The sequence below is a fragment of the Sapajus apella genome, unplaced genomic scaffold, assembly GCF_009761245.1.
Source record: "Sapajus apella isolate SASKATOON/1434 unplaced genomic scaffold, GSC_monkey_1.0 scaffold1, whole genome shotgun sequence".
NCBI lineage: Eukaryota > Metazoa > Chordata > Mammalia > Primates > Cebidae > Sapajus > Sapajus apella.
This window is the reverse complement of record NW_022436941.1, coordinates 24,714,447-24,858,625: the sequence shown is the minus strand read 5'-3', so window position 1 is coordinate 24,858,625 and position 144,179 is coordinate 24,714,447. Positions and strand designations below refer to the sequence as shown.

Below are 144,179 nucleotides of genomic sequence, written 5' to 3'. Positions count from 1 at the left end.
CAGCAGGTCCTCAAATAACACCATTTTGTTCAACACCATTTCCTTGTAACATTGATGAAAAAAATTGACTAAATTGTCACAGTAGGAGTGTGTGTGAGGGCACCCTGCAGTGGGTTAGCATCCTGGCCAGCGTGGGTTCCCACCTGTGCCCTGAGCTGCTGGGATAGACTCTGGCCACCCTAGACTCTGAACTGGAACAATTGAGTAAATAATTATCTTGTTTGTATTAATCTTTCCTAAACGTATTTATGTTCACATTTATTTCAATGTTTAGTATTAGAAGTGTTTTGGGACTTTATTCAGAAGTTTGACGATGTTTTTGTGACCAGAAATATGCCGTAGAAACTTTACTCTTGTTTATATCAATCAGCCAATGGTGAATTAGTTTCATTATATCGCTTAGTCACAGTTTCTAAGAACCTATGGAGGACCTCAAGTGAGGACTTACTGTACTGAACGAACAGCATTTTTCCGTTCTCTCAAATTCAAAACCTATTGACTCTCTTTAACAAATGTATTTGGGAGAATCCTCAGTATGAAATCATTCTTTAATTCTGAAGAAAAGACCTCCATATAATGTGGTCTTTTGTGACTGGATTCTTTCACACTTAGTATATTTTCAAAGTAATCTATGTTGTAGCAAGTTTTTTTTTGAGTCAAGTTCTTACTTGGTTGCTCAGGCTGGAGTGCAGTGACATGATCATAGCTCATTGCAGCCTTGAACTTCTGGGCTCTAACAATTCTCCTGCCTTAGCCTCCTGAGTAACTAGGACTACAGGTGTGTACCACCACCCTCAACTAATTAAAAAAAGATTGTAGAGATAAGGTCTTGCTATGTTGCCCAGGTATGGCAAGTGTTAGCACTTCATTTCTTTTTATGGCCAAAAATATTCCATTGTATGGATGTATCACATTTTGTTTATCCATTTACAACTGATGGACATTTGGGTTTTTGCTATTTGGGTTGTTACTTAGGGGTGGAATTACTGGGTGATATGGTAAGTCTATGTTTAATCATTTGAGGAACTACCAGACATTTGCCAAAGTGACTGTACTGTTTCTCCTTGCCATCAGCAGTGTGTGAGGGTTCCAATTTCTACACAACCTCATCAGCACTTGTTATCTGACTTTTATACCCTAGCCATCCTAGTGGGTATAAAGCGATGTCTCATTGTGGTAACAAGAACTAACAGACAGAGGTGGGTTAGCTTCTACTGTAGTAATTGCTAGAGGAGGCAGAAGGCAACTTTAACTAAAATAATAATAAACAAATAAATAAGCACCCATTCAAGAGGATTTTTTAAGTGTAAAAAGGACTTTCTTTAAGAAGCATTGTTTTTAAGTTAAATAACCAGGAAAAAAAATGGAAAAAGAGGAAAGAAGCAGTTGAGAATCAAATTAATGTTGTGATAATCAAGTGGAAGAAATATTTAAAAACAAAGAGCAAAACTTATGACCTATGTAAAGACTGAAGTCAAACCACCTTGAAAAGGTTTGCTGAATTTCAAGTAGGGTTAGAAAAATAAGTAATATGTCAATATCTAGATACAGCCTGCTAAGTTTGTGAATTGCAAGGATAAAGAGAAAATCTTTCATGCTTCCAGACAAAAGACAAAATCTCAGATAGGCTTCAGACTACTCAAATGCAGTGATAGAAGCCAGAGGATGGTGGAATTAATATCTGCAGGATGTCGAATGATAGGAGTGCAGTCTAAGAAGGCTACTCTCAGCCAAGATGCCATTAGCCTCTTAAAATAAAAAGTAACCTATTGATAAATATATTATGAGTTAGACAATATATCCCACACATATCTTACTGAGGCAAATACTAAGAAAGGAGACCTCAAGCTCAGGGAAGCTCAAAAGAAGATGCAAGAGTGATGTACAATTATATTATTGCTTAAATATAAATAAATAGTGCTACAGAGATTAGGAATTTGTTATGTCAATGAGAAATAAAGTCTTAAAATTGAAGACATATGAGAGAAAAATTTAATAGTGTAAAACTAAAAATACCAAGGAATCTCAGCAAATAGGAAAGGTGGGAGGTAAGTAAGGGAGCTCAGCATTTGAAAGTTTATTTAGTGACTGAAGAAGCAAAAACATCATGGGGATGAGCAGAGGGCAATAGAACCCTTTGGTATCTTGTTTTTATTCAATAGTAGAAAATATTTATTAGGACTATGAGAAATTAGAAAATGACCTCTAATGGAATGGAAAAGTGAGAACTTCTAAAATAAGAGTCACTTCCCAGGGGAATTTGGGAAGAGCCTCTGGAAGTTTAATGCCTCAGGGCTTAGTTTCCTGGCTCTTAGCCACAGCCTGAAATCAGAATGCTTTGCTGGTCTCCTGATCAAATTTGTGAGAAAAACCTGCTAGAGAAGCAAAGCAGCAGAATGCATGGAACACAAACTTTGGAGTCAGATAGAACTTGGTCTCAATCAGAAATCTGCCATTTTGCAGCTTGCTCTAAGTCTTTGATTTTCCTTATCTGTAAAATGGGGATAAAAGCAGCTCCCTTACAGGTTGTTAAGAAGACCAATATGTGAATATGCAGTGCAGTGCCTAGCATGAGTAGCTGTGCTACAGTCATTTTTATTTTATTACTATTTTAATGATGTATTTATTATTATTATTTCTTACCCTAGCCTGACTTGTCTAGGTCAAATGTATAAGATCCCTTCTCCTTGGAGCTTGGTGGAGATTTAACAGTAATCTTTGATCACTTTCTCTCTGCAGCCAATCCATGATCAAGTCCTTTGAATCCTGCTTCTGCAATGGCTCATCTGTCCCCTTACTTCCTGTCCATTTCCACTGCCAACTCCTAGGCAAGATCTTCCTGTCAAAGCTCCTGCAGGGATCTCTGAAATGACTTTCTTGTCTTCAGTTCTCTCCTTCCAACAAATTCATACAAGGAACCAGGTAAAATTTCTGAATGCCCAGCTTTGATCACATCACTATTATGTCTGGATCTCTCATCGTTACTTACGGAATGAAATCCAAAATCTTCAGCCTTTGCCTACTGCTTTTCCACTCAGTCTTCCACTCTCACTATGCCCTCTAGTCAAATTGGACTCACAACTTTCCAAACTAATGAAGCCTCCTTAAATGAATGAGACACAGAAGTATATAAGCCTTGCCCACCTTAAGACTTTCCATCTCCCTACAGTACCCTGTCCTTCAGGTCTACATGTAAAGATCCAACCCACCCTTTAGGCAGAAAAGCTCCCACTCTCAACTCCCATAGTCCTCAGTTCATATATCTTTCATTTGTCATTATTCATATTGGTTTGATACTTATTGTGTGTCTGTGTGTGTGTGTGTGAGAGAGAGAGAGAGAGAGAGAGAGAGATACCGCTGTTCAGGTTGGAGGCTGTGTTTTGCTACAGCTCCTTACGACAAGGTCTAGCATCTCAGAGGGACTAACAGATGTACATTGGACAAATAAATTATTTTATTTACTGAATTGGTATCATAGAAAGCAGGCTTTCTACTATTTATTTAACTGCAAAACTTAGTTTCCTAATAGAGTTCTCTGACGTTTGGGCAAATTTTATTGTATTATGGATAAAAACGTTTTAATTATATATTAGCAAGTTACGTGTGTGTGTGTGTGTGTGTGTGTGCTATAGGTATTTATTTTTCTGTTGGTGACAATCTGGCAGCCAACTTCAGAGCTGCCTGTGATATAATATATGTCCTACTGGCCAGGAAATGATTAAGATGGCTGTGGGGACAAGTTAGACCAGGGTCAGATAAATTCTCACGGCTGCTAGGCTGTGTTCTGTAGGGAAAGTGTTTGACAAGGGAGACGGAGTGCTTCCCAGCAGATGATGCTGCTGGCAATCTGGGGCGGTTGCCGTTTGTGTCTCCCAACACGTCCAGAGAGAGCAGGTATTTCTTTGTACTGCACTTTTCTTATTTATACACATAATGGGTGTCCCCTGATTCTTCAATTAATGGGAGCCATGAATCCTTTCAGTACCTCAACCTCTGGCCAAAGGAAGAACTTTGTCTGCTCCCACCAAGAAGCAGGTGCCTCATCCTTTGCCGTTAACAGGCACCTTTCCTGTTAACCTTGCCAGCATATGGCCACTGCTGCCCAGTCTAGGAGGATGTCTCTCTCCCTTATTTGCCGACTGTGGCTGCCTAGTCCAAGGGGCTTTCTGCTAGGGTGATAACACATTGTTCTTGAACAGAGAGAAATAATGTAGAAGGATTATCTTGTCCTAAAACTTTGTATTGCCTCTCAGAGTGGAAATGTAGCTTTTGAATGCTCTGTGTGTTCTCTGAACAAAGTCTGTTGTCTCTGTCCACACACAACTTTGAAGTCGTGTATCAGGAACATCACTGTTAAGGGGGGTGAAATGGTGGGGACGTGGTTACTCTGGTGGAGACTGAGAAAAAAATAGATGGAGCACTGTCCTTCTCTGACAATTAGGCTTAAATGACTCTTGAATGGATTCCCCAGTGGGGAGAATCCACTATCACCCTAACAGAAAGCCAGTAGCCCATTAGAAGTTAATGACAGAGCAAGGTTAGAATTCAGGACTCTTGGCTGAGTGTTCTTTCTGCTCCTTGTAGAGATTTGGCACAGTCTGGGAAACAAAGTTAAAGGAGAAACAGACTAAAATCCCAAGAAGTTACTATAAATTGTATTAACAGCCAGGAACAACACGGGCACTGTGACAATCCATGCCATGTTGTCACATTGGCATGGATTGTCACAGTGCCCATGTTTTTCCTGGCTGTTAATACGACATGCTTCCCAGAAGGTAATCTTTCCTCTCCAGACTAATAAAACTGGCTACCACAGATTAGGTGTGTGGTGGAGTGGAAAAATCCCACAAAACAGACATGTGCCAGAGTTTCTGAAATTTGAGACACCAAAGATCAAAGGAACTCTTTAAAGACCTCATTAAATCCTGTGGATTAAAAACAAAAAGAAGTAATCAGGCAGACAAAACTATTATTGAAATCCCAAGATGTACGGTAAAATTTCAAAGCCTGGCTGGTTTGGTTGCTAGAGGAGTTGGGGGGTTGGGAGGCCCTAATCCAAGACCACTTAGTCTATCCTTCACCCCTCACTAAATGTTTGTGTCTGGGGCAAACCCAGGGAATCCTAGGGTTCTATGGAGCTCAGTTTTTGTTTTTAATCCTTTAATTGAATGATAAGGAAGCTAGAAGCCCAGTAGCCCAGTAGAAGTTAATGACAGAGCAAGATTAGAATTCAGGACTCTTGGCTGAGTGTCCTTTCTACTCCTCGCAGACGTTTGGCACAGGCTGGGAAACAAAGTCAAAGGAGAAACAGGCTAAAATTCCAAGAAGTTACCATGAAATAATTTAGGCATATAAGTTAGAGTAGAAGAAACTCCCAATAATAGTAATGAGCATGATATTTCTTCAAGTCTTCTCTGTAGACCTTCTGAATCAGAATGCCCTAGATTTCTGGGAAATGTTGTTAAAAGTATGTATTTCTGGTCTTCACCCTAGACCCACAGAATTGGACTCTCTCAAGGTTGAGTCTAGGAAACTGCATTTTGGTGTCTATTTCACTTTTTCCATTATGAAGCTGTGTGTCCTTGAGCAAAACATTTCACGTACTTGTGGCTAAGTGTTCTCATTGCTGAAATGGAGCAGGGTGAAATAATATCTACTTAAGAAATAGATCTTTCCTTAAAAGATCTATTTCTCTGAAGTGGCAATAACAAATATATATGCAAAAAAGATTTTAAAATTTAGAAGTCCAGTAAAAATGAAAGGTTAAAAATGTGCGTGTGTGCATATATATATATATATATATATATATACATAAACGCAGTCTTTGTCACCAAACTGGAGTGCAGTGGCACGATCTGGGCTCACCACAACCTCCAACTCCTGGGTTCAATGATTCTCCTGCCTCAGCCTTCTGAGTAGCTGAGATTACAGGCGTATGCCACCACGCCCGGCTAATTTTTGTATTATTAGTAGAGATGGGGTTTTGCCATGTTGATCAGGCTGGTCTGGTCTCAAACTCCTAACCTCAGGTTATCCACCCACCTCGGCCTCCCAAAGTGCTGGTATTACAGGTGTAAGCCACTGCACCCAGCCTATAAAAGTATATGTAAATTGCTCAAGCAAATCTTGTCTTTACTCTGAATTGGCTGAATAACCTTAACTATAGCAATGTGCTGGCACATGTTTAACAAAAGCTTCTCTGAGGGAATAAAAATACCCTACTTTTTAGCATTGACTAATTTCCACAGTAGAAATTCTATCATTATGGTCAATTTCAACCTGTTGATTTGTTTGCAAAATTCCTGAATATCAGTTCTAACGGGGCTGTTTAAGCCTGTACCAGCACAACGTTGCTCAGATCTATTGGTTAACTCCTCTGCTTCAGTTTCTTCACTTATCAAAATGTTTGTTTCACTAATTACAATCAAACAGCTTTTGCTGAAAGGTGTCTTGCAGTCATCTACTGTTGTAATGACACATTTTCTTTATGCTATGACATGCCTAGCAGGGTTCTTGGCATCAAAGGCTAATCAATCTTTATTTGTATTAATTTGCTTTCTAGTTCTGTAATATGTCTATCCCTCATGAGCAAGCAACTGGTCTGGTGATGCTTTTGGGCAAATATTACACATAGCGCTCTAGTGTGTGGATACTTAGATACAGATATTTTAAGTAGATAAACACTTTCTTGATCTTGTATAAGAACATCCCTCAGATTACTGAGGGAGAGTCAGTCTCTCAAAGTTGATGTCTCTGTTGAATTATTCAAAAAATTAAGCAAATGCCCCTCAGTAAGCAACAGGTGAGGCATATTTTCAAACAGCCCTGAAAGCTGTTACATCTCCTTCAACTGCACAGAAAGCTCAATGATAAAAAACAAAAACAAACATCAGGAATGCCTCAATTTTCCTATTGAGAATGGGGCTGCATTCTAAATTGACCATGACTAGATCATGACTTTTCTTACTAACAGGAGTCTGCCCTAGAGCTTTCTTGGTTGTGGTATATACTCCCTCTGTGAGTGTCAAACTTCTGACAGCTTTGGAGCTTCACATGAATACACAGGCCAGTGAACAGAGTGGAAATGGCTGAATTGAAGAGCCAAGACTGTGGAGCAGAAGGCTGTACACTAAAGGGATGCCTTCAAGAGGGCAACTGGCTATGACTCTCTGTGGTAACCTCATTTCCAGGGCCCTGTTATCTTGCTTGTTTGGCAATAAAGAAATATGTCAACAGATATTATTGTATGGTATTGATTTTATAATTACAAGCAAGTCTGCAATGAATAACCATGTGCATAATATGTATAAAAAATGGGAAAAAATAAATGAGGAAACACAAAAATGTGATAATATTTTAGGGAGGGAAATTAAGTGCCTGGGATTAGGAAGAAGACTTCTCACATATGTTTTTCATAGAATGGTCTCAAGATTTAGCATTTTAGTATTTGCTATGATCGGTATGTCTTACCTATACCAACATACACACATGAACATGCTTTTTTCCCACATTACAGAAATAATAAATTATTTTTAAAGAAATAATTTTTATAATGGGAAAATGCAGTTATTTTAATCATTTGTAAATGTACAATTCAGTGGCATTAAATAGATTCAGAGTGCTGTGTACCCATCACCACTATCTATACCCACCAAATTTTTATTATTCCCACCAAAAACTCTGTAGCCATTAAACAATGACTCCTGGTAATCTCTGTTCTACTTCTGATGAATTTGCCTATTCTAGGTACCTTGTACAAATGGAATCATACAATATCTGTTCTGTGTCTGGCTTATGTCATTCTCCCACATACTTTTGTTTTCTAAATAAAACATCTATCAACTGGATAAAGTTGTGAACGTTTGAAATGTCCTTCATGTCTTTAGAAACAGAGAGAACAGATCTTAAGAAATGTGTAAATGTGCCTTGGACAAAGTAGCTCATGTCTGGTGTCTAGAAACTTCATTGTAATCTTTAAAAGGTTAACTAGTTGTCCAGCATGCTAATACCCTCTTAATCTCAGAAAATGAAGTCAAATAGCCACCGTTTTCTACAAACGTTGGCTCATATATGGCAGGGCTTTTTGACCAGGGGTCCTAGAGGCCTTCAGAGAGTCCATGAATCTTTTCTGAAATTGCATGCAAATTTGTTGTGTGTTGCCTTTCAGGAGAAAAGTTTGTTAGCATTCAGAGATTTTCAAAGTGGTCCACAATAATAATTTTTAAAAAGGCTAAGTACCATTGTTAAATAGGATAGTTAATTCTGTCCCTTCCCTTGGAACAGACGTAAAAACCCTTTGTTCATCAATAAGATTGTGTGAGTACATGATTAATGAATTCATGTCAAGATAAGTCTCTGAATTGTCTTTACAAAAGAAGTCTGTGGTTTCAGAAAATGATCCTTTAGAATTTCCATCCTTAATAAAAATAACATGGAACATCTGATTTGGTGGCACAAAGAAAAGACCAAAGCATCCATGTGTGTCAGTACAAGATTATCATGTAAGGAGGCTGAGGACTTTTTCATTCATTTCAGAAATACTGAACACTTACTATGTGTCAGGTATAGTCCAAACGCTCAGGATAAAGCTGTGTATCTGTCACCACTATCTATAAATAATACAATGTCTCTCCACTTATGGGACTTGCATCCTATTACTAGGATTTAGATAATAAAGGAGTAAAAAAAGAAATGACACTTTCAGACAACCAGACATGCTTCAGTGGAAGTTGAAAGAGGTTTCATTGTTAGTGTGGTTGGGAAATTCCTCTCTGGGCAGATGGTATCTGAGCTGAAGCCTGATGGGCAAGAATGAGCCAGCTATGTAAAGAGCTAGAAAAGGACATTCTAGGCAGAGGGAGCCAAAATGCCAAGCTCCAGCTGCAGGTGAGATGGGAGGTACTGAGTGCTAGGGGGTGCTTGGCCACCTGTCTCCTCACTTTAGGGCTACTCTTCTATCCTCAAGTCTCCACTCCCTTTTACATCCCAGCTATACTTTAGCAAACAGTATGATTCCACATTCAATATTCCTTCTCACTCCTGCAAAACCTACTTGAGCTCTTGATATCATTACTGCCTTGCATGTGTACAAACACCTCAGTGACCCAAGCAAACAATAAGCTCTGGGGGGAGAAGAAGTATGTCTGCTTCTGCAAAAATGTTGTTATGGGATGGAGGGAGCAGGCCAATCGCAGAGGCAGGGAGGGTGGTGAGGCCATCTAGACCGAGCCTCACATTCACAAGGGTCTTCACATTTACGTTTGGCCATCACTGTTACACATAGGGTATGATATCGTTTATGTGTGTTAAAGGTGCTATTTATTAAGCATTTATGTATATGTCTAAAGCATATAACTATACTATAATTTTGCTTTTTGTTATAATGGGATACAAAAAAAAATGGCAAGTGGCACAGACTTCTTTTACCTTGAAAGGCCTGAATATAAAGAGAATGAGTTTTAGAAGATGACTGCTTGAGATCAAATCCTGGCTTCAATCCTAGCTCTGTAATATCTTGGCTAGATACCTTTTGGCAAGTTTCTTAGCCATGCTTAATATGTGTATATAGAGAGAGGAATTGTGTCCTAGGATGGATTTTAATAACAGCCTCTCCCATATCTAATTTATATAATGATATATGGACGAGGTTTTTGGACTTTTGAGTTGATATTGTAATGGGATGCAACTCTAGGGATCTTAGGGTGAGTGAATTTGTTTTGCATGTGGGAAGAATATGGCTTGTTTGGGGCAAGAAAGTAGACTGTGATCGTGAGAATGGCCTTCCAAAGGCGCTCGTATCTAATACTCAGAACCTAGAAATGTTATTTCATGTGGCCAAAACAAAACAAAAACTTCTCAGATGTGATTAAGGATACAATCTTGAGATGGAGACATTATTTAGTCCCTCAAAGTAGAAAATGGAAGTAAATGAGATGTACAAGGACTAAATCCGCCATTGCTGGCTTTGAAGATGGAGGAAGGATGTTCAAGTTAAGGAACGCCTAACCATCTTTAGGAGCTAAGGGAAAAAGAAACAACACAAGAAAACAGATCCTGCCAAGCCTACAGAAAGGAGTGCAGCCCTTACAATACTGATTCTAGTGATGCAAAACAGACTTCTGATGTACAGGGCTATAGGATAATACATTCTGCATTGATTTCACCCACTAAGCGTGTGAAATATACTAATTATGAAGGTTACTTTTCAGAATTGTTAGTAGGCTCAAACAACTTATAACAATACCTAATACATCGTAAGCATTCAATAAGTGTTAATATCTTTCTAGACGATGAGAGGAAGCTAATATGTAAATACTTCTATGAGATATATAAACAAAATAATCAATGAGCTACATAGAAACTATTTTAAGAGAACTTTGCTAACTGATTAAGTTTCCAGAGATAATAAGCTCTAAGATTATGACAGATATTCACATCTGTAATCCCAATAATTTGGGAAGCCAACGAGGGCAGATCACTTGAGGTCAGGAGTTTGAGACCAGCCTGGCCAGCATGGTGAAGCCCCATCTCTACTAAAAGTACAAAAAAATTAGCCAGGCGTGGTGTCCTGTAGTGCTAGCTATCTGGGAGGTTGAGGCAGGAGAATGGCTTGAACCCAGGAGGCAGAGGTTGCAGTGAGCCGAGATCACGCCATTGCACTCCAGCCTGGGTGACAGAGCAAGACTCCAACTCAAAAAAAAAAAAAAAAAAAGAGTTGCTTAGAGCCAGAAGAGCAAACTCAAATGCATACGCAGGATTTGCAGGTAAGAAATAATAGAAATAGTTGAGTTTGCGACTGCAGCAGATTGAAGGGATGGACCATTTAAGAGGCAGATCGTAGCTTACCTAACTAATATCAATAAAAATACAATGCAGACCAGTGTTTAGAAATTCAAATTTTGAACAGCTAGAATTCCTCAAGTTCTATAAAATCTCCAGTTTTTAAATGTTGAAAATCAATCCACGTTTAAACACATATAGATTATAGACACATAGTTTTCAGGCAAAACTGACCATGTCTGAGCCACACTATAGCAAGAGGCTCTTAGGTTGGTGTCTCTGATGAATTAGTGAATTAAGTCCAAAAAGGTAAGATGGTTTTGAATGTTTTTTTGGCTCTCTCATATTCTTACATCATAAAAGCATTTTTCACAGTGCTTTTGTATATCCAAATCTAGGAAACTGATTTATGTGAAGTTTGTATCATGTTAATCAGAAAGACAACTTCAAATTGTGTTCAAATCCAGTTTATTAAAATTATTTGGCAATTTTAGCAGTACGAAATCTTTGACTATGACCGTGGGACACAGACATGAGTTTTTGTTTTGGTTTGTTGTGGTTTGGGGAACATGTACTTTAAATCCTCTGCACTTCCTTTCATTACCAAATGGCAGAGTGCCATAAGTTTCTCTATTATTCATAGAAAAGAAATTTGTAAGCTAAGACTGAAAAAATAAAATCTACAGATTCACAAAATTATCTTCCGATATTAAGAACATACAAAGCATACTAAAGACATCTACATTTAGTCTTCCAGGTAATAAAGCAAGCATTTGATGTTTGAGGTTTCTGTTTCTACTTCTTGCTAATTACTGTTCAGAGACCAAGGTATTTCCCAAAGCAATTAAAACCCTCATTGACACTCCTAGTATGGATTCAATGGAATTAGAGGATAGAACTAGGAGAGCACTTGAAAACTTGCCTTTAAAAATCAAAAGACATTTTTTTCCTTAGTTGGATTTTTCTTCTGCAGTAGCTGAGGGCACTATTTGCTTACTTAATGCCTTATAATTAGCATCTGCCTAACAGTAGATCTAAATATTGGCTTATTTAAGTATATTACTGGACATACATGGTAGGTAGCCTTTTTGTCCAAGGCAAACATACAGTGAGCCTTAAAGTAAAACCTCAGAGGGTTTGGTGCTCCTTAGTTGTTCTCCAGCGAGCCCGAAGTTGCCTGTGAAAAGGGGAAAAAAGAAAGCTGTGTAAGAATCTTTACAAAAGACATTGTACCTTGTTCTAAATAGTTCTGGTTTTGCAGCAGTGTATGAAAACTCAGCAAGGGCAAGGGAGCCCTGTTGTTTTTCTTGCAATAAGAGTATCTCTTAGGGTTTGGAATGTGAAAGATAATGACGAAGGAGGGCGATAATGAGAAAATTCCGCCCTGGCTTCCCTCAGAGGCTGAGCTTTCATTAAGATTCATAAGGATTGTTTTTGGTCTCCATTTCACACATTCGCTATTTCTGGACATTCCGATGATTAAATAAGGAATATTCCTCTAAGTGAAGAAATTATTTCAGAGGTGGAAGACTGCCCTACTATATTAGTGTTGGTTGCCTTTTCATTTTTGGTAGGGAATGCTTGCTTCTCAAGGGCGAACATGTTGGTATAGTCTATTCGCATTTGTGGTAAAACCGGCATATCAAAGAGTAAGCAAACTTGGCAAACAAAATGGACACGTTTCTTTATTATGTCATCAGAATAACCTCTACAAAGGTTAACTATGCAACTTATTCCTGTTGGCCCAGTAAATTGGAACTATGAAGAGTAAGTCATAGCAGTAACAGTTATAACAAATAATAGTTTTTACTCTTATTTCCCAAGTAAATGAAAACATTTCTTTATGTTTTTAAAGAAACATAAAGTATGCTTGTTTTAGCATATATTTTGAAGTTTCTGAAATAATCTTTGCATCTCACTTGATAGGTTTTTTAAATAAATGGAAAAGATAGTCTCTAAAGTTAAATAAAACAATCAAGATATATTAGACCTTACCCATGAGTTAATATTCATCTCATTCTTCAAGAATACTTAAAATATTCAAATAATATTTAGAACAGCAACAAAAAGCAATGCATATACACAGCGTAATAGCACCAACCTACAGAGCATTTAAACCTAGAAGAAACTATACTCACATATGGAGTTCTGATTCCAAATTTACTATGGAATGTCATGGTGACTTTGTTTTTATGTCCTGTTCTTTGATCGAAGGCATGGCACGTATCAAAAGGCGGACTGTACAAGTGAAGGCTCACAGCAGGTTCTGTATGGCTGATGTTCTCTACTCGGTGTAAGCCAATGGAATCTAAACAATATCCGAGAGGGAAAATAGATAAAGGAGCCTAGACAACAGCTGTAGGTAAAATTTCTTTGAGTCATCTGAGATTATGAATCAAATGTGATGCATATGGAATAGAAATTAATTAGAACTTAACTTGTGAAGATAGTCAGTGACATGCATGCATTAGCCTCTGCTCCTTTCTGAAAACTCTCTCCAGTGGCAGTAAAAGAATAAAAAAGGCATCAATATTCAAAGGAATATTCAAATAGGAATAAAAAAGGCATCAATATTCAAAATAGGAAAAAAGAAAACACTAACAGAAATTTGAAAGTAAGATGGATAGCTTTACAGAACAGAGAAAGCTACATGCTAAGCCATCCATGGGGAAAGCCAAGAAATAACCTGATTTATATCTTGAAACTGCAAAGAGCACAGGAATTGACAGCACCAGGTACTTCTGGAAATGAATAAAAATAGGGCTACAGATTTAAGAACTGGTTTAAAGCCTATTTAAGAAGCAGAATCTCAAAACCCTTTTACCAATTCTCTCTCCCTTTTTTTCAGCAGCAGACTAAGGTCTAGTGTCTAGAAAAAGTGTAAGAGATCAACTTGGGACTGATGGAAATCAGGTGAATGAAACAAAAATTTCCATACTGAATGGTAAAAATCTCCGCTTTAGTCACCACCAAGCTGCGAGAATGCTGCCAGACAAGATTTTTCTTTCCAAGCAGAAGACAGGAAGCAGCTTCTCAGAGAATCTGATTGGCTCAAGAGAAAAGCTTTAAAGATATTGTTGCTGGAAGTTCTCGAAGGAAAAGGCTCTGCCAGATTATCCAAAAGTGAAATCCAGTTGACAAGCTCCCCTCATGTTCAGGAGTACCAATTAATTTTTGTGTGCTTCGTTTTTAAATATTAGAACATTGCCAAGGTCACCAGACATTTAAGCAAGGCCATTAGGATGAAAGACAGAGGTCAGAGCAAAAAAAAAAGCAACCTGCAGCAGAGACTACTCAGGGAAGCGTTCAAAAGCCTATCATTAATGTTTTCCCAGAGCTAAGAGGAAATACCATTAAAGGGAGAAAAAAATAAAAAGAGGTGGTAGAAACATAAACAAGAAAATAAGAGTTGGCAGAAAATGCTGAGGAAGACTCAAAGAACAAAAGAACAAAGACAGAAAATGAAAAGAAAGAAAAAAAAGACAGAGGAACAATTCGAGAGATTTAATATCTAAATAACAGGAGTTTCAGAAACAGAATTAAAAAAAAATTCAAAGAAATAATCTGTGAATATTTTCTGGAGTTGAAGGACACAAATTCCCAGATTTAAAAACCCACTGAGTACCCAGCACAATGAATGAGTCATCAAACAAAATACATCACTGTGAAATTTCAGAATACTGGGGACAGAGAGAAGGCACCAAAAGAGAAAATCTCAAAAGTTTCTAGAAAGAAAAAAAAAAAAAAGGTTTTATAGGAAGATTCAAGAATCAGAACAGCACCAGGTTGTTTTTTTCCTTTTGTTAAAGACAGGGTCCCATTCTGCTGTCCAGGCTGAACTGTAGTGGTGTGATCTTCGCTCACTGCAGCCTCCCACTCAGGTGATCCTCCCACTCAGCCTCCCAAGTAGTTGTAACTACAGGAACCTGCCACCACAACCAGCTAATTTTTGTGTTTTTAGTAGAGATGGGGTTTCACCATGTGGCCCAGGCTGTTCTTGAACTCCTGGGCTTAAGTAATTCTTCCAGCTTAGCCTCCCAAAGTGCTGGGATTACAAATGTGAGCCACATGCTCAGCCAGCACTAGGCTTTTGGTAAGAACACTAGAAACTAAAAGACATAGGAATTACCTTCATGGTTCTGAGGAAGATGTTTACCAGTTGTTAATCCATACCTAGCTAAATTATCAATCAAATCATAAGAATTGAATATAGAGATTTTTAGATATATGGGGTCTCAAAAATTTACCTTCCATGAATCCTTTCTTGTGGAGCCACGGGAAGATATGCTCCGCCAAAACAAGGGCATCAATCAAGAATGAAAAAAATCATGAGATCAGGAAAGAGGGGATCCAACCACAGGAAACGGCAAAGGGAAAGCTTGAGAGGATGACAACCTTACATTGCAAGGAATCTCAGGATCACAGCTCACCCCTGGCCTACAGACCAACCAATCTGTGCTGAAGCAGTCAAGAGGCCCTGGGAGAGCGATCTTCAGGAAGATTTAAAAACAACAACAACAAAACAACAAAACAGATGAAATACTCAATTAAAAAATGTTAATAAGCTTATATAGTTACAAGAAAGTTTGAGGGATTAATCAAGGAATGAATTCAGCATAGCTAATGTAGGCACCCCACATGGCTTTGTGCTTTCTTCTTTATGATCTAGCTCCATGACTGCGCATCATAACGAAGAATGAAGCATAGAACCGGAAGACTGAAGTTCTACTTTGAGCTAATTAGCTAGGCTATCTTTGAACAAATCACACCTTCTAGGATCTTTCATTTTCCTTATTTCTAAAACTAGGGCCTAATTCTCAGACCTGCAAATTTCTTGATCCTGCAGCTCATTGAGTTCATAATACACTGTCTTAAGCACAGTTTTGAACAAATGCTCAACACTGCAGGTACCTGCGTCATCTAATGCATGCTGGACAATCCTGCAAGCAAAGACCCTGCAAAAACAAGTCACCCATCCTTTAGAGAAGCTCCTACTATTAATAATCCAAGCATTATTATTATATCTTGATCTTTGCTTCTTTTTCCTTTATGATTATGGTGTACCCTTCTGTCACAGTAACACTGGACTTTTCCTGGGACTATTTATGAAGGCCAGTTAGGTCCAGGCCCCATCAACCTTTGGCCTATTACAATAGGCAACTTGGTCTCCTTGCCCCAGCCCTCCCTTCTCCTCCATCCTATGTTGCATGCTGCTACCAAATCAATCAAGACATTTCCAATTACAACTCTGCTGTCCAAAGAAAGTCCTTACTTTTAGCTGGTCTTGCAGGCCCATACCCTGAGCTCACTTTACCCTCCTGCAAATCCACTGTCCAAGCTCATTCTTCTTTCCTTCCCCCAGTGCTTGAATAGTTTCCTTTTTTTTTTTTTTTTTTACAACAATTGTACCTTCACTTGTGCTCTTTCTTGTATCTTCCCCCTGATCACTATCCATCTCCACCCCTACTCCTACAACTTTAAGAATCAGAGGTTGAAAATTTGTGGCTTTTAAGTTCTTTGGGTCATTAGCCTACAGTAATAATATATCCCACCCAGTATTTTACTGATTGGCAAAATTTCATATAAAAACCAGAATTTCCAACTTCTATGGAAAAAGAAACCAGGCTGATCTCACGGGAGCTGGGTGGCCACTGCTGTCCTCTTAGTACTGTATGAGGTTTGTATACTCCTGTTCATACCAGACCTCACCACAGCTTCACCCTGGTATATATCACTTCCTTATCTGTTTGAATTCTATAGGTTTTTGCATTGAAGACCCTTGAAAAAGCTTACCTATTCTTAAAGATCTGATCTATTTTCATAAGCACTCTGACTCCAGCTGAAAGTAATTATTCTGAAAGGTGTTTGGCTTTATTGTGAAAGTACAGACAACAGACTTGTTCTTGGAAATCTGGTGTGTCTTATAGATAGCAACCCTCACATTATTTGGGTAAATGAATCTGAGCTTCCTGACATAGGAAACTAATATCCTTGTGTTATGTGATGAGGGAAAAATTCCTATACCATCTGACTGTTGTGAGTGGCTTGGATTTCTAGACTAATGGACTAACACATTTAAGCCAACTATGGAGGCCAGTAAGATTTATGAAGGAAAAAAACTTGCTTTGCCAAAAAATATTCCCCAAAACTCATAATACTTTATATAGATGGGATTCATGCTGATTAAGAGCACAGTTTTTTTGATCAAAGTGCTTAGGTTCAAATTCTGGTTGCCACGTAAAAGCTGAGTGACCTTGGACAAGTTATTTAATCTTCCTATGTATTGGCAACCTCATAGGTAAATGGGAATAAAAACTATCTGTCTCATATACAGTTTAATGAGCTTTTTGGAAAGTTACTATTCCTTTTAGGAATATGGAAGCTAATCACTGCCTCTCCTGAAAAGCATTTGGCTATCCCATATCCCATTTAGAAAAGAGAATAAATTCTTGGTAAGATATGTATAAATCACTGGCCAATAATGTGCTTTGTAAAATTTCCCTGGAGGATACTTTTTAGGTATGCTCTATGTATTTTAGAAAAACAGAGACTAGCCAGCATTCTTAATTAGTTACAGACATTTTGTTCTATTTTCTAACATAAGACTAATGTTTCCAACTTGATCTCTTTGGTTGAAAGACTCCATTTAAGTAAAATCATATTTTATTTTAACTGTCTTAAGTCTTGGCAAGTAAATGACTTTTCAGTGGATTCTAATCTGCATGCATATGTTTTCAATAAGTGATTCCAACCCAGATGCAAAGGCTTAAAAAGCAAAACCTGCTGTGTTTAAGTCATTTCCCAACTATTTTAAATCATGACCCATGATCCAGGTTCTACTGCATAAAAAGTATAAGTAACCAATATTTAAAACAAAAGGTCAGGTTTCTTCCCATTTGCTCTTAGAAAAAGGATAAAATGTTACCATTGATGTAGGCACACTGGTTTTCCCTCAAGACTCTTTCAGACTTCTTGGCCATCTCATTGGACTTTTTGTCAGGCCAGTCAAATAATGTCTCCTTTAGATTTCCCTGTAGCATCTTCAGAAAGCAGTGGGAGTTGGTATGATCATGAATACTGCTATATGTATACAAAATGACAACCAAACTCAGTAGATGGTCTAATACCCAGAACTGCAGTAACAGTCTTCCCAGAGCTGACACGTGCACACTGTTAATAAGCCATCTCCCAGGCCAAAATCCATTTCAGCTGAATTTTTTAAATGTTATCAATTTACAGTTCAACAATGTTCAGGTCAAAATAATAAAATAACACGTCATCTATATCAATTCATATAAAAGATACGGTTTTGATGCATACCCCTACTAAAGAAGTTTTTTTTTAAACTTTGTTATACTACTATTTGATAACAGAAACACAAAACCAGCAACATTTTATCTTCCCCCAAATACATATAACTCCCTTAATCTGGGCTAGAATTTGATTATGAAAGTATATTAGAGAACTTTTATAAAGGATTAAGACAATCATCCATAATAATTGTATCACACTGAGAAGATTCACTTAACATTTAATGTTTTTTTCCCAAGGCTTTTCTCTCTCTTTTCTCCTTCCTTTGGAGAGCTGTGGGAGAGAAGCCATCTGTATGTATATTATCATCCTAAAGTTATACTGTATATAAAATGTTAGCATTTTGTCAATTTAGAGTGCTCTACCTATGATTACCTTCCAACATTGGTGGGAGAAAATTAATTGGAGAAAACAAAGGATTTATTTATGCAATCTTAGAGTAAATAGTATTTAAATATATGAAGTAGTCATGGTTACAGGGTTGATTAAAATACATGCATCTATATTCATTTCATATACTGAATTTTATTAATCTATATATGTAGCATAAGAAGAACTTGTTAAGAGTCCCACTTTGGACATAAGGGGCTTTCAAAAATATTGACAGAATGAATGGAAACACTTAATTCCTTATGAGTAAATAAATGCACTCTACAGATCTAACTTTCTAAACACTTACACATTCATGTTTCCTTTCATAAAAATGGATCTAAATTATTGCTTTTATCATTTTCAAAAGACTGAGAAAGATATGTTTCAAAAGATAGTCATACTTGGTTGACAACAAAACTGTCAAATGTAAAACTAAAGACAAATTAAGGTGTTAAGTTTCAAAGAATAAGTTGCCTTTTCAGTAAAGAAACTAAATAATTAACTTGAAGTAGAAAGAAGTTTTCTGAATTTGCAATGCTTTTCTAGCTTCAAATCTCCATGCTTTGGTCTTTGGTCCCACAATTGTTTACACACCTCAAACACCACAAATGTCAAGTGTAAACACAATTTCACATACAGAAGACAGAGTAAGGTTGACTTAAGGGGCTACTGACTCTTTTGATTTCATTTTGGGGACTGGTTTTAACATGTGTGATGTATGTATGAAGGCCTTCTGCTAACTCCCATGAGAATTTTTGTTGGGATTAGGGAATATTGTGAACAAGTAATTAGAAAATGAGAGCCGAGTGTGGTGGCTCACACCTGTAATCCCAGCAATTTGGGAGGCTAACTTTAGGGTGGATCACCTGAGGTCAAGAGTTTGAGATCAGCGTGACTAACATGGTGAAACCCCGTCTCTACTAAAAATATAAAATTAGCCAGGCATGGTGGCTCATGCCTGTAATCCCAGCTACTCAGGAGGCTGAGGCAGAATTGCTTGAACCCAGGGAGGCGGAGGTTGCAGTGGGACGTGAGCCAAGATCACGCCACTGCACTCCAGCCTGGGAAACGGGCGAAACTCCGTCTCAAAAAAAAAAAAAAAAAAAAAAAAAAGAAAGAAAGAAAAGAAAATGAGATTTGTTGGTACTTGTAAGACTTGTAGCTAGCCTGGTACTATTCTTTTCATATGCTGGAAAAGATGCTCTAGTAAATATCTGTAAATAAATGTTATTTTACCTGCCATGTCCTTCACCCCAACAGAGAATCATCAGATTAAATTTTCCATTTCCTTGATCCACAAGATTTCGGGTATACCTAAAAAAAACCACAATATATTCAGAAGTTTTACTTTGGTTGCCGAAACAAGCACTGAGAAAAATAAGTGTGTCACCAAGTACCATTTATTCACAAATGTTAACATTTCCACCTCTAAGCAACTTTGAATGCAGTTTTCTAATTAGAAATCCAACACAAATGAAAAATCCTTTTTCACAGTTTATTTTGAACCACTGCATTTATAGAGGTAGCTGCTCAGTTTTAATTAATGGCACAGGAAAAATAGAAAAAAAATGAAATTGTGTGTCAATGTGACAGCCTCAAACTGATAGAGTAGGTTTCACAGAGAAAGTATTTGCAAAGTGCATTACTGCTCCAGACAAGAATGTTGCTATTTTTGCTTGTTTATTTGTTTGTTATTTCTGCCTGTAGCTAAATCAGGACTTGAGAAACAAGGTTTCATTAAATGGCAGCTGTTCTAGAATTCTTAGTTTTACTAAAGCCTAGAAACAAACCACATTCAAAGCCCTTATAATGAAAAGTCTTCCACAAATACCACGGTGGCTGATCTAAGTAGCAGAGCAAAGGAGACTACGTTAGGGAAGTAAAGAACCCTCTCAACCTCTTACAATTAGGAGAAACCAGTAACTGGCAAACAAACACACACAGATACACACACACACACACACACACACACACACACACACACACACACCCTGCAACCAATCACCACCACTGCCACCAACAAACTGCAAACCACAATCATAACCATACCACCAGGAAAAAAGCAAAATCAATGTTAAAGTTTCTACTGGTCCAAGCTGTACTATTGACAGCATCTAGTTAGCAAAGTTTCATAATTATGAGATTCATTTAGACCATCAGGCTAAAAAAAAAGGGGTCTTTACTCCATTGTTTTAGAGTTTCTGTTCCCTTGGTCATCAGTTAACTCTTGTCCAGCATGCCCCTTCCATCCTGTGCCATTCCTTCCCACCCTCAGTGCCCGAAGAGCAAGATCGTTGAGGGAGTTACTTAGCAAGTGATCTTTAGCCTCAGTTTTCCCTACTTTGTAGCTCTTTATGACCTAACAAGAAGCTGTCCACACAACCTTTAATTCACATTAAACTGAGTTCCTGCAGAAGGATCCTAATTCTTCCTCCAGAAGTCTTAGGATATTCTTGCTTCTCTGCAGCTGCTTTTAAAGAATTCACAGCCTGGCCCACACTGGAGCATATTCTGTCTTGATTCTTCTGCACTGGCCCTCCCAAGATCACAGAGCTAGGCACCTATTCAATGCAAAAAATACTGTAGAATTGACTTCTCTCCCATCTCCTGTCTTCCCCCAACTGCCCACTCAGGACTACATCCCTTATCTTAATGAGCTGTATACCTCAGATACCTGTGAATAGATCTATCAACCCAATTGGTTGCACTTCAAAAGATTTACAGTTTGTCAATCAAGACTAATTCAAGGTCCTTGAAAATACCCTTGTTCTGAAGATTAAAGATTAAGAACCCTCACCGCTGCCCATCCAGGCTTAATAGTGGTTTAGAGTGTAGACTCTGGAACAATAATGCTAATTTGGACCCCCGGAGCCTGGAGCTGCTACTTGATAGAAGATCTCGTGCAAGTTATTCAAACTCTTCATTGCCTACCATTCCTCATATGTGTAAAGTGACTGGAAGAGTACCTGTCCCATAACAAGTCTTCAATTACCTGGAACAAATGCAGGAAAATGTAAAAGCTAGACTCTCTGGTAGCTTTTACAGCTACAGAAGGCCTCTATCATAAACAAAGTTGGTAGGAACCAAAGGAATTTCCTCAAGTCACTTGCGAATGAAAAATGGGATACTTAGTTGTCTTTACTTTTTCCAAATCCTAAAATACAGCTGAAACAGCCCATGCCAACGAAACTTTACCAAACATCCTACATGTTAAAGAGTGACTAACAGAACCTGCTCCCGAGAAAAACAAACTTACTTCTTTCCTTATTCTTTTATTTCACTTACCCCTTTCTCCCAAACCTAAACCCAAAAAAACCATAAGGACAGACACGCTGGCTGCTCAGAACCTCTCACACATCGGGGTGATTAAATTTTACCTCTGGCCCCGGAGGATTGGTAGAGAGATTTGACTTAATCACCAAGCCGGGGCTGCCAAAAAAAAAAAAGCCAGCTTACCAGGATACCTTACTCAAGTACATCTAGGGAGTAGGGGGTCTTTACATTGCAGATCCTCGGAACCAAGGATAAGAGAAATCTGATCCTTTGAGGGCTGAAAAAACGGCGGTTCTATGTTTAATTTGCGAAACCAGGCAGTGGATTTGAATAAACCCTCAGTCGGAGAAATCAGTTAAATTGGTTTGGGAGAGTGAACAGCAGAAATGGCATAGTGGCAGTTGACAGCCCCAAGACGCTATTTTACGTGAATAAAAACGCCTGCTAGAAGGTGCCCGGCTGCAGGCGACCGAAGGCGCAGTGATGGAGAACTGACGTCGGGGACTTGTGTTCTTCATCATCACCCACTTCTCCCGATGCCTGACGTAGCGCTCTCCTGGGAGCACCCTCTGCTAGTCCCTCCAAACGGTTCCTTAAGGTGCCAGGCGGGCCCGAACCTGAGTGCGATCTCTCCGCACCTCCTCGCCCGGGGTTAACGATGGCTTGGGAGTGTGGGAATTGCTCCCGAGGCCAGGGGCAGGAAGGACCGGTGGTTTGGAAGCAGAGGGGTTTGCGGGAGAGGAGAGAACAGAAAATCTCAGACGCGCGGTGGCCTTGCCTTCCTGGCGCCTGCCCGCCGTCCAGGGCCGCAGGCCAGCAAGGCCAGTAGGATCCACCTCTCGCCTGCGCTGCGGTCGCTGAGCCCGAAGAGCTTCCTGCCAGCCCCGCGGCTTGCCAGCGAAAGGGCGAGCGGCGGGTGCAGCGCAGCCAGAGCTCCCCGAGCCAGCCTCTCTGGGCTGCGTCACTCAAGTCCATTCCTCCTCAGACTGGGTGAGTGGGCGCCGCCAGGCTTTGAGGGTGGAACGCGCTCACCTGTACTGGTCGAACTTGGCGTACATTGCCCACTCGGCGGGGTCGCTCTCGTAGGCTTCCATGATGGCTTGCACCTCCTCTACATTGACCTCGTCGCCGGCAAAGAGCTGGTGCAGGATGCGGATCAGATCGGCCAGGGTCCGTGGCTTCAGCACCTCGGTCTGCTCCATCCCGTGGGGAGCTGGCGGCGCGCGCGTCTCACTGCTGGGCTGCGGTGGAAGAGCTGAGCTAGCCAAGGAGCTGGGGGCGAGGGAGCCTAACAGCCAGCTAGACCGCTAACCAGACACACACGCAGGAACCCAGCGTTAGAGTGCCAAAATGCAAGGATGTCCTTCCAAAGACAGCAAGAGACCCACCCCCCTGGCAGCGCAGTGGATCCCGGGTCGCAGGAGACACGGCGTGCACATAAATCAGGTTCAGATCTACGGGCTTCACCCTCCCAGGCCCCTTTTAAGCGCTTGGAATCACTGGGAATGTACCAAAAGCCCTCGAAGGGTGGTGGAGCGAGGTGGAGAAGCACCCAAGAAAGGTGGCGAGGGCGGGGAGAGACTGCTGGCACGGCCCACGCACACGGACCCTGCTGCCCCAGGCTCCGCGCCTTTCCAAGAGCCCCGTTGTCTTCGAGTCCCAGGGCTCGCGTGGGCTCCGCGCAATCTCTCCCCCACTTTAACGGCGCGTTTTAGCCGTCCTGCCTAACTCTCCCCGCTCCACCTCCGCCGCTGTGGTTCGCGACGCTGGGATGTAGACAAAAAGAGTCAGAGGAGATGGCTGCGGGGGTGGACGCTGAGTAAAGAAGGAAAAGAAATGGGAAGGAGAGGGACCATTCTTCTAAATAGAGAATTGTGGGGAGCCTGTGACGATTGAGGATGGATTCCACTCCTAGGCCAGAGAGCGCCTGTTTTGTCGATTGAAACTAACCAGAATATGCCGCAGGCTAGGGGAAAGGAGGTCGAAGACTTAAATGTATCTCGTGTGTGTGTGTGTGTGTGTGTGTGTGTGTGTGTGTGTGCGCGCGCGCGCGCACTTTAATGTGTACTGAAATATATTTTGACAAAGGAGACTCGGGTCCGTAATGACAATTAGTGAAACGATGGAAGACCAGAACTCTTTGATTTTAAAACCAAATATTTTCTTAAAAAAAAATCCAGGCCGGGCGGTGGCTCACGCCTGTAATCCCAGTACTTTGGGAGGCCGAGGCGGGTGGATCACGAGGTCAAGAGATCGAGACCATACGGGTCAACATGGTGAAACCCCGTCTCTACTAAAAATACAAAAAAAAATCAGCTGGGCATGGTGGCGCATGCCTGTAATCCCAGCTACTCAGGAGGCTGAGGCAGGAGAATTGCCTGAACCCAGGAGGCGGAGGTTGCGGTGAGCCGAGATTGCGCCATTGCACTCCAGCCTGGGTAACAAGAGTGAAACTCCGTCTCAAAAAAAAAAAAAAAAATCCAGTGCAAAGAACCTGATATTTCATTTGCTGGTGTAAAAAGAGGGCTTTTCTGAAGGGATGGGGCTCCCACACAATAATTTAAAAAACTCTAATTAGATTTGAATCTTTCAACCTTAGGCATGTGCTTGAAGGAGCCTGCTGGTACCTACATAAAGGGAAACACGTTTCTGCATCATGCGTAGCATGTTTCTATGTCATGCTTTCAACCTTAGGCATGTGCCTGAAGGAGCCTGCTGGTACATACATAAAAGGAAACACGTTTCTATGTCGTGAATAGCATCATGATGCTAGCTGGTTATTTTGCACATTAGTTGATGCAGTTTCTTTACAGTGTCGTTGGTCTTTACATTTGCACGCGTTTTTTGCAGTGGCTGGTACTGGTTTTTCCTTTCCATATTTAGGGCTTCCTTCAGAAGCTTTGTAAGGCAGGCCTGGTGGTGACAAAATCTCTCAACATTTGCTTGTCTGTAAAGGATTTCTCCTTTACTTATGAAACTTAGTTTGGCTGGATATGCAATTTGGGGTTGAAAATTGATTTCTTTAAGAATATTGAATATTGGCCCTCAATCTCTCCTGGCTTGTAGGGTTTCTGCAGAGAGATCTGCTGCTAGTCTGATGGCTTTCCTTTGTAGGTAATCTGACCTTTCTCTGTGGTTTCCCTTAACGTATTTTCCTTCGTTTTCACCTTGGAGAATCTGACAATTATGTGTCTTGGCATTGCCCTTCTTGAAGAGTATCTGTGGTGTTCTCAGTATTTCTTGAATTTGAATGTTGGCCTGTCTTGTTAGGTTGGGGAAGTTCTGGATAACATTCTGAAGTGTGTTTTCCAAATTGGTTACATTCTGTCTGTCACTTTCAGGGACCTCAATCAGTCGTAGGTTTGGTCTTTTCACATAGTCCCATATTTCTTGAAAGCTTTGTTCATTGCTTTTCAATTTTTTTCAGCCTTGTCTTCATGCCTCATTTCAGTAAGTTGATCTTCAATCTCTGATATCTTTTCTTCCGCTTATCAATTCAGTTAGCGATACTTGTGTGTGCTTCCCAAAGTTCTCATGCTGTGTTTTTCAGCCCCCTCAGGTCATTTATGTTCTTCTCTAAACTGGCTATTCTAGTTAGCAGTTCCTATAACCTTTTGTCAAGCTTCTTAGCTTTTTTGCATTGGGTTAGAACATGCTCTTTTAGCTCAGAGGAGTTTGTTATTACCCAGCTTCTATGCCTGCTTCTGTCAATTTGTCAAACTCACCCTCTGTCCAGTTTTGTGCCCTTGCTGGAGAGGAGTTGGGATTATTTGAAGAGGCATTCTGGTTTTTAGAATTTTTAACCTTTTTGCATTGGGATTTTTCATCTTCTTGGATTTACCTACCTTTGATCTTTGAGGTTGATGACCCTTGGATGGAGTTTCTGTGTGGGAGTTTCTTTTGTTGATGTTGATGTTATTGCTTTCTGATTGGTAGTTTTTCTTCTTACAGGCCCTTTTTCTGCAGATCCGCTGCAGTTTGCAGGAGGTCAACTGCAGACCCTATTTGCTGCATATCACCAGTGGAGGCTGCAGAATAGCAGACTGCTGCCTGTTCCTTCCTCTGGAAGCTTCATCCCAGAGGGGCACCAACCTGATGACAGCTAGAGCTCTCCTATATCAAGTGTCTGTTAACCCCTGTTGGGAGGTCTCTCCCAGGCAGGAGGCACAGGGGTCAGGGACACACCTGGGGAGGCAATCTGTTCCTTAGCAGAGCTCCAGTGCTGTGCTGGTCGAACCCTCCTTGTCAGGAACCACTGCTTTCTTCAGAGCTGGCAGGCAGAAATGTTTTATTCCACTGAAGCTACACCCACAGCCACCCCTTCCCCCAGGTGCTCTGTCCCAGTGAGATGGAAGTTTTATCTATAAGCCCCTGACTGGGGCTGCTGCCTTTCTTTCAGAGATGCCCTGTCCAGTGAAGAGGAATCTACAGAGGCAGTCTGGCCACAGGTACTTTGCTGCACTGTGTTGAATTCCACCCAGTCTGAACTTCCAGGCCTTTTTAGGGCTGTCAGGGAAAACCCACCTATTCCAGCCTCAGTAATGGTAGACACCCCTCCCCACCACTGAGGTCAATCCTCCCAGGTCCACTCAGACTACTGTGCTGGTGAGGGAATATGTTCTCTTTCCGGGTCCATGAGGGGGTGTAGTTTTAAGGGCAAAAATTTCCCAATGCCATGCCCCCCTCCCATCTGTCACCATCAGGGAGATTTAACGGTTTATGTTTGAATTTTGTGGGTGCGGGAAGAAACTAAGAGTTAATCACCCCAGCGGAAGTTTAAAGGAACTCCTTTCATTGGCCAGAGGAACTTGGGCAGGTGAGAATTTCTCCCAGGATAAATTCCCCTGCTCCTTCACCCACGCCGGATTTCCAGCTCTCTGGAATCCCCTCCTACATGGTGGGGGCTCCCTTTCCCCTCTGGGATTTTCCCCTCTGGAATCCCCTTCCACACTCTTCGTCGAAGTCTTTCTCTTCTCTTTCCTCTACCTACATAAAATCACCTTTCTGCAACACTTCTTGGGTCCGATATTTACTGTTACGAGCATATGGTGCACCTGAAGTGGTCCCATCACTTATTCTTTGAGAGAGATTGGAGACCAGAACCCACAGCATTCTCTTGGGGGAGCTGTGCCTCACCAGCACCCAAGAAAAAAACCCAGTTACACTGGCAGTGAGAATTTCAGGCCAGTGGTTCTTAGCTTGCTGGGCTTTGTGGGAGTTGCCCTGCTGAGTGAGACCACTTTGCTCCCTGTCTTCAGCCCCCTTTCCAGGGGAGTGAACAGTTCTGTATTGCTAGGGTTCTAGGCGCCACTGGGGTATGAAAAACAAAACTGAAAAACAAAACTCCTGCAGCTAGCTTGGTGTCTGCCCAAACAGCCTCCCAGTTTTGTGCTTGAAGCCCAGGGTCCTGTTGGTGTAGGCACACGAGGGGATCTCTTGGTCTGCAGGTTGCAAAAAGCATGGGAAAAGTGTAGTATCTGGGCTGGAGAGCACAGTCCCTCACAGCTTCCACTGGCTAAGAAAGGGAGGCTCCCCTGCTCTTTGCACTTCCAGTGTGAGGCAATGCCCCACGCTGCTTCTGCTAGCCCTCTGTGGACTGCCTAACCCACTGCCTAATCAGACCCAATGAAATGAACAGGGTACCTCAGTTGGAAATGCAGAAATTACCCAGCTTCTGTGTTGGTCTCACTGGGAGCTGCAGACTGGAGTTGTTCCTATTTGGCCATCTTTCCAGTCAATCCTAAAAGCAATTTTTTTAGGCTCCCACATATGAGAATATGTGTTGTCTTTCTGTGCCTGGGTTGTTTCACTTAACATCATAATATCGTCCAGTTCCATGTTGCAAATGACAGGATTTCATTCTTTTTAAAGACTGAAGATGACATGATGTACATATACATTTTCTTTATCCATTTGTCCATGCAGGGACACTCAGGGTGATTACACATCTTGGCTATTGTGAATACTGCTGCAATAAATATGGCAGTGCAGGTATCTTGATATACTGATCTCACCTTTGGGTATACAACCAGCAGTGAGAATGCGGATTACACAGTTCTATTCTTCATTTTTTGAGGAGCCTCCATACTGTTCTCCTTAGTGGCTATAGTAATTTACATTCCCACTGACAGTGTACAAGTGTTTCCCTTTCACCATATCCTCACCAGCATCCATTATTGCCTGTCTTTTGGGTAAAAGTCACTTAAACTGGAGTGTGATATTTCAAATGCTTTGATTTACATTACTCTGGTGATTAGTGTTGAGCATTTGTTCATATACCTGTTACCCATTTTGATGTCTTCTTGTAAGAAACGTCTATTCAGATCTTTTGCCTATTTTTAATTGGATTTTTTTGGGCTATTAAGCTCTTTATATAGTTTTTAATTCCTTGACAGTTGGGTAGTTTGCAAATATTTTCACCCATTCTGTAGTGTATTTCTTCACTTTGTTTCCTCTGCTGTGCAGCAGCTTTTTAGCTTGATGTGATCCCATTTGCTCATTATCACTTTGGTTGTCTTTGAGGCCTTACTTTTAAGAAATCTTTGGCCAGCCCAAACTTTTATAGAAGAGATTGTCCTTTCCCGAATGCATGTTCTTAGTGCCTTTGTTGAGTTGACTGCAAGTAAATACAGGAACTTACTTCTGGGTTCTCTATTCTATTCCATTGGTCTGTGTCTTGTTTTTATGCTTCTATCATGCTGTTTTGGTTACTATAGCTTTGTCATATATAATTTGAGGACAAGCAATGCGATGCCTCCAGCTTTGCTATTTTTGCTCAGGATGGCTTTGGCTACTCTGGGTCTTTCGGGGTTCCATACAAATTTTAGAATTTTCTTTCCTATTTCAGGGAAGAATGTCATTGGTATTTTGATAGTGATTGCATTGAATCTGTAGATTGCTTTGGGTAGTAAAGCTGTCAGGATTTCCCGATAGATTGGAATGGGTTGGAAGAGAGTCAAGATTCTAGGCAACTAGAGGGATGGATTTATCATTCTTAAGACTTGGGAAAACTGGGGCAGGAAAGGAGGAAAGGTATGTTTTATAGATCTAGATTCAAGAACTGGGAACAAATAGTTGGCATGTTGTAAGAAAGATGGTTACAAAACAAATAGTCATCTCAAAATCAATAGGACATCCTTTGTGTCTATCACTAGAAGTAATCAACCTAAGATTCATGTGTATCAGCTATGACAGAAGGAACTATGGGAGTTGATTTATAAGGATTCCTCTTAAGATTTTACTCACATACATGTTTTATCTTTCATTCATTAATATTAAATAAGAAAACATAGGTAAAACTAGTATCAGGTATCAAATTTTTACTTTCCATTTTTTCTAGAAATTCAATTTTTAAAAACTTCAAGATTTAAATTCAAATCTGAAAATCTGTCCTACCCCCTTGAGTCAGCATGAAAGTGACTGAAGAACAGGGACCTTATTAGTCTTTTATGAGTTTTGTGTTATTCCAATATTGTAAATAGTAGACATTCAATATGTGAATGAAGTTTACACTTAAGTTTCTAAGGTTTTTGACATTGCCAAATTGCCCCCTAAAAGTACCAACTCATATTCTAGTCACCAAAATGACAGGATTTCCCCACAACTCTGCAAATACCAAGATGTACATTATTTTTATTGTTGATAAATGTTAATCTGCATTTTTATTTGCATTTTTTGTCAACAGTGGGGTTCAAGATGTTTCATGTTTTATTGGCCATTTGTATTTTTTTGTGAATCGAAATTTGATATGTTTTGTATTTTTCAGTTGATCTTTTCTTACCAATTGGAATCTCCATTTTTATGACATTAAAAACCGTCATATGTTGCAAATATTTTCCATTACCTTCTGCCATATAAAAATTTAAACTATACAAAATTTCCTTTGTTTTTAGCTGTCATATTTTGCTAATCACAATTTCATTCACTCAGTGTTACATTACTAATTATATTATGTATAAGGAAATGTACTAAGTATTTGTGTGTGGGTACCAAATAAAAACCAGAACAACTGGACACGTGGTTCTGAAGCAGTATGCAGTGAGTGTTGTAAGAATGGTAGTTTGCTCTAAGTGTTTGTATGAGAGAATGGGTATCTTTTCCTAGAATGATTCAGATAGCATTTAAAAAGTCAAAGTCTAAATCAGGCCTTGAAGAAGTGTTAGGATTTGAAAGGGTCAAGGTGTTAAATAAATTGCACAAGCAGAAGTAGAAAACAGAAAACACAAGGCATCTTCAAAGAATAGTGAATAATCCAGTATGGGTTAAATAGTATTGCAGGGAAACTGTATAAATATGGTTTAAACTATATTCAAAGAGTAGTATTTGCTGAATTGTTTTCTGAATACTTTTCATTATGTGGCCTGTAGCTGGCTTTCTTAGTGCCAAATGTTTATTTGGCATATTATAATCCTTGGAAAATGAAGGATTTTCATGAAGAAACTGCATGAGATTTTTATTTTCACACTCCAACACCTAAGGCTTTCCCACTTTGTGTTACGACGCAATTGGTTGACTAATATTATATGATTTGAGGACTACACTGTACTTCTAGTAGCTATTTAAGGCCCCTTTAGGACTGAAACTTATAGAAATCAGATTCTAGGTATTATCCAATCTCATTTTGATTTCAGATAAAACATTAATTTACTTTATTCCTTAAATATGATGAATTCGTTATGAAGTGTTTGGCATAAATATTGTAATATCATATACCTTGTGTGCCATAGGTCATCTATGCACAGTTAGCATGACAATATTGACATTTAGTCACAAACAAGGAAAACTTAAAATATTACCTGAATGTTCAATTTTTCCCCCAAGTTTAATTAGACTTGAGAGTTTAAAATTAAATTGTGTTTTAGGTTCCAGTCACCCAATAACTTATCAGATCCAGGCTTAATTATTGTTTAATGTTGCAAATTTAGCACAGAATGATTCTCTGAGTAAAGATCAAGAAATAATTAAATATGATTTGAAAAAGTAAAAAGTTCAGACCGGAGCATGGCGGCTCATGCCTGTAATCCCAGCACTTTGGGAGGCCACGGCAGGTGGATCACCTGAGGTCAGTCTGGGCTGGCCAACATGGTGAAACTCCATCTCTATTAAAAATAACAAAACATCAGCCAAGCGTGGTGGCAGGAGACTGTAATCCCAGCTACTGGGGAGGTGGAGGCAGAACCACTTGAACCCAAGAGGCAGAAGCTGCAATGAGCCGAGATTGCACCATTGCACTCCAGCTTGGGCAACAAAAAAAGTGAAACTCCGTCACTCTCACTCACACACACACACACACACTGCAAAGTCCTATGTATTCTTCAGAGTCGTTAGGAAAGAATACAAGGCTAGCTACATATTAAGCTAACCTTAGATTTAATAAACTATTAAGTTATTTAGGTCAAGAGAGTAATTAAATTGATGCTACAAATTCAACAAGGATTTTTGATTTTTGAGGTCTATCATCTGAAACCTCAGTGGCAAACATAATACACAAATTCAACCTATTTTTGCTATTTGTTAAGTATGCGAATATATTCACTTCCTTTAGTAAACTGGACAAAACTAGAGGACAGACCTTTTCCAAACTCAAATGATATAAATATTTGGAATTCTACTACATACCATTTGAGATTCTGTTTTGAAATTTCATTCACATTCCATTCAATTTATTAGAATGCCTTTTTTTTCCCATTTGAGATGGGGTCTCATTCTGTTGCCCAGCAGGGATGCATTGGTACAATCATGGCTCACTATACCCTTGAACTCCTGGGCTCAGGGGATCCTCTTGCCTCTGCAGCCTAATAATGATTTTCATTTTTATTTTTGGAGAAATGGGGGTCTTGTCTTATTACCCAGGCTGGTGTCAAACTCATGGCCTCACAGAATCCCCACACCTTGCTTGACCTTCCAAAGTGCTGGGATTACAGCTGTAAGCCACCATGTCTAATCTGGAATGCTTTCTAAAAATATGGCATTACAAATACAGAAGGAAGAAAAAAAAAGTTAAATCTCACTTCCAGAAATTATCAGTCTAATAGCATCAGTAAAAGTGGTACTTTTAGTCATGGCATAAAATACACATTAAGGCTACTTTTCAATTATTGCGTGCTTTCAAGTTGAAAAATGCATTCTGAAACATTCAAAAAGATGTTATTCAGTTTACTCATCAAGTGCTTTTGACACTATAAATGACAAAGTAACACCACAGTTACATCACTGAGACTCAAGAATCCTTAAATGATAGGGCTGAAAATAGGTATATGACTTATTTTCCAAAATTTGTATGTTTCTGTATCCCCCAAAAAAATTGAACTATGCATATTGTCTAAAATTATAGTCTTTCAATCTATCAAACATGCTTGCTCTCCTGGCTAGATATTAGCTAAAAATTAGCCAAACAGCCATTTCCCGTTATTCCCCAGCAAAGATGTGAAACCAAAGTGCCTAACCTTTTCCGCCTGGTGGGCTGCCCTCTACTGGACTATTTGAGGTATTCAGCCAGCAGGTCAATGTGACTGTTTAAGAAGGTAACCACCACAGACATAAATGTAAACATTAAAAAAAAAAAAAGGAACTCTTTAGTAAATTAACTTTTACCATGAAAACAACTTCAGTCATTTTGAGAACTGGCAATGAAGACATTTACACAGTCTTTGTCTCCTTTTCAATCTCAGCGGCAGATCTCCAGCAACAATTCTAACGGGTAGGAGCTATGGGTATACTATAACGACCATGTTTTATGATGATTTAAATATTAATACAAATCACATTTTTGTGAGTCCACTCATGCTATGGATGTTTTCTTATGTACAGAGTAGACACATGCTGAATAGATGACATCTGTCAAGTCTCTTGCCACAAGCATCAAAACTTTTCAGAGCTGTCTCTTCTGTGAAAATCCATCTCATGTAGTAAGTTGATTTTCTTTGTGGTTCATCCCCATGCCTGGGATTTGCAGTAATGTAGAACCAGTTTACCATCACTGCCAAAACACTGCAAAAAGAAAAAAAGGCAATAAATCAAACTCAATCTTTATTATTCTTAGATGAAACTAAGAAAATAAATGCTTCATGTATCATAAATATCCACTCAGGTATATTAAATTACCTATGTTACAGGCTATCTCTTTCAAAGGATGCCTGTTTATATCAGACACATATTAATAATCGTGTTTAATAAAATCTATCCTTTAAGCATCTTAAGCGTGAATGAGCTTACATACTTTAATCTTGTCCTTCTCTACATCTCCAACCACACTGTATGTAATTTCAGCTGTTTTCCAGTAGTGGTGCTAGTATATGTCCTCTAATGACTACTGCCATGAAACTGTAAGATGTTGAAAAGGTCACTGTTATGCTGTTTTTTCAATTTCTTGTAGGCAGATTTGGATGACAGATTGTAAGAACAATGTAGAAGAAATCAAATGTAGATAAAGAAAAGGCCTAACTTTCTAAGAATTACAAAGATGACTTTGAAATATAATTTATTTCTTGGTTCTTCAATCATTGTATTATTTATTAAGATCCTACTATGATCAAGATATTAGAGAAGTAATAGAACAAGAAGGTCATCTTTTCTATCCCAGACAATGAAGAATGGCATGCCATCGCTTGAAATAAAAATGTGAATTAACAATACTATACAATATACATATTATACAGATGTGCATACTCCATTAAGGAAAAAAACAGTAATTTTTTTTTTTTTTTACCTCATAGAGAGTTCCAACTTCTTGGTCTGGGGAAGGAGCAAAGGATTGATTCACATAAATAAACTACAATAAAGGGGAGGAAAACAGAGATGTTTATTGGTATCCTGATTAATCTGCATTTTTCTGGGTTCCAATCAGCTAGCTATTTTGTATCATTTTCACAATTGAAGAAATCTTCTCGGAATTTCTAACTTTTCTAAAATAGTGAATTTAAAGAGATGAAGATCTCATTTTTCCTCCAGAGGAACCAAAATAACACAATTTAAGTTCCCAGAAGAGTGGTTCCTAACTTTTTAAAGCTAAGAAACTTTTAAATATTTTTTTATAAATGGCTTTTGAAGGGCTGGTTATTCAAGAAATTACATTATAAAAATTTCCCCACTTACCCATAAAGAATTTCTCCTAAGAAAATTTCACACACAGATAAAAATCAATATATTTAATATTCAAGATAGTTTGTGCATTTTCTTTGGGTAAACGTATGACATATATAAATTTTTTATAAAGTCACTTTCAGGTAAATGAAGCAGGAAAAAAAGGAACATAATTAAAACCTTATAACCTGGCTCTTTAAAGGATTCACTGTTCAATGTTTTAGTTTAGTCTGTTTTTACTAAAATATTTCTAGTACTTCAAGTCACAGTGTCAAAGTGCCTTCTAATAATTTTCTTTTTGGAAAACATTATTTGCTTTAATATCCAAATTTGGGACTAAAATGTCCTGAATTTAACACAGTATTTTTTTTTTTTTAAGCCAGTATCAGAATAGTTGGTTGACAGATACTATTTTGATCACCAACCATGAACAATCAATACTGCTTGCATCTCTTTTGGGCAACACAGTGTGGTAATTAAGTATATAGGCTCTACTGAGACACGTCTGGGTTTGAATCCTGGCTGTAACTGCAAATGGTATCTCTCATCCTGTTTCCTTATTTGTAAGATATGGAAAATAATAGGACCTATAACTCTTGGGTCTGTTAGGAAAGACAAAAATGACATAATAAAACACCAATTATCAGTCTCTGGTATGTGTACTAAATAGATGTTATTGTTAATTGATCTTTAAATAGTTATACTGAAATATCAATTTGTGCTTAAGGCAGAGTAGAGTTCTAACATAAAAATTTCAAACTGTAACAGAAAACAATGAATTTTAATGTGTATTTTTTGTAATACAGATATAATTTGTGTTCAATGCCTGGCAATTTATGAGCAAATAGAGATTTTACTTTTTGTACATTACAAATGAGGGGAAGGGCTCTCAGTAATAGCTTATTTATTTCATGAGTGTCTATGATATGCTGAGAACGGCACATGGAACTATGAAGATTGATGTGATCTCTACCCTCAGTGAGCTTTCAATCTATAGGACAGGGAGACACACATGAATACATACAGGTGAGGAAAGTACATCTAATAAAGTATGTAGCATAAAGAAATGTACACTAGTCCAGCCTAGCAAAAGAATCAAGAAATGCTTTGTGGGAAGAAAGAAGTAGAATTTAACCAGGTAAAGAAAGTAGTAATTAGGACTTTGTAGGCAAAAAGGACAGAGTAAGATGGTGTTCACAGAAACAGACTAGATGGAGCAGAGAACCAACCAAAGGAATTCAATATAATTTTGTAACAGGTGTTAAATGGAAATTTTTAAAAAGCAATTCAGTTTAAAAGAGATAAAGCCATGTGTTTGTATACTATAAAGTTCTATACAAGTAACGGGTTAACATCATCAATTTCACTGTAGAAATGCTAAGTGGCTTAAAATTTGTTACGTTTAAAGTAGATGTAGTTTCTTCAGGTTTGTGAAAGTAAAATTCCACAGAAGTTATATTTCCAAACTACAAGAACTTAGGTAGAAAAAATTATTTAATTAAATAATTACACTTTGCTTTTAAATCATTTTTTTTCTTTTTTCTTTTAAATCAGCAGTCTTTAACGTCTCTAGTTTTTTTTTTTTTTTTGGTTATAAAAGTCTTTTGTCTAGTAGATTCCTCATGAAGGGATTATTGGAAAAGTATTCCCTGCTAATAGTTTGTGCTCTGATTAAGTCAGTTATGCAGGATATGAAATACTTATCTCTCACATTTTCCTTAAGCCTTTCTGCTACCAAAGTTTGATGATAGCCTAATTTTCTAAGTCATGCCGTCTTCCCCACCCCTAATTTTCTAAGTCATGCTGTCTTCCTCACCCCCTACATTTCCAAATGATTTCAAGTCCAGTAATTTTAAAGGAATTTATCCTGATGTTCATTATTCCTGGTTGATATTCTCAGGCACTTGGAATGTTTCTTCAATATGTAGTTTCAAGTCTCTTATCTTAAATTGTATTTTTACAGTATTCGTTCTCTTTCCTTGCTCTGGTTTTCTTCTTCACGGACGCTTGTCCAAAGGTTGACTCTTCTTTTAAATTTTTTTCATCTTCTATTTTTCTTAACCCATTATCCGTTGTTTATGTTCCTTCTTGTTTAGTTTCCATTTATGAAATAATTTATTTCTAATTCTTTTCCTAAACTCTGTCACTTCATTTCTTAGTTTTACTAATGCTGATTCTGTTTTTCTTTCATGTTTTATACCATCTTCTTGTTTGTAGCTTGCTTTGAAATGCAAGGTTACGGTTTTCGCCTTTACAGGCGTATTTTTGTCTTGATTTCATTGTCTCTAGGGATATTGTTCTATTCCACATCACTTTTTTTCTTGTAACACTGTACAGGATTTGACCTTAATACTTCCTGTTACTGTTTTTATGTGAGATTAGTTTCCCTCAGCTTTTAGAATGAGGTGAATTAGGGTAGTTTTTCTAACTTCACAGAGCTCCCTCTGTTGTTTTTGTACTGTTCAAAATGATGGAGGCCGGCTTTGAGCTTTCCAGGCTCTGTTCCCCTCCACTTTGATCTGGTCTGTTTCCTTCCTTAACCATGTCTCAACCCTTTTCAATTTTCATTTCCTGAAATTTCTCCTCAGTATGGGGTCCCGGAGCCCTCCTGGGTCTATTTTGACATTGCCTGAGCCCCTTTAAGTCCTCCTTAGTGCAGATCTATTGTCATCATGTGCTAAAGGGCAAAACCCCTCTCAGTCAGCTTCTATGTTTAAATTAGCCCACTTTGCTTCCCAGTGAGGATCTATTAGCTCTTCTGAGGTTCTCCTTTTCTCAGTGCTGTCAGATGCCAACCATGTTGTACTTACTGCTTCTTTTAGCACAGATGCTGATACCAAGCAGGTCCTATGGTTGCTGGTGGTTTGTCCCCACCAACACGTTTTGGGGTTCATGAGGATACCTTATCACCTCATTTTGTTATAAATATTAATCATGGGTTTTTGGTTTTGTTATCTAGTTAACTAAGTTTTGTGGGAATTTGTATGCCTTTTGATACTACTGCTATCTTCCCAGAATTCTCAGCATTACTTTTTTCCTTTAACATCCATTTAGCTAGTTAAAACTCAGAAGATGTAAGTTTTAGTTTAATCCAGGAAAATGACAAAATAAATGTTGTTTATGTTTCCCATTGCTTAAATAGGAAAGCATAATCATATTCACTACAAAGGCTTTAATTTTACCCATACAAAATTTTCATAGGCTAAAATGGTTGAATGATGGCAATTTTATATGGTTTAACCTACTATATACTGGTATCAATCAAGTCCTTTCAGGTTATTGAATGAATATAGGCAATACAAAATTTTAAGACTCTTAATATTAACAGAGAACACAGTGTCATTTCATCTTTTATCTTCATGTATTTTTAAACTAATGCGTTAAATTACTCATTACTCTTACCAACTCTTCATGTTGCGTCTTTAGTAGAGACATAGCCTCTACTCATTTCTCTTAAGCATAGGTCCTTATTCCCCTGACTTTTCCATTTAGCTTCCAACTCTAGATAACATCCTCTGTTTGGGAGTATAGCAACTATACGCACTTGGATGACACAAACTTCTCGCTCATCTTTGATAGCTCCCCCTTTAATTAAATTCTACATGGCGCTCTTATAAAACAGATGCTTTTCTCACACTGATTGATCACCAAGGGAGACACTTACCTGTAAAACTCAATTATTCTCAATTCCTTTTCCCAAACAACTTTCCTTGGAGAAATCCCTGGCTTTATGTCATTCTTGTCTCAAATAACTTCTAGTTATAAGCCTACCTTGCATTTACTTTTTTAATATGAAGTCCCTTTTGTGAGAGCACTTACAGCCAAACTCTTAGATCAGAGTCAGTTTTTTGCTCCTTACTGACAAAAAGAAATTCCAAAATGTTCTGCTTCAATGATAGTTAACTTGTTTTCCCCATCCACAAATCAAATATTTCCCCCTAGCGCCCCCACACAAAAATTCCTGATTTTATTTTAAAAAATACTTAGTGATTCTTCAGCTACCTATCCACTCATGTTCTCTGAGTTAATACTATCTAAGATTGTGATCCATTTGCAGAGAAAGGTGACTGATACATATAAAAATATGAATATATAAAACAATATGCTGAATACATGTAGACATTTAAATTTCTGTAGTCAAATGTCAAATTAAAATGCAGCGGCATTTAAAGTATTAACCTTTACAACTGCCACCGTGAAGTGCTTAATGTGTACTGTAACATATCTCTTAGTTCTTTCATAATATATGGCAAAGATACATTGCTTACCTCAAGAAAAATAGGAAAAATGTAATTGCTATCAAAACAAATTGGAAAAAACCCAAAACTTCTGTAGTCATGTACAGATAATGTAATGTTCTATGACAGATTTTTTTGCATGGGTATTCAGTGACTTTCTGAGGAAAACAATACAGGAGGCAAAAAAAAAAAAAAACAAAACCACACAAGCTGGTTCACAGTGTAAAAAAAAAAACCTAAAATATTTCATTTCAGAATTCCCCAGAAAATCCTTCAATAAAGTATATAAATTTCACTAATAAGAGATAAGGTAGGGCATGGTAGCATACTCATGTAATCCCAGCACTCCTGAGGTGGGCAGATACCTTGAGCTCAGGAGCTCGAGACTAGCCTGGGCAACATGATGAAACCCAGTCTCTACCAAAAACATAAAAATTAGCCAGGCGTGGTGGTGCACTCCTGTAATCCCAGCTGCTCCGGTGGCTGAAGCAGGAGAATCACTTGAACCAGGAGGAGGAGGTTGCAGTGAGCCACTCCACTCCAGCTTGGAAGCAACGGAGTCAGACTTGTCTCAAAAAAAAAAAAAAAGAGAGAGGGAGAGATAAAAGGGAATAACCAAAGCAACATGTGTGGCTCCATATGCATTTCTATAAACAACAGTTATTCATTGTTGCCTAGGAACCATCGCAAATTTTTGTAGGAAAACATCACCACTGGTTTCATACCAACTGTTCTGAGGCCACAAGTTTAAGAAACTTTTTGATGAAGTCAATGAGTCCTTGGATGGTTCGTGTTCGCTCTACTGCCCATTTCTTTGTTTTCATAATAGGAGTATCTCCCACAGCCTTCAGCAAAATGTCAACTGTAAAAGAAGAAAAAAATTTACTGACAATTACATTGGAATATCTAAAGAGAATGGAATATAAAAGACTTCGAAGTCAGAAATATTTAATTTACATCCATCTTATGTATTTATGATACTAAAGATATGTAAGAGATGTAAAAATGTTAGATTCTTTTTCATTTTTCTTTTTCTTGAAACTACAAAGTTTTCCTAACAGGACTAATTTTTAAAGTGCATTTTATCTTAACAGGCATTCCAAACAGAAGAAATACAAATAATCAACAAATAAACAGAAGTTCAAAAAAGCAAAGTAAAATAATGTCATGTCCCTTTTCACCTACCAAACTAGTAAAAATTAGAATAATTAACAGTGTAGATGATACTACATTTAGAATACACTACACTACATTGATAATATGAAATGGTATTCACTTTATGGGTATACAATATGGCATGCAGTATGCTAATACAGGTCCCAAAGAAGGTATACTTTGATTCAATAGCACTTCTAGGAATCTAGTCTAAGAAAATATGAGATGTGTAAAAATTCACTTAAAAAGATCTCACCTCCATTTAAGCATTTACTTTTGTATGAAACACTGTAAACCTAAATATCCAGCAAGGATATTTGGAGATGACTGATTAAAAGATATTATACTCAATGATAGAATGTAGTAAACAGCACACACTTTAAACTGCCTGGGGTTCAAATCCTGGTTTTGCCACTTGTTGGGTATATATGTGGATAATTTAATCTCTCCATGCCACATTTTCTTCATTAGTAAAATGAGGATACTAGCACCTACTCCACTGCATTGTTGTGAGGAGTTAACACATGTTTACAACAGCATGCAGCATACATAACTCATACTTAACAAACCTTAAGATTAAACAGCCTTTATAAAAACACATTATAAAAGTATATTTAATGGCAGAGAAAGTTAGAAAAATGTTCTAAACACAAAACAACATGTATAATATGATCTCAATTTCATTAAAACCATCACAAACACATTAACATAAATATTGAAGCACATGCACCAGAACGTTATTTCTCAGTAGTGACATTATAGGCAATGATTACTTTGTTTTACTTATGCTTTTTGTAACTACCAAATTTTCTACAATAAACTTTTTAATAAAGGAAAGCAGTAAGTTTTAACAATAAAACAGAACCAAAGGACAAAACGAAGTTGCAAAAGGGAAATCTTAAGGTTTCAATGATCCAAAATACAGATCTGCAAAATCAAAGCCTATGAATCTGTCTCTTGAGTAAAGTTATTTTGCTTAAAAAAAAAAAAAAAAAATCTGGCAGGGTGCAGTGGCTCACTTCTGTAATCCCAGCACTCTGGGAGGCGGAGGTGGGTGGATCACCTGATGTCAGGAGTTCAAGACTGGCCTAGCCAGCATGGTGAAACTCCCTCTCTACTAAATAAAAAAATTAGCTAGGCATGGTGGGGCATGCCTGTAATCCTAGCTACTCGGGAGGCTGAGACAGGAAAATCGCTTGAACCCGGGAGGCAGAGGTTGCAGTGAGCAGAGATTGTGATGCTGTCTCCAGCCTGGCGACAGAGCAAGATTCCGCGTCCAAAAAGAAAAAAAGACAAAAAAGTCATCTACAATCAAAGGCTACACACATTGAAAGCAAAATAGTGTACTGCTGCCCCCTAAAGTTAACTCTATTCTATTACACCCTTCTTGCTCCATTCTTTTGGTACTGTTGGGGCCGAATGGGATCAGAGGTCAATTTATTCAAGTTTACCCCTAGAATGAAGGCATCTAGAACATATGATGCACACACACTTTATTTTCCTGCTACAGAACTACTTAACCATCCTAGGTCCCAGTTATCTTTGGAATAGGAAGGAATTTGGGATTTTGATTAGCTTATCTTTCACACTTCCCTTCACCGCTCCCTCAATCCCCTGGGGCTATCAATAAATCAATTAATGCAATTAAACATTTCCAGAAAGTGAAGCAGAAAATATTATGAGTTATGCTACCTAAGGAAGAAGTATGAGACAGCGAGAAACTGGATAAGGAAAAGAATTTAATTATAGCTGCCCTCTCTTTAAAGGTGATTTGCTTTAGTTCTGAACTCCGGATACACATTAATCAACTAGGGGAGTATTTACTCCCCAGGTAACCTAACGTACTGCCAGTGCCACGATCTTGGTCTGTTTCAACCATCTTTATTCTGTAGATTAAAACAAAGGCTGAGCATACAAAACAGTTAAACTGCTTTCATCAGATTATCCTCAACAAATGATGACTACCCTCGAGGTAGGAATTCAATAGTCAGAAACTAAGTTTTATATTGGAGAGGTAAATTCAAATGCTAACAAGAGCCAGAAAATAAAAATCTGATCCTTAAATGACAGTTCAATTTGCAAAAAAACATTGTACAGACAAAAGAAACTATGCCCTCGAGCAATATTTACATCGTAAATCACTGTTTTTTTAGCTTCTGTTTTACACAGCTATCATCAGGGTCAAGTAAGTAACAAGCTTTTGACTAAGACTGTTAGACCTTAAAATGAATCTCGGAAAGTCTGCTCTTGCCTATAGCAAACTGGAAGAAAAAAAATGCAACAAAAACCTGTAAAACCTGCGGAATTCTTTTGAATAAAGATTCTAATGGCTATCCACAGAAATAATCATAGTGTATCACGTGGAAATGGCAGTATGATTTAAAGGGGAATGGGGGGCAGTCTTGGGAGAGAATTCTCCTCCTCAGCAGCAGAAATTGAAGTTCGATGAAAAGACAATGACACCACTGGTTTTTTTTTTTTTTTTTTTTGCGACGGAGTTTCGCTCTTACTGTCCAGGTAGGAGTGCAATGGCGCGACCTCGGCTCTGGCTCACGGAAACTTCCGCCTCCCGGATTCAAGCGATTCTCCTGCCTCCGCCTCCCCAGTAGCTGGGTTTACTGGCGCGCGCCATCACGCCCAGCTAATTTTTGTATTTTTAGTAAAGACAGTTTCACCATGTTGGTCAGGCTGGTCTCGAACTCCTGACCTTCAGTGCTCCACCTCCCCCCCCCCCCACGCCCCGCCCCCACCGCCCGGCCTCCCAGTGTTGCGATTACAGGCGTGAGCTACTGCGCCCGGCCAGAGACCACAGTCATCTTAAGATTGTGAACTGGGAAAGCTAGTCTAGGACAAAATCAGCCTCTGTGCATTGAAGATGTTTACATGCTGCTTTTCTCATAGGCAACTCTAACTCTACACAGACTGCTTTAGAACACGTAACCTTAGCAATCTCTGTATTTTACAAAGGCGAACTAATTCTCAAGCAATAAAAGGTTGAGGATAGCTGGCTCAAGCAATGAAATAACTCACAAAGGTTCCAAAACGTGTTTCTTAAAAAGGTAACATTTATGCCTTTAGTTTTTCCTTAGCGGTCTTCATTTTGCCTAAGAATTCCGTTTTGGGTTTCTGGCGTGAATTCACAACGAATTGGGAGGGGGAAAACAGTATATGCGAGTAAGTCGGAAGGCGTGAATTCGAACCCAGCCTTTGCCAATGACCAACCCTACCACCTTAAAACACTACTCAAATAATTAGTTCCTGTGTTAAGTACCTGGAATTACCGAGACACCCACTAAGCTCCCTCCCTCCTTCACAGAGCTCGCAGTCTGGCCAACTCAGAATACACTGTAAAAAGAGGTGTGGCATCCAAGTAACCCGCGCTACACCTATGGACAAAGATGGTATTTTAACACTCAAAGGTCTTAAAAATCAAAAGTAGACTTCTTTCCTTCTGATGAGACTGGTCAAAGTGTACGTCGAGGACTAGTGCTCCTCTAAATTTTGCTTCTTTACTGGCCGCCACCCCTAGTCGGATGCAATCTGAACCTCCCGCCTCTCTGCCCGGAAATAAACTTCCGAGTTACTTTTTTTCTTGGTGTCGCCAGCAGGTTCCTCTATTCCCGGAGAAACTGCAGCGGAAGAAGGGGGCTCCGGAGTGGTTATTTCTGGGGAGACCTCCGTAAGACCTTCGCCTCCAGCAGCACTTGAGGGAGGAAGCTGAAACACAGACTGTGGCTCCTCCGCCATCTTGCTCGGAGAGACTAGAGAGCGGAAGTAGCGACTGAGCGCAAGCAGTGGGCGTGCTTTTCTCCAGGGAGCGACCCAAAAGAGGCGCCAGAGTAGGGGTACCCAATTCCACAGTGAAAGTTGGAATTACGGGCTAGTCCTTCAAATCCAAGCTGTGGCAGACTGTCATCGTTAATAATGCAATGCGTGTTTCTCCGCGACAACAGACCTCAGGAGAGGACCGTAGGCAACGTGCCAGTGCTCAGTCGAGTGAGCAGACACCCCTTAGGCAACTGGCTCGGACCCAGAAACGTTTCCGCTTTCCTCAGTGCCTGCCCCGCCCAAGCCCCGCCCCTCGGGCCCCGCCCAGCTGCTCGAGAGCGCGCGCGCGCGCGTGCGGGAGGGGGCGGGTGGGGAAGGATTGCAGGCGAGATTACTAGGCGAGGCTCGCGCGCCCGCCCCCGCCCTGGCCCCCAGTGCCCACCCGGTCGGCCCGGTACAGCCATGATCAAGGCGATCCTAATTTTCAATAACCACGGGAAACCGCGGCTCTCCAAGTTCTACCAGCCCTACGTGAGTATCCAGCTGCCGCCGATCAGGTCGAGGGGGAGTCGTTGGCGACTGGCAGCGCCCAGCGCGGCTTCCTCAGACCGACCCCCTGCGGCGCGCTGCGGCCCTTCTCGCACCCAAGCAGCCTGGCGCTTGCCCGCTGTCAGCCTCCCGGTGGGTGTGGACTGGGTGCCCACCTCCCTGCCGCGCGGTCAGCCTCCGACGTGGCTCTGCCCGGGCGGTTCCTCCGCCCGTCGGTGGGCTGCGTGCTTTCCCGGCTGCGCGGGCGAGGCCCTGGAGACTTCCCGGTGCCAGGGCCTCGCCGGCCCGGCAGCCGCAACCCACCTGCACTCTGAGCCCTGCGCCGTGGCCCCACTAGCCCACCCCGCGCGGTTGCGTTCCTGCCGCCAGCCGCTGCGGTTAGCCCAGGAGGAGGAAGACGGCGCGCAGCTTGTTCTTCTCGCCCCCTCCTCTGACTCCCAACCTTCCCAGGTGGACTTCTTTCTGTTTTGTGGACAGATGGGCTACTGTTTTTCACTGTAATCCTCTCACAGTGCAGGAACTTTGGCTTCCTGCGTTTGATAACTGCCCAGCTGCCCAGTGTGACTTTCAGGTGTCTCCTCATTAAAAAGGAAGATAAGTGAGAACCTAATATTTTTATCAGACCTTTTTACCAGCTGGCTGCAAATTATTTACTCTCTAAATAACCGGCGACGTGCGCAGTTGACCGATTGGAACTGTGGTTCTATACCTAGAAGTTGTGATTTCAGCTTCTGATTAGGCTTTTTTCCACGTATGGGAATTTGTCCTCATTTATAGTTTTTTTCCATTTATGAAGAATAGTAGTATTTGTAGGACTTTTCTTTTAGAAGCGTGAATATTGTTTATTATGGACAAATGCAGGAGGCATTAAGGTAGTAGAGATAAGTGATTTATTGATGATCGAGGAAGGGTTTTATAGACTTATGTGCTTATCTGAGGGCAAAATTCACTAGCTGAAACACATAAAATTGGGCTCCCAGTGGTAGGATTAATGTGAGGCATAACTATTGTGTGGTATTGTGGCACTTTGCTTATGGCCAGAAATGAGCTTTCAGTTCAATTTTGAAATTGTGCCAAGGCTAACACTTTTATGCAGATAAGTCCCAGATGGAAATCAATCTTGCCATTAAAAAGTAAATGGGAAAATGTCAGTTTGCCTAAAATGATAATGCAGTCTGTGGAGGTGTTAGTTGAAGTGAGAAATCTTGAGCTTATTCTTCATTTTTTTGAAGTTGTTTTGCTTTTGCTAGCAATAAAGAATATTTTCAGCTACTCCTGTGTGGTTTTAATTTAGTGTAACTTAAATATAATGGTCTGTTTAAAAATTCTACATCATTCTTTAATCCAGGTTAAATTCTAGCTGATCCTCCCGAGTGAAAAAAATGCTGTCAACTTTACCTATTTGTTAAAATATAGTAATGGCCTTTATTGAAGGAATCTTTGTCATAACCATTTTGCTAGTGTCATCCATTTGCAGTGTAAAAAAGGTATGTTGCAATAGTAAAACAATTCAGAAAATTATTTTTTCCATATCTAAACTTAAGCAATATTCAAAATAGTGAGTTTCCTGGCTAATCTATATAATCAGTGTATACTACTCATGTAGTGTAGAATTTATCTACTGAAAAATGCATTTAATTTAGAAACTCAGGAATCCATCTTTCCCTTGTCCAAAAGTGGGAACAGAAATATTCTTTACCAGCACTCACTAGGTAGCAGTGACAGTTAATGTGAGAAGTGGCAGTTCTGGCAGCAGTGGTGGCATTTTTGGCCATTGTATGAGTGATGGCGCTACTGGGGGCAGGTAGCTAGAAGATATAAAAAGTAGAATCCTGGTGGTCACTAGCCATCTATAAGTGGGGTAAGAGAAGTTGTTTCTGTGTATTAGGTTTCTGTAAGTTGAGTTTTGCCGAGTGTGTATTTTTGTCTTTCAGGAATAATTTAAGATTATTTATTTACATATTTGCTTCCTCCACTAGACCATAACCTATTTGAGGGCAGATATTTTTTTCATTCATTGATTCCGTGAGTTTGCCAACAGACATTTATTTCATGCCTACCATGTGCAGTCACTATTTTAAAATCTGGAGATGAACAGATAACTTTCTCTCTTGTAGGAGAAACATAGACAGAGCTATTAAAGAGTAGGCTATATTATAGCATGCCAGCTAGTACTAAGTACCAGGGGAAAAAAAATAAGGCAGGGAAGAGTCTTAGAGAGTGAGAGGATGACAGTTTAAAATAGGGTAGTTAGGTAAATTCTCGCTGAGAAGGTGGCATTTGAGCAGACTTGAAGGGGGTAAGAAAGGCAGCCTTGCAGAGATCTGGGGGAAGAGCATCCCAGGTAGAAGGAGCCACAAACGCAAAAGCCCTGAGGAGAGAGCCTGTTTGAAGAACCCCAAGAACGTCTACACAGCAAAAGCAGACTGTTTAAGGGAACATTAGTTGGAAGTGTCTATTTGTGTAGGATGTTACTCTATTCTTGCTGCCTGGAATGTCCTTCCTTTCCATTGCCGGTGTCCAAATTCAACCCCTTGTTCTAGGCCCAATGCAAGTGTCACCTAAACATTCTGTGAAGCCTTTCATCTTGCTCAGAGGCTCCTCTTGGTTTTTAGATTTTGTTTTTTATCTTTGTTGTGGAACAATATTCTCATTCACAGCCTGTCATTCCTCAGGGCAGCCATCCTATAGAATCCTCGAAGGAAGGTATCAGATTTTGGGTATGTTTGTGTCATTCCCAGCAGTCAACACTGAGTCTTGAACATAGAAAACTCTCTAAATCTTTGCTAAATGAATTTATTTAGAATCTCCTCACTTGGGATAGAGTTTGGATTAGAATTGACTTACTGAATTTCCTTCTATCTCTTAAAATGTAGTCCTTCACTAACTAGAGGTTTTAAGAACCCCTGCCTTTAGCACAAAAGTGATGGAATACCTTTTACTCTGCTGTTTCTGTTTTAAAGAGCTCTCTAAGAAGTATATGTCCAATAAGAATAACAATTTTGAGTTTAATTTATTAAACAATATCTAGGGTGTGACTGAGCTAACGATTCCATACTCTGGCAGGATGCTGAAGTTTGAGTCCAAGAGTAATGGTTTAACACTGAGCAATTTGCAGATTGTTGAACCATTTGCCAACAAGTTTATCCTACTGCATTTCATTTTCATTCCTCGTTTATCTCCCTTATAACAACTTACATATTCATGTCTGTCCTTTAACAGTATGCATTTCCATTTCATGCTGTAATAGATTTTTAGATTCAATCATGGCTCCAAGCTGTTATGTGTGAGAAATACGAAGTTACACACCTGTTTTGCTAAACGGAAGTTTTGGTTCATTCTGCTAGAGTCAGACATTAAGAATTCAAGTGTAGGCCAGGCGCCATGGCTCATGCCTGTAATCTCAGCACTTTGGGAGCTGAGGCAGGTGGATCACCTGAGGTCAGCAGTTCAAGACCAGCCTGGCCAACATGGCGAAACCCTGTCTTTACTTTACTAAAAATACAACAATTAGCCAGGCATGGTAGTGCATGCCTGCAGCTGCAGCTACTCGGGAGGCTGAGGCAGGAGAATCGCTTGAACCCAAGGAGGTGGAGGCTGCAGTGAGCCAAGATCATGCCACTGCACTCCAGCCTGGGTGACAGAGCGAGACTCCATCTCAAAAACGAAAAAAAAAAGGAACGTCTGAAAAAAAGTAATTCAAATGTGGCTTCAGAATATATCCCTTTTTGTTTTTGCCTTCTATATCCTTGGTCTATGACTGCACAAATTCGAATGTTTTTCTTGGTTTATCTTTTTAAATTGCTGCTTAGCTTCAGTGACTTGGCAACAGTAACCTTTAGTCTTTTGATATTTGCCTGACAGTATTTGTGTATTACTGTAAATAAGTAATGAGACTTATATTTTATAAACCAAATATATTTTTACGTAGCCATCAAACAAGAAAAAATCCGCTGGCTTATGATTCCATAGTGTATCCTCTGGTAAATTAGTTTAAAAAATTTTTCTGTTTTTATAGAGATAAGGTCTCACTGTGTTGCTTAGGCTGGTCTTAACCTCCTGACCTCAAACAATCCTCTCACTTTGGCCTTCCAAAGTGCTGGGATTACAGATCTGAGCCACCATGCCTGGCCTGTGAATTACTTTTATAAAGTAGAAATGTCTTTCTTTTGTATGAATTATGTTAGTTGTTTCTGCATATATAAAATACTGTGTGTGCGTGTGTGCATACACACCACACACATATGAAGTACAAGCAGGAAAATTTTCAAATTAACATATATATGAGTTACCTCAATTTTTTAATAAACTGTATTTAATTAAACTGTTAACCAAATGCAAGCCTTAGGAGGAACTCTAAGATTCTTCTTTCCTTTTTTTTTTTTTTTAAATTTTAACGTAAAATACAAAGTATTCAAAGTATATATAACTTATTTTTTCTTTTAAAAATATCCCTTAAAAAGATCCATCCATGTTCACTGATGTCTTTTTTTAGTGACTATTAACACATTGTGGCAGATGGGTCTTAATTAAACTTATGCCTGTGATCAAGACAGAATTATCAACACTCCTGAGTATGAGGATGTTAACACATATTAACACATGATATTTAGCTTTTTGTTAAGAAGAAAATTCCATATGATTTGGTTTCCTTCCATATTAGTTATAATGCATTTGTCTGCATAAACTGGGTTTGATGTAGCCTGACTCAAATGCTTAGAAAGAACTATGTTAGGATATGTAATAGGAAGTGGCAGAGTAGTAGACCAATTCTAAAATTATTTAACTCAGCAAATCAATGACTTTATTGTAGATTCAATTTCTTTCTCTTTCTCTACTTTACTCATCACAAAATTACATTTATCCAAAGGCAGTTTTTCTCCTTGAAATCAGTGGTAATCAGTTCGTAGTCCTGGACTATGTCTTTCTCTTCATTCTGGTTAGACCCACCGAAGACCAATAATATAAATAGCTTACCCTAATCGAGATCCAGCCTTGGATTGGAGCTGAAGATGAGAGTGAAAACGGGAATAAAATATTCTGTTGGAAAGATGGAAGAGAGGAATGGATAGCGGGTAGGCAAACAAGGATCTGCTATTTCCTTTTTTAAACTTTAAAAAAAAAATACTTATTTTTAGGGCCAGACACGGTGGCTAATGCTTGTAATCCCAGCACTTTAGGAGGCCTGGGTGAAAGGGTCGCTTGAGCCCAGGAGTTCAAGACCAGCCTGGGCAACGTGGCAAAACCCTGTCTCTCTGCAAAAAGTACAAAAATTAGTAAGGGCTATTAGCACACACCTGTAGTCCTAGCTACTTAGGTGGCTGAGGTGAGAGGATTACTTGAGCCCCAGAGGTCAAGGCTGCAGTGAGCTGAAATTGCACCACTGCACTCCAGCCTGGCTAACAGAGGAGACCCTGTCTCAAAAAAAAAAAAAAAAAAAAAATTCTATTAAGGTACAGTTGACAAATAGAAATTACATATATTTACAATGCACATGTTATTTTCATATATGTATTTATTGTGAAATGGGTAAATCAAGCTAATTAACATATCTGCCACCACTATTCCCTCTTTATTAGCTTTTAATATATATTAGTTTTCTGTAATTTTAGATTGCTTTTGAGGTTGTTAATGTCAGGAATGGTTCCTTGTAATACACAATAGTGAGCATGTGTCACAATAAATCTTAATTTCAGATTTCCCTTATATCAAAGTATCCTTGAAAAACTCAAATGCTGATAAGGTCACAGTTTTTATATGGAGTATGCTGGAAGATGCGCTTTCTAAAAATTAAGATTAAACCTTTTGAATATTTAATTGTAAAGGCGGAAACAAAGTGTTCAAAGTTAAAATGATTTTTGGTTTTGAGGTAAGTGTTATAAATAGGACAATGTTATAGGCCATTTCATGGCTTTTCTAAAAGATGGCCTTACGTAACATACCTATATTATGTTCTTTAGCAAAGTTGTTTTCAATTTTGAATGTTTCTTTATTGTGACTGTGGAAAATTAAGTATTAAGGCCACTAAGGTCATTCTTGATTTACCACACATAGATAATTATTAACACTTAGTGTATTTACCCCAGTCTTTATTTTTCCTTTCACAATGTCCCAGTGAATAGGATATACCTTTTAGACATTAACAACACAAATAAATGCTTTGAAGCTGATGGAGGATTTATTACACATTGTGGTTTTAAGGTAACCTAAAGACAAGGATGGAGATAAATCATGCGTGTATGCCACAGCATGCCCCTTCTTAGATCATTCAGTTTGATGACATCATGCCCAGCATGTTCTCCACAAGAGGAGATATTCCTCTTTGCATCATACTTGCATTTTGACATTTGAACAATGCCTCTGCAGAAGGGGCAGTAATCTAATCTCCTCTGATTAGTTACTTTCTTCTCTACCCAGTTATTGTTGGGCTCCGGAGAGATGGGGTTGCTAGGCCAGTGAATGAAGGTAAAAGTCAGTGCATCAAAACTAGGCATGGCGTGTGCCTATAGTCCCAGCTACTTGGGAGGCTGAGGTGGAGGATTGTCTGAGACTAGGAGTTGAAGCCATGCTAGGCAACCATAGCAGGACTGCTGTCTCCTAAAAAAACAACAAAATGAACAAGAAACATGAGTGCTCCAGTTCTGCACATCCTATCAATGAGACCTGTGATCAAGCTTTCCTAAGTCACCTGTGAAGTAACACACCTCAAGAAGAAAAGCACTTATTTTTTTCAGACATATTACTGTCTTAATTGTATGTGAATAGAGTTTATGTGAAGCCCACTACACCCACCTCTATTGTGCTGAGAAGCATTTACGTTTTTCCTCTCTTGCAAGCCTGACGTAATTACAAGAATCACTTGCTGTCAGTCACAGTTGTCTTTGTCACTCTGGAAGAAAGGACTATTTTTTAATATTCCAAAGCCACTGAATTGTTTTGATTACCTTGTGCTTACTGAGGAAGAGCACCAATTCATTCTACCACATATGTATCCTGCTGTTTCCTGTTCATTAATATATCTTAGTGTGATATGAAAGGATTATAAAATAATTTGTATTTTAGTAAAAAAATACGTAACATAAAACTTATTTAACATTTGCAAGTGTACAGTTTTGTGGCATGAAGTATATTCACATTGTTGTGTCACCGTAACCACTATCCATCTGCAGAACTTAACATTTCCCAGCGGAAACTCCTTACACATTAAACACTAACTCCCTATTCTCCCCTTCTCCTAGTCTCTGGCACACACCTTTCTACTTTGTGTCTCTATGAATTTGACTGCTCTAAGAACCTCTTATAGGAGAAATCGTGGAATATTTGTCGTTTTGAAACTGGCTTATTTCTTTTTAGCATAATGTCTTTGAAGTGCACTCGTTGTGTAGCATGTATCAAAATTTCTTTGTTAAGGCAGAATAATATTTCATTGTATGTGTGTACATACCATAGACCTAAAAGGAAGAGGCTGAAGCACAAAATAGGATTCAAAGAGTTTACTTGAGCCAAAATGGAAACAGTTGACTGGAGGACTCAGACTCAAGTATCCTTGGATATGAGCTCCCTTTGGCTATTGTTACAAGCAGGTTTATAAAGGCATTATATAAAAGGGACATGGAATGGGCTGATACTAAGTTGTTTGTCAAGAATTCTCACTAGTTTACAGAAATAACATTGGTTAGTGATTGACTATATACATTGTTGAGATATAGGGAGTTGGTTATACTGTTTGGTGTAGTATCAGTTATTTTATAGTTAGTTACTTGTGGCAGTGGCAAGCAGTTTCAAGACAGAAATATTTATCATAGCTCAAAAGAGAGAAGTAGGATGTGATTGCTGTCATATTTTAATGCCCCTCTGGGCCAGATCATTTAAAAGGACTTGCATTCCTCAGATAAAAGTTTCCTTCTCATTATGGTATTTTGTTTATTAATTTGTCAGTGGAAACTTGGGTTGCCTCCATCTTTTGGCTATTATGAATAATGCTGCTGTGAACATAGATGTACAAATATCTATTTGAGTTCCTGCTTTTACTTTTCGTAGGTACATATCCAAAAGTGGAATTGTTAGACCATATGGTAATTTTACATTTCATTTTTTTCTGGGGAAGCGCCACATCATTTTCACAGCAGTGTACTATTTTACATTCCCACCAGCAATGCACAAGGGTTCTAGTTTCTCTACATCCTTGCCAACATGTTATTTTCTGTTTTTTGAAAATAGCCATCCTAATGGGTATGAAGTGGTATCTCATTATGGTTTTGTTTGCACTTCTTTAGTGACTAGTGATGTTGAGAATCTTTTCATGTGTTTATTGGCTGTTTCTATATCTTTGGGAAAATATCTATTTGAGTCTTTTGCCCATTTAATATTCAGTTGTTTGTTTTTATTGTTGAGTTGTAGGAGTTTTACAAATATATTCTGGATATCAGTCTGTTATTGCATATATGATTTGCAAATATTTTCTCTCATTCTGTTGTTGCCTTTTTACTCTACTGATAGTGTCCTTTGATGCACACAACTTTTTAATGAGATTTAACTTATATGGTTTGTTCTTGTTGCCTGTGCTTGCTTTTGGTGTCATACCCAGAAAAAATTTTTTAATTACTATATAATAATTCATAGTATAGTATACCATAATTTAACCAATCAAAATGGACTTGAATTTTGAATAAGTTTTTTTTTGATGAGATTAAGAAAATGGTTGTGAAACCTGACACATAAGGGCTTAGTAATTGCTGTGTAAATTAATAATAATGATTACTTTTATTACTGCTTGTTACTTCCTACTCCTGATCGGAAGATCATGTAGTCAAAAAACTATAGAACACACCGGACATTGTTCTCAAGTATTCTTTGTATTTTCTCAGAATGAATTATCTCTTTTATTTTATTTTTTCCAAAAACTCCAGTGTTTAAATCATATGGGCCCTGATTGGTAAAGGCAAAAGATTTATACGCTCTGAAGAGAAACCAGAGTGCGTGGGCCCCGTTTTGGAATGAACTTGCTGCTTATTATAAAATGCGAAATCTTCAAACACTCTTCCACAGAAAAATTCTGTAAGAAGACTTTTTTGTTTTTGTTTTTTGTTTTTGTTTTGGGACAGAGTCTTGCTCTATCACCAGGCTGCAATGCAGTGGCGCGATCCTGGCTCACTGCAACTTCCATTTTCGAGTTTCAAGAGATTCTCCTGCCTCAGCCTCTTGAGTAGCTGGGACTACAGGCTTGAGCCACCACCTGTATTTTTTATTTTTATTTTTTATTTTTAGTAGAGATGGGGTTTCACCATGTTGACCACAATGGTCTCGATCTCTTGACCTCGTGATCCACCAGCCTTGGCCTCCCAAAGTGCTGGGATTATAGGCGTGAGCCACCGCACCCTGTGAAGAAGACTTTTTTTAGGAGAAAGTATGGCTATAAAAGTTGCTCCAGCTTTTTTTTTTTCTCTAAGAATTAGCTAACCTTTTAAAAAAACATCTTAATTAAAATATAACTCTCACATGCTATGAGAATCATCCAGTTAAATTATATAACACAGGGGTTTTTAGAATTATATCATGGTTGTGCAACCGTAGTCACAATCTAAGTTTAGAACGTTTTTATCAAACTAAATGAAATTTAGTACCCATTAGCAGTCACTCTTCAATCCCCACTCCCCACCGTTCGTGGCAACCACTCATCTGTTTTGTTTCCATAGATTTTTCTATTCTGAACATTCTATATAAATGGAAATATGAAATATTACAGTCTTGTGACTGACTTCTTTTACTTAACATGATGCTTTCAGGATTTGCCTATGTTGTAGCGTATATTAATATTTTATTACTTTTTATAGCGAAATAATATTTCAGGATGGAGATACATATATATATATATGTATATATACACTATATCTTGTTTGTTCATTTATCAATTGATGGACATTTGGGTTGTTTCCACCTCTTGGTTACTATGAATAATGGTGCTATGAACATTCATGTACGAATTTTTGTGTGAACATATGTTCTCATTTCTCTTGGGTGTGTAACTGGGAGTAAAATTGCCAAATCATATGGTAAGAATATGTTTAATTATGTGAAGAAATGCCAGACTATATTCTAAAGTTACTGTACCATTTTACATTCCCACCAACAATGTCTGAGGGCTCCAGTTTCTTCATATTCCCAGCTCTTGTTATTGTCAGTCATTTTTATTTTAACTCTCCGATGGGTATCAAGTAGTATCTCATTGTGATTTTGACTTACATTTTCCTGATGACAGATGATGTTGAACATCTTTTCATGTGATTATTGTCCATTTACATATCTTTTTGAAAGAAATATCTATCCAAATCCTTTGCCTGTTTTTAAGTTGTGTTGCCTTTTTATTATTGACTTGTAAGAGTTCTTAATATATGCTAGGTGCAAATCCTTTATCAGGTATATGATGTGCAAATATCTCTTCCCATTCCATAGGTTGTCTTTTTACTTAATTGCTGATATCACTTGTAGCATAGTGGCTTTGAATTTTGATGTCATCCAGTTTATCTATTTTTTCTTCACTTGAGCTTTTAGTATCGTATATAAAAAAGCTTTGCCCACTTCAAGGTCAAAATCTTGTAACTATGTTTCCTTTCAAGAATTTAATAGCCTTAATTCTTATACCTAGGTCTGTGGTCCATTTTGAGTTAGTTTTGTGTATGGTATGAGGTGGGGATCCAGTTTCATTGTTTGACATGTGGATATTTAGTTGTTTGAGCACCGTTTGTTGATTATTCTATCCCCATTGAATTGTCTTGGTACTTTACCCCAAGTTTTCCTCCCAAATTTTATCTTGTTTTTGGAGTTCTTAGACCTTCCAGGTGCCACCATCTTTAAATATTTTAAACTCATTTTGTCACCTCAGCTTTTTGTTATTTCAGTACTAGAGTATTTGCCACTGAAACTGGGAAACATCTTAATATGTGTCTTAGTTCATTTTGTGCTGTTATAACAGAATACTTGAGACTGAGTAATTTATAGTGAACAGAAATTTATTTGGTTCATGGTGTTGGAGGCTGGGAAATCCAAGCACAAGGAGCCACATATGGTGAGGAAGGCATCACATGGTATGCACATGTGAGCAAGTGTGGGAGCAAACTTGCTTTGATAACAAACCCACTCCTGAAATAATGACATTGATGCATTAATGAGAGCAGAGCCCTCATGACCTAATCATCTCTTAAAGGTCCTACCTTTGAACACTGTTGCATTGGAGATTAAATTTCCAACACACGAACTTCGGGGAATACATTCAAACCAAAGCAGAATGGTTGATAGTGGTTTAGGGTGTTAATATACACCTGCCATTTATTCAGTACTTTTTTGTGCAGGCTAAGCATTTTTTATACATTATAAGAGAAAATAGGAGCGAATTCTTCTCTGAAGAAATTTAATGAGATATCTTGGAAAGTGCTAATTAAGTTACTATTGTAGGTGCCCTAGTCCCTTCTTGTTTGGGATTTAAGACTGCTGCCATCTTGATTGCTGGTTCTTTGCACACTCTGGCTAAAGTTAGGCCTGCCCATGTACACTGTGTCTCCAGCCAGAGTTCTCACTTAGGAGAGGCCTTGGTGGAAAACACCACACTGACTGAATTTTCTGGCCTTCTCTTTTTCATGATTCCTAAATGTTTGAAGTGCTCTATGGCTTTGTCCTCAGACATCTCTCTCTCTTTTTTTTTTTTTTTAATTGCAACATAATCTAATTATTATTCTTCATATATTTTCTTGATGCTGTGATTTTGTCCACATTTTTACTCTGCCCTTCATGTAATTTCATACTCCCTGTTCTCTATATTTTCGAATTCTACCTATTCTTCAAGACCCTTAGTATCTGTCACTTTTCTTTGAAGATGACAATCTTGTTGCTCAAAACCATTGTTTCTCTTAACTTCTTACAGCATGTTATTTGTACTACTCTTACATCAGAAATTGCCCACTAACTTTTAATATATTTCCCTCTCTATATATGCATATGTGTATGTGTATGTGTATATATACATATATATATGTTTTTCTCCCGGAGTTTCTCTCTGTCAACCAGGCTGGAGTGCAGTGGTACCATCTCAGCTCACTGCAACCTCAACCTCTTGGGTTCAAGCGATTCTCCTGCCTCAGCTTCCCTAGTAGCTGGTACTACAGACATAGACCGCCATGCCTGGCTTTTTTTGTATTTTTAGTAGAGATGGGGTTTCACCATGTTATCAGGATACTCTTGAACTACTCACCTCAAATGATCTGCCCGCCTTGGCCTCCCAAAGTGATGGGATTACAGTTGTGAGCCACCACACCCAGCCCTATTTTTATCGAACCAGGGTCTCACTTAGCCATCTAGGCTGGAGTCCAGTGTCATGAACCAGGTTTACTGCAGCGTTGACCTCCCTGGGTTCAGGTGATCCTCCCTCCTCAGCCTCCTGAGTAACTGGGACTACCGGTGTGCATCACCATGACCAGCTAATTTTTGTATTTTTTGTAGAGACTTGTCTGGAACTCCTGGGCTCAAGTGATCCTCCTACCTTGGCCTCCCAAAGTGCTGGGATTACAGGTGTGAGCCACTGTGCCCAGTTGATTACAAGGACTTCTATTTCTTTTTTTGAAATGTAAAAAAGGCAAAATACAAAATTATAAATTAAAAATAATTATACCTGTATTTTACTTGTATTAGATCATAAGCTGTTGGAGAAAAGCCTCTGTCTTTCCTCTTGGTAATCCTCTATATTTTAACATCTGGCAGAGTGAACTAATGCATTTTAAGAAAACACTTTGCTAAATTTTCAAAAGAATGGTGAGGATAATGACATACTGTGATTAGAGGGAAGTTTTAAAGTTGCCTTTTGTGATATATGCATAAGGGCAGGAGTGAAACAGGAAAAGGGAGAATTGTATTAGTGGGTGTCTGATTTTTTTAAGTTTATTTTTGTTTTTCATTAATGGATTAAGGAATATTAAAATAATAGAAGTTGTTGCCTTTTTATAAGTGTAGTCGTCTTTAGACTGGTGTAATTTAGGAGTTGTGACCAACTGAAATATATCTCTTTTGACTTCTGTTGTGAAACTATACTGTTAGGAAATTTGATCAGCCTGAAGCAAGTTCTAGGCTCCTTAATGAAAGCTGTTAAGTTAAATTATTAAGGAAAGAGAAATAGTTTTAGGTCAGCAGTTACTTATTTAATTTTAGCTTAGCCTTGGAGTTTGATTAAAATTTTAAGACGTTCTTTCCCGTATTGTTTTCTTTTTTCTTCATTTTTAATTGACAAATAATAATTGCATATATTTATGGGATACAGTGTGAGGGTTTGATCTATGTATACATTATAAAAGGAATCAATCAAGCTAGTTAATATATCCAGCATCTTTTTTTTTTTTTTTTAAATAGGTAGCATCTTGCTCTGTCTCTGTCTCCAGGTTGGAGTGCCCTGATGCCCAGGCTGACGGGCAGTGGTGTGATCATTAGTTCACAGCAGCCTTACTCTCCAGGGCTCAAGGACCTCAAGGCATCCTTTTGGTTTAGCCTCCTTGGTAGCCAGGACTACAGGTGCTTGCTACCATGCTCAGCTAATTTTTTTTAAACATTTGTTTTTGTTGTTGTTGTTGTTGTTGTTTAGATGGGTCTCACTTTGTAGCCCAGGCTGGTATGAAATTCCTAGCTTCAAGCAATCCTATGGTCCTGGCCTCCCAAAGTGCTGGGATTACAAATGTGAGCCCCTACACCTAGCAACATATCTATCATCTTACCAATTTATGATTTCTTTGTGGGAAGAATGTTAAAATACATTGTTTCGGAAGTTTTGAAATATACATTAACTGTGGTCACCATGCAGTTCAGTAGATCACAAAAACTTATACCTCCAGTCTAACTGAAACTTTGTACCCTTTGATCAACATTTTTGCTTTCCCCATTCCTCCTTTTATCCTCACCCCCAGCCCTTGGTAACCACCCCTACTGATTTTCTTAGTTAAGTATTGCCAGCATTCTAAGAAGATTCCAAATGGCAGCAGTTGAAGTTTTCATGAGAAATTATTTCACTGTCAATATAATGAAACATAGTTAAAGGTTAGCGCAGTTGACCCTTCCTTGATAAGCAGTAATATAATGCAGAAAGAGAGCATTTCTCAAAAGAAAAATTCCTATAAGATCTTTATTGTACTTAGAATTCTACAGCTGACTTTTCAGATAAGGCCCAGACGTAGTACTTAAAAATGAGTCAGTGTTAATGCATGCTTGTTATGTGCCAGGTATCATTCTACGAGTATGTATGTACACGTATGCATAAAGTATATGTGTGAACTCAGTTCTCACAACAACACCGTTAGGTAGATACTGTTATTTTCTCTATGCTACTAATGAGGAAAACTCAGGCACAGAGAGGATAAGTAACTTGCTCAAAATCACACAGTTAACAAAAGAGAACATCCAGGAATAAACCCATATATCTGGTTGCAGATTCTTTACTCTCCTCCCTCCCTTCTTACTTTTAGTTTGTTTCTTCAAGTTATATATACACATTGATTAAAAAATCTAATAGTTTCATAAGGTTTATTATGAAAAATAACATTCCTTCATTTCTCTGTTTCTACAAGTAACTACTTTTAGCTGATTATTTCAGTGTTTATGTACATGTGTCTAAATAATGTACTTGTTTTACTTCCTGATTTATTACTTGTAGACATGATTTATTCTGCTATTAAAAATGACTATTTGGCTGTCCTCTCCTCTTCTTCACAACTAATTCCCAATCTACTCATAGTTATTTCATAATTTTGGTTAGATCAGTGTTTGATGTTTACATTAATATATTATGTAAACACTGTCTTCAGCTGAGCCATGTTGTAAGCTGTACTATTTTTTTTTCCTGACACTGTATTTTCCTAAAAGATTATAATTATCTTTTCTTTTGATGTAGTTTGTAATGCACTTATCACTAGTTTACATCTTTGCCAGTTGTCCAAAACATACATATCTTCACTCAGTTTCATGTTCTTAAATAAATCTCTTCTGGAGCCTTTTGACTAGATGTATGGCAGTCATTCTGGGATCTTTATTATTTTAGGGAATTCCTTTTGCTTGTTTCCTGTGTTGGATCTTCCATTACTTCATTTTTTGTATTATCCTACCGTGGCGGAGCCAGTAATACCCTCCAGTAATTTCTTGAGAAAAGGTCATGGGCAGTAGATTTTTTTGCGACCTGGCATATACGCCCAAAAAATCTATAAGTCCACATTGACTGCATATAAAATTTTAGGTTAGAATTTTTTCTCAGAACTTTTATTATATGTTTCATTACCTTTTAGTGTCTAGTGTTGCTATTAAAAAGTCTAAAGCAATTATGATTACTTACCTTTCGTGTGTGATCTTTTATACCTTCTAAAAAGTTGTAGATTCCTGATTTTTTGGCAGAGTTTCTGCAGTTTCACAGACCCTCGCTATGGGTCTGTTCTCTCTACTAGAAAACTTTTGTTCTCTCTGCTGGAAGCATTTCTTCATTTTCTGTTCTGTTTTTGAGTCTCCTTTTTTCAGTTTTCTGAATTTCTCTGGACTCTTCTACATTTCTTATTCTTTCTCTTCTGTTTTTTATGTTTGTGCCCTTTGGCTCTATTTTCTCAACTTTATTTTCCAGTTTTCTACTGGACTTTAAAAATTTCTCCTCATATTTTAAATTTCCATGAGCTTCGTTTTTATATCTGAATTTCACTCTTTTATAGTATACTGTTATTTCATAGTTGCATTATCTTTTCTTACCTCTCTTATATTAATGATACATAGTTTAAATTTTCTTCTCTACTTGGTTTGTTTCCTTTGAGTTGCTTTTTCCTCTATTTTGTGTTTTAACTTTAAAAAAAAATAATTTATTTATTTTTGTTTTTTATTGTACTTCAAGTTCTGGGATACGTGTGCAGAATGTGCTGGTTTGTTACATCGGTATACACGTGTAACAAATATATATAATCCTTGATTGACTGCACCTATCTAAGGATAGGGTACTGAAAGCTGATTGGAAGCTCTCAATCCATGATTAGAGGTTGTCTGTGCGATCTTTACTTGAGGTAATCAAGCTGGGCAGTTTAGGTAGTGTAGGAATTGGAATTGCCATAAGTACAACTCCCAAAATCTTCATGACTTAACATAATAAAAGTTTATTTCTCACTTATGTCAAGTCCAGCATTGGTGTTCTTGGTCATCTAGAATCTTCCATGTTGGTGTTTTATCTTCTCTCATTCTTGAGAAGGGGCCAAAGGAACTTCTACATCTAGTTAGCGTGGAAGATTTCGCAGAAATTTTTATGGGTGAGGCTTGAATAGTATATTTTTAACAACCTGATAATCTGGGAGGAAAAAAAGCTCTGAATTATAGCATTTGCTGATTTTTATGGTATAAATACTTCACCATGATCAATTTCAGGCTATTGACATAATGTCACTGAAGGCAGAATTAGGAAGAGATACACCCAATAGGCTTTCATGCCAGCTCTGGCATACCACTGTAACTTCCAACCACATTCCACTGGCCACAACTGTGTTGTATGGCTCCACCTAAATTCAAGAGAGGGTGGAATTGTGTGCCCTGGGAATAAGGGAACTAGATTTTAGTGAACAGCTAACAGTTTCTGCCATAGATGATATCTCCATTATCATTATCTTTAGATCTAGTTAGAGTTCCCACAGATTTATATTCTAGTCTCCTGCCTAGATGGTGAAGAAGGTCTGGCTTTAGTTATTCTGAGAACTGATTAGACAGGATCTGGTAGTATCTGCACATTTACATAATTCCCATGTTTTCAGTATGGTCCCTGAATTTATTTTATATTACTGCTGTAACAAATTATCACAGACTTAGTGGCTTAAAACAACACAAACTTACTGTATGGTTCTGTGGCTTAGAAGTCAGACGTGGGTTTTGGTATAGCTGCATCCCTTTCTGGAGGCTCTAGGGAAGAATCTGTGTTCTTTCCTTTTCTAGCTCCTAGAGGCCACCCTCATTCCTTGCTCATGGCTTCTATTCTCCATGTTCATAGCCAACTGTATGGCATATCTCTGATTCATTTTCTCTAGTCACATCTCCTTCTGACCACAGCCCAGGAAAGAGTCTCAGATTTTAAACTACCATGTGATACAATTAGGCCCACCCATATAATCTGGGATAGTCTCTTCATCTCAGAGTTGTTAATCACATCTACAAAGGCATTTGTCATGTTAACCACACGTACTAACAGGTTCCAGGGATTAGGATGTTGTCATTTTTTGGTAGGCCATTATTCTGCCTACCACAGTACCCCTTGCTCTCTGAAAACCCTCCCTTTGATCTGTTCCTAGTAATAAAATTAAACACTTTTCTTGGAGTTGGTAATGGGAATTTAGTGATCCTTCTGCTTTTTAAACAAACTTTTAGTCCTTATTTTCCAGTTCTCTCTTCATCCTCATTTCCAGACATATGTAAATGCACCAATTCATGAGTTTTTGCCTATTTTGTGACACAAATTGAGTTAGTTTTTTGATTTCCTTCTCACCAATTTAGGACTAAATTTTCTGAGAATACTTTAACACTCATTTAAACATTTTCAAGATTTTGTTGTTCTTGCTTTCCTTTCCCATTCTCCTCATCCTGGTATGTTTATGCCTTTACAGAAAAACCCTTTAATGTTGTCTTAGCTGGGGTTTGGGTAGGCAACAAAGGCAGATGTGTGTTTAATTTACCAACTTGATTAGAACACAGCTTGCACGTTTACCATACTGCCTTAACTTTATTGCCTCTTTTTGTGTGTGTGTGTGTAAGGTAACCCAGATTTTGGATAATATACATGGATATGGACCCTGTCTTCTAGATTACAAATTTATTTATTCAGTATACTTTTATTGGCTCTACATCAGCCACTTTGGTGAGCATTTCAAATACGAAACTCAGATTGTGGTATTGTAATTCGGATTACTACAAAGGAAATTTGCGCACATTTTTATAAGTGTATAGTAGGAATAGAAACAGTACCAAGGAGGCATGGAGAAAGAAGGACTAGTTTTAATTGAGAGTGAGGAAAGACTTCACAGAAGTCATAAGGTTCAAGCTATGTCTTAGATAGGGTGTTGCTGGAGAATGGAATGAGAAAGTTGTTCCTAGACAGAAGTGGGAAAATATGAAGAAGGTGAATGGTAAGAAGTTCAGTGTGGCTGGAGCAGATTATTTAGGGAGAATAAAGAGATGATGAAACTTCAGGGATTGGTCTGGCTTAGATTTTGGAGAACGTTTTATGACATGGTAGGGAGTTTTTATTTAGGTCATATAAATTGAATAGTGGTGGCATGATCTTGGCTCACTGAAACCTCCACCTCCCGGGCTCAAGCATTCCTCCTACCAGCTTCCTGAGTAGCTGGGGCTACAGACATGCACTACCATTCCTGGCTAATTTTTTGTAGAGATAGGGTTTTGCCATGTTGCCCACACTGGACTCAAACTCCTAGACTCAAGAGATCATCTCACCTCAGCCTCCCAGAGTGTTTGGATTACAGGCATGAGTCACTGAACCTGGCCAAAATTTTCTTTTTTTGAGATGGGGTCTCGCTATGTTGCCCAGGCTGGTCTTGAACTTCTGGGCTCAAGTGATCCCCTCCAGTCTCCAAAAGTGCTGGGATTATAGGTGTGAGCCACTTTGCCCAACCAATAATCATTCATATTTAAAGGTGTGGTTTAGTTCTTTCTTCAACGTACTTTTTATAGGATTCCATTGTACAATTCCATTCCATAGTTTATCCTTCTGTGACTGGTGGACATTTGTGTCATTTTCAACTTCTCTTATTGTTAACAAACAATGCTTTTATGAGCTTTCTTCTGTGTGTCCCCGGTACACAGGTTAAGAGATTTTTTTATGTACAGTTGACCCTTGCAAGGGTCCACCTAATGCAGCTTTTTTTCAGTAAGTATACTGGGAAATTTTGGGGGATTTTTGACAAATTGAAAAAACTTGCAAATTATGTAGCCTAGAAATATAAAAAAAATTAAGAAAAATTTTGGAGGTATGTCATCAATGCATAAAACACAGTAGATACTAGCTTATTTTATCATTTACTACCATAAAATATACACAAATCTATTGTAAAAAGTTAAAATGTATCAAAATTTATGCGAACACTTGGAAACTGGACATGGTGCTACTCTCAATGGAGAGGACTGTAAACAAATATAAAGATGCAGTATTATAACTGTGTAAAATCAACTGTGATTTATACTATGCTACTGTAATAATTCCAACATTCTGTTGTTACTATGGTAAATTCAGATTTTTTAAGAATCTGCTTAAAATGCTGTGTGATGCTAATCATCTGGTGAGCAATTTGTCTCTCCAGTAAATTGCACATCACAGTAAAAAGTGCTTTCTCCCAATTCTTGTGTAATCTGTTATCATGTTTGTTGTAATATCATAAACGTTGAATAACACTGTGAGAGTCATATGAAGTGCTACTAGTGGTGTTGGAAGTGCTCCCAAGCTGCAGAGAAATGTAATGACATTACAAGAAAAAGTTGAGTTGCTTGATATGTAGCTTAGATAGAGGTCTGTGGCTATGGTTGCCCACTATTTCAAGATAAGTGAATTCAGTCAAAGGACTATTATAAAGAAAATAAAATTTGTGACCGGGTGAGGTGGCTCTTGCCTGTAATCCCGGCACTTTGGGAGGCCAAGGTGGGCGGATCATTTGAGGTCAAGAGTTTGAGACCAGCCTGGCCAACATGACAAAACCCCATTTCTACTACAAATACAAAAATTATGGCTGGGCGCAGTGGCTCACGCCTGTAATTCTAGCACTTTGGGAGACCGAGGCAGGTGGATCACCTGAAGCCAAGAGTTCAAGACCAGCCTGGCCAACATGGTGAAACCTCATCTCTACTAAAAATACAAAAATTAGCTGGGCATGGTGGTGGGCCATGTAATCCCAGCTACTTGGGAGGCTGAGGCAGGAGAATTCATTGAACCCAGGAGGCGGAGGTTACAGTGAGCTGAGATCACACCATTGCACTCCAGCCTGGGCACCAGAGCAAAAACTCCATCTCAAAAAAGTAAAATAAAATAAAAATACAAATACAAAAATTAGCCAGGCACGGTGGCAGGTGCCTGTAATCCCAGCTACTCAGGAGGCTTAGGAGAACTGCCTGAACCCGGGAGGTGGAGGTTGCAGTAGCCAAGATTGTGCCACTGCACTCAAACCTGGGCAACAGAGGGAGACTCCATTTCAAGAAAAAAAGAAAAAAGAGAGAAAATTCACGAATCTGTAGCTATAGCTATGCCAGTGAGTGAGAAAACTTTGCACCTTTTGCAAAATGCCTTTTTATCTCATATTGAAAATGCAGCTCTCATGTGGGTGCAGGTATGCTATAAGAAAGGCGTACCTATAGAATATGATTTGATAAAAAGTAAAGTCATTATATGATAGCATAAGGAAGGTAAAGCATCTAAAGCTGGAGAATTTAATGCCAGCAAAGGATGGTTTGATGCTTATAGAAAGAGATTTGACTTTAAAAATGTATAACAGGATAACAGAAGAAGCCAGCTGTTGCTGACCAAGAGGTAACAGAAGAGTTTCTAGGTGCCATCAGGAAAATCATTGTGGAGAAAGCATGTCTGCCTGAACAGGATTTTAATGCAGATGAAAGTGCCTTATTCTGAAAAAACAAAACAAAAAAATCTACCACAAAGGACATTTTTTAGAAAGGAAGAGGAACAAGTACCAGGATTTTAAGCAGGAAGGTATAGGCTAACTCTACTGTTTTGTGCAAATACATTCAGGTTAATGATGAAGACTGTCTTTATAAAGCTGCAAATCCCTGAGTCTTGAAGGGAAAAGATAAACACCAGCATCTAGTCTCTTGGTTGTACAAGAAAGAGTGGATGAGTACCCTTTTTCTGGATTGAGTCCATAGATACATTGTTCCCGAAGTTAGGAAGTACCTTGCCAGTAAGGGAAGTTTTTTTGATATTGGACAATGACCCTGGCATCCCAGAACCTCTTTGAGTTCAACACCAAAGGCATTGAAGTAGTCGACTTGTCCTCAGTCACAAAGTCTCTAATTCAGCCTAAAGATCAAGTTCATAAGGACCTTTAAGGCTCATTACACTCAGTATTTATGGAAAGGATTTTCAACACTGTGTGAGAGAATCCTGATAGAATATCATGAAAGCCTGGAAGGATTACATCATTAAAGACGTCATTGTTGTTATAGAAAAAGTTGTGAAAGCCATGAGGCCTGAAACAATGAATTCCTGCTGAAGAAAACTGTGTCTATATGTTAAGCATGACTTCACAGGATTTATGACAGAACCAATCAGAGAAATCATGGAAGAGATTGTGAATGTGGCAAAAATGGCGAGAGAGTGAAGGGTTTTAAAATAAGGGTTTTGGAGAAGTCTGAGAGTTCATAGCACAAAACAGAGTAATTAGCAGAACACATTTGATGGAGATGAGTGCTTCTGAATCAATGCCAGATGATGAGGAAGAAGACATAGAAGCAGCACCAAAAAGCAAATTGACATTTGACAGTCTGGCAGAAGAGTTCCAATTATTCAAGACTGCTTTGACTTCTTTTATGACATGGACCCTTCTATAATATGGGTGCTAAAACTAAAGCAGTCAGTGGAAAAAGGATTGGTACTGTATAGAAACATTTTTAGAGAAATGAAAAAGCAAAACAGCAGACAGAAATTACTATGTATTTCCATAAAATTGCATCAAGTGTACCTGCCTCTCCACTCTCCCTATCCACCACTTCCACCTTTTCTGCCTTTGCCCTCCTCTTCCTCCGCTTCTTCAGCCTACCAACATGAAGACCAAGAGGAAGTCTTTGTGATGATATATTTCCACTCAGTGAATAGCAAATATATTTTCTCTTATGATTTTCTTAATAACATTTTCTTTTCTCTAGCTTACTTTAAGAATTAAGAGAAAAAGTGTAGCCGCGTTACATTTTTGAGAAGTCAAAAGTTATACATGGATTTCCAAATGCATGGGGTATTGGCATCCCTAACCACCACATTGTTCAAGGGTCAGCTTTCTATGTAATTGCCAATATTCAGTTGTTCCTGATCTTCAAACATTGGCTTCATATGGTTTAGAAAAGTATCTGGGAGAGAAAGTGCTGGTTAATAAAACTGTTTCCCCAGGTGATTATATGTTTACCTTCCCACTGGTGAGATGAGTGTTTCTTTGGCTCTCCATCTTTGTCAACGTTTGATACTATCATGTTTTTATATTTCTGCTAATATGATACATGTGGAGCTATCTCATTGTTATTTTAATTTTTATTTTACTTAATTACTACTGAAGTTTAGTATCTTTTCATTTCTTTGTGGACCATTGTGTTTCTTTTCCTGTGAAATTCCTGTTTTTGCTCAGATTTCTGTTGCAGTGTTTAGGGAGCAGACTCTTACTGAAATATGAATTGCCTAGTCGAGCTTAATAAATATTTATTGAGCCAATTCTTGGCTTTAGATTAGCTTATATAAAGATGAATAAGATGGATGGACTCTTACCTCAATTTGTATTTAGTAAAGGTTAAACTTAATTTGAAGCTCCATAGTTCTATTTATTTTCTCCATTCAAATATAGATTAGCTATATTAATTATTTATAACTTTCCCTTTCTGATTCAGTGTACTCATTTGGAAGATAATCAGCTTTGACTAGTTAATATCTAGTTTCCCTTTTACCAGTCTATGTAATTAATTTAATATTTCTTCTTGTTGGTTTTTCAAACTTAGAAATATGTTACTTTTATTATAGTGGTAAATATAAATAATTGTGTTTTTCCTTTTCATCAAAAAATGTTGGATTTTGCTTCTGTAAGGTGTAATTTAAGTCACTTCTCCAGAGACCCCTCTCTTAGATGGATTTCCCAGACAGATATTACTACCTTTGATTTTAAATATTCTTAAAATGCTATTAAACCTATATACTCAATCCTAATATATATGAATTATTCTTCCTCAGAGTGAAGATACACAACAGCAAATCATCAGGGAGACTTTCCATTTGGTATCTAAGAGAGATGAAAATGTTTGTAATTTCCTAGAAGGAGGATTGTAAGTAAAGCATTTCATAGATGTTTCTAAGTTTTGACTATATGATTAAAATATATACTGTTTAATCAGTTTATGATAAAAGTTTCCTAATTTTGATTAATTGGATTAGGTGAATTAATTACCACCTATGTCAGCTATAAATCTAACTTAAATAATTATTTTTTAAAGATATGCAATCTTTTTTCCTCTTAAAAATTTTGGAAGGGCATTTTATGTAAAGGTCATATATATGCTAAAAATTCAAACATTACAGGGAAGTATAACAGGTAAAATAACAATCTTTCAACGTTAGCCCTTCTATCCAATTTCTTGTATATCCTTCTAGAAAATTATTTGTATTGACTAACATTTAAAGTATGTTATATGTGTTGACTAACATACAGCCTTAAAATTTTTATTTATGAGATCACACTGTATGCTTATTTGCATGTTGCTGGTTTTCACTTACTATTTTCAAAATCTTTGCATATAAACACATCTAGGGCAAGTTTATTCTTTTTAATGACTACAGAGTGTTCCTTTGTGTGAATGTTCATAAAAATTAGATTACATTCTTTATTTTACCATTACAAGACTGAAGTCTGTTTTTCAAATGTACCTAATTCAGCTAATCAGTTTTCTGTTTTTAAAATGAATAAGAGTTACTTATAATTAGCTTGCCAAACATTATAATTAAATACTTTTAAACTAATAACTTCCATGAAAACAGTTTGTTCTGAAACATAAATCAGACAGAGAAACCTAGACTTTTCTTTATTTTAGTGTGTATGATGGATGAGAAATAGTCTGGATAACAGGGAATCCATGGTCACAAGTTACTTTTTATCATGTGGAACACTTACTTAGGTTTCCTAAAAGCTTATATCTTGCTGTCCTTAAATGTGCAATACACACTTACAAATTTGCTGTTAACTCAAGGCTTCTAATTTAATAATTGAGACAAGTATACCTGCTTCTGTTTTTGTATTTTACTTCTACTTATTTAACTTTAGTTGTCTTGGACATTACTGTCACTTCCTCTCATCCTGGCCTCTTGATTTCTTATCTTCTAGGAAACTTACCACCTGGCACAGTGTACTGCATGTAGATGTAAGAACCTGGTTAATCTAAATAGGGTGCTATTTGAATTAGAAATTGTGGCTCGAAATTGTGATTGTTCTTTTCTAACCTTACAAAAAGTAGAAAGCAAATATTGCTTCCTAGGCTGGACACCTAGTTTTATCCTAGTTTTGTCAATAACAAGCTTATTTCCTTGGACAGGTCACTTAAATTCTTGGGCCTTAGTTTTCTCCTCTATAAAATGAGTTATTTCTCAAAGCTATGGTTTTATATGATATATTACATTCTGTATAGAAATTTTTATTAGTATTATAGCTTAAAGATAAAATTATATTTTTAAAGGCAAAATATGTACTTGCCACATTAATATTTTTGCCTGCTTTTAATAGCATTAATGGCCTTTCTGAAACTTAGATTCTTCAGAAGTTTGCATTTCTTTTAAAATAAAGCAAAAGTTTAAGATAATCACTAAATCGCTGATTCCAAATGAAGTGAAGCCTCCTATTTGTGTTCTTTTTGCCTCTTTCAGGGAACAGTTGCAGTCATAGTCTATAAATACACTCTCAGAATCTTTAAATTGTATGTAGGTATTTTAAAATTAAATATCTTCTCTAGAAGAGTTTTTAGCATAGTTGGAATTTTTTATTCTTGTCAAAGATCATTTCTCCTTTTGCTATTAGAGGACATAGAAGTAGTATATACCTTGGGAAGTTTTCTCTGCAGAACTTATAAGTTTAGTATTACTTTTACTGAGTAAAAAATAGATGCTGGCCAGGCTCAGTGGCTCACACCTGTAATCCTAGCACTTTGGGAGGCCTAGGTGTGCAGATCTCCTGAGTTTGAGATATGCCTGGGCAACATGGTGAAACCCTGTCTCTACTAAAAATACAAAAATTAGCCAGGTGTGGTGGTGCACACCTGTAATTCCAGCTACTTTGGTGGCTGAGGCAGGAGAATCACTTGAAGCCAGGAGGCAGAGGCTGCAGTGAGCTCAGATAGTGCCACTGCATTCCAGCCTGGGTGACAGAGTAAAGCTCTATCTCAAAAAAAGAGAAATAGATGCTGTTTTCCTGTATTCTGTTGAAATGGATGTTTATTTACTTTTGGTTACATATAGCCTTGATTGTAAATTATGTAAGTGTTTAGGGGTCCTTTAAGAAGATGAATTCATTATTATAAACAACTGTTAAATAGCTAAACTATATTTAGAAAAATATAAGATATTTGGAATGATTCCTAAATTATTATTTTTTAAAATACTGAAATTCCAATCATAAATAAGAGTATTTCATGAAAGAATTTAGTACCTTAGCTCAGTTTTCCTGCATTTATATTTCAAAACAATGTAATTTTGGAAGAGATCTTGATGGTAAATCTGTCCAAAACTTAAGAAATGTCATTCTTCTTTTTTGTCTAGTTGATAATCAGTCTTAAGCTGTGTAACTTACTGTGATGTATGGAGTTAAATCTAGTCAGCACTTAAAAATGGCCCATGATCTAATTTCTGCCTACTTCTCTGACTTCATCATTTACTAATCTTTTCTTATCTACTGGCCTTTTTTCTCTTCCCTGAACATACATACTTTGTTCTTGATGAAATCCCTTTTAATTTCTTATTACCTTAGCTTGAAATGCTCTTCTGTAAATTTTTTCCAAGTCAACTCTTTATCATTAGATCTCAGCTTAAATATCATTCTTGCTTAATATTCAGCCTGATGTAGGGAACCCATCAATATATCATCATTGTATTTTGATTCTCTATGTAAAACTTGCCACTATCTGATAAGATTCTGAAGTGTTTGTTTGTTGCTCCTTCCCCACTACCAGTGCCTGGCACATAGCAGTTACTCAGAGAATAAATTAATGAATGAATGAACTAAAATTAAGCACTGGTTTCTTTTACTTGACATTTCTGAAGAAAATAACCATCTTAATTTACCTAGTCTCTGAATAAGTTCACTTAAATGCTATGCCATTGAATGTCACCTTTCGTTTGACAAGTGGTTTTTAAACAAATTGTCAGTTTGCTCAAACTAATGAAAATGTTTTGCAGCTTGTTTCCAGTAACATTACAATTTTTTGTCATTTAGATTAATTGGAGGATCCGACAACAAACTGATTTATAGACATTATGCAACGTTATATTTTGTCTTCTGTGTGGATTCTTCAGAAAGTGAACTTGGCATTTTAGATCTAATTCAAGTAAGTTAACACTTGCTTCTTATTATCTTAAATAACAGTTTGGCATTTAAATTTTTAAAAACTTATATGTTCTAAATTTTCTGAAATGATGTTAGTAAGAAATAAAACGCTTCATAATAGATATTGGGTGGGTAAAAGGGGAGCAAAGGATGTAGAAACAAGCAAACATTTGATCTGATTAAAACTATCATAACTAATTTCATCATTACTTTTTATCGTATTCATGTAAGTTACAGCAAGGAGCTGAAGACTTAGGTCTCTTAATACATGTATCCAAAACTAACCCTAAAACCTGCCTCTCCCTCTCTCCTGAAAATCTTTCATAATGTTCCTGGAACTCAAGGTCAGTCATCAGCAGATTTCTTTTTATCTTCAGCCTCTTCTGTTAATGTTATGTCACATTTTGTTCTAAATTAAATCTTGCTTCCCTGATGATACTACCTGCAACCCTTTCAAGTAGAGGCCATTTTCTCCTGCTTCATTATACCTTTGAGCCTGGAGGTGTAGTCTTAGCCTCACGTTGCATTTTGCAGACCATTCTCTCTTCTCAAATACCTCTAAATTTTCTCTCATGTTATCAGACTATACCACCTTCTATCCAGTTAGTTATAGTCATCACACATTTCCATCTCGCATTCATTGGAGATTTTGTTTAGAATTGTGAAGTGTCTGAGATTTGCTCTACTTGCAAGCTAAGAAGTTAACCTGCCATAGTTTCATGGCAGAAGACAGGAGACTTTTGGGCCAGAGACAAAGGATCTTATTACTAACAGCAAAAAACATTAGCTAGAGTGACAGCATTTGCTTGCACTAATTCTCTAATTCCCAAGGGGTGATATGAAGACAGCCAGATGATACCTGCACACACAGTGGATTAAGTGACAGATGAGGAATCCCAAGCTTAGGGAACTGGAATCTTTTATAATGGATACTAAGCATGTCTGCCCTTGTTTGGGAGGAAGAGACTGTCTCTTCTAAGAGTGTAGAGAAACCTATCCTTTGCTGTGGAAGAAGACACTGTTTTCCAGGGCTGTTTGATACACTAACATGGTTAAAAGGATAGCCCAGAACAAAGACAGTCAATGCCTCCTCTCACAATATGTACAGAAACAGAAGATCCCTGGAGAATTGTCTCCTAATAGATTTTGGTTCTTGGTTCACTGGCATTCGTTCCAGCACTGCTTGCTTTGTGATTTTTGGTGATTTTATTGTTCACATGTACAATTCTTCCAATATCCTGGTGTCTTCAAATCTGAAATTCCTCTCTTCCAGTAAATTTTGCCCACCACTCCATCTCACTATGTACCGTTTCTAGATTTTATCTTTGTCTAAACTGTAGCCCCTCCATAATCTCAATTTCACAGTTTTGAAGTCTTTTAGGCCCATTGGAACCCTCAGTTTTTAAAATCTATAATTTTTATACTGCCCCTGATTTTACTGATGTCTTACTTTCCTTATCCAGCTTAAATTTTATAGTTAGTCATGATAGTGATATAGCCTTGTATGCACTTAATTCCTTGTCCATACCCATACATCGGAATATACCTAGAGGAAAAAAAAAAGTAACCATATTTACCAGTCTCACTTTAAATTTATGATTCCTTAGCTCAGCAAGTCCTTTAGGCTACCCAAGAATCATTTGCTATTTCCCTGGTCCATTTACTCTCCCATACTTCTAGATGACTATTCGTAGTCTCCTGTCTCCTAAAACCTCCAGCACTTCTAGCACCTTGCTTCCCAGTGCACAGAGAAAATTGGCTTTTGAAATCAGCAAGAAGGAGGCATGGTTTGAGCTCTAGTTGGTGTTATACAATAGACAGACATTAACCCCAGCAGACAACTTAGGTAATACATTCTTAGCACTGTGGCTAAGGCTTTAAACATAAAAACACTGGCCAGTTGTAGCTCACATCTGTAATCCTAGCACTTTGGGAGGCTGAGCTGGGCAGATCACTTGAGCCCAGGAGTTTGAGACCAGCCTGAGCAATATGGCAAAACCCCATCTCTACAAAAATTAGCCAGGCATGCTGTCACGCATCTGTAGTCCCAGCCACTCTGGAGGCTGAGGTGGGAGCCAGGGAGGATGGCTTGTATTAAGCCAAGATTGTGCCACTGCACTCCAGCCCAGTAACAGAGTGAGACTCTGTTAATAAAATAGAAAAGGAGATCGATGATAAATGGAGGTATTCATATGCCACATTCTCTTAAATCTGTAATTCATAAACTGGGTTTTTGGGAGGAGCTAGGTATTGGAGTTACATGAAACCACGAAGTAATCATGGCATATATTCCTGGTGTATGCTTTTTCTTTGTTTTGAAAATTGATGGCAATGAGGAAATGAAAGTAAATATGTGTATATTACGAGGTAGAAAACAAATTTTTCATAATATTTAAAGCCCTAAGTGGAGACTTGAAAGAAATTTTGAGCCTAAGGTAAAGGTACCCCAAGATCCCTTGGGTATATGTTCACTTTCCTCCTGGGGCCTACTTGAGAAACACTGCTAAGTTTTGTTTTATTTTCTAGTAAAAGGCTTTTTCTAATAAAAGGCTATTTCTAGTAAAAGGCTTTTCTAGTAAAGAAAAAGAGACCAAATTCTACTTTTGCTTTTGATCACATTTAAGGGTTGATCAGGACTATATATTGCATTGCCTTGTAACTCCGTTTATTACTATGTTTCTTAGTTTATCCCACCTAGGGGAGTAGTTAATTCATTTTATCATTATGTCAAGGGAGCATTATATTTTTACAGAAAAAATGTTAATAAAGAACTGTGCTATTTCTCTCTCAGTTACCCATGACTGAAGAGAGTGTACACATGTACACTGTGTTCCAAAACACTGTTTTTATTTACCTGAGCCTAGCCACTAGAATTATAGGAAGAAAAACAGGAGAAAGTATACCATTTCAAAGTTAGTCTCTTATTGAAGAGAAATACTGCAATTAAGAAAGACCAAAATAAATGTGTCTTTCCCTAGAAGTAAATCAGAAGTATTTTACACTTCTGTCCTGAGATTAAGTTGTCACCATTGATTATTATTTTGATGCTATGGTTGATCTTATGAGAAAATAGTTCTATCTCCAAAAGAGATTAGATAGGGAGTTTTCAGAGAACAAACATGCCGTTAGTATATCATATCTGAAGTAAACTCTGTCATGTACTCATGGAAAGTGTAAACTATCTTTTGTGTTTTGAAAGATTTTTAGCCATGCTTTACACGTTGATCGTTTGTTTTGGTATTAGATAAGATACAGAAGAGAGGATTTCAGGAGGACTTTGTCATTTTCTGTTACTAAAGTAGGCTAGAGCTATTTTTACAATACCCCTGAGTTACCACATGCCGATGTATTATGTCACAAAAAAGAAGAGTTCTGTAATTCACCTTACAGGTACTATGTCTGTTCCTACCAGGAACATGTTAGAAGTTCTGTGGTTGTGATCTTTCCCCTTCCATTACCACAGTTCATTAAATACTGAAGAGGGAGTGTACTAAGCATACGTGAGTTAGTCATTTTAAACACATTGGTTGAATAAACAAAGGTGGAAGTGAGTAGCTTACTGTTTCTGCTTCTGTTTCATCAAATAGCTATTCAGAGAAAACTGATTTTCTTAATTTGTTCATCCTCTAGTTTTGAGAAAGGCAATTTTAATGTCAAAAGTAAAAGTGAAAAATTAGAAACCAAGAGAGTTTACATCAAAACCTCTTGGTCTTGCATATTTTTTAGAGAACAGATCAAGAAAACTGAACATGTTGTTATTAAACATACACTTATAATTTTGATATTTTAAATATTATAATGATACCATTCATATGATAACTGGAAGCATATATTTTAATGCAGAGAGTTAGTGTCTCTAAGGTATGCATATGGTGTTCCAAATATGATTTTGTATCTTGTATAAAATCTGGGAGAAGACATTATTAGTAAATTCAGTATGGAATTTACACCAATGTTCCACCAGTACTGAATTTACATCAGTACTCCACAGAATTTACACTAGCTACGCAGATGAATTATCAGTTTTATGTTTTCTTTTGTTTCTTTCTAAAAATTCCTTGTAAGTTTGGAAAAAAGGGGTGGACATTTTTTGTTCTTGAATATACCATTTTAGTGTGATATTAAGTGACATATATGCCATATATGCTAGAGTTAATAGCTAGCTTTTTAAGGAGTCCTTTCTGTTGTAGCATATTGTCAGTGGAAGTGTTAAAATATTTACAGGATGAGAATAGAAGTTTATTAAATATTGATGTTGGGTTGAGTTATTTATAAGCAGTCGTATTGTCCTTAATTAGTTTGTTATGCCAAGCTGATAATGGAGGCATATAAATTCACTGGGTAATTCCAAATTTCTGTTACAGTTTTCTGTACCACATGTAACAGTGATCAGAGCATCAGTCTTACTGAGTTGTAGCTAGTTAAAAAAACAACAACATTGAGAACTAAGAGCTAAACTTTTCTTTAGGTTTAGAAAGATAAATTCTGACTGTGATGTTAGAATCTGTATTTAAACTGGAACTCCATATATGACATTTCTTATTATTACAGTACTGTTAGACTAGCTTTTGTGGAATTATTTTATATGTGGCTGCTAATGCTAATTTAGTGTGATATTGAGCAAGTTATTCTTTATAGAATTTAATTTTTTTATTTGTAAAGTGTGCCTTTTTCAACATGTTGCCTACAGAAATGAGGTTGTTAGAAAAATTTGTGAATTAAAGCTATCTATTATCTTGCAGGGATTAAAACCATTCAGGCTCTGCCATATTCTAGCTATGTAATTTTGGGCAAGTTATTTAACCTCGTTGACCGTAATTTTCCTCATCTGCAAAATAGGGATAATGATTATGCCAACTGACAGAGTAGATATGAGCATTAAAAAAAGTATTTCATGTGAAAACCATGACTAAATGATTAACATGTCAGTGGTTTTTAGCTAACACTATCATTAATGCATATATTTATAAGAAAGGCATATAAAATATTATTTTGTTACTCCACAAACTGAGTTAAATAAATAAGTTTTCTTTTTAATCTTTCTGACTTTCTCATTGTTAGAAGCATTTGTCAATCTTTTTTCCTGTGTGTTGTTTGATGGCTTAGAATGAATTTTGTATGACACATTTATGTGATAAGAAATAGTCTTCGTTGGGGAAATTTATAGGCCAAGAATACTTAAGTGAAGAAAAGTCTCTGATCTTCCCAGTGTTACATAGCAAATTAAGGTGAGGTAGTTGCTGCTGATCAACTGAACATACAGTGATGTGCTGATGAAAGCCCACCCAATTATTCTTCTCTTCTATCATGATGGTGGGCTCGAAAGCACACTTGTTGGTAGGGGTGACAGATGTACTGTGTAAGCCTTGGGCTTTGTAGGTTCGGGTACCACCTGTTTTTTAAAATTGCATGGAAAAACCTGTCCAGAACTTGTTAATTTTGGAAATTTGCAACTCTCTTGTTGGAGATGAACTAACTCCTGGTCCTAAAGGAAGATGAGTTTCTGGTGCAGTTCCTCCTGCTGGAGCAAGAGGGATCCCTGGTCTAGCGAGTTTATTTTCCAGGCCCTCGAGTGAATGCCCAGGATCATTTTAAGAAAATTCTGCCTCCTACATTATACTGTGTTACCAGGTTATTCAGAACTTTCTGTTTTTAATAAGATTTGTTTCTCATATATTTTTGGGCAATACCGAATTTTTTTAACAATTGCTTTAGATTGTTAGAGTCATGCAGGATTTCTAAAATTATTTTCCTGTGTTACTTTCATGCTTGAGAAGTCTAATTTCGAACAATTGCAAATATAGCTCTTAGTTATTTACATTGCTATTTATTTATGTTAAATCCTGGTATTAATTTGATGATACCTGCTTTTCTAATTTACATGTTTCACGGATGTCTTAGCGGTCCTTTTAGGAGGCATCATTTTGTCAAGTTTAGAGTTTAGAGTGTTAGAGTCAGGTAGTATGGATTTGAATCTTGGCTCTGTCACCTAACAGTTATATAACTTTAGGCAATTACTTAGCCTCATCTGTCCCCAGGTTTTTGTTTTTTTGTTTTTCTTTTTGTAAGTGCTGATATCCATACTCACCTCACCAGCATTGTTGTAAGAATTATGAGCTAATTTAGCAGAAACCCTACAAGACAGAAAAGAGTGGGGGCCAATATTCAACATCCTTAAAGAAAAGAACTTTCAACCCAGAATTTTACATCCAGCCAAACTAAGCTTCATAAGCGAAGGAAAAATAAAATCTTTTGTGAACAAGCAAGCACTCAGAGATTTCATCACCACCAGGCCTGCTTTACAAGAGCTTCTGAAAGAACCACTACAAATGGAAAGGAACAACCAGTATCAGCCTTTCTAAAAAATACCAAAAAATAAAGAACATCAACATAATTAAGAATTTGCATCAACTAATGGGCAAAACAGCCAGCTAACATTAAATGGCAGTATCAAACTCACATATGTTGTTATTAATTCTAAATTTAAATCGACTAAATCCCCCAATCCAAAGACACAGACAGGCAAAAAAAAAACCAAGACCCATTGATATGCTACATCGAGATCCATCTCACATGCAAGGATACACAAAGACTCAAAACAAAGGGATGGAGAAAAATTTACCAAACAAATGGAGAGCAAAGATAAATAAATAGAAAGCAGGAGTTGCAATTTTTGCTGATAAAATAGACTTTAAAGCAACAAAGATCAAAAGAAGCAAAGAAGGATATTATTACATAATGATAAAAGGATCAATGTAATAAGAAGAGCTAAAGATCCTAAATATATATGCACCCAATACAGGAATACCCAGTTATATAAGACTTATAAAGAGACTTGGACTCCCACACAATAATAATGGGAGACTTCAACATCAATATTAGACAGATCAATGAGACAGAAAGTTAACATCGATATCCAGGACTTGAACACAGATCTGGAACAAGTAGACTTAATTAACATTTATAGAACTCTCCACTTTAAATACACAAAATATACACTCTTATCAGTACCACATCACACCTATTTATAGGTTTAAATGAAATATTGGTTGGCTGCTTGTTAATTATTTTCTTCCCTCATTTTTTTTTTTTAATGTCTGTATTATTAAACACAATTACAGGCCTACCCATTTTTAGACTGCATTCTAGCAGGGGCAATAAAGCAACATCCCTGTTCTCTCTCCCTCTTCCTCTTCCTCTTTCTTCCTCTCCTTCGTTCTTTTTTTTTTCTTTTTTTTTTTTTTTTTTTTTTCTTTTTTTCTTTTTGGGAAAAAAAAAAAAAAAAAGAATTAGAGCTAATTTATATAAACAACCAGCAAGTGGCCTAGAATACAGTAGACACACTTTTCTTAGTTACTTCACAGTAGTGAAGTAAGTGGTTTAGAACTCAAGTGTGTAAAGTTAGAATTTTGGAGCTGTAAGTAACTTAAAAAATTATTTTCTTCCCTTCAGTGTAGGTTTAAAAGAAAAACTCAGCTTATGTTGGTCTTTTTCCTTGATTTAAGGTAAATTCATCATGTCCTAATATAGAAATGGTTGGTTTTCAGGAAGGAATTGGACGTGGTGGAGAGACTCCTCAAATTTAACATTAATTACTGTACAGTTATTAACTCAAGAAATTAACATTGATACACTATTACATAATCTGTAGGCCTTGTTTACAGTTTTCTAATTGTCCCATTAATGTTCTTTTTCTCATTCCAGATATAACTCACACATTCCATTTAGTTTTCATGCCCCCTTAATCTCCATTACTGTGTAACAGTTCTTTTTCTTTCATTCATGTCTTTCATGTCCTGATCTTTTTGACGAGTACTAGCCAATTATTTTGTTATTCTCCTATTTGGGTTTTTTTTGATACTTCTTAATGATTTAGATTATGCATTTTTGGCAAGAATACCGCAGAAATGATGTTATGACCATAGTGCATCATATAAAGAGGTATTTGATATCCCTTTGTTCATGAGTCGTGATATTTGTGCTGATCACTTGGTTAAGGTGGAGTCCGGGTTTACATGCACCATAAAGTTTCATTTTCCCATTTGTGCTAGTATTTTATGGGAAATATTTGAAACTATGTAAATACACTTTTTCTAATTATATATTTGTTCATTAATCTTAATATCTATTGATCAATCTTGCCTGAAAGAATTATTAATATTGGTGGTATTTACCAAATGGTGTTTTTTTTTTTCTATCATACCTTTAATATTTATTAGTTAAAAGTCTCCGTTGAGGAAAAGCTTTGATATATGTATGTATATACATACATGCATACATATATATACACACATATATATATATATAATTTTTTAATACTTTAAGTTTTGGGATACATGTGCAGAACGTGCAGGTTTTTTACATAGATATACACATGCCATGGTGATTTGCTGCACCCATCAACCCATCATCTACATTAGGTATTTCTCCTTAATGCTATCCCTCCCCTAGCCCCTACCCTATGACAGGCCCTGGTGTGTGATGTTCCCCTCCCTGTCTTCATGTGTTCTCATTGTTCAGATCCAACTTACGAATGAGAACATGTGCTGTTTGATTTTCTGTTCCTGTGTTAATTTGCTAAGAATGATGGTTTCCAGCCTCATCTATGTTCCTGCAAAGGATGTGAACTCATCTTTTCTTATGGCTGCATAGTATTCCATGGTGCATATGAGCCGCATTTTATCCAGTCATTCATTGATGAACATTTGGATTGGTTCCAAGTCTTTGCTATTGTGAACATATGTGTGCATGTGTCTTTATAGTAGAATGATTTATAATCCTTTGGGTATATACCCTGTAATGGGATTGCTGGGTCAAATGGTATTTGTGGTTCTAGATCCTGAGGAATCTCCACACTGTCTTTCATAATGGTTGAACTAATTTACACTCCCACTAACAGTATAAAAGTGTTCATATTTCTCCACATTCTCTCCAGCATGTCTGGTTTCCTGACTTTTTAATGATTGCCATTCTAACTAGCATGCTATCGTATCTCATTTTGTTTTGATTTGCATTTCTCTAATGACCAGTGATGATGGGCTTTTTTTCATATGTTTGTTGACTGCGTAAATGTCTCCTTTTGAGAAGTGTCTGTTCATATCCTTCGCCCACTTTTTGATGGGGTTGTTTCTTTCTTTTTTTGAGATGGAGTTTCGCTCTTGTTACCCAGGCTGGAGTGCAATGGCGCGATCTCAGCTCGCTGCAACCTCTGCCTCCTGGGTTCAGGCAGCTCTCTTGCCTCAGCCTCCTGAGTAGCTGGGATTACAGGCACAGGCCATCATGGCCAGCTGATTTTTTGTATTTTTAGTAGAGACGGGGTTTCACCATGTTGACCAGGATGGTCTCGATCTCTTGACCTTGTGATCCACCTGCCTCGGCCTCCCAAATTTGTTTAAGTTCCTTGTAGATTCTAGTAGCCCTTTTATAGATGGATAGATTGCAAAAATTTTTTCCCATACGTTGGTTGCCTGTTCACTCTGATGATAGTTTCTTTTGCTGTGCAGAAGCTCTTTAGTTTAGTTAGATCCTGTTTGTCAGTTTTGGCTTTTGTTGCCATTGCTTTTGGTGTTTTAGTCATGAAGTCTTTGCCCATTCCTATGTCCTGCATGGTATTGCCTAGGTTTTCTTTTAGGGTTTTTATGGTTTTAGGTCTTATGTTTAAGTCTTTAATCCATGTTGAGTTAATTTTTGTATAAGCTGTAAGGAAGGGGTCCAGTTTCAGTTTTCTGCATGTGGCTAGCCAGTTTTCCCAACACCATTTATTAAATAGGGAATCATTTCCCCATTGCTTGTTTTTGTCAGGTTTGTCAAAGATCAGTTGGTTGTAGGTGTGTGGCATTATTTCTGAGGCCTCTGTTCTGTTCTATTGGTGTATATCTCTGTTTTGGTACCAGTACCATGCTGTTTTGATTACTGTAGCCTTGTAGTGTAAAGTCAGGTAGCGTGATGCCTCCTACTTTGTTCATTTTGCTTAAGATTGTCTTGGCTATACAGGCTCTTTTTTGGTTCCATATGAAGTTTAAAGTAGTTTTTCTAATTCTGTGAAGAAAGTCAGTGGTAGCTTGATGGGGATAGCATTGAATTGGTAAATTACTTTGGGCAGTATGGCCATTTTGGTGGTATTGATTCTTCCAACCATGAGCATGGAATGTTTTTCCATTTGTTTGTGTGCTCTCCTATTTCTTTGAGCAGTGGTTTGTAGTTCTCTTTGAAGAGGCCCTTCACATCCCTTGTAAGTTGTATTCCTAAGTATTTTGTTCTCTGTAGCAGTTGTGAATGGGAGTTCACTCATGATTTGGCTGTTTGTCTATTATTGGTGTATAGGAACGCTTGTGATTTTTTCACATTGATTTTGTATCCTGAGAATTTGCTAAAGTTGCTCATCAGCTTAAGGAGATTTTGGGCCGAGACTAGGATTTCCTTTTTTTTTTTTCTGTCCCCCAGGCTGGAGTGCAGTGGCGTGATCTCAGCTCACTGCAACCTCTGCCTCCCAAATTCAAGCAATTCTCCTGCCTCAGCCTCCTGAGTAGCTGGGACTACAGGCTCACACCACCACACCCAACTAATTTTTGTATTTTTAGTAGAGAGGGTTTCACCTTGTTGGACAGGATGGTCTCAAACTCCTGACCTCCTAATCCACCTGCCTCGGCCTCCCAAAGTGCTGGGATTACAGGCAACAATGGGGTTTTCTAAATATACAATTATGTCATCTGCAAACAGAGACAATTTGACTTCCTCTCTTCCTATTTAAATACCCTTTATTTCTTTCTCTTGCCTGATTGCCGTGGCCAGAACTTCTGATACTACGTTGAATAGGAATGATGAGAGAGGGCATCCATGTCTGGTGCCAATTTCAAAGGGAATGCTTCCAGCTTTTGTCCATTCCATATGATATTGGCTGTGGGTTGGTTATAAATTGCTCTGATTATTTTGAGATATGTTCCATCAGTACCTACTTTATTGAGTGTTTTTAGTATGAAGGAGTGTTTAATTTTATCCGAGGTCTTTTCTGCAGCTATTGAGATAATCATGTGGTTTTTGTCATTGGTTCTGTTTATGTGATGGATTACGTTTATTGATTTGCATATATTAAACCAGCCTTGCATCCCAGGGATGGAGCCGACTTGATCATGGTGGATAAGCTTTTTGATGTGCTGCTGGATTTTGTTTGCCAGTACTTTATTGAAGATTTTTTCCATTGATGTTCATCAGGGATATTGGCCTGAAATTTTCTTTTCTTTTTTTGTTGTGTCTCTGCAAGTTTTTCGTATCAGGATGATGCTGGCCTCAAAAAATGAGTTAAGGAGTAGTCTCTCTTTTTCTGTTGTTTGGAATAGTTTCAGAAGAAATGGTACTAGCTCTTCTTTGTATCTCTGGTAGAATTTGGCTGTTAATCCTTCTGGCCCTGGGGTTTTTTTTCGTTGGTAGGGTATTAATTACTGCCTCAATTTCAGAACTTGTTATGTATCTATTCAGGGATTCTACTTCTTCTTAGTTTAGACTTGGGAGGGTGTATGTGTCCAGGAATTTATCCATTTCTTTTAGATTTTCTAGTTTATTTGCAAAGAGGGGTTTGTAATATTCTCTGATGGTAGTTTGTATTTCTGTGGGATCAGTGGTGATATCCCCGTTATCATTTTTTATTGTGTCTATTTGATTCTTTCCCCTTTTCTTCTTTATTAGTCTGGCTTGTGGTCTATTTTGTTAATCTTTTCAAAAAGCAGCTCCTAGATTCATTGATTTTGTTGAAGGGTTTTTTTTGTGTGTGTGTTTCTGTCTCCTTCAGTTCTGCTCTGATCTTAGTTATTTCTTGTCTTCTGCTAGGTTTTGAATTGGTTTGCCCTTGCGTCTCTAGTTCTTTTAATTGTGATGTTAGGGTGTTGATTTTAGATCTTTGTCACTGTCTTCTGTGGGGATTTAGTGCTATAAATTTACCTCTAAACACTGCTTTAGTTGTGTCGTAAAGATTCTGGTACATTGTCTTTGTTCTCATTGGTTTCAAAGATCTTATTTCTGGCTTAATTTTATTATTTACCCAGTAGTTATTCAGGAGCAAGTTGTTCGGTTTCCATGTAAATGTGCGGTTTTGAGTAAATTTCTTAATCCTGAGTTCTAATTTGATGGCACTGTGGTCTGAGAGACTGTTTGTCATAATTTCAGTGCTTTTGCATTTGCTGAGGAGTGTTTTACTTCCAATTATGTGGTCAATTTTAGAATAAGTGCAGTGCGGTGTTGAGAAGAATGTATATTCTGTTGATTTGGCATGGAGAGTTCTGTAGATATCTACTAGGTCTGCTTGGTTCAGAGCTGAGTTCAAGTCCTGAATATCTTCGTTAAATTTCTGTCTCATTGATCTAATATTGACAGTGTGGTGTTGAAGTCTCCCACTATTATTGTGTGGGTGTCTGAGTCTCTTTGTAGATCTCTAAGAACTTGCTTTATCCTATATTGGGTGCATATATATTTAGCATAGTTATCTCCTTGTTCCATTGATCCCTTTATCATTATGTAATGCCCTTCTTTGCCTTTTTTGATCTGTGTTGTTTTAAGGTCTGTTTTATCAGAGACTAGGATTGCAAGCCCTACTTTTTTTTTTTTTCTTTCCATTTGCTTGGTAAATATTCCTGCATCCCATTATTTTGAGCCTGTACATGTCTTTGCACATAATATGGGTCTCCTGAATACAGCACACCGATGGGTCTTGACTTTTTATCCAGTTTGCCAGTCTGTGTCTTTTAATTGGAATATTTAGCCCATTTACATTTTCGAGAAACCAGTTCCTGGATTACATGAAATTGATCTTATGTGAATCCATGTGTGAATTTAATCTTGTCTTTAGGATGCTAGCTGTTTATTTTGTTCATTGGTTGATGTGTTTTCTTCATAGTGTCAATGGTCGTTACAATTTGGTATGTTTTTGCAGTGGCTGATACTGGTTTTTCCTTTCCATGTTTAGTGCTTCCTTCAGGTTCTCTTGTAAGACAGGCCTAGTGGTGACAAAATTTCTCAGCATTTGCTTGTCTGTAAATTATTTTACTTCTCCTTTGCTCAGGAAGCTTAGTTTGGCTGGATATGAAATTCTGGGTTGAAAATTCTTTTCTTTAAGAATGTTGAATATTGGCCTCCTCTCTCTTCTGGCTTGTAGGGTTTCTGCAGAGAGATCCACTGTTAGTCTGATGGACTTCCCTTTCTGAGTAACCTGACCCTTCTCTCTGGCTACCCTTAATACTTTTTCATTCGTTTGAGCATCAGTGAATCTGACGATTATGTGGGGTTGCATTTCTCGAGTAGTATCTTTGTGGTGTTCTCTGTATTTCCTGAATTAGAATGTTGGTGTTTCTTGCCGGTTAGAGAAGTCCTCCTAGATGATATCCTGAAGACTGTTTTCCAAATTTGTTCCTCTGAGCTAGACCACTTGGCTCCCTGGCTTCAGCCCCTTTTCCCGGGGAGTGAATGGTTCAGTCTCGCTGGTATTCCAGGCTTCAGTGGGGTATGAAAAAACACTTCCAAAGCTAGCTTCATGTCTGCCCAAACAGCCTCCCAGTTTGGGCAGACACTGAACTAGCTGTGGGAGTTGAAACTCACAGCCCTAGTGGTGTAGGCACCCAAGGGAATTTCGTGGTCTGCAGCTTGCAAAGACCATGGGAAAAGCTTAGTATCTGGGCCGGAGTGCACCGTTCCTCCTGGCAGAGTCCCTCAGGGATTCCCTTGGCTAGGGTAGGGAGTTCCCTAACCCCTTACACATACCGGGTGAAGGGATGCCCCACCCTGCTTCTGCTCACCGTCCCTGGGCTGCACCCACTGTCTAACCAGTCCCAGTGAGATGAGCCGTGTTCCTCAGTTGGAAATGCAGAAATCACCCGTTTTCTGCATAGGTCTCGCTGGGAGCGGCACACCAGAGCTGTTCGTTTTCAGCCATCTTGCCAGCCAACTCTTTTGTAATATTTGTATTCATTTTAAGTCAGTGCTCAAAATATCAATTGTACCATACTCAACTATAGGTAGAAGAATGTATTTCAAGGCCGAATACCATTGTAAAAATCAGCTTTTGCTCGGGAGTTTAAAGATAGCTTTGACACTTTATGTCAATATAAGCTTTAAAAAATGTTCTCATGAGTAGTTTTGTACACAGAAATAAATTATTCAGATGTTACTTTCATTTTTAGAATTAATACTTGACTTACTATAAACCTTACAAATTCAGAAAGCCAGTTCTTTTTCAGACTTCTAAATTCAACATACAAATCAAATTAAGTCACTTAAATGGAGGGACTGAAACGTAATTAAATTTCTTCTAGTACAAGCTTTGCAGAATGCCATGGTAATGGTAACTCATGTTTGTAGGAACCATGTTATCACTTTGCATGGTTCAGTCATTGCCGAGATCTGTTAGCATGGTATCATAAAACACAAGGAGTACCTTTATTTTAAACTGAATTTACACATTTAATATATTTTATTTTTATGCTCATATTTTGGCAAACTTTCTCAAATTCTTAAATATCTGATAAATTAATTTTTAAAAGTTCAAGTATTATCATGACTGTTACGTTATCTTAAATATTCTAATACATTAATCAGTGTAGGCAAATTTTCCTTTATCTTTCAGCTTAAAAAGGGCAGATCATGAGGTTAGGAGTTCGAGACAAGCCTGGCCAACATGGTAAAACCCTGTCTCTACTTTTTTTTTTTTTTGAGATGGAGTTTTTCTTTTATTGGCCAGGCTGGAGTGCAATTGCGTAATCTTGGCTCACTGCAACCTCCACCCCCTGGATTCAACTGATTCTTCTGCCTCAGCCTCCCAAGTAGCCAGGATTACAGGCATATGCTACCACACCTGGCTAATTTTGTATTTTTGGTAGAAACAGGGTTTCTCCATGTTGATCAGGCTGGTCTCGAACTCCTGACCTCAGATGATCTGTCCACCTTGGCCTCCCAAAGTGCTGGGATTACAGACATGAGCCACCACACCCGGCCCATCTCTACTAAAGATAAAAAAAATTAGCCGGGTATGGTGGCACATGCCTGTAATCCCAGCTACTCAGGAGGCTGAGGCAGGTGAATCGCTGGAACCTGGGAGGCAAGATCATGCCATTTCACTCCATCCTGGGTGAGAGGGTGAGACTCTGTCTCAAAAAAAAAATCCCATTCCAATTGGATGTTCAGGTATACATTGAAATTTAGATTTATAAAAGTCTGGCCTGTTAAGTATTCTTATGATACCACATTTTTTAAAGGCTTAAGTATTTAAATATCAACTATATAGATTATTTCTAAACTGAACATGAAAATGTTAAATTATAGGTTCACATTGTAATTTTTGTTGCTTTAAATTTTTCTGGGTTAAAAATCACTTAACTAGTAAGGCAGTCATTTTTTTTCCTCTAGTTTCTGAGGTTATATGTCAACATGAAAGACGCTGGCCTCATCCCGAGATTGATTCTTTGCCAATGCACTGATAGAAACACTGATAACAGACATTCTATCACATAGAAAAATGGTTAATCTCAAAGTTCTTCCTAGGCTGAAATCATAGCCATGTGACTTAATAATATTACTTCAGTAATATCACTTCCTTTTACTTCTATAAGTCTGCACTAACATTATGGCCAACATCATTTACCACTTTAGTTGTATTTCCATTTCTTCTGCTTTCTTGAGCTATTTCAGTGTCTTCCTCCTGCTTCCAAAGACACATTAATGACTTTCCATTTCTATTAGTCAGTGTTCTCCAGAGCGACTGAACTAATAGAATATATGTGTATATACAAGAGAGTTTATTGGGGAGAATTGGCTCACACAATCACAAGGCAAAGTCCCACAATAGGTTCTCTGCAAGCTGGGGAAGAAAGAAGCTGGTAGTGGCTCAGTTCGAGTCCCAAAGCCTCAAAAACAGGGAAACCAACAGTGCAGCCTTCAGTCTGTGGCCATAGGCCCGAGAGTCCCCTGGCAAACCACTGGTGTAAATCCAAGAGTCCAGAGGCCGAAGAACCTGAAGTCCGATGTTTAAGGGCAGGAGGAACGGATGGAAGCAAGCAGCATGGGAGAAAGATAAAAGCCAGAAGACTCAGCAAGCAAGGTTATTTCACCTTCTTTTGCCTGCTTTGTTCTAGCCACGCTGGCATCCAGTTGGATGGTGCCCACTCACGTTGAGGACAGGTCTTCCTCTCCCATTCCAGTGATTCAAATGTCAATCCCCTCTGGCAGCACCCTCACAGACACACCCAGAAACAATACTTTACCAGCTTTCTAGGTATCCTTCAATCCAATCAAGTTGACTCCTAATATTAACCATCACAGTGTTGAGTCCCTTTATTAATTTCTTTTATTCTCCTTCAATTTTATCATTTGATTTAGGTGGATGAAATACTTTAAAGAATGTTATGAAAAGCCTGTGTTTGTAGTTAGTTCTTTTTCTATTTCTTCACTTAAAGGAAGTTTTGAATGGGATTTTAACTCTTAACAGTAGATTTTTTGGGGTGGGGTGCTGTAAGTTTGAACAGTTCAGATTTTTGCTTCATACTTTTCTGTATTTTTCAAATTTTCTAAATAATCGCTTCTCACTATGTTAGAAATAATATATTATTTGTTGTTGATGTGGCTTCTGGAATTGAACTTTTTGGATTTTAATCAGGACTGTACCATTAAGTGTTAGTAGTTAACTTTTAGCTTTAGATTACCTTTTTGTGAATGGTTGATGACAAAAGTACTTGCCTTATGGGATTACTGCAAAGGCTCAAGTAAAATAACCTACTTAAAGCGCTCAAAACAGTGGTAATCCCACAGTAGTATGTAGAGTTGACTCTTGAACAACACAGGTTTGAACTGTGTGGGTCAACTTGTATACAGTTTTTTAAAAATAAAGGTTACATTGAGTGTACCTGCCTTTTAGGCCTCCCATTCCACCTCATTCACTTCTTCCACCTCTGCCACCTGAGACAGCAAAACCAACCTGTCTTCCTTCATTTACTCAATGTGAAGACAAAGATAAAGATCTTTATGATGATCCATTAGCACTAAATGAATAGTAAATATATATTCTCTTCCTTATGATTTTCTTAATAACATTTTTTTCTCTAGCTTGTTTTATTGTAAGGTTACAGTATATAATACATATAACAGTTTCTACGAATCTACTGTTCATGTTATTGGTAAGGCTTCTGGTCAACCACAGGCCATTAGTAGTTAGGATTTTAGTAAGTCAGAAGTCATACACAGATTTTCAACTGTGTGGAGAGTCAGCATCCCAACCCCCTTGTTGTTCGAAGATCAGCTGTACCAAGTAAATGCTGTTTTATCATTAACTTTCTATAAATCACAGAAAAAGAATCATTAATGTAAACTCTTTCAGAATTATTATGACATGGTATAGAAGATGGATGGTCGTTTCTTCAACTCTTAATTTCTCTATGTTGACGTTAAGAGTTCATTGTGTATTAAGTGCATGGTACATAGTAAATACACAATAAGTGACTGTTTTTGCTAACATTCTCATTGGCACGTGAATGTCCAGGTGAGGTTTAGTAGAAATCCAGTCCAGAGTCCAGTCATATGTTGAGTCAAGTGCTATTTACATATCTTAAACACCATATTTTAAAGATTCTTAATAGTACATGCAGTAGTACATATTGGAGAGTGTACCTAAGCTACATTCATAATTGTTCTTCAAAGGTAATTGATCTGATTTTAAGTTCAGTTTGCCTTCCCTAGCTCTGTTGGTACATTCAATATTTATAATGATATTTTTTAGTTATTGGCTTGAGTTAAACCAACATGTTTCTCTCTAGAATATCTTGCTGGTGACAAAAAAATTTCTTTTTTGTTTTGGCATATTAATATCCTTAAATTTATGCCTCCTATTGTTGCACTAAAGACTTTTCTTGCCTTATGTCAGTGTAACACTTTTTTCATCTATTATTGTAGATTCAAAACAGCAGGATCTGTTCCTCCTGAATTTTAGCAGAAGTTTCCAAACCCAGAAAGAATTTTTTTTTTTAACTTAGAAACTCGAAAGGGGGTCTGTCAAATAAGTTGTATTGTTAAAGGGTAATTTGTGGTATTTTTATAGTATCTTGTGCACATTTTTATTTCTCCGTGTGTTTGGTATTATAATATTAACTTATGTGTATTGAGTGTTTTATTTTGTGAAACGTTGTTCTAACGTTTATATTGAATCATTTAACCACTAAAACAGCTCTGTGATACAGGTACCATTATTATGCTCAGATAAGAAACTGAGGCTTAGAGTTAAATAACTTGCCCTGGATCTCAGAGTTAGAGGCAAAGCTAGAATTTGAGTATACACATGCTAAAGTTTGTGCTCTTGAGTACTAGGTACTAAGATGCCGTATAATAGATTCCTGTTACTCTTTGTGACCTGGATGTATATATAGGCTACTCTTTGTGGCTTGGATGTAAAGATAAAGAAAACACAAGAATGTTTTATAAATAGAATAGCATAGGAAAGGAGGACTCTTTATATTTGGAGGAGGCATTTTTTGGAATCTATTTTTTAAATTTATTTTTTGACTGCTAGGTAATTAAAATGTAGAGCAATTTAAAATATGATTATTTTGTAAATTAGAACTAAGTTTTCTTCTCACCAGCTTTTGAATTACTTGAGGCCAGAGTTTAGGTCTTTGTTTTTATATCCCTGGCACCTGAGTAGCTACTGAGTAGTAGCTAGATAGCTGTTATATTGAAATTGGCTTTAAACTTTATATCATTTTAAAATTAAAGCACAAGAGGGTGCTATCTACCATGTCACTTCTAGGTCTTAGCTCCTTTTATCCTTCTCCTTGTGAAATAATGCAACAGCAATTTTTTTCTATTGTTTTGTTTTGGTTAGAACCGTCAAGATGCTAATTTTTACCCCTTAGTTTCTTCATTTCAGTTTGTAGATTATTTGTTTTGTGTTCCCTTGTCCATGTAACAGATAATCGGTGTGTATGGACCTTAGGGATCTAGATTTGTAATTGTACTAAATAGTTTTTGCTAAATCAAAAGAAAATTAATGGAAAGTCTTTTGAAGAAGTCTTTGATTTTTTTTTTTTAACTGAACATAGTATCTGAGTGATTTTAAGAATTTGTTTTTTTCCTAAATTAAGAACATGCAGTTATAATGACATTTTGCTGCAGGGTACTTTTTTTTTTTTGTAGTATCCACATATTTTACACATGATATTTTTCTGGATTAAATGTGGACAGCATTTTTCCTCTCTTAAGTTAACAAATCACAATGTCTTGGTAGTTGCAGCATGTTGTTATCTTCCTTTTATATCAGTAGAATTATAAATTTCTATTTCTGTTTCAATTCTATATTTCAATTTTTTATTATCACATATTTTGAACAACCAGATAAATAATTCTGGCTGCCATTTGTTAGTTGGGTTTTGGGAACTGTGCTGGACACTCTAATTTGTTTAACTCAATTAAAAATTGATAATCCAGAAAAGTAGGTAATTTTATCTCTATCTTATATTTGTGAGATTTAAAGAAGTTAAATGATACCTAAGGCCACGGAGCAGGGATTTGAAGCCATGTATGTCTTCCTGGTTTCAAAGCACGTGTCCTCAACACAGTACTGTACTGTCTCAATAGGCAACCCATATTTTTTACCACTCCATAGTTCACCAGAGGCACACTTAATGCTATCATGATTTTTTTTTTTTTTACCCAATATAATCTGCACATGTAGTAGGTTCTGCTGATCTTTATAAATACACGTAAGTGAAGGGGAACTCTATTTAGACAGCATTTGTACCAGGATGGTCTTCTAATGTTTAAAAAAGGATGACTATAGTATATAGGTAATCAAAGCAGTAGAACTAGAAAAATTAAGAAAGAAAAAATAAAGGCATACTGGAAATTTTATTCTGATTAGTAAGTCTAATAATGATTTAAAATCAAGGAAGGCCACTCCACACCATACACAAAAATCAATTGCAGATAAATTTGGTTCAAACATAAAAAGTAAAATGTAAAGCTTTGTTTTCTTCTGAGTGAATGTATTTTCTGACCTTGCTGTAGGCAAAGATTCCTTAAAGTGGACATAAAGCAATGTTAACTGTAAAGGAAAAAAAACTGAGAAATTGTATTTTGGAATGGAAAATTTCTGTTCTTCCAAGGACACTGTTAGGAGAATGAAAAGGAAAGCCACAGAACTGGAAAAGATATTTGTAATACATATGACAAAAGACTGTAGCTAGAATATATAAATAATTCTTATACATCAATAAGAAAATATAGACCGCTGTAATCCCAGCTACTCGGGTGTCTGAGGTGGAGGGATTACTTGAGCCTAGGAGTTTAAAACCAGCCTGGGTAGTATAGTGAGACCTTGTCTTAAAAAAAATAATAATAATAAGACAGACCCAATAGAAAATGAGCAGAAATTTCGAACAGACATTATGAAAATAGATATCTAAATGGGTAATACAGATGAAATGGTATACAGTCTTATATCTGAGAAGAACAGATTAAATCACCATATACCACCACACACCCTTGGTATGGTTAAAGTTAAAAGGTGGGTAATATGTGGTGGTGACAAGGATACAGAACTACAGAAACTCTCATACACTGCTATTTATTTTATTTTATTTTTTAAAGGGCAGAGGTTTTAGGGAGCAAACTTCTAATGTTGTCTGTCACTTTGTGACTTAGAGGTAGAAGTGGATCCAACAGAGGAAGCTCTAAGGTCACAACTGAAAGTAACATCTCCATTCTCTACACTTTACACTTTACTTGTTCCTCTTGGAGCCTTTTACTACATTTATCCCTAAGGTATAGCTAGTTTTACATGTTTTTTTTTTTGTTGTTGTTGTTGTTGTTGTTTTTGATTTTTAATTTATTATACTTTAGATTCTGGGTACATGTGCAGATCATGCATTGTTGCATAGGTATATTCATGGCAAGGTGGATTGTTGCCACCATCCCCCCATCACCTGTACCTGACATTTCTCCCACGTTATCCCTCCCCCACCCTCCCTCCCACTGTCCTTCCCATAGCTCCCCCACCATGGACCCCAGTGGGTTATACTCCCCTTTTTGTGTCCAAGTGCTCTCATTGTTCAACACCTGCCTATGAGTAAGAGCATGTGGTGTTTGATTTTCTGTTCTTGTGTCAGTTTGCTGAAAATGATGGTTTCCAGGTTCATCCATGTCCCTACAAAGGACACAAACTCATCACTTTTTATGGCTGCATAGTATTCCATGGTGTATATGTGCCACATTTTCTTTGTCCAGTCTTACCACTGATGGACATTTGGGTTGGTTCCAGGTCTTTGCTATTGTAAACAGTCCTGCAATGAACATGCGTGTGCATGTGTCTTTATAATAGAACGAATTATAGTCCTTTGGGCATATACTCAGTAATGTGATTGCTGGGTCAAATGGAATTTCTATTTCTAGGTCCTTGAGGAATCGCCACACTGTCTTCCACAATGGTTGAACTAATTTACACTGCCACCAACAGTGTAAAAGTGATCCCATTTCTCCACATCCTCTCCAGCATCTGTCGTCTCCAGATTTTTTAATGATCACCATTCTAACTGGCATGAGAGGGTATCTCAATGTGGTTTTGATATGCATTTCTTTAATGACCAGTGATGATGAGCATTTTTTCCTATGTTTGTTGGCTTCATCTATGTCTTCTTTTGAAAAGTGTTTGTTCATATCCTTCGCCTACTTTTGGATGGGTTTGTTTGCTTTTTTCTTGTAAATCTGTTTTAGTTCTTTGTAGATTCTGGGTATTAACCCTTTGTCAGATGGGTAGATTGCAAAAATTTTTTTCCTCTTTTGTTGGTTGCCGGTTCTCTCTAGTGATTGATTCTTTGGCTGTACAGAAGCTCTGGAGTTTAATTAGATCCCATTTGTCTATTTTGGCTTTTGTTGCCATTGCTTTTGGTATTTTAGTTATGAAGTCCTTCCCTATGCCTATGTCCTGAATGGTTTTGCCTAGGTTTTCTTCTAGGGTTTTTATAGTGTTAGGTCTTATGTTTAAGTCCTTAATCCATCTGGAGTTAATTTTAGTGTAAGGTGTCAGAAAAGGATCCAGTTTTCTGCTTTCTGCACATTGCTAGCCAGTTTTCCCAACACCATTTATTAAACGGGATCCTTTCCCCATTGCTTGTTTTCGTGAGGTTTGTCAAAGATCAGATGGTTGTAGATGTGTGATGTTGCTCCAGAGGCCTCTGTTCTGTTCCATTTGTCTATGTCTCTGTTTTGATACCAGTACCATGCTGTTTTGATTACTCTTGCCTTGTAGTATAGCTTGAAGTCCGGCAGCGTGATGCCGCCAGCTTTGTTACTTTTGCTTAGGATTGTTTTGGCTCTTTTTTGGTTCCATATGAAGTTTAAAGTGGTTTTTTCCAGTTCTGTGAAGAAGGTCATTGGTAGTTTGATGGGGATAGCATTAAATCTATAAATTACTTTGGGCAGTATGGCGATTTTCACAATATTGATTCTTCCTAACCATGAGCATGGAATGTTTCTCCATTTGTTTGTTTCTTCTCTTATTTCCTTGAGCATTGGTTTGTAGTTCTCCTTGAAGAGGTACTTTACCTCTTTTGTTAATTATATTCCTAAGTATTTTATTCTTCTTGTAGCAATTATGAATGGGAGTTCGCTCTTCATTTGGTTCTCTGTTTGTCTGTTATTGGTATATAGGAATGCTTGTGATTTCTGCACATAGATTTTGTATCCTGAGACTTTGCTCAAGTTGCTTATCACCTTAAGGAGAGTTTGGGCTGAGACGATGGTGTCTTCGAAATATACAGTCATGTCGTCTGTAAATAGAGACAGTTTGACTTCCTCCTTTCCTAATTGAATACCCTTTATTTATTTTTCTTGCCTGACTGCTCTGGCTAGAACTTCCAATACTATACCGAGTAAGAGTGGAGAGAGCAGGCATCCTTGTCTAGTGTCAGATTTCAAAGGAAATGCTTCCAGTTTTTACCCATTCAGTATGATATTGGCAGTGGATTTGTAAATAGCTTTTATTATTTTGTGCTAGGTTCCATCGATACCTAGCTTATTGAGAGTTTTTAGCATAAAGGACTGTTGAATTTTGTCAAAGACCTTCTCTGCATCTATTGAGATAATCGTGTGTTTTTGTCTTTGGTTCTAATTATGTGGTGGATTATATTTATGGACTTGCATATGTTGAACCAGCCTTGCATCCCTGGAATGAAGCCTACTTCATTATGATGGATAAGCTTTATGATGTCCTGTTGCAATCAGTTTGCAAGAATTTTATTGAAGATTTTTGCATCTGTGTTCATCATGGATATTGGCTGGAAGTTTTCTTTTTTTGTTGAATCTCTGCCAGGTTTTGGTATCAGGATGATGTTGGTCTCATAATATGAGTTGGGGAGGATTCCCTTTTTTTGTGTTGTTTGGAATAGTTTCAGAATGATTGGTACCAGCTCCTCTTTGTATGTCTGGTAAAATTCAGCTGTGAACCCGTCTGGACCTGGACTTTTTTTGGTTAGTAGGCTTGTTAATTGCTGCCTCAACTTCATTGGTCTATTCACGGTTTCAACTTCTTCCTGGTTTAGTTTTGGTAGGTTGCAAGTGTCCATTAATTTATCCATTTCTTCAAGATTTACTGGTTTATGTGCATTGAGTTGTTTGTGGTAATCTCTGATGGTTGTTTGTATTTCTGTAGGATCAGTGGTGATATCCCCTTTATCGTTTTTTATTGCATCTATTTGATTCTTCTCTCTTTTCTTTTTTATTAATCGGGCTAGCAGTCTACCTATTTTGTTGATCTTTTTAAAAAGCCACCTCCTGGATTTATTGATTTTTTTGCAGGGTTTTTTGGTGTTTCTATCTCCTTCAGTTTGGCTGTGATCTTACTTATTTCTTGTCTTCTGCTAGCTTTTGAGTTTTTTTTATCTTGCTCTGCTAGCTCTTTCAATTTTGATGATAGGGTGTCAATTTTAGATCTTTCCTTGCATCTCATGTGCATTTATTGCTATAAATTTCCCTCTAGACACTGCTTTAACTGTGTCCCAGATTCTGGTACATTGTGTCCTCATTCTCATTGGTTTTGAAGAACATCTTTATTTCTGCCTTCATTTCATTGTTTATCTAGTCAACATTCAGGAGCCGGTTGTTCAGTTTCTATGAAGTTGTGCGGTTTTGAGTTAGTTTCTTAATCCTGAGATCTAAGTTGATTGCAGTGTAGTCTCAGAGACTGTTTGTTATGATTCCTTTTTTTTTTGCATTTGCTGAGGAGTGATTTTACTTCCAATTATGTGATCAATTTTAGAGTAAGTGCGATGTGGTGCTGAGAAGAATGTATATTCTTTGGATTTGGGGTGGGGAGTTCTGTAGATGTCTATTAGGCCTGCTTATTCCAGTTCTGCGTTCAAGTCCTGTATATTCTTGTTGATTTTCTGTCTTGTTGATCTGTCTAATGTTGACAGTGGAGTGTTAAAGTCTCCCACTATTATTGTGTGGGAGTCTAAGTCTCTTTGTAGGTCATTTAGAACTTGCTTTATGTATCAAGGCACTCCTATATTGGGTGCATATATATTTAGGATAGTTAGCTCTTCTTGTTGTGTTGATCCTTTCACCATTATGTAGTGTCCTTCTTTGTCTCTTCTGATCTTTGTTGGTTTAAAGTCGATTTTATCTGAGACTAAAATTGCAACCCCTGCTTTTTTTCCTCTCCATTTGCTTGGTAGATCTTCCTCCATCCCTTTGTTTTGAGTGTATGTGTGTCTTTGCATGTGAGAATGGTCTCTTGAATACAGCACACCAATGGGTTTTGACTTTTTACCCAGTTTGCCAGTGTGTGTCCTTTGATTGTGGCATTCGGGCCATTTACATTTAACGTTAATATTGTTATGTGTGAATTTGATCCTGCCATTTTGTTACTGGTTGGTTGTTTTGCCTGTTGATCGACACAGTTTCCTCATTGTGACATTGGTCTTTACCATTTGGTTCATTTTCACAGTGGCTGGTACTGGATGTTTTTTTCTGTGTTTAGTGCTTCCTTCAGGATCTCTTGTAGGGCAGGTCTGATGGTGACGAAATCTCTCAGTAATTGCTTGTCCATAAAGGATTTTATTTCTCCTTCACTTATGCAGCTTAGTTTGGCTGGACATGCGAGACTCTGCGTTGAAAATTCTTTTCTTTAAAGATGTTGAATATTTGTCCCCACTCTCTGGCTTGTAGGGTTTCTGCCAAGAGATCCACTGTGAGTCTGATGGGCTTTCCTTTGTGGGTGACTCGAAGTTTCTCTCTGGCTTCCCTTAGCATTTTTTCCTTCATTTCAACCCTGACGAATCTGATGATTATGTGCTCTTCTTGAGGAGTATCTCTGTGGTGTTTTTTGTATTTCTTGTATTTGAACGTTGGCCTGCTTCGCTAGGTTGGGTAAGTTCTCCTGGATAATATTTTGAACAGTGTTTTCCAGCTTGGATTCATTTTCCCTGTCCTCTTCAGTTACACCGATCACGCATAGATTAGGTCTTTTCACATAATCTCACATTTCTTGGAGGCTTTGTTCATTTCTTTTCAGTCCTTCTCTTTTTATTTTGTTGAGTTGACCCTCAATCTCTGATATCCTTTCTTCTGCTTGATCAGTTTGGCTATTGAAACTTGTGTATGCTTCATGAAGTTCTCATGCTGTGCTTTTCAGCTCTATCAAGTCATTTATGTTCTTCTCTAGGCTTGCAGGTGTTCTCAGTGTTAGTCCAAATCTCTGCCCTAGTCTGCACTAACAAGGCACCAGTCTGGCCGGGGCCTCTGGCCTGGGCTGTAGCCCGGGTCTGTGACTCCCGGTGTTTCTCAGCAAGGCAGCGTTTTCCCTGGTCTGTGTGCTGCCAAAGTCTTGGAGTCATGCACTGCTATTTACTGTCTAAGTGTGTATAATCGTTTTGAAAGTCAGTTTGGCATTATACACTAAAGCTTAACATATGCTACTCTTTGACTTAGCAGTTGTATTCTGAGTATACAATCAGTAGATATGTGTATATATGTTCACTAAAAGATGTGTAAGAAATGTTCTTAACAGTACTAATTGTAATGGCCCCCGCACTGGAAACAACCCAAATTTATATCACCAGTAGAATGGACACACTGTGATATTCCAATTCAATGGCATACTGTACAACTAAGAATGATTAGCTGTTGTATTATGTAATAACCTGAATAACCCTCACAAAAATAACAATGAATTAAAGAAGCCACTCACAATAGAGCATATATTGTATATGGTTCAGACATAGATAAAATGTATTCATATTGTTACAAAGGAGGGTATTGGGTACCTGTGATGGTTGATAGTGACTGATAGACTATGAGAAGGCTTCTATAATGCTGGTAATGTTAAAACATGATTTGAGTGTTGATTGTTCAGAAAATGTATCATGTTATATATTATGGTTTTTGTACTTTTCTGTGTGTATGTTACACTTAAGTAAAAATTTACTAAGCTTTGTCTTCCATAACTTTAAACTATGATTTTTATAAATAAGTATTCAAATGATTTTTAAGTTAAAGACTGTTTTCAATGTAAGTATTTTCTTCTTTCCCAATGGAAATGTCACCAGTAACTTGAGTTGTTTCCCCAGCTCTGGTATTATCTCAGGCTAGTTTCTTTAAGCAGCTATACTTATTAAAAAGGGTCTAAAGCAAAACAATGAGAAAAAGAACTTTCCCAGCTATTTCATCAGGGCTGCCCTGGTAAAAGGAAGACTTTTCCTCTTTTCACTCCTATTATTACTCACTCCAAAAAGTTAATATTGGTTAATTGCTTGCTCCGTGTTATAGCAGCATTACCCCCATCCAGTCCTCATAACAAAAGTCCGTTGTATGAAAGAAGAAAAATGTATCTGAATTAGAAATCAAATGAGTACAGTCATTTTGGGCACCATGTCACCAGGGCCTTGAAGAAAAATAGATAAAGTTGGGAGTTTGGTTGGGTACTAAATGATACTTATTTTTTACCTACCAAAAAATTAAACTAAAATCTCACTTGTAGATGACCTGTTGTGAAAGGAAAATACAAGATTTTTTTTTTTTTTTTGCTTCTACTCCACAGTCACTTAGTACAATACATCTGACACCAGATGTGTGGTAGTTTGTGCCCCACACACCAAGGAATTCTCCAGCTGAGTATCTTGTAATTCACTGCTGATGCTATCTACATGGGGATAGTATCAGATCCCATGACACAGTCCCACAAGACTGTCCCCACTTCAGACGCCAGTTGCAAGTGGTAGGTTGTGACCTGTACTTCTGATTGAGTGATGGTAAATTGGGATTCTTGTGACCCACCCCCTTCAGTTCGATTAATTTGCCAGAGCAGTTTACACAAATCAGGGAAACATGTTTACCCACCTATTATAAAGAATATTACAAAGGTACAGATGGGCAGCCAGACAGAAGAGATACATAGGGCAAGATAATTTGGGAAAGGGTGTGGAGCTCCAATGCCCTCTCCAGGCATACCTGTCTTCCAAGCACCTTCATATGTTCAGCTCTCCAGAAGTTCAACCCAGACATTTTGGGTTGTTATGAAAGCTTCATTATGTAGTTATGATTGATTAAATCATTAACCATTGGAGATTGACTTAACACTTCAATTTCAGTCCCCTACCTGGAAATTGGGGGGATGGGGCTGAAAGTTCAGACCCTCTAATCACATGATTGGTTCCCCTTGGCAACCAGCCCACATCCTGAGACTACACAGGAGACCTCAGCCATCAGTTATCTCATTAGCATACAAAAAGAGGCATTACCTTGGTAACTCCAATGGTCTTAGGAGCCCTGTGACAGGAAACAGAATGAAAACCAAATATATATTTAACAGCATCACCCTTATATATGCCCTACTTTGATCAACTTAATAATTTGCCCTCTTCTCACAAATGAAATTATGAATAAAACTGCATGTGTTCTTGGTTACTACAGACCTATTATTTCTCCCAGTAACTGGTCTAACTGAAGAAATCAACAAACTATAGCCTGCAGTTCAAATCCCGCCTGCTGCCTGTTTTTGTAAAAAAGCTTTTACTGGAACAGAACCATGTTCATTTGTTTATGTAATGTCTGTGGCTGTTTTGTGTTAGACTCTATGGCCTACAAAGCCTAAAATATTTACTGTCTGACCCTTTGTTGAGAAAGTTTGCCAACCACTGGTCTAAGAAAGTGGTGGTTATAGTCATATACAATTGACCCTTGAACAACCTGGGTTTGAACTGCACGGGTTCACTTACATGTGAATTTTTTCAATAAATATATTGGATAATTTTTTGGAGGTTTGTGACAATTTTAAAAGATTCCTAGATGAATTGTGTAGCCTAGAAATAAGGAAAAATTTTAGAAACAGGTATGTTATAAATGTACAAAATATATGTAGATATGGTATGGTTTGGCTGTGCTCTCACCCAAATCTCAACTTCAATTCCCGTGTGTTGTGGGAGGGCCCTAGTGGGAGGTAATTGAATCGTAGGGTCAGGACTTTCCCTTGCTGTTCTCGTGGTGATAGTGAATAAGTCTCATGAGATCTGTTGGTTTTTTAAAAAAAGGAATTTCCCAGCACAAGCTCACTTCTTTTATCTGCTGCCATATGAGACATGTCTTTCACCTTCCACCATTATTGTGAGGCTGCCCTCGCTATGTGGAACTGTAAGAAGTCCAATAAACCTCTTTATTGTGTAAATTGCCCAATCTAGGGTGTCTTTATCAGCAGCGTGAAAACAGACTATTATAGTAAATTGGTGTCAATACAGTAAATTGGTACTGGGGGTAGGGTGCTGCTGAAAACATACTGAAAATGTGGAAGCGACTTTGGAAATGGGTAACAGGCAAAGATTGGAACAGTTTGGAGAGCTAAAAAGAAGACAGGAAAATATAGGAAAGCGTAGAACTCTCTAGGTCTTATTGAATGGCTTTTACCAAAACACTGATAATGTTATGGACAATGAAATCCAGACAGAGGTGGTCTCTGATGAACATGAGGAGCTTGCTGGGAACTGGAGCAAAGGTGACTCATGTTATTTTTTAGCAAAGAGATTGGCAGCATTTTGCCCCTGCACAAGAGATTTGTGGAACTTTGACCTTGAGAGAGATGATCTAGGATATCTGGCAGAAGAAAATTTCTAAGCAGCAAAGCATTCAAGAGGTGACTTGTGTGCTGCTGGAAGCATTCGGTTTTGAAAGGGTAGCAGCATAAAAGTTCGGAAAATTTGCAGCCTGACAATGCAATAGAAATGAAAATCCCATTTTATGAGGAGAAATTGAAGCTGGCTGCAGAAATTTGCATTTGTAACAAGAAAATGTTAATACCCAAGACCATGAGGAAAATGTCTCCAGGGCATGTCAGAGGTCTTCATGGCAGTTCCTTACATCACAGGCATAGAGACCTACAAGGAAAGGATGGTTTCATGGGCTGGGCCAAGGACCCCCTCCACTATGTGCAACCTTGGTACTGGTACCCTATATCCCAGCTGCTCTTGCCATGGCTAAAAGGGGCCAGGTATAGCTAGGGCTGTCATTTCAGAGGGTGAAAGCCCCAAACCTTGGTAGTTTCCATGTTGTGTTGAGCCTGCGGGTACGCAGAAGTCAAGAATTGAGGTTTGGTGTGGTGACTCATGCCTGTAATCCCAGCACTTTGGGAAGCCGAGGCAGGCAGATCACTTGAGGCCAGGAGTTCAAGACCAGCCTGAATAATGTGGCGAAACCTCATCTCTACTAAAAATATTAAAAAATTAGCCGGGTATGATGGTGTGAACTTATAGTCCCAGCTACTTGGGAGGCTGAGGCACAAGAATCACTGGAATCTGGGAGGTGGAGGTTGCAGTGAACTGAGATCACACCACTGCAGTCCAGCCTGGGAGACAGAGCAAGACTCTGTCTCCAAAAAAAAAAAGTCAAGAATTAAGGTTTGGGAACCTCCATCTTGGTGTCAGAGGATGTATGGAGATCCCTGGATGTCCAGGCAGAAGTTTGCTGCAGGAGTGGGGCCCTCATGGAGAACTTCTTCTAGGGCAGTGAGGAAGGGAAATGTGGGATTGGTGCCCCGACACAGAGCCATTACCGGGGCACTGCCCCTTGGAGCTGTGAAAAGAGGGCCATCTTCCCCAGACCCTAAAATGATAGATGCACTGACAGCTTGCGCTCTGCACCTGGAAAAGCCACAGACACTCAACACCACCCCATGAAAGCATCCAGAAGGAAGGGTGTACCCTGCAAAGGCACAGCATCGGAGCTGCCCACAGCCATGGGAGCACACCTCTTGCAGTAGCATGACCTAGATGTGAGACATGGAGTCAAAAGATATCATTCTGGAGCTTTAAGACTTGATTACCACACTGGATTTCAGACTGGCATGGGCCCTGTAGCTCCTTTGTTTTGGCCAGTTTCTCCCCTTTGGAATTGCTGTGTTTACCCAATATCTGCACTGCCTTTGTATATGGGAAGTAACTAACTTGCTTTTGATTTTACAGTCTCATAGGCGGAAGGGATATGCCTTGTCTCAGATGAGACTTGAGACTGCAAACTTTTGAGTTAAGGCTGAAATGAGTTTAGACATCCGGGGACTGTTTGGAAGGCATGATTGGTTTTAAAATGTGAGGACATGAAATTTGGGTGGGGCCAGGGGCAGAATGATATGATTTGGATGTGTCCCCACCCAAATCTCATCCTCAATTCCCAGGTGTTGTGGGAGGGACCTGGTGGGATATAATTGAATCATGGGTGCAGATTTTTCCTGTGCTGTTCTCATGATAGTGAATAAGTCTTATGAGATCTGGTGGTTTTGAAAGTGAAGTTTCCCTGCACAAGTTCTCTTCTCTTGTCTGCCGCCATGTAAAATGTGCCTTTCACCTTCTGCCATGATTGTAAGCCCTCCCCAGCCATGTGGAACTGTAAGTCCAATAAACCTCTTTCTTTTGTAAATTGCCCAGTCTAGGATATGTCTTCATCAGCAGCATGAAAATGGACTGCTACATAGATACTACTTTATTTTATCATTTACTACCATAAAATTTACACAACTCTATTATAAACCATTAAAATTTATGAAAACTTATGCAGGACCAGAGAAATAAAGTCACTTAATCCAAATCATATAGCTGATTAAAAATTGCAGAGCTGGTATTATAACTCAGGTTTCCTGAATTTCAGTCCAGTTCTTCTTCCACTGAAACGGGAGAGTTCCCTGACTACCCCCTTGCAGGATATGTGACAGGGGTGTGGCTTGTCTCTTTGTCTGCTATGCACAATGAAACCCCTTATAGGACACTGCCCCACAGCAGCTTCCAGAGGTGAGAACCTTCAACTCCCAAAGTCTAATTGGGTGTGTGTTACAGTGTGCTCCTTTAGCCTTGCCATTCACGGACAGCTTAAGTGCTTACCACTTCAGTGCCCTCTTGGTACCTAGGTTCTTGTCTGGCATCCAGGAAGAATCAGTAGCCAATCTCCTCTTTGACTGTCCCTAGCTGAACTCCTCTCAGCGTTCAGATGCCCCTTCCTTTCTCTCTGCTGTGCCGTTCTGCCATTCTTCTGCTCTTCTGTTCATCTTTTTATTTCTACCTGGAGTCATGGGTTTGAGGTTTATATGGATACACGATAGGGGGGCATGGAGAGCAAAAAGGCAACTTTGGGACACAAAAACAGGAATGCCTGTTCACATTTAAGGCCATGAGTTTCCAGGCTTGAGGGTGGGGCCTTTGCTGGGGAACTGCCCTCTTCTACCCAGTATTTCCCTGTCTCCTGTCTGTATCACCATTATATTGCATCACATTCTCCCCCGTCACCTCCTGAAATAATTCCAACTCCCAGGCCTCCCTACATTCCTGTTGTTAAGGCTGTTATTACATTATAATAATATTGTATACCATTATATAATTTATTATTAATTGATATTTCTTTTTACTTTTAATACTACCTCATTTAGGATGATAAATTATATGGTCACTTTATCTGAAGTTTCTACTGAAAGGGGTGGTGAGAATAGAAATGGGAATAGAATAGTGAGAACTATGCAAGGTAGAATTTAAGAGATTAATTTTTGAAGGTTTGCATTGGGGTCATCAAGATCATCTCAATGATTTACTAGGATGCACTGGATTCAAGTTGTTATACTCATGCTATGGTTTATTATTATTAAAGTGAAAGGATACAGAGTAAAATCAGCAAAGGCACATGGAATGTAGCCTGGAAGACTCCAGTTGCAAGCTGTCAGGCCTCCCTTTCTATTGGAGTTACACAGGACATGCTTAATTTCCCCCAAAATATGTGATAATGTGTACAGAGTATTCCCAATCAGGGAAGTTTACCCTGGGGGTTAGTCACATAGGTATGTCATGTCTGCATGACTGACCTTGGCTACTTAAGCTTCAAATCCTCAGAGAAAAAGCAGGTGTTCACTATAAATCACATTATTAACATAAACTACCTGTTCAAACTGCTATAGCATGGCCCAAGACCTCCAGCATAGAAAAGCACTGTAATCAGACAACTTTCCGAAAGGTTGGAGCTTAGTCCTCAGGAGCTGGCCAGGGGATAGTCCTGAAAACAGTTCATTTATGGGAATGTATAGAGTTTGAACAACCCAAGCCTGCTGAGGCGACTGTTTTCCACACAACGTCATACAAGTTATTCAATTTAGAGTTTGAATCCATGTAAACCTGATTCTAAGGTCTGTGCTTTTTCCATAAGTAATTTTTAGCAGTGTTTTATGCTGATTTGATAATTAAAAATTACTGGCTACATTAGGTATAGTAGGGACTTGGACTGTGCCTCACCTTTCTTGATAGATATTTCCTAATGAGCTTTTTTCCCCCTCACATCAAAATAAGGAAGCTTAGTTGGGTATTTTTAAGTGCTTTTGTAAGCACTTAATGGTATTAAGACTCTCTAGTTGTAGTCATTTTCAAAAAAAGTTTATTTTGTTTCCTATGCTTACATATTGAAAAGTAGCTTATCTGTAGTTAAACTTGGTAGTTTTAGGACTCTATTTTTTTACTTTTTTTTTTTTTTGCATTTAATACAATTTTTAGTTTGAAAAAGATAAACATATAATACAAAATTTTAGTTCACAATAGAATTGCCGTCCTTATAGATAATATGTTTGAATAAATTTAAACAGTCCTTTAAACCTTTTTTCTTTTTCCATAGGTATTTGTGGAAACATTAGACAAATGTTTTGAAAATGTCTGTGAACTGGATTTGATTTTCCATGTAGACAAGGTACTATTTCTATTGTCACATCTTCTAAGCTTTTTAAGAAAAATATTAACTTATAATTGTCATAGCGAAATGGTTTTAATAAATAATTCTATTTTTCTTCTTTTACTTATTATTAAATCATAAATTATTTTTACTATGAGCCAGGCTTTGAACTTGGTGGAAAAGATTCAGATCCTGCCTTAGAGGAATTCATGTCTAAGGGCGGAAACAATGGCATTAACAAATAATAATAGTATGTACAGCATGTTAATGGGAACACAACTGAACCACTTACCTCTGCCTAGGAGACTGTGAATGAAGGAAATTACATTTAAATTAGGTTTTAAGGGATTAGTAGATGTTTCACACATAGAAAAGGAGAGGATGGCCCTACTGGCAGCGATATAAAATATAGGCCTTTTTATATCAGGAGGGACTGATATTGATCAACAGGCCTAATTTAAAAGAACCATTAATGCCATGACTTTGAACTTTATTGTGAGACAATTGAATGTTTTTAAACAAGTTTTTACTGACATTATTGTTGCTTTATTTTTTTTTCATATTTTTTTGGCAGGATGATTTGTGTGTGTGTGTGTGTATGTGTGTGTGTGTGTGTGTGCGTGTGTGTGTGTTATGGACATTGAATTGGTAGGCTGGGAAAATAAACACAGGGAAATCAATTAAGAGTTTATTGCAGTAGTCCCAAAAGAAATGATTAAGACACTAGGATGAGATGATGTTTGGAAGAAGGTAGAACTGATAGGACTTGATGGCTTGTTGAAAGCTGAAGGTGAGAGAAAGGAAGAATGACAGATTTCTACCAGTATTGGTAGATTATTTGTGATAGGAAACTTAGGAGGAAAAGATTCCACTTTCACTATGTGCAGATTTTTTTCTTTATTAAGTTTGTATAATCTAAGAGATTGTTTATGAGTGCTTCAACCACTGAATAAGATGGTCTGAAAATTTTAGCAAAAAAAAATCCATTGTGATTTTTAAAAATTGGTTTTATTGAGGCATAATTTACAGGCATTAAAAGTCAACAGTTTTAAGCTTACAAAACTTAAGTTTTGACAAGTGTATATAGTACATGTCACCAGCATCACAGTCAAAATACAAGGAATGCATTTCATTATTTGTGAATGTCAAAAAAAAATTACTTTTCTCATTAGTCAATATTCTAGATCATATGTCTCATTTACTAAGTGATTTGATATTATAAATTCACTTTGGACAGAGTAATTAAACATGATATTTTTAGGAGTCTGTTTTTAGTGTTCTACTGTTTTTCTCTAATAGCTATGTCTAATGCCTATTCACACTTTCAAAGACTCTTGTTATTTTTAGTCGTTAGGGTTCACAGTATTCAAAATTATGTTTAGAAGACCAGGTGCAGGTGCTCATGTCTGTAATGCCAGCACTTTGTGAGTCTGAGGCCAGAGGATTGCTTGAGCCCAGGAGTTTGAGGCCATCATGGGCAACATGGTGAAACTTGGTCTCTACAAAAAATACAAAAATTAGCCAGGTGTAGTGGTATGCGTCTGTACTCCTAGCTGCTAGGGAGGCTGAGGTGGGAGGATCACCTGAGCCCGGGGAGGTTGAGGCTTCATGATTGTGCCACTGAACTTCAGCCTGCGTGATAGAGTGAGACCCTTTCTCAAAAAAAAAAATTATGTTTTGGTACATGATTAAAATTTTTAGAAAGCTGTGTTTTAAAATGACTGCAGAGAGGTCATCAGTTTATAGAAATATATTTACCATCTTTTAAGAAAATTGAGGACTCTTGTGAAATGTTGTGGTAAGAGTAAGGTTCATATATATATATATATAACTAGAGAAAGAGAATAAAAGTTTTTAAGGAAATTAAGCTCTACTCATCTACAAGTTCCATACATGACAAAAAATATTTTTAAAACTTCTATTTCACATTAGTATGCATTCATTTTAGAAAAATCAGAAAATACAGATCAGAAAAATATGTGAAAATCATCCCTATTCCAGAGATTGCCTACTGTTAACATTTTAGAATATGTATAGTTCTTGATTTTTTGCTACAAATATATACAGAAACAAATACATCTTTTAAAACAATAAAGATGGGATCATACAACATGTATTTTGTGTAGCCTGTTTATTTTACACAACACCATATTACTATTTTAGAAGCTGCCAAAATTGCTGTCTCTCTTTACTCTGGGCTAAGATGTTGTTTTAGTTTTTCAAGACAATGAGACAAAAGTTTTAGGATACAAAGAGTCAGAGATCAAATAGGTATTTCCTTTCTATTATCCAAAATGCTAACTTTGCTTTCAGCCCTTTGATGAGAGTAGGATTATTTTCAACTTTAAAAAATACACATATTTTTTAAAATTTCAACTTTTAAGCAGCTCTGGACCTTCCAGCAGTAGGGATCTTCTGACTGGCTCAGTTCATACTTTCTTAAAGGCAGACACAGAGAGGTTTGCACACAGCCCTCAGACTCCTGGGCCACAATTGAGTAGATGAAAAAAAAGTGTAGAGAATACCCCTTTTGTTATCAGTCAGGATGTAATGTATGTAAAGCTAGTTTATGCTGCAGTAGCAAATATGAAAACATTAGCCTCTTAGAACAAAAAAGGATTATTTCCCATTCACACAGTATGTTTTTCATATTCCACATGCTTTCATTTTGGGATCCATGGTGACAAAGCTGCCACCATCCAGAACATTGTTAGTTTCTATGTCAGAGAGAAAAAAAAAGGTTTTATTGGGTAAATTTATCTGCTTTTCAAGGTATCACAGATGATAGTTTTACCAAATATTTTGCTACTGCAAACATGGATCACTAACTTTCTATCTAATATAACAGTTTCCATGTGGCCAACTGCCCAACCTGTAAACCACTGTCAAATCGTTATTGTGGTTGCTACCAGTTTCTTTTTATAAATCGTTACATGTTAATAGCTGTATCAATTACATAGGCTAGTGTAGTCACCTTGAAGTAGTGGGACAGACCCTCCCCTGCTCACAGTTGGTTTGGATGTAGAGACTAACAATGGCACAGGTGCCCCAAGAGGACAGGAAAATGTTTATTACTCATATAATGAGGCTTTCTGGAGAAAGCAGAGAACAGCACCTGGCTTGTGTTTTATGGTAGTTAGGTGGTGGGGATGGGGTAAGAATTTCTGCATGTGGGCCCGGTGTTAGGTTATCTAAACTTTCCACTATTGTAAAGGGAGAAGCACCCAGACTTTCTTAACAGCTTGCCCAGATGTGGGGCAGTAGAGGAAGGGGGACTAGTAGGACTTGAAGTCTGTGAGCAGACAAGCATTAAAAATGGAGTCAGACCCTTTATCGCCTACAGATGTTATGCTGTAGTTATTACCCCTAAAATCCTAAAATATGAATAATTCAGTTCATTTCTTACTTAGCTACATGTTTATTGTGGGTTTGTTGGGAGGAGCTGCTGAGTTATCTGCCCATTTCCTGTATAGTGTGGCTCTGATTGTGCGGCCCCATGTTGTTGCCCCTATTGGAAAAAAGCATCAAAATCCAGGGCAAAATGAGAAAGCTAAAGATTCTCTGCAGGGCTTAGTTGGAGGATGTATGACTTTGATAATTACAGCTATTAATATACTCTGTTCTTCTCTCTGCATCCCACCACTTGCCTCCACAAGTGATTAGGATAGAGATCTGATTGGAGGTCTAAGTGCCTTTCCTACCCCTGAGGCTGGGAGAATGAAGACTTAAGAGCAGAGTGGTTTCCTCCAACTTGGTCCCTCTTGTGGATATTGACAGCCTGGTCTTAAATCACAGGCACAGAATGAGACTCCTTTTACTTTAACCAAATGAAAGAGTCTAGCCATTAATAACATCTTGAAACCCAGACCTGAGCACAGTTAGCCAATAGAAAAAAAGCACTGCCATCTGAGCAAGAGAGATGAGGAGCAGATTGAACAATCAGAATATATGTTCCACGAAAAAGAACTATTGGAGAAGATAGAGTAACACTGAAAATTTTATATTTTTAAAATTTAGGAAATTTTATACTTTTTAAATTTATTTATTTATTTGGTATGGGTGGGGTCTTGCTTTGTTGCCCAGGCTGGTCTTGAACTTCTGGCCTCAAGTGATCCTCTTCCTGCCTTGGCCTCCCAAAGCATTGGGATTATAGGTGTGAGCCACCACCTGGCTTCATTTGAAATTTTTAAATGATTTTAAAAATACTTAAGATTTGGAAAAGTATTCTTGGGCTTGAAAAATATTTGTCAGACTGAAAAGTTTTATAAAGAAAGTGGTCGTAATTGAGGCTTAAATTAAAGGTAGAAGATCAAATGCAGGAAATAATCTCAAAGCATAAGAATGAAAGGTAGATGTGGGAGAAGGGAAGATGGCCGACTAGGAACAGCTCAGGATTGCAGCCCCCAGTGAAAGTGCAGAGGGTGAGTGGACCCGCATTTCCAGGTGGATTTTTATTGCCCACAGACCAGGAGATTCCCAGGCGGAGGAGCCCCAAGGGTCACCAGCGCAGCTGTTTTGGCCGGCGCCCTGGCGCAGCAGTTCTCCATACAAAATACACTGGTCCGGGTGCCCTTTCAGCTGGCAGTTGGAGCCCCAGGAAGGCAGATCACCCATTCATCTGATTTAAAAAGGAACTGAAACAGGGAGCCAGGCCAGGAGATTCCTGGGCAAAAAAAACACCACGAATCTCAGCGCCGCTGTTTCAGCCAGCACAGTGAGTCACCGCAGGAGAAATCACACAGATCCCGGCGTCTTTTCAACAGGTGACTGGAACACCTGGAAGAGAGTCGACTGTTCAACTAAAAAAAAAACAGACTCTGAGTCAGGGAGTCAGGTGATCAGGCTCGGCTGGACCCACCCCACCCACACAAAAAAAGAAACAGCAATTGAAAATGCTCTGGGTTGAGAGTTTCACAGCAAGCACAGCTGAACCCAGGACAGCCCAGCTCTGTGGGGGAAGGGCGTCCACCATTACTGAGACACTCCACCACTACGAAGGTAGTCCGCCATCGCTGAGGCAGCCCGCCGTTGCCAAGGCAACCTGCCATTACAAAGACAGTCTGCCATTACAGAGGCGGGCCACCATTGCCGAGGCAGTTCTAACTACACCCATATAAGCAGACTGCAGGGAAGATCACACGGCAGCTGGGCGGAGCCCACAGCAGCTCAGCAAAGCCTCTGCAGGCAGACAGTGATTAGGCTGCCTCCTCGCTGGGCAGGGCAGCCCTCAGAAAAAAAAAAAAAGGGCAGCAACACAATGGAAGCTCATAAATAAAGCCCTAACTCCCTGGGACAGAGCACCTGGGGAAAAAAAAAAAAGAGTTTATGAGTTCTGTTGCAGCAGACATAAACGTACCTGCCCAGCAACTCTGAATGAACAATGGAGCTCACAGCTCAGCACTTGAGCCCCAATGAAGGACAGACTGTCTCCTCAAGCAGCTCCCTGACCCCCGTGTGTCCAAAGAGTCACCTCATAAAGGAGAGAACAGACTGACATTGGGCAGGTATCCTTCTGGGACAAAGATAGCAGAAGAAGAAACCGGTAGCAATCCTTACTGTTCTGCAGCTGCTGCACGTGATCCCCAGGCGAGCAGGGCCTGGAGTGGACCTCTGCAGTCCTACAGCAGAGGGACCAGACTGTTAGAAGGAAAACTAAGAAACAGAAATAACTTCATCATCCACAAACTGGAAGTTCACCCAGATACCCAATCTGAAAGTCAGCAACTACAAAGACAACAGGTAGATAAATCTAGAAAGATGGGAAGAAACCAGCACAAAAAGGATGAAAACACCCGAAACCGGAACACCTCTCCTCCTACAAGGGAGCGCAACTCCTCACCAGCAAGGGAATAAGGCTGGATGGAAAATGAGTGTGATGAAATGACAGAATCAGACTTCAGAAGGTGGGTAATAAGAAACTTCTGTGAGCTAAAAGAACATGTTCTAACCCAATGCAAAGAAACTAAGAACCTTGAAAAAAGACTTGACAAAATGCTAACGAGAATGGACAATATAGAGAGGAATGTAAGTGAATTGATGGAGCTGAAAAACACAACATGAGAACTTCACTAAGCATGCACAAGTTTCAACAGCCAAATTGACCAAGCAAAAGAAAAGATATCAGAGGTCGAAGATCAACTCAATGAAATAAAACGAGAAGGCAAGAATAGAGAAAAAAGGGTAAAAAGGAATGAACAAAGTCTCCAAGAAATGTGGGACTGTGTGAAAAGGCCTAATCTACGTTTGATAGGTGTACCTGAATGTGACGAAGAGAATGAATCCATGCTGGAAAATACTCTTCAGGATATTATCCAGGAAAACTTCCCCAACCTAGCAGGGCAGGCAAACATTCAAATCCAGAAAATACAGAGAACACCACAAAGATATTCCTCAAGAAGAGCAACCCCAAGGCATATAATTGTCAGATTCACCAGGGTTGAAATGAAGGAGAAAATGCTAAGGGCAGCCAGAGAGAAAGTCGGGTTACCCACAAAGGGAAGCCCATCAGACACACAGCAGATCTCCCAGCAGAAACCCTACAAGCCAGAAGAGAGTGAGGGCCAATATTCAACATCTTTAAAGAAAAGAACTTTCAACCGAGAATCTCCTATCCAGCCAAACTAAGCCTCATAAGTGAAGGAAAAATAAAATCCTTTGCGAACAAGCAAGTACTCAGAGATTTTATCACCACCAGGCCTGCTTTACAAGAGCTCCTGAAAGAGGCTCTACACATAGAAAGGAACAACCAGTACTAACCACTCCAAAAACATACCAAATGGTAAAGAGCATCAACACAATCAAGAATCTGCATCAACTAACGAACAAAACAGCCAGCTAGAATCAAAATGGCAGAATCAAATTCACACATAACAATATTAACCCTAAACGTAAATGGACTAAATGCCCCAATCAAAAGACACAGACTGGCAAATTGGATAAAAAGCCAAAACCCATCGATGTGCTGTATCCAGGACACCCATCTCACATGCAAGGATACACAAAGGCTCAAAATAAAGGGATGGAGGAAGATTTATCAAGGAAATGGAGAGCAAAAAAAAAGCAGGAGTTGCAATTCTCATCTCTGATAAAATAGACTTAAAGCAACAAAGATCAAAAGAGACAAAGAAGGACACTACATAATGGTAAAAGGATCAATGCAACAAGAAGAGCTAATGATCCTAAATATATATGCACCCAATACAGGAACACCCAGATACATAAGGCAAGTTCTTAATGACTTACAAAGACACTTAGACTCCCACACAATAATAGTGGGAGACTTTAACACCCCATTGTCAATATTAGAGAGAACAGCAAGACAGAAAATTAACAAGGATATCCAGGACTTGAACTCAGACCTGGACCAAGCAAACCTAATAGACATTTACAGAACACTCCACCCCAAATCCACAGAATATATATTCTTCTCAGCACCACATCACACCTACTCTAAAATTGACCACGTAATTGGAAGCAAATCACTCCTCAGCAAATGCAAAAGAATGGAAATCATAACAAACAGTCTCTCAGACCACAGTGCAATCAAGTTAGAACTCAGAATGCAGAAACTAATTCAGAACCACACAGCTTCATGGAAACTGAACTACTGGCTCTTGAATGTTAACTGGATAAACAATGAAATGAAGGCAGAAATAAAGATGTTCTTTGAAACCAACGAGAACGAAGACACAACATACCAGAATCTCTGGGACACATTTAAAGCAGTCTCTAGAGGAAAATATATAGCAATAAGTGCCCACATGAGAAGCAAAGAGAGATCGAAAATTGACACCCTATTATCAAAATTGAAAGAGCTAGAGGAGCAAGATAAAAAAAAACTCAAAACCTAGCAGAAGACAAGAAATAACTAAGATCAGAGTAGAACTGAAGGAGATAGAGACACAAAAAAAGATTCAAAAAATCAGTAAATCCAGGAGCTCGTTTTTTGAAAAGAATAACAAAATAGACAGACCACTAGCCAGATTAATAAAAAGAAAACAGGGAATAGCCAAATTGATGCAGTAAAAGACGATAAAGGGGATATCGCCACAGATTCCACAGAAATTCAAACCACCATCAGAGAATATTACAAACAACCCTATGCAAATAAACTACTAAGCCTGGAAGAAATGGATAAATTCCTGGACACTTGCCTCCTCCCAGGCCTAAACCAGGAAGAAGTCGAAACCCTGAATAGACCAATAACAAGGTCTGAAGTGGAGGCAGCAATTAAGAGCCTACCACCCAAAAAAAGCCCAGGTCCAGATGGGTTCACAGCCGAATTCTACCAGCCATTCAAAGAAGGGCTGGTACCATTCATTCTGAAACTATTCCAAATAACCCAAAAAGAGGGAATCCTTCCCAAATCATTTTATGAGACCAACATCATCCTGATACCAAAACCCGGCAGAGATTCAACAAGAAAAGAAAACTTCAGGCCAATATCTGTGATGAACATAGATGCAAAAATCTTCAATAAAATACTGGCAAGCTGATTGCAACAGCACATCAAAAAGCTTATACACCATGATGAAGTAGGCTTCATCCCAGGGATGCAAGGCTGGTTCAACATACGCAAGTCTATAAACGTAATTCACCACATAGACAGAACCAAAGACAAAAAACACATGATTATCTCAATTGATGCAGAGAAGGCCTTTGACAAAATTCAACAGCGCTTTATGCTAAAAACCCTCAATAAACTATGTATTGACGGAACGTATCTCTAAATAATAAAACCTATTTACCATAAACCAACAGCCAATATCATACTCAATGGGCAAAAACTGGAAGCATTCCCTTTGAAATCTGGCTCTAGACAAGGATGCCCTCTCTCACCACTCCTAAATTAGTTCAACCATTGTGGAAGACAGTGTGGCGATTCCTCAAGGACCTAGAAATAGAAATTCCATTTGACCCAGCAATCCCATTTCTGGGTATATATCCAAAGGATTATAAATTGTTCTACTATAAGGACACATGCACACAAATGTTCATTGCAGCACTGCTTACAATGGCAAAGACCTGGAACCAACCCAAATGCCCATCGATGATAGGCTGGATAGGGAAAATGTGGCACATATACACCATGGAATATTATGCAGCCATAAAAAGCGATGAATTTGTGTCCTTTGTAGGGACATGGATGAACCTGGAAACCATCATTCTCAGCAAACTGACACAAGAGCAGAAAATCAAACACTGCATGTTCTCACTCATAGGCAGGTGTTGAACAATGAGAACACATGGACACAGGGAGGGGAGCACTACACACTGGGGTCTGCTGGGGGGACATAGGGGAGGGACTGTTGGGGGTGGGGAGTTGAGGAGAGAGAGCATGGGGAGAAATGCCAGATATAGGTGTTGGGGAGGAAGGCAGCAAATCACACTGCCATATGTGTACCTATGCAACTATCTTGCATGTTCTTCAAATGTACCCCAAAACGTAAAATGCAATAAAAAAAATAAATAAAAAATAAATTTAAAAGAAAAAGAATGAAAGGTAGAAAACATGAAAAAGAAAAGAGACCATGAAGGATACGTTTAACATGTATTATACGAGTATTTGGAGGGTCTTATCCAGTTGGGGAAAAAAAAAGAATGAAGAATAATTAAAGCATTTTAGTAGGAAAACAAGGTCTCTCAGTGGTCTAGAAAGGCTTGATATTTGTTTTATAAATAATAATAAAGTCATTTAAGAGGGAGAGGTATTAATGGGAAGTAAAAGCACAGTAGAGTCTCATATTTAAAAGGAAGAGAATAGTGTAATAAAATTAGATCAAAGTAACAAATATTGGGAGAAAAGAGAAAGTATAATTAAAAGTAGAAATAATATTCAGTACACTAAGAGTAAATTGAATTAAATAATTCATTGAAGATAGAGATGGGTTTAAATAAAAGGCACAGTTTATATAGGAATGGCTGGATAAATTCTAGAGTAATTTTCTTTATATTTACCAATTTTCATAACTGGTTGCTTTTCTAATATCCACCAAAAAAGATCATTTAAGTTTTTTAGTATCCTATTACATAAAAATTTTAGTATATTTGATTTGTTTTAATTGCAGATATTATTTTCTTTTCTGTTCAAGTTGCCCATCTTTGGCCAGTAGAAACTCCTTCAGATTGTCTTTTCTAAGTTCATTTGACCTGACCTACCCCCTGTCATAGACTTTGGTAGCTGTCTTGTGTTGTGGTCAAGCTAGATGTTCCAAACTCATATTATTCATTTCCTGTTACAAACATATTGGCAGCCATTCTTTTCTAGGAGTCCAGATTCCTTTTTGTTGGAGATAGTATATAGTAACTACAGTCTAAAGGTGCTCATAATTATGAAGCTGCTCATTGTTTCTTGGCCTTCAGTGAAGAGCATTATATATATTTTCTGCACCAGCCTTCAAGTCAGCCATTTCTCCAAGGAACCCTGGCTTCCTTTAGTGGTGAATGATATTTAGAAATGATGATTTGGGCACTGTGTTTGCTCATTGTTACTGGGGTGACATAGCTCCTGGTTCTTAGTGAACTGAGCTGGGAAATAGATGTATATGAACACAGCTGTTTCTAGATCTTGATATGTATGTTAAAAATCATTGACCACTTCTTAATACCTCATTGTCTAATACAATACTGGCTTTCTTGTTTTTAGAATTTATTCTGGCTTTCTTTTTCATATTTGCAACTTGCTTTTCTGACAGAACTCAGTGAGAGGTCCCATTATAAAAATATGTGTCTAATAATAATGTTAATTCTCTGTTTCAAATTTTTATAATTTTGTTTGTTTGCTCTTACCAACACAGTTTCATTTATCATTGTCATATGTATATTAGGCACCAGTGTCTTTTGTAATTTTCCTAACTTAATTTCTCATTCCTTCCTGCCTCTAATTCTTTATTTTCTTGCAGAACTGTGAAAATTAATTTATATAATAAGTTCTCATTTGTGTAAATTAGATGTGCATATACACACATATAACAAGTGTATGCACAGCAAGTATTCTAGGATATCTAAGTAAAATACAGCTAACTGACTAGCTTTGGATAAAGGGACCTAATAACAGATGCAGAGAGTGTTAGAGACTATTACTCATACATAAGTTTCTGTATGAGCTTTTAGTCATTTGCCTATATTGTGTTTTTTTAAAATATATAAATTTTTCTTCAAAATTTGTGCATGAGGTATCCATGTTTCCAAAATGAAAAATAGTAAATAATGATTTTTTTTTTTTTTTTTTGAGACAGGATCTCACTCTATTACCTAGGCTGGGGTGCAGTGGTGTGATTTTGGCTCACTGCAACCTCCACTTCGTGGGCTCAGGTAGTCCTCCTGCATCAGCCTCCCAAGTAGCTGGAAGTACAGGCATGAGGCACTATGCCTGGCTAATTTTCTGCATTTTTTAAGAGACAGGGTTTTGCAGTATTGCCCAGCCTGGTCTTGAACTCCTAAGCTCAAAGTGATCTGTCCACCTCAGCCCCCCAAAGTGTTGGGATTACAGGTGTGAGCCACCATACCATCGGCCTCCAAGGATATTTTTTAAATTATGAATAAATTTGCATGAAATCTTATAAGAAATTTAAATTGAATAATGTATATTTGACTTCTAAAAAGACTTTGTTGAAAAAAATTAATTACCTTATAATATTTAGTGGTTCTAAGGTAAGCACTTACATGAATTATTTGTTTAATTCTTATGGTAATCCTATGAGGTGCCTATATTATTTCTGTCTCTATTTCATAAATAAGGTAACAGACTCAAAGAGCTTGAGGTAACTGAAGGGCTACAACTAATAGATGATAGAGTCAGTATTCATACTTATCTAATTTTAGGGTCTCCATTTCTAACCTTACCACATTATTTTTAAAAAATTATAGCAGAATACATTCTTCTGTGAAATGTAATTCAGCTCTGAATTGTTGATTTTTTGATCCAATAATGCCTTATGAAAAGACATGAAGTTATATTTTTACTCCCCAACAGAAGATATCATTTTTTGTCATTATAAGATATATTTATGAGAAGAAACCTGAGTATTACATGTGCAGAGGATTTGGGGATAAAAGCACTATTAAAGTACCCACAGTTTTTTAAAAATTTACTTTTTTTCCAATCTAGACCCTGTCAGAAGTACCATACTACATTGCTTCATTAAGTACCATGAGCATAAAATAACAACCTAATAATTGTTGGCTAAGAATCTGACATAAAAGGCCCGTGTAGATTATATCTTAGTATTAAACTTGACATAATAACAATAATGGTAGTTAATATTTCCTAGTCATTTATTTTGTTTTGAATACTGCATTGGATTACCTTGTTTATTCCTTTCAACAGTTCTGTGAATGTGGTACTCTTATTTTTGTTTTGTAGCTCATTAAGCTCAGGCTTAAGGAGGTTATATAACTGCCTACAGCTTCACAGTAGTGATGAAAGTAGATTCTGAGCCCATACTCCAAGTTGTTTTTACCACTCATACTTTTAAAATAGACAAAGTGGTATTTGAAACAAAAAGTGAAATCATAAAACATTTTTTAGTGAATTTTCTTTGAGCATATATTCTTTTTTCCCTTTAGGTTCACAATATTCTTGCAGAAATGGTGATGGGGGGAATGGTATTGGAGACAAACATGAATGAGATTGTTACACAAATTGATGCACAAAATAAGCTGGAAAAATCTGAGGTAAGAATGGAAAATGCTATAATTAAGGAAGGCTCTCAGCATGATGACAACTTACGCATGATTTGTAGCTTTCACTGTTTGTCCTTCAGTATCACCCTTTAGGTTCAACCGTTACACTTATTCAGGTTTAAAAAAAAATGGAATATGCACACATTAGTATGCTAAATATTCTGTGACTATTATCTACCAAACAGCTTTCTGTATTCTTTTTTTAGCCACAATCATATAGCTGCCTTGGGTAATAAGCACAATTCCAAATCTTATTGCTTAAAAGAATTATCTGAATAATGGAATCTAACATTTGCTTTGTAAAACTTTAGTAATTATCAAGGAAATCTTAGAGCTGATATTTTAAAGATATATAAATTTTGTGTTACAAAACTACTTCTGAAAAAAGGACAGGAAATGGGATTCTTAAAAGGAAGTAATGTTTCAAGTTATAAATAAATGCCTAGCATGTCTGAGTTCACATTCAAAAAAGAAATTCAGTACCTTAATATTTTAATTCTAGATCTTTCCCTAAGATCACTGACAAGTTAGTTAAGTCACATGTTTTAGACATTGATACATATATATTCATGGTTTTTATTGCATTCTGTAAGATCGGTTTGTTATACTTGGCTTTCTGCTGTTAGATTCAACCTTAGATTGGATAAATAAGGAACAACCAGCACTTTAGCATTGTATAAAACCCTACTTCAGAATTTTAGTGACTCTTTGCTTAAGCACTAGGCTGAATATCAGTAGCAGGTGCTGTAGCTGAGCCACCCAGGTTCACATTATTTTGGTTGTTTATTACCCTAACAGAGGTTTAGAAAGATCAGTAGTTTTATCACTTAAGGTCAGGAGTTTGAGACTAGCCTGGCCAACATGGTGAAACCCTGTCTTAAAATAAAAAGAAAAAAACCAATTATCCAGGCCTATGGGGCGCACCTGTAATCTCAGCTACTCAGGAGGCTGAGGCAAGAGAATTGCTTGAACCCTGGAGGCACAGGTTGCAGTGAGCCAAGATCATGCACTCCAGCCTGGGCAACAGGGTAAAACTTCATTTCAAAAAAAAAAAAAAAGAAAGATCAATAGTTTTGATACCTCATTCACCACTCAGCTTGTTTGAGGATACTCTTACATTTGGTTTCTACAGCCATAACTCAGATTGGAAAAAACACATTTTATTTATAATTATTAGTGTTAAGCTCAGATATTTAGTTGATTTAAAGTAAATATTACTATGAAAGCATCAAGGTATTAAAAATACACTGGCATTAATATACAACAGGTGAGTTCTGAAAAATTTATCTTGTTGGCATTTTAAAGGATTAGCTAACTCAATTCTATGCCCATTTGAATTGAAGGAAACGCAGGATGAAGAATAAATCTGAAATCTAGAAACAGTTGAAGCTTTCTTATAAAAACATTTGCCAGTGTTCTCTTTTAAATTTAAAATAGTTTTGCATTTTTCTTTATCTCAATTTGCCATTCATGTTGGTTTCCCAAAGGAGAAGTTTGTAATGGTTATGTAAGCTAAGACTCTCTTAAGTAACTGTATATATTTTGTTTGTCCTATAGCCAGTATTTAAAATATTGGCTTTTGAAAGTGGAAAATATAAATTAGGTTAATAGAGAAAATTTTGTTTTAGGACAAGGAAAAAGACTCATAATTTTATTTAATATAACTGACTTGCAATGTATTATTTAGTATAGAAAAGATTACAATAAACCCTGAGCTATTGCTTTTAAAGTTTTAAAGTGTGTGTCATTTGTTAAACATTGCTTTACAAAACTGTATGGTTATAGATTTTAAATGCCAAGGGACAAACAGTGATGCAATCCTTTAATAACTGGTATAATGAATAGAGTATCTAGTGATTTGTGAACTCTGTATAATCATCTATAAAAAATATTGACCACTTGTCTGGAATTTTCACCTTTCCAGGTACTTAACTCCTTTTCATTGCTGGTGGTCCTTCTTTTTATTTTGCTACTTAACATATTTATGCCTGGTGTTCCATTATTGGAACACTAAGCTTGTAGGTGTTATTTATATCCTACCACTCAAGTTCATCGCCAAGGTCTGATTTTTCACCAAAAATTTGCAACCTCTGGCATAAATGGATTAATGTGCTATATTGACAAAAAGGATTGCATAATGGATATTTGCTTTCTGATTGTCAAAACTTTGTTAATGAGACAATTTTTCTTCTCTATAAAGAGCAGTAAAATGTAGAATTTACATTTCAATGGAAATAGTTATAAGAATACTGTAACTTAAAATCCATTCACAGAAATAATGCTATTTAAAATGGTTTAGAATGCTGGTGATTACTTTCTATTATTCATTCCCTGATCATCTTGCATCATACATAATTAGTTGTTATCTGGTACCAAATCAGTTTTTCTTTTTTTGTCTTTTACAAGAAAGTATGTTTTAAATCTGATTGGGGATAAACCACAGAATTACACGTTTTTTCTACGTGTAACATCTGCTAATATTTTTGTTATGGAATCATATTTCAAGTCAAAGTGAGGCCATTTAGTCCTGATGATCTTTTTAAAACAGTACTGAAAATTATGTTGACTAATTTTTCAGTAACTTTCATATATTTAAAGATGTTTGAAAGGCTTCTAGCTTTATTCCAGACACATTGAAATGTCAAAAGCTTTCACATGTTTCATCTCCATGTTACTTTAATTGGTTAAATTTACCAGAGAGTCTGCAGAATAATCCAAAATTACTTAAAAGCAAAGTATAAACTTTTACTAATCTTCTTACTAAATTTCAGCTAAAATGTACTATATAAGCACAAACTTAAAGAAAAACTTGTTTGGCTGGGCGCAGTGGTTCATGCCTGTTATCCCAGCACTTTGGGAGGCCGAAGCAGGCAGATCACCCAAGGTCAGAATTCAAGACCAACCTGGCAAACATGGTGAAACCCTGTCTCTACTAAAAATACAAAAAAATTAGCCAGGCGTGGTGGCACTTGCCTGTAATCTTAGTTACCCTGGAGGCTGAGGCAGGAGAATTGCCTGAGGTGGAGGCTGCGGTGATCTGAGATTGTGCCACCACACTCTAGCCTGGGTGACAGAGCGAGACTCCGTCTCAAAAAAAACACACAAAAAAAGACTTGTTTAAAATCAAGAATGTCATGATTGATGAAATAACTGATTATCAATATTTTTAAAAATCATATAAGAAATATTTTAGGAACATCATTTATCTTTGAAATCAGTCTGGGTATAGTTAAGACATAGCTTTTTAAATATAACATGCATTTGTCTAGGAGCCTTTGTCAGAAATCAAAGCTTTTATTATGTTGATCTAAAGTTAGCACATTTCTGGTAATAGAAAAAAGTGAACCAGTTTAATTCCCAATAACTAGACAGGTAGAAGCAAAGCTCTCTCAGATCCTTAAAGAGAGAAGCAAAGATATACTCTGAATATATTTTCATCTATTTTGTTTTGATAGAAAAATGGTTTACTATAACATTGGAATATTGGGAGAGGAGGGTTTAAGCTGGGAGGTTGATGGGATTGGGGGGGAAGTGTAAGAGGTACTCAGGAACCTGCCTAAGAATAAAAGGACTCCCTGGGGGTGGAGGTAGAGGGGTGGGGTTGGGGAGATTTGTTAGCTTTTATGTACTTCATGTTATTCTTAAGATGGATAAATGGGTCTGAATTTAGTCACTACTTTTTGAAAGTCAGTCCTCTTTTTTTTCCCCGAACATCCTGATCTTTCTAGCTCTTTCCATTCTTCTCTCTTACAGACCTTTATCTTTCAGTCTCCCAGACAGGACAGGTAGACAAGGTATTGCTGACTTTGAGAAAAATGTACTATAACAAAGGGAAAGCAAAATGATGTCAAAGGCAATTAATTATTTAGGCCAGACTCAAAAATTCTTTGTGTTAATAAACCCATATAGTCCCTGTAGCCTATTTTCCATTCTAGTTTCTCCTTGTAGTTTCTTCATCTTTTATTGGACTTAGTGTATTTTACTAGTATTATCATTGATGTCATGTTTGTTCTGTTTTGTCTGCCTGCATTGTAAAAGGAAAGTTTACATTTATTTTAAACATTGTCATCTAACTGACAAATTGCATTTATAGAAATGACAATTTACTTTGTATATAAAAACGTAAAATTTATTTTGAGCATCATATAGCAGAACCAATCTTAATTTAACTCTCCAGATTTGTTTTTCTCCATCTCTAAATTAGGATTCTAACATAAAATTGCCTGCTGGGTTTTGGAAGCTGTGAATTTAAAAACCAAAAGCTGAACCTTTAGAGTTTTGCATACAAAATGGGAAGCAGCAAAGGCTTAGAATAGTGACTGTTAAATAGTACTTTTTCCCCTCAAATGGTTTTCAGTTCCAAAGTCTTAACAATTACTTTTACAGTTTTGACCTGCAGGTGCATATTAACAGTAGCCAACAGAAAATAAGTTTAGAAATCTTGTAAAACTTGACTTAAATGCTTGAAAAACTGAATTAAATATATTGACCAAAATACAGTGGGTTTTCATTATAGCAAAGCTTCTGATGTCCAAACATGTTATAATTAAAATCAATAAACATGTTAATGTTTTAGTTAGTATTGAACAAAAACCCTGAATATTTTTGCAAAACGTACTGGCAAATATTGGAAATGTTTTTAATAGACCTCTAGTTTTACAAAACTAATTTTTCTTCTGATATTTGCTGTACATTTTTTCACACCATAAATTAACTGTGTAAATTGCTTTTCTAAAAGTTCCATGTGGGTAGTGATAAGCAACTCTTTTGTATAAAACCGTGTCAAGAAAAGAAATGTTTATCTCTGATCGAAAATTTCAAAATTAGAGTAATTTACTGAGAGAAAAAAATGTATAAACTTACTAATTAGAAAAACATCACTAAAAATTGATTATTGTCATAATATCACAAAGCATTGCCTTTTAGCCACTAAATTTTAACTCTATTCTCTGAATGTGTTTGAGAAGTAGCAACATATTAGTGGCTTTATAGTATCTTCTTTTGAGATTGTGGGCAATATCACAAAACTGGGGTACCATTTTTGGTCTCTCTACTTATGTCATTTTGTCCCTTATATAGAGAATACATAGTAGTCTCATTCTCAGCATTGGTCAAAATTATTGCCAGTTTCTATGTTACTGGCAATATAACTTATGTTAAACTGCTATTTTCCAGCAAAGAACCACTAATCACTTATGTCTGTTAACTTTTATTACTAGAACTGGTAATTGGCCTTTAAAAAAAAATCAGATTTCTATTTCCAAAGAGTAGAGAATAATAAAAGTGGCTCTAAGATACAGATGTTGGAAGGTCAGCTCATGAGTTGGTTCTGCCTCTCTACATTGATATACACATTTGTTTTGTACTTCTACAAAATTATGGTGAGAATCCTTGAGGTCACTTGTAACGGTCAAAACTAGTAATAATAAATCCATGAAAGTCATTGGTCTGCTCTTTTTATTCACGCAGGCAAATCCCGTATTTGAAATTAAAGCTATAATTGAAAATAATCTGTACAAAATGACTAATAATTTTGAAGGTTTTTGAATGTTTGAACATTCTAATTTTGTTAAAACCGTAAAATGCCATAGCTCTTCCTCATCAGAGAATTGTTATGAGCATATCTAAATCTGTTTATAATTGCAGTATTAAAGCACTGCCATTAAAGCAAAGAACAAGCTTATTATATAGCCCCAGATTAAAAGTTATTCTGCCTCATACTGAGAAATTTTTAAAACTGTTGACATTTTCTTTTTTGCTCAAAAACATGCTTTCAAAATCTGCCATTATTTTGTTAATGATTTTGAGTCTGAAACCATTTAATATTGTGTTTATTAATGTTGGTGTTCTTTCACTTTGCTGTTAGGTCAAAATTATGAATGTGCATATAGCAACTTCCAGCAGGAAGGGTGGGTAAAGGTTTTAATATGTAAAAATTGTTCCAACTACCATCTTATTATGCTGTATTTTAAACTTGAAAAAAATATATTTTAAGATGGTAGGATGGTATTTTATGTCTTAGATGAAATAAGTAACAAGATTACTACTTTCCTTTTCCCTCAAGAAAGTTGATCGTTTATTGCATGAGGAAAAGGGAGCTATCAGGGTCTTTGAAATATATTCTAGTAATGCTGCTTTTTCAGTTTTGCTTGCACATATTTTGTTTATTTTTGGGTCTGGCAATTTAAAAACAAAATCAAAAACAAATCATATCCATCCATTACTATCTTTGTGATTCTTCAAGTGCTTGAAATTTCCAGGAGTATGTCTGTATAAGTCTTCTATCTGTTTGGCCTCATTTTGGTATACCTGCAGACTTCATTTTGTTTTCTTTCTCTTAATTCTGTTAATTTATTTAATCTCATGGGAGAGAAAACATGATCATTCTTTTATATACTGTACTTCATTCTTTCATCCAATTCATACTCTTAACAGCTTTGGATTCATATATTTGTTTTTATTGGTGTAGTCGCTGCAGTTTACCTGCCATGGTGGTGCTCAAGTATAACATAGATGGAAACAAGTTATTTCTCCAGTAGAATTTCATTCTTTTTTATTTCTGCTATGTGTCAACTACATAATCTTAAATCTTTAAGAACTATGTTGTTCTGTCAGAAATATCTTATTTTTACATTTAAAAATATACTTACAGTAATCCCTCTATCTGTGGGGGATACATTCTAAAACCCCCAGTGGATGCCTGAAACTGTAGATGTAGATACTACTGAACCTTATATATGCTGTTTTTTCCTATACACATATACATACAATAAAATTTAATTTATAAAATAGGTACAGTAAGAGTTTAACAACTAATAATAAAAGAGAACAGTTATAACAGTATAATGTAAACAGGTTGTGTGAGGCCAGGTATGCTGGCTCACACCTCTAATCCCAATACCTTAAGGGGCCAAGACAGGAGAATCACTTGAGGCCAGGAGTTTGAGCCAGTCTGGGCAACACAGTGAGACCCCATCTCTACAAAAAGATATGATATTTTTTACATTGGCTGGGCCTAGTGGGACACACTTGTAGTTCCAGCTATTCAGGAGACAGGTGAGAAGATCACTTGAGCCTAGGAGTTCAAGAGTGCAGTGAGCCATGGTCACATCACTCACTCCAGCCTCAGGGACAGAGTGAGACCCTGTCTCTTAAAAAAAAAAAAAACAGTTATGTGGATGTGGCCTCTCTCTATCACAATACTGTACTGTACCCACCTATTTTCAGACCACATTTCACATTTGACCATGGGTAAATGAAATCATGGAAAGTAAAACTACAGATAAGGGGGACTACTGTACTGCTAACAAGTCAGGTAGACTTAATTTCTATAAGTTTTAGCATTGAAAAGTTAAGTGTTAGTAAAAGTTATTTTGTTGCTTTGAGTGTATCTTACTGGAAAAAAGAAATCTTAACCAAGATGAAACTTGCTTCATACCTCTGTGTCAGCAAAATAATTTTCTAATGAAAATTTACTTTACATTTTATGTTTTAATAAAAAATGTTTCAGACATTGCTTTCATGCAAGTCTGAAAATGAAATTTGTTTTATAGCCATTCTGGTGTTGACTGAGTGACATAAAGTCTTTTTTTAGCCCTAAATTTTCATATATAAACATTGCTAGCTAGTTTAAGCATCTACTTATTGATCAATAGTCCTTATCATATTTTCTACACATTTTATATTTTGCATAATATAATTTCTTTTTTAAATGTTAGTTTAATTAAAACTTAAAGTACATATTACAGTTTTAAATTTTCCTACCATTTAAATTATGGCATACTACACAAAAGTATTGAACATGCTTGAGAAATAATTTGATTCTCCTAATTCATTTGCGTGTTCTGAATAGTTCCCATCCTTTGCATGTCTATGGCTTGCTGCTTATGTTTAGAAGAATTGTAGTTTGTTGAGCTTAGAAACTTCTTTTAATTTTACATACTAAGCACAAATATGCTATTTAAATCAATTGCTATATTGATTTTATGTATTCTCGTTAGCAGCCAACAGTCGACACCAAAGATACAACTCAGTCTAATGAAAGTTAATAGGAAAAGTTTTTTAATCTTTTTTTTTTTTTTTTTTTTTTTTGCTTTAGTTTAGCTGTTCATGGTACAGGATATTATGGAAAAGAGAGCTTTATTAACATTTAATACTAAAAAATTATGTTTACTAAATACAAGTGTAAACCATAGTGTCCAATAAATACTCAGATACACGCATACACACACACACACACACACACACACACACACACACACACACAGTTTCTCTTACAATAATAAAATCATTTAATAATTCATGCCTTTTAAAATATTTATACTCAAATATTTGGTCAATACTTTTCTATAGTCAATTCATCATTTGTCTTTTTTATAGAAATTTTGAAGTAAAGATAGTGGCAAATTGGTCTTTTAACTAGAAAAATTACAAAATCCCCCAATCTAAAAAATGATACTACCTCCAGAACGTCTGCAATTTTGTAAATTTTTCTTCCTTAGCAGATAACATACTTCCAGGTAAAAGAAAGCCAAAAGATGGTAAATCTCTTTGTATTGGATTCTTCTTTGATCCTAACACGTCTTAAATTTTGGTAGCTAGACTTTTAACTTGAAATGATCAAATGAAAGACCCTTTTGAATATGATACATGCTACCTTAATTATTATTTAGTTGTATCTCCAACATCTTTTGGAGTAGCAGCAGGGATGGGGGCATAAAAACTTCATTGCTTCAGGTAGGTATAAGTATAGAGGTCAATCACGTTTTTAGTTGTACATCAAGAATGACTAACATCCATTAAATTATAAAAATTAAATTCTCCAGCCCTATTTAGTATTAATTGGGTAGGGAGTTATTCATTTGTATTACCCTTATCGTTGCCTGTGTAGAATATACTATTAATATTATTCTACTAATTTTTCTATTATTTCCAATTCTGAATTGATAATCCATGGCTTTTATTTCATTGCTTAACAATGTTTGTATCCTTTATTTAGCAAATAGTTTACACTGGCCTATTTTGTATCAGTCAAGATTTTTCTCAGGTAACAGCTTTATTATTATTTTTATTTTAATTAACAAAGGTAGGATTACATAAGAAAGCTAAAATTATGAAAAGGGACCTTAAAGCTAGTGTTTCTAATTTTATGGACATTGCCATATATAATCTAATCAAAGTGAAAGATTTGTTTTTGTTGCTTGTCCGTTTTTATACAAAATGATGCCCCTAAACTCAATGTCTTTGTTGGCTTTGTTTTATTATATAGCCTAAATAAAAATTAATGAAAAAATTAATTGGTATGTAAATTAAACCGTAAATATGAAGGCTGTTGATGTAGGTGAGAAAAATGATATATATGCATTTTTCTTTTATTTTTAAGCATATTTTCTTTTAAAATTATTTCACAAATTATAAATGTTCCTACTAACAAGAAAGCCAAATATTATGTACTAGTGGTACTTACTGGAAATTTTAGAATTCATTTATTTATATTTACTACCTCTTGCATTTATGCTTTTCTTTCTCTAAATTTGTGCACTGTAAGCTGAGTATATGTTGCTGAATCTATGCTATACGACAAAACATTTTTAATCATTATATTTTTGTTAATGCATCAAAGGGTTGGAATGATCCTCTTTGTGTAGTTTCATCTTTAGGCATAACTGTCTTTGGATTGAGGCTTTACTTAAAAGCCTATTTTTTGAATGTTCTAGAACTTCCTTAGAAAAGTTTAAAAGAGCCCTCACAATTTTAAAAACTAATTTTATTGTTTTAAATTGTTTTAAGGGTTTATCCCTAAGTAAAGAAATTAAACAAGCATGATCTATTACTTGCAATTTTTATTTCACAGCACATATTGATAATAAATGCCATTTTAAAAGCAAAAGAACTATCATGATCATTGCAAGAGATCTTTATTAAGGAAACTAATGTAAATCATGCTTCATGCTATATGTCAGTTAAATCAAGACATAGGTGAAGACTTAGGGTTTATCATGTGAATATTGTGTGGTAGTGCACATTAATTTGTATTTAAATCTTTACATTGTTACCATTGCATGTGTTCACTGTATTTTCTAATGTGTCACTGTTTTCTCTTTATAAATTAGTATTTCAAAGTAACCATTCCATACCAATTCAAACTACCATCTGGTCTCTAAGCTTGTTATATGAAAATCTTTTATCATTGTCTTCCATTGTAAGTGTTTTATGATGAGCTACACCTGAGTTGTACATTTTCTTTTTCTTTTATTTGCTTCTGTATACAGGCTGGCTTAGCGGGAGCTCCAGCCCGTGCTGTATCAGCTGTAAAGAATATGAATCTTCCTGAGATACCAAGAAATATTAACATTGGTGACATCAGTATAAAAGTGCCAAACCTGCCCTCTTTTAAATAAAAATTTTTAAAGGCTACTCCCAGGTAAAATCCAGGGGGAAAAGTCATCTAAGTTTACCATGCAGTTGTTTACCAAAAATAGAGGAGGAGAGTCTTAACTTTTGCTCTTGGATTTAAGTCAAGGTACTGTACAGAAGTTGTGTAAAATCATTATGAAAGTTCAATGTTGCTTTTCTTGCTCAGTGATTTTAAAGAAATTGAGTAGTTCCTATGTGATTTTTTTTTCTTTTCTAAACTGCTTTCCTGTGTCCACCTACGGCATGCCTCTATGTATTGGCTACTACAGTGTTTTAAAAAGTGTTTCAGATATTTCTTTAATTATGTACAACCTAAAATGTTGGTGTTTTGTATGGATCACAAGTGCAGCATTCCTTAATTCCTTCTGCCATTTGTCACACAATTGTTATTTAAAGAACCAAGTATGTATTGCATGAAAACATTATGACTTTTTTCTCTTAGTTTAAATAAACTCCAAGGTAACTGGACTTCTAAAGCACCTTTCTGTTTGCCTGATATCTACTTTAGCAATAATTTTTTTTTACAACCCTCTGACTCAACAAAGTAAATAAAAGTATATTTTATCACTGTTAAGCAGCTGTTAATGTTGATTTATTTTATGCTCATGTTTTTAATATTCAGAAACTCAGTAAATTATTCTAAAACTCAGTTATTTGACAAATGAAGAGCAGTCTATCTCATAGCATATTGTGCAAGATGAGATCTGGAGTAGGAGGTGACAATCTTTCTAAAATGTATATTGAGGCCAGGCGTGGTGGCTCACACCTGTAATCCCAGCACTTTGGGAGGACAAGGTGGGCAGATCACCTAAGGTCGGGAGTTTGAGACCAGCCTGACCAACATGGAGAAACCTCGTCTCTACTAAAAACACAAAATTAGCCAGGCGTGGTAGTGCATGCCTATATTCCCAGCTACTCAAGAGGCTGAGGCAGGAGAATTGTTTGAACCCAGGAGGCGGAGGTCGCGATCAGCTGAGATCATGCCATTGTGCTCCAGCCTGGGCAACAAGAGTGAAACTCCATCTCAAAAAAAAAAAAAAAAAGTATATTGAGAAAATGTAAAATCTTTTTTATACAAATAGCGTTAAGCCTTGCCTCCTGTTCTTTCTTGCCCAGATGGTGAAAAATAATTTCAGCAAATACCTAATTGATTTTGAATAGAAAAATGCTTGGGGCTCTACTTGTCTGTTTTATAAAGCAGAGTTAAACTAATGTTTTCTCAAGTCCTAACACTCACATGTTCTGGTTTCTCATAATTAGTCCATATTTTATTTGGCCTTCCAGTGAGTGAGGTTACTTTTTCAGGTAGACTAAGGTTTTCCTTACAGTTCTAGTTCTCCTTCCTCAAATGTTCTCTTTGAATCACTTCCATAGATTTGCAGCATGTATGAATTTTACCTCAAGAACCCTGAGATGTAAGAAAAGTTATTTTATTTTTTCTAAATAAAATTAATCTGTCTCTAAGCTCCCCATTGTGTTAAGGTAACAGGAAATTTAATCTGTGATTATTGGGATTTCCATCAGCTCAAGGATATGCAAAAGTCCTAGAGAAAGGTTATGCAAAGTAGAACATTTTAGGAGGTCCCTGGTCTTTAGTCATTTGACAAATGTTTATTAAGTGCCTACTGTGCCCCCTAATTAGCCCCTGTCTTCATGGAATGATATACAGTAAGACAGAGTGCCTAGCAGCATCCCCACCGCGCCCCCCACCAGCCCACCCTTTTTCTTTTTGCTTTGTTTTTGGGGAAACACATTATGGGAAGGTTAAGTGGTTAGTATATGCAAAAATGAGGGAAACCTCTGGGCCAGACCTATTTTAACCTCAAGAAACAGTCAAAAGTGTTTTATCTCTCATTATATTCTGTCACATACCATGCCCAAACAACCTACCATCTTTCCTCCCCTCCATTCTCTCATCTCCCACCCCCACTTTCTTTCCTGCAGCAAATACTTACTGAGCATTAGCTATGTGCCAGGCATTGTTCTAGGTACTAGGATAGAGCAGGGAACAAACTAGATTCTGTTGAAACATAAATTCATGTGGGGCGAAACAATAAATGTATGATATGTCAGAAGGTGATAGTGCTATGGAGAAAAGTAAAGCTGAGTAAAAGAGACAGGGAGTAGTAAGGTTGGGGGAGAGGAGTTGGGCTGTTGCTGTGATACATAGAATGGGTAGGAGGCATCTCTGATGAAATAACCTTTGAACAAAAACCTGAAGGAGGTAAAGAAGGCGTCACGGGAATTTGTGGAGCAAAAGTAAATCCACATAGCATGTAGCAGATGGCAGGGCCCAGAGGCAGGGGCATCCTTGGGATGTTTGAGAAACAGCAAGAAGCCAGTAGCAAAATGGGCAAGAGGGACAGTGAGTTCTTTAATGTCTCTATTGTCTATCTCTCAGAATGTTTATTCATGGATAATACACAATAAGGGATATTAGCTTTTAAACTTTTGGATATTTTGTAAAGCAATAAAGCAGAAACTTCTGGTTAAACTTACGTTATTAAACACTTATTCATATTTGTCCTCTTTCAAAGCACAGTGAACTGACAGGAAAGAATTTGTGTTAAATGGACAAATAGAATCAAACAGGTGATAATAGCTACAAAATGTTTGAAGCTGGAAAGCTTGTGAATGAGCAGTATATGACTGAGCAAACCTGAGAAAGCTGAGATTTAAGTCAGCAGTGGAATAATGATGAAAGCATGTGGATTTGCATCTCAGAACCTGGAAAGACTTTAGGAAGTAGAGGTACTAATGGAACTGTGAAGAGAATTATCAATTATCAAATTGTTTTATATATCAAAGCAGATGGACTCTCAAATCCCCTTCACCATATCACAAACCTTAACAATTGTCTCTCATTCACCCCTGAACTAAGAGCCTCAACTAGCCAGATCCCCTTCACCATATCATAAACCTTAGCAATTGTCTCTCATTCACACACTGAACTAAGAGAAATTACCCTAAGTACCTTCTTGGTGGGACCTCAGTCTACTTTCTCTGTCAGCTCCTAGACTGTTAGTAGCCAGGCTTATACTCTACCCTGTCAAAAGCAGGAGACTGTAGCATATTCTTGCCTAGGGATATTAGCCAAGAGAGAAGACCTACAGTTAATGATATTTTAAGCTTGCCCATTGTTGTGGACCATCCATATCTTCCTCCACTAAAGCCCCTCATTGAATAGCTTCCTCCCATGCATGCAGAGCTTCCAGTCAGATGTTTAGGGCCTTACACATGAGCAGAAAGCCAAAAGTCACCAAACATTTGAAGAGAGCTTCTAGTATGAAAGGTAGAGGCCAAAACAAACAACATAAACTAATAGGAAAAACATTTTAAAATTAAAAGTTATCATCACTTGTCATCTGCTATATTAGACAGCTCTTATCTTCCAAATGTTCCTGGCCCACCACTTCAGCCACTGTATAGTAACTAATTCTCCGTAGTCTTGACCAGCTTTGCTCAACTGCGACTGGATATTACCTTGTTTTTGGCCCAAGATATAACCTGCTTCCTGCCTTGAACCTTCTCTTCATCCCAGCTGAAATGTAGGAATCCTTTTGGTACTTAGGTATGTACAATTTGGAGATGAGGGAAATTTAATACCATTCTGAGTCCTGTGAGTGCAATAAATACTTCTCTTTTATACCTTGGCAGACAGTGGAGAGTATTTCAAAAGTATTTCTCAGAAAGTTCCATGGGATTGAAAGCCAGTTGCCCAGAGCAGTAACCAACTCCCTAATACATCATTTTTAAAATCTTTCCTCGCCTTTTCTGTTTAGTTCATATCCTGTACACATTCCTGGGAGTGCATTTCCCAAAAATTCTCTGTTCATAAACCTTTGTCAGAGGCTCTACTTTCAGGAAACCCAGGCTAAGTGACACCCAGGGAAATAAAAGATCAAGAATCAGAACAAAAAAAGAACATATGGGGAACCAAATGAAGTTCTTGGATATAATATAAAATATTATAAAATTGAATATTTAATGGGAAGATTGGAAGATAAAGTTGAGAGGATTTCCAAAAAGTAGAACAAAAAGGCAAATGGATGGAAAATAAAAGGTAAAATTAAAGAATCACTTCAGGTAATTCCATATCTGACCATTAGAAATTAGGGGGATGGGTGGGGAAACAAAAAATACAGGGAAGAAAATTTCCTCCTGAAAAAGGTTTTTAAAGATTGCTTAGCATAAAAACGTGAGTTTTCAGATTGAAGGGCCCACTAGGCTGCCTAGCAATGAATGAAACAAAGACCCATACCAAGTGTCTAGCAGTCCATTCTGGCTGCTGTAACAAAATACCATAAACTGGGTAACTTATAAACAACAGAAATTTATTTGTCACAGTTCTGGAGGGTGGAAATTCAAGATCAAGGGACCAGCAGTGCCTGGTGAGGCCCATTTCTCATAGAAGACACCTTATTGCTGTGTCCTCACAAGGGAAAGGGACAAATGAACTCCCTCTGGCCTCTTTTATAAGGGCAATAATCTAATTCATGAGGGCTCCAACATTATGACCTAATGACATCCTAAAGGCTGCATTTCTTAGCACTGTTGTATTGGAGATTAGGATTCAGCACACAGATTTTGAGAGACACACACGTTCAGACCATAGCACCAAGGAACATCACTGTGATTCTAAAATATGCTAAAACCTGTAAAGAGGGAGGGATAAAAGCAAGTCACACAGGGTCAGGAATCAACATTTGAAGCCAAAAGGCAAGAGAAATAACTTCAAAATTCTGAGGAGAAATCAATTTAAACCAATTTAAAAATTCTATGTCAGAAAAATTTTCAGTTATATATTTAGTTATAATAAGTATGTTTTCATACTTACAAAGTCCCAAAAAATGCATTTCTCTTGCCTTTTTCTCAGAAAGGCACTGAAAGATTGGTACCACCAAAGTAAAGGAATAAATTATTTTTAAAAATCAGGAGATCCAGTAACCAATTGATATAGCACAGGAGAAAGATGAATGAAAGTCACAGGACGTTGGGGAATCTTAGAAGCATAGCTTTATGGCAGACCAAAAGGACAATTATCCCTGATTGAAACAGGAAAATGAAGAGTTCAAGGAAAGATGGCTCTTTAAAAAAGAACATGGCTGGGTGCGGTGGCTCACGCTTGTAATTTCAGCACTTTGGGAGTCTGAGGCGGGCAGATCGCTTGAGATCGGGAGTTTGAGATAAGCCTGGGCAATGTGGTGAAACCCCGCCTCTAGCAAAAATATAAAAAATTAGTCAAGTGTGGTGGCGCGCACCTGTAATCCTAACTACAGACAGGCTGAGGGAGGAGAATAGCATGAATCCAGGAGGCGGAGGTTGCAGTAAGCTGAGACCGTGCTACTATAATCCAGCCTGGGTGACTGAGCAAGACTGTCTTAAAAAATAAATTAATTAAAATTAAAGTTTAAAAAATTAAAATTTAGTAAATTTGAGAAATATAATGTAGGTTTACATTATTTATCTTGATTATTTTGTAAGTTTATTGATAGTTGACCTTTGAACAACATGGGCATTAGGGGCACTGACCCCCTACACAATCTAAAATTTGCATATAATTTTGACTCCTCAAAAATAACTAATGGCCTACTGGACCAGAGACTTACCAATAACATAAACAACAGATTAACACATATTTGGTATGTTAAATGTACTGTATACTCAATTCTTACAATAAAACAATTTAGGGAAAAGACGTTAAGAAAATCATAAGAAAAACAAAATACATTTACTGTTTGTTAAGTGGAGGTGGATCATCATAAAGGCCTTCATCCTCATTGTCTTTATATTGAAGAGGAGGAGGAGTGAAGTCTTGCTGTCTCAGGGGTGGCAGAAGTGGAAGAAAACCCACGTATAAGTGCATCTTGCAATTCAAACCCTTGTTCAAGGGGCAACTGTAATTTCAATCTTTATATTAGTGGAAATAGCTTTTTACTTGAAAATAACTAATGTTTGATATAATAAAATTGAGGTGAGAGGGAGGCTCTTCCTTTCAGAAATTCGTATTTTAAGATGGCTAAGCTTATAGAATGTCAGGATAGATATGAACCAGATATTGTAGCTTTTAGAAGTTCACTTCACAGTCTTTTAAGCATATGTAGAATGCCCAAAAAGAGCAAGCTTTATCTTGCCATAGTATATAGCAAGTTTTAAGATATTTTTTGTGGCCCCACATACTAATTAGTATAATTTGAAAAGGAAGGTTGATATTTCTGATAGACCATAAGCTCACAAATTGGAAAAAGACAATCCACTAATATGCTAAGGGTAGAAATGATAAGTCATAGAAAACTAAATCTCAGTGGGTAATAAATATATAAAGATACTTAACCTCACTAGTAGCCAAGGAATGCAAATGAACAATTAGATTTTATTTTCACCTATCATAGTGACAAAAACTAGAAGAGGAGGGGACAACATCCAATACTAGAGAAAATGTGGGACAATGTAAACTCTCATATTTTAATAGTGGGAATGTGATGTGCTATTACTTTTTTAAAAGCCAAGTTCTGTGAAAATTTAAAAAATTAAAAATACACATATCACACATACCCCATGACCTTATTTGGAAACTCTGTATATAACTCTTCTTGGTTTATTTGTGTAGAAAGTTATTTATTATATCAAGTTTTTTTGTCAAGTAAAAAAATAACTTGGAGATATATTAAATGCCTACCAGTAAGGAAATGGTTGAATAAATTGTAGTAACTACCACACTAGCTGCAATAGCAAACAACTGGAATGACTTACATGTTTGTCAGAAGGAGACTGATGAAAAAGCTAGGTTACATCCATATTATGGAGTCCCTATGGAGACACCAAAAGGAATGAGAAATATCTCTTATATTGCTACAAAGTGATTCCTAAAATATAGTGTTAGGTTAAAAAAAAAAAGCAAAGAGGAAGGGTAGTACATATGGAATGCATATTAGGGCTCTCCAGAGAAGAGGTATATAGAGAAATATATATACTTATTTATAGATTATACACTCACACACATGCACACATACACACACATATATAATTGTGTGTGTATATATATTTGTAATTATAAATTATATATATGTGTGTGTGTGTGTGTGTGTGTGTATATATATATATATGTATTTGTAATTTATAAATACAAGAAATTGGGTCACATGATTAAGTAGGTTGACATGTCCCAAGATATGATGTTGAGTCAGCAAGCTGAAGACCTGGAATCACTGATGATGCATTTCTAGTCAAAGGCCAGCAGGCTTGAAACTCAGGAAAAGCCATATTTTAGTTCGTGTCCAAAGCCAGGAAAATGTCGGTGCCCCAGGTCAAAGGCAGTGAGGAAAGAAGAATTATCTCTTACTCTGGGAAGGGTCAGGAAGGTCAGCCCTTTTGGTCTAGTCAGGCCTTCAACTGATTGGGTGAGTCCCACCTACACTAGGGAGGGGAATCAGCTTTACTCAGTCCACTAATTTAAATTTTAATCTCATCCAAAAACACCCTCAACAGAAACACCCAGAATAATGTTTGACCAAATATCTGGATGCCCTATGATTCATTCAAGTTAACATGAAATTAACTATCACAGTATGCTATAAATTATCAAAGAAAAAGGGAGAATGAACATGTATGTTGTTTATATTTTTTAAATGGAAAGATAAATTATACTTTTTTGTGGGGGAGGGGGACAGGTTCTCACTCTGTCACTCAGGCTGGAGGGCATTAGCGTGATCTCAGCTCACTGCAGCCTCTACCTCCCAGGCTCAAGCAATTCTTCCACCTCAGCCTCCTCAGTAGCTGGGACTACAGGCACATGCCACCATGCCCAGCTAATTTTTGTATTTTTTGCAGAGATGGGATTTAGCCTTGTTGCCCAGACTGATCTCGAATTCCTAAGCTTAAAGCAATCCACCCACCTCAGCCTCCTAAAGTGCGGGGACTGTAGGCATGAGCCACCACGCCTGGCCAACTGTACTTTTTTTAAAAATGTATGAGAGGGAAGAAACAGGACAGAAGGTTGGGGATAGAATCTAGACTTGTCTGAATGTACCTTGTTTTGGAAACATGTAAATATTTTACATACTTAGTAAAATATAATTTAAATTTTGAAAATGTATCCTCTAAAAATTGAAAGCAGAGCAAATGTATTGAACTATGTAATGAGTTGTGGCATAATGATCCAGAGGGGAACTATTTCACATAACTCTAAAACACTTGACAATACACCACTAAAGACCTGCCCTGTACACCCCTGAAAATTAAGTTGTTTTCAGTAATCATAGTGTTGGTGATATTTTTTCTTCTGAGGCTGGGTATGTGGAATGTGCGGTAAGCTAAGGAGAAAGTATGATGGCACCTATAGTGGATGCTCTGATGCACATCTGTCAAGACTGAAGCACTCATTTCTTCAGCTGCTGGTAGTGAGCACTCAGCTGAGTTGCCCTCCTAGAACTGCCACCAGCTGGAGAGAACTGCTTCACCCGAAGCCATGGCTCCTTACCAAGGACGTCCTGCATCCAAGTGCTAAAGTTCGACCTCTGGCTAAGGCAGAACAGCTCTGAAAGGCCATTCCAGCAGCTCCAGTGCTACCCATGGGATCAGCTAAGGCCATTGTTGTGACTGCACTGCAATTTAATTCCACCTCCGCCCTGTCCTACTTTCTTGAGACTCACAGCTTTGATCCCGTGGCATACTATAGTAAATGAGCATACAAATCCACCTCAATGCTGTTTTTCGGGGAAACTCATCAAAGCGGTTATTGCCAAGAATGGTCTGAAGAAGCAGATTCTAAAATGACATTTTGGAGCTGGATCGGCATTGGCAGGCTGGCAATGGAGGACTGTGTTACTGGTGGCAGTAAAACCATTTGCATGCTATAGCAATGTAACTGGAAGGTTTCACTGGTGAAGAACCGGGATGGGATAATGGGAATGCTCTGATAGGAACAGTGTTGCAGAATTTGAGAAGTCCAAGGGAAGTTGTAATTATATAAAGAGTGTGGGATTGGATGCTACTCTGGGCAATCACTGTATAGAGAAATGCTGACGGTAACTAATCACCAATTAAGGCTATGTATGAAGGCTACAGGGGCTCCTTGGCAGCATATGAAAACTCTAATCTCATGCAACTGGAAGATAGGAAAGGCTGAGGAGCAGGCCCAGGGCTTAAGTTTGGCTGCAGAACTTTGCCAAAACAAACCTGGAGGAGCTGAAAGAGTATATGTGGGCCTGGATCCTGAGGGTTCTGGGTCAAGGGGGGAGGAACATAAAGTTGGATGAGAGATTATTTGTATTTAGTACTTTCCAATGACAAAAGATGTAACACTCTGGGAAGACAGTGCTAACCTGTGGCTAGGGTAATTTTGGGAAGCTTGGGGAAAGCCTGAGCCACTTAGCTTGGCCCAGCTAAGTGAAGTATAACTAGAACTACCAAGGCAGCCAAGGAATCAAAAGGCTCAGAGTATGTGTGCTAGAGTGAATATACTGTGTAAGGCAGCAAGGCTCAGAGGTGACTGTGTTTACCAAAGCAATAAAAAATGTGCTGTTTAAAGGGGCATCAGCATCATTCGACTCAGAAGTGGCTGTCCTCTGAAGGCCAGGTCTGAGGGTAGGAAGTGTTACAGAACTGGGTGCTTTGATAATAATAGGGATGATGGGGTCCTGAAATAACAGAGGTCAGATTGTGCTCTTCACTGCCAGGAGCAAAGTGGGTAAGTTATCTTAATGAATTGCAGGGTCACGGTGTCAGCCAAGGGCTATGGTCTGCAGTTTGCTATACAGATGTTTAATGAAACATGGCTTCAGTAGACGTAAGTTAGATGGGCAGCCAGTAAGGGCACTGCCTAATCTGTGCAACCAAAAGAAATCAAGAACGGATCATCAGGAGGCTGAGAGCAGCTGCTGCAATAAAAACTCATGAACCCTTGTCCGGTTTCTGGTTCTGAGCCAGTTCTCAGATCCAGAACTCACTGATTGACAGAAACTCTGGATCTCCAGGAGGAAGGACCCTATAATACCACTGCAAATGCATAAGCTAATTATTTTCCCTGTGCTTCCCCCAAAGGAACTTACTTGGTAATTGTGCACTGGGAAATGGAAAACCCAATTGTAATGATTACATGATCTACTCCATATAGAGTGCTTAGCACAGTGCCAAACACAAAGCAGTTCAGCATTTCATGAAATGGTAGCTTTTTTTTTTTTAACTTACCATGCCTTTGCTTCACAGGAAGACCATACAAATACAGAAGGAGCAAGTCACTGGTTAGTAAATAGTTTTTCACTTTCAAGTGTTTGTTCCTTGGAACGTGCTCATCTGGAACCTTCTCTTTCTGACATTGTTCTTAACTATTCAAGCTCCCAAATTTTGGTGTGCTAAGACCTTTCCTCACCACCACTCCAGTCTCCCTTAGGGTTGGGAAGAGACTGCATATTGCAACACAGAAATTAAGATCAGAGTATTTTCCACAGTAAAGCTATTTTAGTTTGAAGGGGCAGAGGTTCTAATTATCATGTTTAAAACTCCCTTTGTAGTTTATCTTCCACTTCCTGGAGTTTATTTTTATAGGTTCTTTCATGTTCCGATGAAACTAGAAGAGATACTATACACAAACCTAAAAACCTTTATTCTGGAATTATTAACAATACATGTTACATTTGTTTTTCAAAGACCTCTCTCCCCAGTATGGAGGCTAACCTAGATTATTTTCATATTTCATCCTTTGACACTAGCCACCCAACCCCACCCCAATGAGCTGGCCCTGTGAATGTGCCCTGGGCCTCCCAGAGAAAGCTGTCCCATGTTGGCTTTAATTAGATATCATTTCCCAAACGTGGTATATTTTATGCTAGTTATTTGTAGAAGAAACAGAAGCTGGTTACTGACTGTTCCTTCTACCTTTAAGCTGCTTTCTAGTGTCCTACAATGGACCATATAGAGACACTGATAAAATTATTTTTTGAGTGAAAAAAGCACCTAAATAGCTTTGTAATGTAGAAATCATTATATTTTCAGTTTTCACTGGATCGGTACTACCTGTGCCCTGTTCAAATGATCTTTAAATGTGCTTTAAATATGATTGCAGTAAAATCTACTAACCTAAAGTGGATTTTTGGATGACAGAAGTTAGCTACGCTGCAATTCTGGAGATTTGAAACAATTTGCAGATGTGGTTGTTTATTTGACTGGCAGTGGCAACCTAGAATAGGCCACTGTGTGCCAAGACGATCTTTTGCACCTATCCATAATCACCACTTTAAGATTCAGTATATAATAAACTTTTTTTTAATGCAGGCATCACTTATCACAATCCTAATTCATAAGAGCTTGTGATGTTTTATACCAGGTAGGAGAGGCATAGTTTTGGAGCACAGGGAGAGGACACAGCTGAGGAAGGATTTCAGAAGAGATTGAACTACTGCTGGACACAGCTGACTGAGAGAAGATCGAGCCAGAGAAGGATCTCCCACCTCTGCACTGCTGACATTTTGGGCTGGATAATTCATCGTTGTGGGGGTTCTCCTGTGCATTGCAGGGTGATTAGCAGCAGCATCCCTGGTTTCTACTCACTAGATGCCAATAACAGACCCCCACAAGTTGTAACAGCAAAAATTTCTCCAGACACTGCCCAACATCCTCTGGGCTGCAAAGCCACCCTCAGTTGAGAACTTCTGAAAGAGAGAATTAAGAGTTCTAGAGAAACACTTGGTATATAGTCTGTACTTTGTTAGGGCCCTAATGGCAGGGGCACCAACTTTGAGCTTCTAAGAGGCATTTATCATATGATGTCAAGAGGGGGACATTTAAAGCCCCTTACAGTTGGATCCCAGTCTACACTTCTCAGGGTCTACTATCTTCCTTGAATGCTAGTGTTAGATACTCATTCAGGGATTATGAAATCTATTTAGTGGGTCCTAACCAACATTTTTTAAAAAATGAAATAATGGAATAGAATAAAATAATACAGAAAATATCCATACATTTTGTGGAATAATACTGATTTGCAAAACTTTTTAGCCTGTGTGTGTGCACAACTATATGTTTATTCATATTGTTACCAGAAAGGGGTCCCAATCCAGACAACAAGAGAGGGTTCTTGGATCTCGTGCAAGAATGAATTCAGGGCAAGTCCATAGTACAAAGTGAAAACGAGTTTATTAAGAAGTAAAGGAATAATAGAGTGGCTACTCCATAGACAGAGCAGCCCCAAGGGCTGCTGGTTGCCCATTTTATGGTTATTAGGGGTGGATTATTCATGCCTCCCCTTTTTAGACCATATAGGGTAACTTCCTGATGTTGCCATGGCATTTGTAAACTGTCATGGTGCTGGTGGGAGTATAGCAATGAGGACAACCAGAGGTCACTCTCATTGCCGTTTTGGTTTTGGTGGGTCTTGGCCAGCTCCTTTACTGCAACCTGTTTCATCAGTAAGGTCTCTATGACCTGTATTTGTGCTGACCTCCTGTCTCATCCTATGACTTAGAATGCCTTAACCATCTGGGAATGCAGTCCAGTAGGTTTCAGCCTCATTTACCCAGCTTCTATTTAAGGTAGAGTTGCTCTGGTTCATGTGCCTCTGACAATAATGGATATCGACGTAAAATATATTCCTGAAAAGTTGCAGTCAAAAAAGTTTGAGAATCCCTGTTCTATTTTAATATATCCCCTGGACATACACATCTCTCCTAATGCGTAATGTATCAGTGTCCTATTGCTGTAACATATTACAGTTTAGCAGCTTGAAACCAGACAAGTTTATTTTCTTGCAGGAGGTCAGAAATCTAAAATCAGTTTCACTGCACTAAAGACAAAATGAAGGGCTGATTCCTGGAGGCTCCAGTGGAGAATGTTTTCCTTGTCTTTTCCAGTTACTAGAGCTGTATTCCTTACATTCCCTGGCTTATGGCCCGTTTCTCCATCTTCTAAGCCAGGAGTATAGCATCTTCAAATCTCTCTCTGCTTCTCTTTATATTACCTTCTTTTTCTCTGATCTTCTGCCTCCCTCTTACAGGGACCCTTGTGATTACATAAAACCCCCCAGGGTAACCCAGGGTAATCTCCCCATCCGAATATCCTTAGCTGAATCACTTTTGCCAAGTACCTTTTAGCATTAAGGAACACTTACAAGTTCCAAGAATTAAGACATGGACATCTTGACACCTAATATGTGCTCTACTTGTGTAAGAAGCCCATTGTTCTACGTACCTACTCATACCAATCCCTCAATTAAACATTCATCTCACTTTCCAGAATTGGACGTGTTGAGTTAGAAAGGTCCTTATGTTTCTAACCTGTAGGATGGGGCTAGGCTAAATCATTGGTGTTCAAGCTTCTTTCCTGAAGCTCTTGAAAATGTTGTTCACAAACAATTTTACTTGGTATGACAATATGTGAATAAGATGAAAGATGAACAGAGTGGAGCCATCCCACTTGTATCTGTAGCTGTTAGAGCTAGGGACACCTGAGAAACTTTTACATTAAACTCCTACCTTTGCTGTGCAGAAAGTGAGGCCTAGGGAAGTGAAATAACTTGTGGTATTGGCTCTGCTGTTAATTGGTGGTGTCATTGTCATCAGATTGCATATGCTCTCTGAGCCTCAATTTTGTTAGCTATGAAAATGAGCATTGAAAGGCTTTGTAAAGAAGTGGCATGCGAGAGAGATTTTAAGACGCGCTTAAATTGGAAGGAAGGAATAGGATATTATGATACGTAGGATTTTTAAGATAGTGCCCCACATTCCTGCATCCTGGTGTACAAACCCTGAATAATCCCGTCCCCTTTGTGTGGGTAAGATGTGGGAATATGATGCAACTTTACTTCTGTGACTAGATTACATTATGTGGCAAAGTTAAAGTTTTTTTCGTAGATGTAATTAAGGTTCCTACTCAGCTGACTTTGAATTAACAAAGAGGAATATTTTCCTGGGTGGATCTAGTCTAATCACGCAATTTTTTTGAAAAGAGGGTATGGTCCAGGCATTTGTGGCAGGGAGAAATTTGAAGCAATAGAGACAAACTTATGCTAACCTCAGAGAAGCAAATATCTATATTGTAGCATGGGCCTCATGGCAGGAAACAGCAGCCTGAGATAGCTGAGGAGCTGAGAGAGATGCTCAGCCGACAGCCAGCAAGAAAACAGAGACTTTGGTCCTATAGCTGCAAGGAACTGAATTCTGCCAACAACCAGTGAGCTCAGAAGAGGGTCATGAGCCTCAGATGAGATTGCAGCCCTGGCCAACACTGGTTGCAACTTGGTGAGACCTTGAACAGAGGATGGATTCCAGACCCGTGGAAACTTTGAGGTAATAATGGGAATTGTTTTAAGCCCCTAAGTTCATGGCAATTTGTTATACAGCAATAAAAAAGCTAATATCAGCATTCAAGGGATTCACCAGAGCCGAATCTAAACTATGCAGATATCATATATGAATATGAACATTAAGTGATTTTATCCAGCAACATGGAGGAATCTCAAATGCATTTTTCCTAACTGAAATAAACCAGACCCCAAAGGCTGCACACTGTATGAGTCCTTTTAGATGACATTCTGGGGAAGACAAAACTATAGGGATGATGAACAGGGGTTATCAAAGGTTGGAAAGAGGGGAAGGAGTTGACTACAAAGGGCAGCAGGCACAAACTAAGGTAAGTGACCTGTTCTGTGTTATGACTGTATGTTCTGTATTATAATCGCATACAGGCTTATTAGAAATGACATGCTGCTGTGACCAGTGTCACGGCTGCATATGGGGATCAGGAACATTCATGTGGCATGCATGCAAGTTCAGACTGACTGTGTTCCACTGATGGCCAAGGAATCACTGGCATCACACACAGTTATCCAGTGTTCCTTAAGATAATATGACCCAATAGGGTAAATAAACAGGAAAAATGGTGTTAGTCATTCCTAACAGCTTAGTCGGTTATTCTTTTAAGAAGAGAAGAGTAAAGTATGGCATCTGAAATCTGTGAGCCAAGGTCAAGTTTATACAATGCTTAGCCACAAGGCTTATCTTTGAATGGCCTGTAAAGCAATAGTGCTTACTCTCCAAGAGTAAATGCCATGCCTTTAACCTAGCACTTGCATGCTTGCTTTTATTCACCCCAAGTAAAAAATTCCAAAGAATTCCATCTTCTGTTAAAATTAAATTTAAAAATGTATTCTCCAAACCTTAAAATGTTCTCCTAAAGCTTGTCTGCTTTGTAGATCCCTCCATTACTTTTTAGTACCACTAAATATAGTAGAACAAAGTTCTTAATGTGAAACTTCAAAGCTTGTTTATGCCATGATGATACAAGTGCTTACTACTAAGACATTTCCTTTTTATTCAATAAACTTCTGACTTATATACAAAGGATTTATTGCTCAATAAAGATCACATTACCAAATAAAAATGAAATGATTTATTGTATTCTGTGGGCTGCACCTACAAAGATGAAAGTATCCTCAACAGAGGATTTATTAATTTATGAAGAATGTAGACTATCCATGAGAGTTCCCTGTACATTAACAGTCAGCCAGGAATATTAAAAATCCAGGGATTTAATTTCCATTTGCAGAGTTGGGAGGATGCTGCTCTTCCTATCTCTGGTTTGATGATCATCAAAGTTTTCAGTGCAGGAATTCCAGAGTTTGCAGCCAAATAGAAACAATTTCGTGGTAACCTTTACAATAGGCTTTTCCCCTAATTTAATCCACTTTCATCAAGTGAATATAAAAAATAACTGAAAAGCTAAATCACCATACTTGTTTTGGTTCTGGTCATATATTAGATCATCTGGCATTAGGTGAGCAAGAGTACAGGAGCTGGAGTGAATCGGCTTATATAAGGAAGTAAAAATCATTCTTTCAGGAGTGGAAGGCTGTAGAGAGGGAGTGGTGGGTGTGTTGTTTGAAAAGCAAACTAGACCTTGAAAATCAGACTGAGGAGTTGTGATAGTCCCTGAAAGCTTTTAAGCACATTGACAATTTTTTGATAAATGCACATTCAACCACTGTTTGAAATATCTAGCTTCATCAATTTGGAAAGGAAATACTTAAGAAATAATTATGTGTTATTTATTGAATAAGGTTCAATAAATATTGTTGAATAAGGATTTTTAGTACAGTATTCTCAAGACTCACTCAAAAATCTAACAATCATCAGAGAGAAACAAAAAGATCCTCCCACCCCTGTAAACAAAAAACAAAACAAAAAAACTCTCCATCTTCAGTAAAAGAAAAGGTCTTTTAAGTCCAGGCCACAAACTTAAAGCATACTTGAAATATTGTGAAAGCAAAGTGAAGGAGAAAAGTGAAAATTAAACCTACCTTCTAAGATCTTTACCTGGAAACATTTTGCTGCAAGGAAATGTTATGTCATAGAAAGGTTTATCTAAAAAAAGATCTGTTAATGTGTTCATACCTAAGGAGGTAGATGCCCCAGGGGAGAAGCAGGGAGTGTCCTTTGAGACACTTTAGGAACCACAGGATGCCAGTCCATGGGGCTGAAGGAGAGCTGTGCTGGTGTGCCACCCTCACCCACATCAGGCCTCCTTGTCTGGGGAGATCACATTAATCCACATTTGAAGACCTCCTCTTCAGACACCAGCACACAGAGCCTGGGACTTAAAGCTTGGGGTGCCACATTGCCTCTGGAATACTGACGACTAAAAATTTTAAAAATACATGCTTCCAAAGGAAATAAGAGAAGTGATTATTGAAATAATCTGAAATGAAGAAGACCGCCGCCCTAGTTCACTCTCTCACCCCTCATCACACTGCTTTTTTGACCCCAGTTGACAGTATAAGCAGTGATTTTAAATCAATAACATGGTACATATACATAAATATCACCATCAAAGGGAGTGAGAGAGAAAAAGAGCAAAACGCACTCAAAGACATAGGAATTAACTAAGTAAGTCCTGTAGAGTTTCAAAGAAATGTTAGATAGCATGATTTCTCTAAAAAGAGAACTCAAAGAACAGACATGAGGATTTAAAGAACATAAGAGAAGGAAATGAGACCTGGAATACTCAAAAAGAAATAAAAGAAAATTATACTTTAGAAGAGATGCAGGAAGGGAGGGAGGAATGGGAGAAAGAAAGATTCGTGAAAAATTTAGTTTAAAAAACATCATACAATGAGACAGAAAAAACAAAGGACATAAAAATTGATTCTAGAGAATGCAATAGTTATGGAAGATAGATAAAGGAACTTCAACAGTCACACCATTCGTATTTCTAAAGTACAGAACTGAATAAGTATAACCCCAAACATATTTAAGAATATGATTTTTTTTATCTTTGAACTGTTTTTTATTTTTTTGTTATTATACTTTAAGTTCTGGGGTACATGTGTAGAACATGCAGATTTGTTATATAGGTATACATGTGACATGGTGATTGGCTGCATCTATCACCCCGTCATCTACATTAGGTTTTTCTCCTAATGCTGTCTGTCCCCTATGCCCCCACCCACTACTATCTCTCCCCTAGCCCCCACCCCACAACAGGACCCAGTGTGTGATGTTCCCCTCCCTGTGTCCATGTGTTCTCTCTGTTCAACTCCCAGTTATGAGTGAGAACATGCGGTGTTTGGGTTTCTCTTCTTGTGTTAGTTTGCTAAGAACAATGGTTTCCAGCTTCATTCATGTCCCTGCAAAGGACATGAACTCATCCTTTTTTATGGCTGTATGGCTGCATAGTATTCCATGGTGTATATGTGCCACATTTTCTTTATCCAGTCTATCATTGAGGGGCATTTGGGTTGGTTCCAAGTCTTTGCTATTGTGAACAGTGCTGCAATAAACATGTGTGTGCATGTGTCTTTATAATAGAGTGATTTATAATCCTTTGGGTATATATCCAGTAATGGGATTGCTGGGTCAAATTATATTTCTAGTTCTAGATTCTTGAGGAATCGCAACACTGTCTTCCACAATGGTTGAACTAATGTACACTCCCACCAATAGTGTAAAAGTGTTCCTATTTCTCCACATCCTCTCCAGCATCTGTGGTTTCCTGATTTCCTGGCTGTTTCATGATTGCCATTCTAACTGGTATGAGATAG

The 144,179-nt window shown here is 37.6% G+C and overlaps 3 protein-coding genes and 2 long non-coding RNA genes across 13 annotated transcripts; 2 read left to right on the top strand and 3 right to left on the bottom strand.

Moving 5' to 3' along the window:
- Positions 1–11,230: 11,230 nt before the first annotated feature.
- CDO1 (cysteine dioxygenase type 1) lies at positions 11,231–23,242 on the bottom strand. Its single transcript, XM_032274143.1, has 5 exons — positions 22,768–23,242; positions 19,699–19,776; positions 17,705–17,859; positions 12,918–13,087; positions 11,231–11,956 (listed from the first exon to the last, which is right to left on the bottom strand). The coding sequence occupies exons 1-5, from the start codon at positions 22,935–22,937 to the stop codon at positions 11,927–11,929; spliced, it is 603 nt and encodes a 200-aa protein (XP_032130034.1). The 5' UTR covers positions 22,938–23,242; the 3' UTR covers positions 11,231–11,926.
- Positions 23,243–29,155: 5,913 nt separating this feature from the next.
- On the bottom strand, positions 29,156–43,246 carry ATG12 (autophagy related 12). Of its 2 annotated transcripts, XM_032274107.1 has the most exons (4): positions 42,794–43,246; positions 38,780–38,916; positions 33,443–33,505; positions 29,156–32,724 (listed from the first exon to the last, which is right to left on the bottom strand). In XM_032274107.1, the coding sequence occupies exons 1-4, from the start codon at positions 42,954–42,956 to the stop codon at positions 32,665–32,667; spliced, it is 423 nt and encodes a 140-aa protein (XP_032129998.1). In that variant the 5' UTR covers positions 42,957–43,246; the 3' UTR covers positions 29,156–32,664. The 2 variants fall into 2 exon arrangements, with proteins under 2 accessions (XP_032129998.1, XP_032130007.1); XM_032274116.1 differs by lacking the exons at positions 29,156–32,724; positions 38,780–38,916 and having other exon boundaries at positions 33,444–33,505; positions 42,794–42,978.
- On the bottom strand, positions 35,390–38,506 carry LOC116548699. Its single transcript, XR_004267513.1, has 2 exons — positions 35,633–38,506; positions 35,390–35,601 (listed from the first exon to the last, which is right to left on the bottom strand). It is a non-coding gene; the product is annotated as an uncharacterized LOC116548699 (long non-coding RNA).
- Positions 43,010–126,725, top strand: AP3S1 (adaptor related protein complex 3 subunit sigma 1). Of its 8 annotated transcripts, XR_004267501.1 has the most exons (8): positions 43,010–43,508; positions 66,508–66,599; positions 69,749–69,860; positions 102,998–103,069; positions 115,619–115,726; positions 119,489–119,529; positions 124,734–124,781; positions 126,007–126,725. XR_004267501.1 is itself a non-coding variant. In XM_032274041.1 (7 exons), exons 1-7 carry the CDS (start codon positions 43,134–43,136, stop codon positions 126,133–126,135), a joined length of 936 nt encoding a protein of 311 aa, XP_032129932.1. In that variant the 5' UTR covers positions 43,010–43,133; the 3' UTR covers positions 126,136–126,725. The 8 variants fall into 8 exon arrangements, 7 of the variants coding, with proteins under 7 accessions (XP_032129932.1, XP_032129967.1, XP_032129951.1 ...); XM_032274041.1 differs by lacking the exon at positions 119,489–119,529; XM_032274076.1 differs by lacking the exon at positions 124,734–124,781.
- LOC116548701 lies at positions 116,684–119,153 on the top strand. Its single transcript, XR_004267514.1, has 3 exons — positions 116,684–117,844; positions 118,864–118,866; positions 119,141–119,153. It is a non-coding gene; the product is annotated as an uncharacterized LOC116548701 (long non-coding RNA).
- Positions 126,726–144,179: the final 17,454 nt, after the last annotated feature.

What these genes read in the sequence shown, in the direction of transcription:
- CDO1 (XM_032274143.1), bottom strand. Translation starts at nt 22,937, where the DNA reads ATGGAGCAGACCGAGGTGCTGAAGCCACGGACCCTGGCCGATCTGATC. An exon ending in TGGGGTGAAGGACATGGCAG is followed by an intron (nt 17,860 to 19,698) that starts GTAAAATAACAT and finishes GTATACATATAG; the next exon opens with CAGTATTCATGATCATACCA. An exon ending in CCAGTGTGCCTACATCAATG is followed by an intron (nt 13,088 to 17,704) that starts GTAACATTTTAT and finishes GATATTGTTTAG; the next exon opens with ATTCCATTGGCTTACACCGA.
- ATG12 (XM_032274107.1), bottom strand. Translation starts at nt 42,956, where the DNA reads ATGGCGGAGGAGCCACAGTCTGTGTTTCAGCTTCCTCCCTCAAGTGCT. An exon ending in TTGTGGCCTCAGAACAGTTG is followed by an intron (nt 33,506 to 38,779) that starts GTATGAAACCAG and finishes CCTTTATTGTAG; the next exon opens with TTTATTTATGTGAATCAATC. An exon ending in AAGTTGGAACTCTCTATGAG is followed by an intron (nt 32,725 to 33,442) that starts GTAAAAAAAAAA and finishes TTCTTTTTGCAG; the next exon opens with TGTTTTGGCAGTGATGGTAA.
- AP3S1 (XM_032274041.1), top strand. Translation starts at nt 43,134, where the DNA reads ATGCAATGCGTGTTTCTCCGCGACAACAGACCTCAGGAGAGGACCGTA. An exon ending in ATAAGCTGGAAAAATCTGAG is followed by an intron (nt 115,727 to 124,733) that starts GTAAGAATGGAA and finishes TCCTTTATTTAG; the next exon opens with CAAATAGTTTACACTGGCCT. An exon ending in TCAGTCAAGATTTTTCTCAG is followed by an intron (nt 124,782 to 126,006) that starts GTAACAGCTTTA and finishes TTCTGTATACAG; the next exon opens with GCTGGCTTAGCGGGAGCTCC.